The 144,179-nt window shown below is 38.5% G+C and overlaps 4 protein-coding genes and 1 pseudogene across 7 annotated transcripts; 3 read left to right on the forward strand and 2 right to left on the reverse strand.

The window, feature by feature from the left end:
* The first annotated feature begins 3,589 nt into the window (after nucleotides 1–3,589).
* On the forward strand, nucleotides 3,590–43,399 carry LOC149843978 (uncharacterized). Of its 3 annotated transcripts, none has more exons than XM_090000209.1 (20): nucleotides 3,590–3,665; nucleotides 4,663–5,235; nucleotides 7,049–7,180; nucleotides 7,367–7,438; nucleotides 8,286–8,356; nucleotides 8,467–8,566; nucleotides 8,668–8,766; nucleotides 9,126–9,252; nucleotides 10,426–10,559; nucleotides 10,655–10,714; nucleotides 10,892–11,127; nucleotides 20,895–21,324; nucleotides 21,975–22,298; nucleotides 22,430–23,032; nucleotides 23,143–23,316; nucleotides 24,534–24,764; nucleotides 24,845–25,128; nucleotides 25,446–25,733; nucleotides 29,036–29,158; nucleotides 41,818–43,399. In XM_090000209.1, the coding sequence occupies exons 2-20, from the start codon at nucleotides 5,080–5,082 to the stop codon at nucleotides 41,861–41,863; spliced, it is 3,690 nt and encodes a 1,229-aa protein (XP_089856335.1). In that variant the 5' UTR covers nucleotides 3,590–3,665; nucleotides 4,663–5,079; the 3' UTR covers nucleotides 41,864–43,399. The 3 variants fall into 3 exon arrangements, with proteins under 3 accessions (XP_089856335.1, XP_089856336.1, XP_089856334.1); XM_090000210.1 differs by lacking the exon at nucleotides 41,818–43,399 and adding an exon at nucleotides 40,937–41,008; XM_090000208.1 differs by lacking the exon at nucleotides 41,818–43,399 and adding an exon at nucleotides 29,437–30,515.
* LOC149843979 (SPX domain-containing protein 4-like) lies at nucleotides 41,910–45,403 on the reverse strand. The gene is made up of 4 exons (XM_090001005.1): nucleotides 45,026–45,403; nucleotides 42,388–42,516; nucleotides 42,007–42,298; nucleotides 41,910–41,914 (listed from the first exon to the last, which is right to left on the reverse strand). The coding sequence occupies exons 1-4, from the start codon at nucleotides 45,401–45,403 to the stop codon at nucleotides 41,910–41,912; spliced, it is 804 nt and encodes a 267-aa protein (XP_089857131.1).
* A 15,805-nt stretch (nucleotides 45,404–61,208) lies between these two features.
* LOC149843980 (uncharacterized) lies at nucleotides 61,209–62,437 on the forward strand. Its single transcript, XM_090000211.1, has 4 exons — nucleotides 61,209–61,326; nucleotides 61,574–61,668; nucleotides 61,751–61,833; nucleotides 61,913–62,437. The coding sequence occupies exons 1-4, from the start codon at nucleotides 61,275–61,277 to the stop codon at nucleotides 62,040–62,042; spliced, it is 360 nt and encodes a 119-aa protein (XP_089856337.1). The 5' UTR covers nucleotides 61,209–61,274; the 3' UTR covers nucleotides 62,043–62,437.
* LOC149843981 (cathepsin B-like protease 3) lies at nucleotides 62,106–67,983 on the reverse strand (annotated as a pseudogene). The gene is made up of 10 exons (XR_016430943.1): nucleotides 67,786–67,983; nucleotides 66,640–66,693; nucleotides 66,439–66,519; nucleotides 66,151–66,343; nucleotides 65,888–65,988; nucleotides 65,466–65,591; nucleotides 63,927–64,145; nucleotides 62,675–62,788; nucleotides 62,539–62,574; nucleotides 62,106–62,437 (listed from the first exon to the last, which is right to left on the reverse strand). The product of XR_016430943.1 is annotated as a cathepsin B-like protease 3 (transcript).
* Nucleotides 67,984–87,037: 19,054 nt separating this feature from the next.
* Nucleotides 87,038–109,353, forward strand: COAD (4-phosphopantetheine adenylyltransferase). The gene is made up of 6 exons (XM_090000212.1): nucleotides 87,038–87,183; nucleotides 87,361–87,432; nucleotides 87,552–87,611; nucleotides 106,552–106,646; nucleotides 108,584–108,653; nucleotides 108,860–109,353. Exons 1-6 carry the CDS (start codon nucleotides 87,052–87,054, stop codon nucleotides 109,052–109,054), a joined length of 624 nt encoding a protein of 207 aa, XP_089856338.1. The 5' UTR covers nucleotides 87,038–87,051; the 3' UTR covers nucleotides 109,055–109,353.
* Nucleotides 109,354–144,179: the final 34,826 nt, after the last annotated feature.

Here is a 144,179-nt window from a genome sequence, read left to right on the forward strand (position 1 = left end):
CCTATTGTGGGTCTATCCTGTCTTTGACCAACAAGAGCCACACCTTCCCTTCATGCTCATCGTCCTGCTCAATGTTGTCAGTATTGGTATCAGCCCCGAATCGTTGGGCCATCGATTCAGCTGTATCGGTCCGAGACACCGATACTCTTGTATTGGCTTAAAAATAATAATAAAATTATTATGTGTCAATCATGACCTGACACGTGTTAAAATCATTAAAATAAATGTAAAATAATATTAAAAATATATATATTTTTTGGTATTTTTTATATTTATTCAAAATAACTGACTTGCAGCTTATCAAAATTCTGAGTATCAGCCTATACACAACGATACTGATATCATTGGTCCTGCTTTTGCAGAGAGGTATCTTCTGTTTGAAGTGTTGTTGGCATGCTGTGGAGGTATATTCTCTGGATGTTCATCTGGTTGCTCTGCCTAGGGTTTAGTGCCCAATAAAAGATGTAATTGTAACAACATGGGGGCATGCACATGACTGAGTAATGACAGCTTAGCTGGAGAGTCGAGTCTCCCAAAGATCAAGCTTCCAAGGTGTAAAGCTTCCAGTTGTAGAAAAAACTAGGGTTGGTTGGAGTTGATAGCAAACTTTGCTTAGATATTTCAAGAAAAAAACTCCTCCATCACTAGCTTCCAACATGGGGCATGCACATGACTGAGTAATGACAGCTTAGCTGGAGAGTCGAGAGTCTCCCAAAGATCAAGCTTCCAAGGTGTAAAGCTGCCAGTTGTAGAAAAAACTAGGGTTGGTTGGAGTTGATAGCAAACTTTGCTTAGATATTTCAAGAAAAAAACTCCTCCATCACCAATCCCACATTGGCTGGTCTTCTGTTAGTAAAACTCCTGAGGTCCTCCCTACCTACCGGAAAACTCCTGAGGTCCTACCTACCTGCCGGCGAGTGCACCCGGTTTAGACCTTGCGGCAAGAGCTTTATGGTAAACTTTGATAACTCTGTAGGTGGCAGCAAAGGATATAATGACTTGAATTTGTCAAGAAGCAGTGGGTTAATATATTTTTGAGAAATTTTCAAATACCCACCAAACTTTTTTTGGGTTTAAGTCATGTGCACACCAAAAGTTTGGAAGTTTTCAACTTCCCACTAAAGTGTTTTGTGTGAGTTAAGCAAATAACACCAAGTCAGTTTAGGAATGGCAGAGGACTAGAGGAAAACGGGGTCCCGCCCCGCCTTGCCCCGTTTAGACCGGGGATAGAGGACATGAAATGGGGATGGAGGTTAAAATCCAAACTCGCGCCAAGATGAAGACGGGGATGGAGGGCAGAATTTTGAGATGGGGTGGGGTGGAGACCTGTCCCCCACATCCACCCTGATTCACTGCCATCCCTAGGTCAGTTACCTCTATAATTTTTGTTAATTGTTTATTTAGAATGATCATTTTTATCCAAACACCTTTTCCAACTTAAAGACCCTAGTTATTAGGAAACATTTCCTGCCCTCATTGGCACCACCTCTCTCTCTTAATAGGTTAGACATGGTTGAGTCAAGCTTAGGGTATCCATGGGCTGGGATTGACTCAGACCCAACCCAAACAAACCCTACAGGATTAAGGTTTGGTGATAAAGGAGGTTGGAGTAGAAATTGGCTCGGACCCAATGGATCATTTAGTATATAGAGCTGGGTATGGTTTGTGAAATTTCATACCAAACCTAGGTCCGACCCGAGTTTCAATTAAGACCCAGGCTTTTTCAATATAGAAAAAATAAAAATATTATTTTATGGGGTATGAATTGGTTCTGGTTCATGTAATCCTCCTTATAGAACCTGGGGCATGGTTTTTCTTATAACAGACCAGTTCAGACCGATACTAGCACCTCAAAGTCAGATCCAGATTCGGATTCACTGAGTCCATACCTGTTCTGACACATTGACATCTCAAGCTTGATTGTCGCGGACCTGATTTTTTAAGAATAGATTTTATGAATCTAGTTCACTATATTCAAACATCTAGGATCTAATCATACGAGTCAAACTGGTATTGGATCCATTGAAAATATGTAAAATGTACCTATTTCTAGGCAGAAAAGGTAAAGTAAGCTGGATTAGATCAAATCATTTTTTTACCCGATTCTAACCAAGTTTAACCATACCCAACCATGTATACTTTTTCCCAATACAATGTGGATTTGGATATACAATATATGGGTCTGATTTAGTTCAGCTGACAAAAATTCTAAACCATTTAGCATTTCTAATACCCAACCTCTGAACCTGCTTTATATCAATTTGGGTTTGTTTGGGTCTAATTATAAATGCGATGCAAAAATTGAGTCTAATTAAAACTTGACCCATTAAATATATCAAAATCATACCAAAGACGAGTCCAAACCCAACTCAAATTGGGTATATATGTTTTTGTGCAGTTTTTAAACCTTATTTTGGTATGGACTTGATGAGACCTACCTGACCCAACCTAGTTACACCCCTCATTAATAATAGAGTTGAAAATATGATGGATATGATTCAGCTTAGGACAGATCTACGGTTGGCTGCATTTGATGAACAGTGAGAATTCTTCGGTGGTCATTTGAAAAGCTAAATATGTTTGGTGGTTATATTAGATAGAGGAAAACCTTTGATGATTATTTGAAAATTATCCTATAATTTTCTCCCCCTTTTTATGAAGTTAGACAACCTGGCTCATAAAATACATTGGGGAAGTCGGATTGGATCAGATCCGAAAAAACCAAAATTTTGCAAAATTCTGTCCCTGAGTCCGACCCGTTTGCAACATTACAGACTAAGCTTTGTTGGGGTTTTGAGGAGACCAGTTTTTTTCTTGTTTTTGTCTTTTGACTTAACACCCTAAATAATTAGAATTATTTTTAGGGCACCTTTGCAAGTCTACGAAACACCTTATAAAGATAAAATAGACCGTTTGTCTTTTAGGTGGGAAAGTTCTTCCATAGATTTGCAAACACATGTGTGGCAGAATAACTTAAAAATATCATGCAATTTTCACATGTGAAAAGTCCTTTGTGAAAGCTCTCTCCAACCCTCACTGTAAGGAAATAGTTCTCAGCTGCTTGTTGCAACCTGCAAACATATTTATAGCGACGGAAGTTAAAGATGGCAAAAATAACGGTAGCCAAATTCTAGTGAGAATTGAAAATTTTGTTTTGTTTTTTCCATTTTTATTGACAAAATATTAGAAAAATATTTTAATTAATAATTTTTAAAATGAAAATAAAAATAAAGAATTAACCGATTTTTCGTAATATTTGCAAAATATCACCAGTCAATTTTAGAGGATTTATTTTCAAAACCTAACAAGAAATCAGTAAACCCTTTTACTAGAGGATTTAAAAGTTGAACCAAAGTCAAAAACCATTTGACATCCTTCCGTTTGCTTTCCCGGGAAAATGACGACTGGACCCACAGTTTCACTCGGGAAGCTCCCGGTTTTAGCTCTCTATCAGAGAGAGAGAGAGAGAGAGAGAGAGAGAGAGAGGTCCCTATCGGAAACCGCGTTCGTTTCCCCGAGAAATCGGTTTCCCGAGTATCTTGTGCTGGCCGGGAACGCGTATAAAGGGAAATGAAGGGTCGCCCCTCGTGCACTCGGCTGTCTGCGTTGCGGGAAAAGGAATTCCATCGCATTTGCCCGAACGGAGGAAAAAAGCACGGCCCTAGGTCGATTCCTATGCCCTAATGTTCCTTCTTCCTTTGCCATTTTTTTATTTCTGTTTTTTTTAGTGGAGGAAATTGGAGATTTTGAGAACGATTTGTTTGGAGTTTGGTGGTGGTGATTAGTATGATGTAAAGAAATATTTTCTTTTTCTTTTTTATTTGTTTTTTTGTTGGGATAAACGATTTAGAGGAGTATTCACGATTCGTGAAAGCGTAGTTTTGTTATTTTCCTCCTTTTTATTATTTTATTGATTTCTTCCTTTTTCTTTGTTGTTTGGTGGTGTTGCGTCGTGGAATGGACGCGACGAGGAATTGGAATTCTTTACTGTTGTTGGAATTTATTTAAACCCTGAGTTTTTTTAATTACTTAATTTATTGTGTTGAAGGTGTGTAGTGATTTTGATGGTATGCAGTTAATTTGAGAAGGAGATTTGTTTTTATCTTTAATCAGAGTAAAATTTGATTACTATTTCTGACTGAAGTGAATTCGTGAAAACTATGGTTCGTTTTATTTGAAGTTAAAATTATTTACTGTTTCTATGAATAATAATTTCAGTCCTCAAAACCCTAGCCTTTTCCCTTGTTTCCTTGCTTTTCTCAAGGACGGTGTTCGTTGGGTTTGTTGAATTTGAAGTAGATTTGTGTTGGTGTTCTGAGAAGTTTGGTGGTGTTGGTCAAGTATGATTGGCTTGAACAAGAGGGAGAATCCTTTGGTTTAGTGCCTTTTTCGTTTTTTCTTTTTCTTCTTTTGAAGTAAAATTTTATTACTATTGACTGAGTAAAATTATTGAATACTTGAAGCTCTCTCTCTCTCTCTCTCTCTTCTGGCTTCTTGATTTGACAAGTACTGACTAGGTAGTATTGGTTTTTCTGTTATCTGTCTTCTTTTCCTCTCTGTAAAAAAAAAATCTTTCCGAAAAGTAACTGGGGTTTATTAAATCCTACTTCGTTTCATTTTAGTTTTCTTTTTCTTGAAGTTGCTGTTTGGTGATGTTGTCAGAATCTGATTTATTGCTGGGGAAAGGCAAACGGTGGAGCTCAAAGTGTAATATGACTAAGAATATGCGCTTTGTGTGATATTGCATGTCCCTCTGATAAAAAGAATTCATACACGGTTCTCACATGTCCGTTTAGGTGGAGGAAGAACCCCTTGTTGTCCATACCTCACGTTAAATACGAACCAGAAACCCTCTTGTCTTCTCTCTTATCCCCCCCTTTTGTTTTTCCCTCACCCCTCTTCTTTTTTTTTCCTTCGAATTCCTGTCACCCATCTTTTTGGTTTCAAGAGCCTAAGGCTTGTGTTAGCATCTGGTGCTGATAGGTTGCTCCTTATTTGATGTTGGACCTGCTATGCTATCTGTATTGAGTAAAGAAAATCCAGACCTAGAATACCCATTTCTCTTAAGAGCCGGAACAGATGACGATGTCGATACCGAGAGAGCCAGAGAGAGTTATGACCCACAGAGGAGGATCGGTCCTGGGGAGGAAGACGATTTTAAAGAGTGATCATTTTCCTGGTTGCCAGAACCATCGGTTGAAGCCTCAGATAGAAGGGGCTCCTAATTACAGACAGGTGAGTGTGCTCTTCCTGTGGGTTTCTATTTTCTGAAGCCATTTTGTAGTAATACCATTCGTCTAAGGTTGAAGGAGTAATTGTAAATTGTAGTTTTTCATGTGGCTAGCCATGGAGAGGGTGAAGAATGTTGAGAATCAGACTTCGTTTCAGAATTGGGCTATTTATTATCTCAATTTTTTTATTTTTTTTGTTGGATTCATTTGGGGGGGGGGTTGCGGGTTTTCTCTCTCTCTCTCTCTGTGTGTGTGTGTGTGTGTGTGTGTGTGTGTGTGTGTGTCACAGAGAGAGAGAGAGAGAGAGAGAGAGAGAGAGAGAGAGAGAGAGAGAGAGAGAGAGAGAGAGAGAGAGAGATTCCCTGTATTACCGAAGAATGAATACACAAACTATAGAACTTGGAGAGAGAGAGAGAGAGAGAGAGAGAGAGAGAGAGAGAGAGAGAGAGAGAGAGAGAGAGAGAGAGAGAGAGAGAGAGAGAGATTCCCTGTATTACCGAAGAATGAATACACAAACTATAGAACTTGGGTTTGCTCATGAAGGTGCTTATTCCTCATCAGTAAGACTGATGCCAGATGTGTTTCAATTGGTCCACACGTGGCCCTCTTGAATAAATTGCCATCAAATTTTAACTTTGACTTGTCAGTTCACTGATTTTTTTTTCCAGTTCTTAGGTTGTTCCTAAATTTGTTTATTTTGCTGAACTTTTCCAATTAAATGCAAGAAAAAATAAATCTACGGGAGTCCAAAAGATTACCAGAAAGATGAATCAAAACTCTTTAATAGAAGGCATCGGGATCTAGTGTTTGATGTTCATTTTATAAGTTGTATTTTGCAGTCTGACGTAAGAAGGAAGCATAGAGTGGACATAATATTTTTACCTATATTGAATTGATTTTGGATTTAACATCAGGTCTTATGGAAATTATTAGACTATTCTTAGTTTTGAAAATTGTGCACAAGGATGGGTTTGCTTATGTGAATGTGAGCTCCAAGATTGGCGACTCCTCAAGCATATAATAATGCTTCAAGTGATGAGTTTAGTAGAAAGAGTAGTTCAGAAGTCTTGTTTGCCACAGTTTTTTACTAATATGGAAGAAGATCAAGTTTTTGAGGGACAATGTCTCATAAGTAGATAGGTATATATTGTCCTGAGCTATGTCACATAGGTGTGGGTGCGGCACTTTAAAAGAACTTGGGTGCGGGGGTGCGGGGAGTATATATATATATATATATATATATATATATATATATATATATATATATGGACTTGATTAGGGTTAACTGAATCTACTTTTGGATAGAAATGGACCTCAGTGTGGTTGACTTCACCTAACACAAAGGAAGCTGTGTCTAAGTGTTGCACCCGCTTGGGCGCGGGTGCGGTGCCCTGTTAGAAGAGTCCATGTCACATAGATCCTGAGCATTATTTGCCACGAGGTGGAATACAGTTATGAAGCTTTGGAGTGTGCAACTGATGTTTTGCTTTATCATATACTGCTCTGGTCTGTTGGTTGAATTCACCAGTATGGTATTATAGCGTCACATTCTTGATCTGACCTGGACAGCTAGAAAAGCTGATGAAGAACAAGAGGTAGTATCCACTTATAGTCAAGCACATTATGAATACATAAATATTTTGCCCAGATGGGCCTAACCTTTGAGTCCATGTCTTTGCATATGTTAATGTTGGTGAGTAATATCACATTTGCTTTGTGACTTAAGCATGTCTTCCCAATATTGCAACCTGTTGGCTTGTCTATATTTCTTCAATTGCTTCCTTGTCTAAGTTTAGATTTTTGTTGATGTCTTACAGGCTGGCTCTTTGCATGTTCATGGTGTTGCAATACCCACTACAGATGGAATCCGAAATGTGCTTGATTATATTGGAGCCCAGAAGAATGGGAAACAAAAGCAGGTTCTTTGGATAAGTCTTCGGGAGGAGCCTGTAAGTTCTGTTGCTTGTTTAAATGTGGTTTTCTTCCTTTGTAGTTGAGGCTTTCTTTCAATGACTTTTCGTCTAGTTGTATATGACTTCCTATTTACTTTTCCTCTTTTTGATTTGAATTAATTGATAGGTTTTATACTGAATAAAATGTAATGCAGTTTTTGTTTGTGCTTTGCTGCTGAATAGGTCGTGTACATTAATGGCCGCCCATTTGTTTTGCGGGATGTGGAACAGCCTTTCTCCAATTTGGAGTATACGGTGTGTTTTTACTACTGTTAGGACTTTCCATGGCTCTTTGATATGCTACAAGTAGTGGATGTGTCGAAATAGTTTTTGGATTCAGTATTTTAAGATGTATCTTTTAATTGAAAATTCAATGAAAGTTACTAGAAGGGATCATAATGAATTAGGTGAGCTTGCCCTTGAAATATGATACTCTTGTGATCTGTTTTTTCTTCTTGATTTGTAACTGTTCATGGGAGATAAAGGTGGAGACAGCTACTGATGTGTTTCCCTAATGATACTGCATCAACGAAAGAAAATGGGTGCTTCAGGATTCTGTCAAACTCTCTCATACTATTTTGCCTAAGATAGTCACTCTGCATGTTTGGTTTATTAGCATTAGGCTGTAGATTAATTTGCTCGTTTTGGAATGTGGTTTGCTGAATTTCTCCAACTGTTTTTTTAGTAGTATAGTTTAAGTTAGAGCTGCCAAAAAGTGGTCGGCATTTGGTTTAGTTAATGAGTATGTTTATCTATTTATATGGCTTTATAATTTTCTTAAGCAAAACTGTTGTGTGACCAGTGATCACTTTGTTGTATTTGAAAATGAAGCCCCTCAAATTGTTCTGTCATATGTAAGGTCGATTGCATTTTTTTCCTTTTTTTTCATTTCTTTTGTTGATTTCGAGAATGCCAGTTTATGCACAATATTCCACTGCATTAACAACTTGATATTTAAATTATTCATGGTGTCCCTATTACTGTTGTTTGCTTGAGCATGTTTCTTGTTCTACTTCCTATTTCTTTGTTTCCAGAATATGCTGAACAATTGTCTCTTCCTTAAATTGGTTTAGCCTGAAACTTATCTGCTATTTTAAAATAGGGAATCAACAGAGCAAGGGTTGAGCAAATGGAAGCTCGACTGAAAGAAGACATAAATCTGGAAGCAGCAAGGTGTTGATAAGAGTTCTATGTAGTTGCACGCATTAAACACCTGTTTGTTTCATATATCATATTACTTTCTTTCTATAAGATGAATTGCTTATATGTAATTTAATTAGCAGATATGAAAATAAGATCCTTGTGACTGATGAACTGCCCGATGGCCAGATGGTAGACCAGTGGGAGCCAGTCACTCAAGATTCTATCAAGACTCCTTTGGAGGTTTGATTCCTGTTGTGCTCTCAATTTCTTATCGCCATGTATCCAAGACATGTTTTCAGATGTGTTGATTTGTTATGGATATTGCCTTTGCTCATTATTAGATTTATGAGGAGCTTCAAGCAGAAGGATACCTTGTTGATTACGAGCGTGTTCCTATTACAGATGAGAAGTCCCCTAAGGAACGAGATTTTGACATTTTGGTTGGTCATTTCATCCGAACTAATATTATTTTACAAATCTGTAGTTCCATCAGTTTGTTCTTATTTGATTTTGCTCCAGGGGCTGCACAAGCCTGATAAGGTTTAAGTTTTGGTTGGCGTGCATGCCTGAGTTGTTAGCAGATTTTTTATTTTTATATGACTTGGTGTTTGTCTTGGATGGCAGTCATTGTCTGTCCCATGATGACCCACATTCTAGCCTATTGAATTTTATATCTGAATTCCTTAATTGATGTCCATCATATTGTGCACACACACAGAGTCTTCATTTATATGCAAGTATATCCATTAGAATCAAGTTAAAACATATCAAGTTAAAACATCCTCTTATGATACTCCAGGTACATAGAATCTTACAAGAAGATATAACTACAGAAATAGTTTTTAACTGTCAAATGGGACGTGGAAGGACTACAACTGGGATGGTGATTGCTAATTTGGTTTATCTTAAAAGAATTGGGGCCTCAGGTACTGATTGTATTTTTTCTTATGGAATTTATTTCTTTAAGGAGTTGCAAAGTTTTTTTTGCACATTGAATATAGTTAAGTCGCTTAATTTGCAATCTATTAATTTTTTTTCTGCTGGTAGTATTGGCAACTGGAATAACAATATGTATGAAGTGATTTTGGTGTGATGTTAGGCTCATTGACTTGAAAGTTCAAACATAGAATATTGGAGATGTGTGAGAACATATAGATGGTCTAAATCATGGTTATCAAAAGCTTCTATTTGTTCAGAAGCTTGCTTCCTTGAATGACACTCCAGTCTCCAGAAGCTGGAAGCTAGGCACTTCTGAGGTTTAGATCTGACATCATGGGAAGCACAAAGATGGGAATTGCACTTTCACCTAAAGGCAACATGTTTCCAGAATTAAGTTGTTATTTGGATCTGTGGTAAATGGCGGCGTATCTTCTGTGAATGATAACAGAATGTGCTGATTTTAGTGAAACTTAAAAGTCTTTTAGGTAATTCATTTAAAGGAATACGTAGAACTGTTCAAAAGTTTCCTCATTATAAGAACATGTACATCATCACACATTTGTGTACAACTGAGATTTGTTATTTGCTGCTTGCTTAGCTATTATCATATTAGCACACAGTGTTTTTTGCTTGAATTAATCATATGATAGAGTAATTTTATCATTTTATATGTAAGCAAAAAGAAAATTCTTTAGATTTGATTGGCACTATGGTAATTTATAATTTATGTTTTTAAAGATGAATTTAGTTAATCTTGGATGTAATGATAGTATCATATAGTTTGACAGTTTTAACTTTTAAAGTTTGACTTTGAATTTCTAAATATTTGAATTGCTTCTCAAATGCTTCTTAATCATGTCATGTTGCCTGCTTCACATGAACCTGAAAAACATTCACTTTTTGTTTTCATTTCCCACATTGTTCCTCAATTCTGCTTCTTTCTCTGACAACCATGGTTGAAATGACTGTTAGATTAAAATGGAATTACATGTTATTTTGGAAAATGGAGACAGTATCACTGAATTAATGTGTTCTTGAACTTGTTATCATTGGAGACAGGAAGCAAAGATTGATCTTTCAAATTCACCTCTTGTTATTATGATTGTTGACTGAGATCAGCCTTTGCCGTTGATAATTCTATTCATGTGTTTGGAAAATAGGTGTTTCTAGGTCCAATTCAATTGGGAAAGTTCTAGATACGGTCCCTCATGTAACTGATGATATCCCCAATTTTGAGGAAGCAATGATCAGAGGTGAATATGCTGTTATACGAAGTCTAATTCGTGTTCTGGAGGTACCTTAAAGTTTTTTGACAATATTAAATTTTTTTCATCATTTTCTGTGCTATTTGATCTTACATATTTCTATTTTATTCTGACAAGCTTTCAGGGTGGAATAGAATGTAAAAGACAAATTGATAAAGTTATCGACAATTGTGCCTCTATGCAGGTACTTTTCTATTGTAGAACCTCTATTTGTATTTTACATCATTTCTTCAATAATTTGCAAAGGGGAAGAAGTTATCTTTGGTTATATATTCTTATTCTTGCTGTTAAAAATTTCTGCTTACTTGGAAGTTGATCTTGTGTCAGTTTTCTAATTCCTTTTTTCCACTGAAATCAACAGAACTTACGGGAAGCTATTTCTACTTATCGCAATAGCATTCTTCGTCAACGAGACGAGATGAAGAGGGAGGCAGCACTTTCTTTTTTTGTGGAGTACTTGGAGCGCTATTACTTCCTCATCTGCTTTGCTGTGTATATTCATACAGAGAGATCAGCACTTCATCCCAATGGATCCAGTCAGAACAATTTTGCTGACTGGATGAGGGCACGACCTGAACTCTATAGCATACTGCGCAGGTGCCATACTTGTGAAGTTCCTGTCATAATTCTTTGAGACTTGTAGCCTTTATTTGTGTAATTGTTAAGGTGTGATTGCTATACATGGAAGAATTAATTGTTTTTACGTGCCGTTGTCATGTGTGGTGATAGTAACTTCTACTTGAATGCCATTAGTTCATTTTGGTTAGTGTCTTGAAAGCATTACAAACTACACAATATATTAGGGAGGAAACTAGCATGTTGGGTAGAAAACTGTATCATGGTGTAGGTTATTCTATGATTAGTTACAGTATTTCATGGTATTTTCACAAAGAAAAATCACCACTAACGATTATGCATTATTAATATTTAAGGTCATTTGATTGGCGAGCCACCATCTCTTGTCCAACAACAACCACTGTCGACTCTCTCTCTCTCTCTCTCTCTTTCTCTTTCTCTCTCTCTCTCTCTCTTTTATACTTGGCCACCTACTTCAGTAGAAAGGCGATCCTGGTCTGTTTTTTCCAATGGTTTTTACTACAATCAGCTGCCACAGTCAGCAACCCTGAATTGTACCATCTTGAATTTGGGCTGTTTACTTTGTGGTTCTTGATTTGTTTGGGGTGGTTTGGGATAGATTTTCTGGGGTTATTTTGAATTTTTTTACTGATATTCATACACTACTACATAATTGATGGATTGCTTCAAGTTTTTGGTTTAATTGGTTGAGGCATTGAGGCTTGTCTAGAATGGTGCCCCGTCTCTTTTTCTGTCTTATTTTTCAGGGTTTGGTGTATTTGGTGTGTGTGTTTTCAGTGGATTTGTCTCTTGTGCATATGTAAAAGGAATACTTAGTATAGAATATCCATATTGGTGTTTTATAGTTCTAATCAAACATGAATCAAATGTCACTATGTTTTTACCATGCACCAGAAATGGTGGGAAGTCATGGAAAGAAATTCTCTAAGAACAAATCGTCTCATGACAACTTTCTCTAAGGGGGAAAGATACGCTGAGGAATCAAGTCTCCTTGCAGAATTTGGCAGTTCACCAGCAACTTCTCTGCATCATATACTAAGTGCAAGAAGTTTGCATGACATAAAATAATGTAGCAAGAAATAATACCCACGTATGTAAAGGGGTTGTTGATAGTGTGCAGGGAGAATAATAGCAGCCTGATAGTACTGTGCTTAATTTTGGGGGTATTTATGTTATCTCACGTATGTTGAAGGTTGGCTGTTTATTCTTCCCATCATGGGAAGTTTTGTAACTTTAAGTGTTTTATTCTGTATAAGTAGTTGGGTGCTCTAATTATTGCACAAGTCCTCGCATTTTCTTTGCCCGTCATTTTTCTCCGTTTCTTATGTTTCACCTTACCTTGTCCATGGAAGTTACAATGGCATCATTGTCATTGTATTGGTTTCAAAAAGGAAAAAGAGTTTTAGTGCACAACAAAGGTTCTTCTTCTTGCAAGGTACATAAATAAGAGAGGGCACATGGGCTTCTGTTCAATTTAGATGACAGAGTTGAAAGAGTAGAAACATTAGTTTTTCCTGTTCTGTGCAAGTCTAAACTAATCCAGCGGAAAAAGTTTCTAGGTTGGGTCCTCTACTTGTTTCCAAATTCTGTTCAACATTTTTTTCAGAGAATGCCTTTTTGGAGAAACTTCTGTGGAGAAACTAGTACTGTCCCTTGTATGTGAGTGACTACCAGTCCTCGTCTGGCCTGCACAGGCCATCACCACCATTAGGGATGTAAACGGGTCGGACTCAGGTTGGATCTAGGCTTTACAAAATCCAACCTAATTTGATCTGACCTAACTGGATTCGGATAAAACCAAATCTGGATCCGACTAGCGTAGGATCCGATATTTACACATAATGGGTCAGATTCTATTCAGATTTGGATTTTAGTCAGACTCAGACTCAGATTTGGATGCAAGACTCAATACCAAGTCTGAATCCGATTATTATTCGGATCTGGATTTGGCTACCAAATTCGGCTATCCGGATTCGGGTTCCAGTCGGATGTCAATGAAGAGATTAAGGTGAGTGAGTCGCCACCACTGGGGAGAGTTTCTGTCAAAAATCTTTGTGGCTGGGGTATAAGAGTGGGAAGAAGCTCTGCAGTTCCTGTTGTGCTTGAAGCCTAGTGTCTCCCACCTGCACATACACAAAAATATGAGTGGGTAAAACATAAAAAAATTAAAGGAAAGGAGAAAAGGTTCCGGACTGAAAACTTCTGTTACAGGAAAGAAAACAAAGAATGGTGTCAGGCATTCATTTTCCATATGCAACATCAGGACTTCATTCAGGACCCATTTGTTTTCCAGAAACAGGGTGAACAAAAAGGGGGTTTCCATCTTTTCCCCTCTTATTGCGAGCTGATGAGAGAAGGGTATGATTCAAACCTTTTACCGTTGTGTCATCAAAGGGAGCTGATGGCAAGCTACTCTGTTCTTGGAGTCTTTGGAGCCTGCATTTGGGGCTTGTTGCTTGAGTTATCTTGAGTCTACTAGATCCAGCCTAGTCTTAAGGTTTTTGGGTTTCGTTCCTGCCTAGGAAATTATGCCTTCAGAGAAAAAAGAGAGGAGCAGATGTGAGCAGCCAACAAAGAGGACGACCCACTGTGTTAGGGTTCACGTCCTTGATATAAGAATGCCCTTGGCAAGACAAAAGAACGGGTATGTTTATGTCACATGGGTGCGGGTACGGGTACAGGTGCGGAGCAATTTCAAAAATTTTGGACACGGGGACACGGCTATATATATATAACAATAATAAAATTGTAAATTTTAAAGCAAAAATAAAAAAGTAATTCTATTGAAGTAACAACACAAACTTACCAAAATAATTGGACAAAAATAGACTCGGTCAAAGTTATCCGAGTCCAAAATGTGGACAGACTCGGTTCCGGTGCGTTGACCGAGTCCGACACTTAGTTGACCGTGTCCGCCCCGTGTCCGAAGCCACACCCGTGTCGGGGCGTGTCGACGCGGGTGCATCGACCTTTTAGCCGAGTCTGTGTGACTTAGGGGTATGTCCTATCTAACTTGAATGACTAAATTACCCTTTACAGCTGTTAAGACATATGTAATAATATTTAATAATACATCTATATATATATAAATATAGATGTATTTACCATAATACCCGATAAGGGTATTATGGTCTTTTCACAAGTACCCAATAGGGGTACTTGTTTTATTTCTTTTATTTTGCTGTTTTTATTTTTTGTTTTTTATTTTTTAAAATGTATTTTGGGATACCGAAAAGGGGCACCACAATGGAGTCGTTGGGACCCCCAACGGTCACAATTGTGACCGTTGGGGGCTCCCAACGACTCTATTGGGAGCCCCCTTTGGTCTCCCTTCTCTTATAAATAGGGGGAACCCCCCTTGTATTATGCATGGCTCTTAGAGAGCTCCTCTTCAATAAAAGAAATATTCTTTTATGTGTGTAGCCTTATTTTAAGGCCCTTCGTATATCCCTTGGTGGATTTTCTCTCTTGTGCTTGTTTCATTTGTCCGTGTTGGACATTGTGAATGCTTTGGCATTCTTGAATTCTTCCGCATACTTCATTACATGGTATCAGAGCCATACGATCTTCTAAGGTAAAATCGTGTCTCTCTCTACTTCCTTTCTTTCTCACATCTTCATTTTGTAGCAATGGAAGTCAAGATCGATCTATCATTCAAACTCAATGGGTAAAATTACATGATGTGGGCATCCAGAATGGATAATAATCTCAAAGGCAAGAAGCTTTGGGGTTATGTAATGAGAACCGTTCCGGAACCCCAACTTAAGCTCACAAAGATGGAAGGAGATCAAGAGAAAGCACTTGAAGGCGATGCTCGTCTCAAGGCCATTGAAGATTATAATCACCAAATGGAAGATTGGGAGAGCAACCATGCAAAAATCCTAGCATGGTTTATGAATAATGTCGAACTCAAGGTATGTGCAAATATTGCAAAATTCCGCCGGGCAAATGAAGCTTGGTTTTTTATGAAGGGTATGTTTACCCAAAAGGATCTTGCAAGAGCTTATTTTTTGCAAGAAAAAGTAAGAACCACAAAACAAGGTGACATGAGCATACAAGATTATTATAGTGCTCTAAATCCTTTGTGGGATGAATTGGCTCTTTTAGAGCCTAAATGGGTGGCTATGGAGGATGTGGTACTAAGACAAAAACAAATGGAACAAGATAGATTGTTTCAATTTTTATTTGGGCTTCGTCCCGAATTTGAACATACAAACCACATTTCCTCCCTTAGAAGAGGCTATTGCCGAGATTACTCAAGAAGAGACTAGGCATAGCATGGGTAAAAGCATAGAGGAAGTTCTTGCCGTATCTAAACCCGACAATCATGTTAAAACATACAAACCACCTCATTTTGGTAAGCAAGGGAGTGGAGGAAGAAAAATGATTATATGTCATCATTGTTATGAGCCGGGACATATTAAACCCGTTTGCCCAAAGCTAAATGGGGCATTCAAGCCAAAGGTGGCTTCCGTTGAAGAATCATCCACCAAAGAAGATGACCGCAAGAACGGGGATCTCAAAGATACTTTTGGACAAATCTCCTTGGCTCTCCAACAAATTCTAAAGGTTACTTCTTCCACCTCCGGTGCCGTCATAGCCTCATCATCACCTCCCGGTACGTACTCTTGGATTTTAGATTCCGGAGCCTCTTTTCACATGACTCCTCATGAAAATGCATTAACCAATGTGCACACCAATTCAAAAATATCTTGTGTCTCTACGGCCGATGGAACTTTTCTCAAAATAAATGGTATTGGAACTCTTGATTCTAAAAATGTTCAAAATTTTCTTGTTCCAAAAGTTAGAATAGTTCCTAAATTAATTCTTAACCTCTTTTCCGTTTCTCAAATAGCCGACCATGGATGTAAAATATCTTTCTCATCCCAAGGGTGCTTTGTGCAGGATCTCCGGTCCGGGAAGTGGATTGGGCAAGGCCATAGGAAGGGAGACCTTTATTTTATGGATAACTTAATACTTCCAAATACCTCATTTTGTACTTATCTCCAAGACAAAAATATTGAAACTTGGCATAAAAGGTTTGGACATCCAAGTTACTCCAAAATGTATCTTTTTCCTTTTGGAAACAAGTTTTGTAATGAAAAAGATATCAATTGCAAAGATTGCATTTTTGGAAAAATGAAGTCTACTCCTTTTCCTATTAGAACTTTTGTGACAACAAGACCTTTTGAATTGTTGCATTCCGATGTATGGGGACCATCTCCGGTTCTATCCAAAGGTGGTTATTCGTGTTATGTTACTTTTATTGATGATTATACTAGATATGTATGAATTTATTTTCTTAACTTTAAATCGGAAGTTTTTAACTTCTTCAAAGAATTTCATGCAAAAGTTCAAAATCAATTTCAAAGTCAAATATTCATTCTTAAATCTGATTTGGGTGGAGAGTAATTGTCAAATGATTTTCAATCATATCTAAAACAACATGGCATTTATCATCAAAAATCTTGCCTAAGAACTCCTCAACAAAACGGTCTAGTGGAAAGAAAACATAGACATATTTTAGAAACCACTAGATCCTTACTCATTTCTAAAAATATTCCTAAGAGTTTTTGGGCCGAAGCCGTGTTAACCTCCACCTATTTAATCAATAGGATGCCATCTTCAAAATTGAACAATATCTCTCCTTATGAAAAACTTTTCAATATGACACCCGACTACAATCGTCTTCGTATTTTTGGGTGTAAATGCTTTGTTCTTTTACATAAAAGAGATAAATTATCACCTAAAGCAATAGAATGCGTATTTTTAGGATATGGTGAAAATCAAAAGGGCTATAAATGCTTTGACTATAAGAACAATAAATTATTTGTCTCCAAAGATGTGACCTTTTTAGAAGATGAAAATGGATTTGAAATTTTGGAAAAATCAAATGAAATTGATTATATGTTTATCAATGATCTTTTAGAAGACTCAAATGATGACCTTTTGAGTCATCCGGAATTTTTAGAAAATACTCATGATAATGGTGTATCACCAACTAATGGTGACAATCTCCAAGTATACACTCGACGTGAGGAAACACAACCTATTAGTGCTTTAGAAAAATTCTTGCGGCTTAATGAACCCCTAGAAGAAACCTCCCTTAGGCGTTCTTCTAGAGAATCAATTCCACCTAATAGGTTTGTCTCATATGAAACTCTCTCACCTAAATATAGAGCTTGTCTAATTGCCTTGCATTCTTACTATGAACCTTCCCACTATAATCAAGCAAAAAATATTCCTCATTGGGTTGAAGCAATGAAAGATGAACTAGATGCTTTAAATAAGGCTAAAACTTGGGAAATAGTTCACCTTCCTCCAAATAAAAAAGATATAGGATGTCGATGGGTCTACAAAGTCAAAACAAAAAGTGATGGTTCCCTAAAACGTTATAAAGCTAGATTTGTTGCTAAGGGATATTCACAAGAATATGACATCGATTATGAGGAGACTTTTGCCCCCGTGGCTCGCATGACAAGCGTTAAAACTCTAATAACGGTAGCATCATCTAAGAAATGGCCTATATTTCAATTAGATGTTAAAAATGCCTTTCTTAATGGTCAGTTGAATGAAGAAGTTTATATGGACCTTCCGCCGGGAATTAATGTTAACCAAGGTCAAACTCTTCGGTTATTAAAAACTTTATATGGTCTTAAACAAGCCCCTAAGGCTTGGCATGATAGATTTAGTGCTATTATGTTAAAATTGGGATTTCGTTCATGTTATACTGACACTGCTCTTTTTGTTAAACGTGCAGGTAATAGTATCATCATCCTTCTGCTTTATGTTGATGATATGATCATCACTAGCAATGATGAAAGTGATTTTCTTAATGTTAAAAATATGTTAAAACATAACTTTGATATGTCTGATCTGGGTTTTCTCAGGTACTTTCTTGGTATAGAAGTAGCATACTCTCCTCGAGGGTATATATTATCACAGATGAAGCTTGCTGCAGACTTATGTTCCAAATCTGGGATTTCAAATGACAAAAAGGTGGAGACTCCCGAGGTTATCAATGCTAAACTTCGACTGGAGGATGGAGTTCTGCTGGATGATCCTACGCCCTATAGGCAACTCATTGGCTCCCTCACTTATCTGACTATCACCAGGCCAGATATTGCTCATGCTGTGCACTCTGCAAGCCAATTTCAGCATGCTCCTACATCTGTGCATATGAGTGCTGTGCTCCGGATCATTCGATACATCAAAAATACTTTGACTAAAGGGCTATTCCTATCCTCACTCTCTTCCTTAGACTTACTGGCTTATATTGATGCTGACTGGGGAGGAAACCTAAATGATCGAATCTCAACTACTGGCTTTTGTGTTTTCCTAGGAGATTCGCTAATTGTTTGGAGGTGCAAGAAACAACAGAAAGTCTCATTGTCTTCTACTGAAGCAGAATACAGGGCTATGACAACTACTACAATGGAGCTTGTGTGGCTTCGAAGTCTTCTTCAAGATATGAGAGTCGAAATTACCGGTGCTTCGAAGCTTTGTTGCGACAACAAAAGTGCCATCTACATTGCAAGCAACCACACCTTTCATGAGAGGACTAAGCATATTGAAATGGACTGTCACTATGTACGTGATGAATATCTTCGTGGGACAGTTACACTGCCATATGTCACTTCAGAATATCAACTTGCAGATTTCTTTACCAAAGCCATGCCTGCTCCTCGCTTCTTGTTCCTTCTTGGCAAACTTTCGGTCATTTCCCCGTAAAGTTTGAGGGGGGGTGTTAAGACATATGTAATAATATGTAATAATATATATATATATATAAATATAGATGTATTTACCATAATACCGGATAGGGGTATTATGGTCTTTTCACAAGTACCCAATAGGGGTACTTGTTTTTTTTCTTTTATTTTGCTGTTTTTATTTTTTGTTTTTTATTTTTTAAAATGTATTTTGGGATACCGAAAAGGGGCCCTACAATGGAGTCGTTGGGGCCCCCAACGGTCACAATTGTGACCATTGGGGGCTCCCAACGACTCTATTGGGAGCCCCCTTTGGTCTCCCTTCTCTTATAAATAAGGGGAACCCCCCTTGTATTATGCATGGCTCTTAGAGAGCTCCTCTTCAATAAAAGAAATATTCTTTTATGTGTGTAGCCTTATTTTAAGGCCCTTCGTATATCCCTTGGTTGATTTTCTCTCTTGTGCTTGTTTCATTTGTCCGTGTTGGACATTGTGAATGCTTTGGCATTCTTGAATTCTTCCGCATACTTCATTACATACAGCATGGTTATTCTTAACACCTAGTTGTTTGAGCCACTTGAATTTTTGCAACCAACAGCTTAGATTCACTAGTGTCATCTTGTGTCTCTTGTATCATTAAACTGATCACTGTTCGAGCTTTAAAGAATCTACGAGGGTTCCAAATCGAATTACAGGTAACACTTAGGGAGTAAGTCAAACTTGATGTATTTTTTGGAATTCCTGAAGAAAGACTTTTCTTTTTACCGTGTAAAAAGAAAAAATGAGCGTCTTTGCATTACACCTAAAATCATGCAATTGTCCTAATTTGGAAAATTTTAAATGATATCATAACCACAAAGATCGTTATGTCATTTTAAGAATTCTTATATGGCAAATGAATTTGCACCAATTGATCGAATTTACTATAATAATAATTATTATTATTATATCCTTATTATTAACAATTGGCTTGGTACTTGGACTTTGGCTCCATAATTCTGCTACCTTTTTCTATTTTTTTTTTATCAATGACAGGTCATTGATTCTTACCTTTCCCATTTTGTTCTTTTTTCAAATCAAGTTTTCATTCTCCTTTTGATTGGCTCTTAAATATTGTTTAAGAAAACTGATGACAAGTAGCACTTCTATGGAACCAAAGTCCAGATGCCAGCCAATCTTACAAAATCCCAAGCGACTTAGCCTTTGCTAAGCCAAGCAGTTGAAATGTATGCTTCAAGGTCCACTTGAAGAAGTGAAGGTGGCCATGTTAGCATTTTTTCCTGAAATGTCCAGTGCACTTGACAGTAATCACCATCTCCACAATTTAGTAATTTAATCTATTTTTTTCCTGGATCTTTGTCCAAGGTGCAATGAGTGTACTCTTTTAAGTATACCTCTCCTCACCAGTATACCACTGATTCATACTTCACACATTCACATTTTTGGAAGAAGTCTCATTTCACAACTTTGCAGAAATTAATTTATTTATTTGCAAGATGAAAGCCCTCCTTTTGGAATCCTCTTCTAAATTATCTATGCTAAGGGGTTCAAATGTCTCTAAAAAGCAAGCAAAATCCTAGTCTGCAGGATAGGGGCTTGAGGTATGACTTTGTGGGTGTCTTGTCCACTAGTGGTTCGAGAAGAACCTAGTAACATGTACCAGTGGAAAATCTATCAACTTTTATTTCTTTTTCCAAACAGTGAAGGCTGGTTCTACACGAGAAAACTTCAATGAGCTTGATTAACACCAACCTTTCTAACATATCCGGATAAAATCTTCGGCAGGAAATGTGTTGTCAGTGGGTTATTTATTAAGGTAACTGATTGGTAACAGTGCATATACAATATAAAGATGATAAAAAAGTTAAATAGATGTTATTTTCTTCTAAGATATTGTTGCTATCATATCAAAAGTCCTGCTTAGTTTTCATCGTACTTTCTTCTAAGATATTGTTACTATAGTATAAAAAAATCTTGCTTAGTTTGCATCATACACAACTTGTTATTGATTATTTTCTGACAAGTGCTGTAGATATTTGATTTATGCTGTTTTAGATTGCTAAGGAGAGATCCGATGGGTGCTCTTGGCTATGCAACTTCGAAACCATCTTTGATGAAAATTACATCATCAGCTGATGAACATCCATGTGACATGGGAGTGGTTGCGGCTATGCGAAAAGGAGAAGTACTTGGAAGGCAAACTGTTCTGAAAAGTGATCATTGTCCTGGCTGTCAGAATCTCACTTTGCCTGAGAGAGTTGAAGGTGCTCCAAATTTCAGGGAAATTCCAGGATTTCCAGTTTATGGTGTTGCCAATCCAACTGTTGATGGTATCAGGGCTGTCATTCAGAGGATAGGAAGTAGAAAAGGAAATTGCCCCCTTTTGTGGCACAATATGAGAGAGGAGCCTGTTGTCTATATCAATGGTAAACCTTTTGTACTTCGTGAGGTTGAAAGGCCATACAAAAATATGCTGGAATACACGGTATGGCATCTATAATCATATTTGAGTTGATCTTGTTGCAAAGTTGTGCCAATTTTATATTTTTTTAGTTGGATTGTATTTTTGCTATCTGGAAATTTGAGATTCTTCTGGCAATTGTTTGATCCAATGTTGTCAGTATTGGTATCGGCCCTGAATCGTTGGGCCACCGATTCAGCTGTATCGGCCAATACCGATACTCAACTGAATCTTTCTTTATCGGCTCAAAAATAATAAAAAATCATTACGTGTCGATCATAACGTGACACATGTTAAAACCATTAAAATAATATTACAAAAAATCTTTTTTGGTATTTTTTTACATTTATTAAAAAATAGACTCTTCAGGCCTGCAGCATATCGAAACTCTGCCGATACGATGCATATCGGCCCATACAGGCTGATACGCACCGATACTGATAACATCGGTTTGATCCCATCTAAACAGGTGGCAGTTGCCATGATAGGTGTAAGAATGTTTTTCTTTTAAGCATTTATTTCATCAATTAGCTGTTGGATGTGGGTAATTTCTTTATCTTCCGTATCTTTTGTGTCATAATGAGTTTGTCTGCTATCAGAATTGATTAGTGCTTGCTACTCCATTAACATTTCTGGTCGTTGAATTGATATTATCAATGGTCATTGTATTTCAGGGTATAGATTGTGAGAGAGTTGAAAGGATGGAGGCTCGGTTAAAAGAAGACATTTTAAGGGAAGCAGAGTTATATGGAGGTGCTATAATGGTGATTCATGAAACAGATGATGGTCGAATATTTGATTTGTGGGAACATGTATGTTCTGAAGTTGTCCAAACCCCTCTTGAGGTTTACAAAAGTTTGGAAGCTGAGGGTCTTCCAATTAAATATGCAAGAGTTCCAATAACTGATGGGAAACCTCCCAAGAGTTCTGACTTTGATACACTGGCGAAAAACATAGCGTCTGCTTCAAAAGATACTGCATTTGTTTTCAATTGCCAGGTAGCATGCCTTTCTATTTAGTTATTCTAGTTGTCAGCCTGATTTCATTTTTGCTTATCTGCAACCGGCTTGTCACTTCTTTTTGTTATATATGATTGAAAATCATAATGTTTTTCCATTTATTTCAACAGATGGGTCAGGGAAGAACAACTACTGGCACTGTCATTGCTTGCCTTGTGAAGCTTCGGATTGAATATGAGAGACCTATTAGACTGCCACATGAAGAATTATCTCATGAAGAAGTTGATAGCGGTTCCTCTAGTTGTGAGGAAGCAGGAAATGAAAATATTGCAGGCACATTAGAGATTACGAAAACTAAGCATGGAAATAAGCTGCGATATATTTTCGGAATCAATGATATCTTATTACTACGAAAGATTACAAGATTATTTGACAATGGCATTGAATGCAGGGAAGTCTTGGATGCTGTTATTGATAGATGTTCAGCAATGCAGAATATCCGTCAAGCCGTTCTTCAATATAGAAAGGTCTTTAATCAACAAAATGTGGAACCAAGGGTAAGGAGGGTTGCACTGAATCGTGGTGCTGAATATTTAGAGCGCTACTTTCGGTTGATTGCTTTTGCAGCATATCTCGGAAGTGAAGCATTTGATGGTTTCTGTGGGCAAGGGGAATCAAGGATCACATTCAAAACTTGGGTACATAGGAGACCTGAGGTTCAAGCAATGAAATGGAGCATAAGGTTGCGGCCTGGGAGATTTTTCAATATTCCTGTAATGTTTCTCTCTGAGTTTAGTAGTGGTGTATCTCTTGCTTACAAAAATAAGATCTGCATTAGCCTATGCATTAACAAAAACTTATTGTGTGATCCTTCATATGCCAGGTGGAACTAAGGACACCTCATGAGTCTCATCATGGTGATGCAGTGATGGAAGCTATTGTCATTACTCGTAGTGGTTTTGTTTTGGGGAAGGGTTCTATACTCAAGATGTACTTTTTCCCTGGTCGGAGAACCTCAAGTCACATACAAGTTACTGGTGCTCCACATGTTTTCAAGGTTTTGCTTCTGCATCGTAGGAACCCCTGAATTAAAAACTGCCTTTTCTGTTGCTTCAAAATGCTCAGTGTACCTGTGTTGATTCTGATGCTTCCACAATGTTGATGCTGGTGTCCGCGCAGTTCCATATAGAGACATTTATGCACACACTGTATACATCACATATGGTGATGCAAACTCTTAGGCATGCACACATTTGTATGCATCACATATGGTGACACACACACACATGTACACATTTGCATGGGCTTAGTAAAAATATCAGCTAGGCGTGAGAAGATGTCAAATGCATGTTAGACGTGGTTGTTTGACATTTTGAGCAAGGATTCAAACTCGATCTGATGAAGTTGATTTAGGATCCATGTCTTGTATTGTAACTTGATCCAACAAAAATGGTTGAACTCAAGGGTTCTATATAAGAAGTGCAAGTGGATCTAGTATGTTTTGGACCTATTCACCGACCTGACAAAAAATAATGACTCATATTTGAGGAATCCAGTTACGTAAGGTTGTACATAATTCAAATATGCATTTGGATCTAATTTTAAGATCCATGTTCGAGAAGTGTTGGATGAGACCAAAGGTATGATTGAACTAATTTACTTGACTTGGTAAAGTTTCTAGACCCAATTAGTCAAACAATTGAAATCCAGAGATGGTCAGAGTTCAAACCTGATTACATGTAAGAGCATATCTTACTGAGGTAACTATCTAATATATTTCAGCTTTGGTAAAGCTTTTATCTTCATCTTCCAATTTGAGTTTAAGTTATGGTTAGTAATCTGGCATATATGCTTCCTATTTTTTCATCTTATTGTGTCATAATTGTATTCATGTGCCGTGCAGTATATGACTAGGTCTTTGGAAAAAAAGCATAATACTGTTTGCCAAGATGTCTTTTGCTGCCTGGTCCCTCTCTTTCTTCCAGGACCACAACAAGATTATCTTTGGAAAGGCTGCCTAGTCCATTTAATTTTATGTCAACTTCCCTTAGTTTTTATTGGCAGCATATATGATGTTTGATATTATCTTTCAATGTGTAATTATTATTTTTCCTTTAAAGTTTTCTTATGTATTATGCTAAACAGACAAATTGTCCTGATCTTTATTCGCTCCTTAAGATTGCTCTTGACATATGTTTTATGTGAAACTGGTTCTTTCTAACTCCAGAAAGCATGAGCACAGGATTATCTTGCTGAGAAGCTTTTGCCTTCCAGGTTGATGGGTATCCTGTATATAGCATGACAACACCTACAATTTCTGGTGCAAAAGAAATGCTGAAGCTGTTGGGTGCTAAACCCATGGATCCTCGAAGTATTGGGAAGAAAGTGGTTTTGATTGACCTGAGAGAGGAGGCTGTTGTTTACATCAATGGAACGCCTTTTGTACTGAGGGAGCTGGATCAAGCTGTTGACACACTCAAGCATGTGGGGATCACGGGTCCTCTGGTAGGGAAAATATATTAAACATATGTTTTTTTTTAATCAATACAACTTGATGTGATTTTCTGTACTTATTATCTTCACAGGTTGAGCACATGGAGGCCCGCATGAAAGAAGATATTTTTGCTGAAGTAACACAATCTGGTGGTCGAATGCTTTTGCACCGTGAAGAATTTAGTCCATCAACAGAGCATCCCCATGTGATAGGATACTGGGAAAATGTTTTACTAGATGATGTGAAGACTCCTGCTGAAGTCTATGCTGCTCTTAGAAATGAAGGCTACAACATTAATTACAGGAGAATACCTCTTTCAAGGGAAAGAGAACCCTTAGCTGCAGATGTTGATGCGATTAAGTTATGTACAGATGGGTATGTCATAGAATGATAGAATGCTTGTTGGCCTGTTATAAAAAATGTAGCAGTCTGCATCAACTTGATGGCATTTGAATTAATTCCAGGCAAACTGTAAAATCAGTTTGTGCTGTTCGACTTACTTGCATGAAAAGCAACTGGGGAAAGTTATGAGGCCTACTTGGCACACAATTCAACATGTGTCATGTTTACTTACCACCATAGATTTTATCAGTGTTCCCTATATATAGTTATCATTTTCTTAATCTGGACGTTAATCTATTTGTTCATTGAAAAAGTTGTTGAGTGATACTCAAGCAATCCTTTTTTTTCAGTTCCACAGGCTATTATCTATTTGTTTCTCATACGGGATTCGGAGGTGTAGCATATGCGATGGCTGTTACTTCTCTTAGACTTCGAGCTGATGAATTATCTCTATCAGAGAGATGTGAATCATTTGACAGCAAACATCTTTCTTTGATTCATAAGGAACAGTTGCCATCTAAGCCTTTAGATGAAGAAGAATCCTTCAGACAGGGAGATTACCGTGACATTCTGAGCCTGACTAGAGTTCTAATGTATGGACCGCAAAGTAAAGCAGAAGTAGATGCTATCATAGATAGGTATGCTTGCCTACTGGATTCTTAACAGATTCCTTAGTTGTCATGGGTTCTTTCTCCTGCATATTGTGAACCTTACCACCTTGTGAAATAATAAATCTGCATGGAATTTACATTTATAAACAAATGAGGATATTAGAAGTTTGATGCTTTGTTGCTTCTCATCATTTTTTTAATAATATCACAGTGCAATCCTGGTTTAGTAGGGGCTACTTATCCTTAGTCATTTTTTTATAATCCAAGCTCCTGCATCAGGTATCTAGTTGTATTGCTTGTGTGATTAGAAGTTTTGGAAAATTTCTCGCTTTTCCAACAGGAACAGGAATATGATTTTAGAAAACAGTATAAGGTGCAACTCCTGTTCTCATTAGATCAATATCTTAAAATGTGTCATTTAGCTCAACAAAGTGCACCTATTTATTCTGATCAAGAATCTTCAAGTACTCTTGGCTTATGACAAGTCAACTATGTCACATGGATACTCCATTTTTTACTCCCATTCCGTATCCCCTTATATACAAGTCATATCGGAAACTTCAGAAAATCACTGTATCCACATATCCTCATCCGTATCCATGTGGAGCAAGTCGATGAATAATGAAGTGTGGCGTCTGTCTCAAGGCCTAAGTTGCATTTCCTAGTGCACCAAATTCATACTCTTACAACAGAAACCAAAAGGTTCTTGTTCCTAACATGTGTTTGTCACTTGGCTAACAGATCGTCACACAGTTTCATCCAAAGCCAATCTTCAAGTTCTAACCATATGAATCCACGGATAACTGTTAGTATATTTTTGTTAGGAACCAGACAAACTTCACAAGCCAATCCAATTCCCAAGAGTGCATGTAATTTCTAGTCCCTCTAATTCCTTAATGGTAGACCATCAGAACCATAACTGCTGTCTCTTTTTAAAAAATGTCAACACAGAGCCTGCTTTTTTGGAATTTGATGAGAGAAAACTGAGGCATCCTTCTCATGGCCAGAAGGATATCAACTACACAGAGATACTGTCAAATAGATAAAAAAGTGGACGGAGGCATGATGTGGACACGGTCTCATGGCTTTTTTGTCCATGTTTTGATATTCTTGTTCTTTAAGAACTGTAGTTACAACAGTAGTGGCATGGAAGAAATTAGTGAGTTTCCAAGATGATCAAATGTTTAACCATCAGTTTGTCAATGGTTTCAAAATGCTTCCTGGTGTCAAATTTGAAAATTTCCAGCTAGAGGTGCTCCACATTCTTTATCCTCGCTGTTTATCATATGTGAAAAGTGAAGGATATACAGAACATTTAGTCTAGGTCTTTTTTCTTGAGGAGGTGCATGAAGATGAGGAAAGGCAGCCAATGGATGGAAAGTCATTTCTAGCCATTAGATAATGACATCAGCGCTGTCATGAAGTTACAATATTTTCATGGGTGATCAGTTCAGACATTTAGCATCTGTGATACATTGATGATAAGTAATAAGCAAGGAAATCATGGTACGTGTGTACGTTTATTTTTAAGAGTCAACATCATGTGAAAGGTTTCTTCTGTCAAAAAAGTAACATATATTGTAAAGTCCCATTTGATTACTTGATGGAAAGTGATGTGTGGCATTTCATCTATAAGGTCAAGGATACATAAAGATCCTTCTGAGCAATAGCACCATATAGGCTCAAGGAAAAACATTTCCTAGGAACTAAGGAAGAAGGGATTGATTGATTTATGTCAACACTAGTAGTTTCATAATACTTCTTGTCATAAGCATTACACAAAAAATGTTATTGTTACTCCAACTGAGTCCACTTAACGAGATTGACTAGAGTCTGAATATACTGGAAAGTATTTTCGTAGTTGCAACACATGTTTTCTTTTCATGTTAAGTAGTTGTAGCCGGCACATTAAACTAGTGTGGCAGTTTACCTTGGATTTCCCGCATAGATGCAGTGTCTTAGGACACCTATAAAGGAGTATTGACTTTCTATAATGCCAAGCCCAACTAACTCCACAATGGCCAACATAAGAGGAGAATTCTGAGAATCTTGGACATAGTTTTAAAAGTAGTCATTAATTACTTTCCATTTCAATTTCAACTTAGTTTTATCATTTGATGTTTTTAATTATAATGATTTAAAATTGTTGTTCAAGATAATATGCACGTGTGTGTGTGTGTGTGTGGTCGTGTCCCTGTGTCCTAATTTCTGATAGCTGTCATGTTGTACCAGGCATATCTGCAGCCCGTCCTGATCCGCGTCCATATAAACTTGACAGTTTATAAGAGATAAATTATGAAAACTTGATTCTTACTATGTTAGAACATAAGTTCTATTGCCTCTACAAAGTCTATCAGTTATTCATTGTTAGTTTATTAGAGTCCATCTGTCCAGGGTAAAATGCACAAGCAGGTCAATAGAGATGATTAAAGATAATACTTTGAGCTATTTGTAAATTTGCATAATTTATGTTGTCATTTTTTTTCTCAAAGGTGATTTGTCGTTTCTGGCCAGCTTTGTTTCAAATTATATAAAGACATATTTAAGCCAAGGAAACAAATTGGGGATCATGGGCTCACTAGTCACTCCCAATGCATAGTAGATGTCCTCTACTATCTCATCTCCAAGTTCTTATAAGAATGATAATAAGGGGTTTGTGTTGTGGTGATAAAAGCTCCTATGACTCCTGGAGGCATATAATGATCAAGGAAAAACAACCTTTCTTAGGTGTGTAATACTGATTTGACCAAAGTTACAGGAAGCTTTATGGATATGTGGGAAGTGCGCTTGTCAGAAACTTTCTTTGGAAGCACGATACTCCTTGCTTTCAAAATTTGATGGGAATATCAATTCTCTCACGCTTCTCTTGTGCTTCTCACATATTTCTTTCTTGCTTCCTTACATGCTTTTTATGCGCTTCTCTCATGCTTCTTTTCAGGTTTTCCATGTGCTTCCTTTCACGCTTCCCACCCACTTCCCATGTACTTTTTCTAAGTTGGTAACCATTATTTTTATATTTTGAGATGAATTTAATTCTTACACTTCAACATCATGAAAATTTAAGAATTAGTCATTTTTGTGTTAATTTTTATTTCCTTCCCATTCAATTAGCATCTCACTTCCCAATCGCATATCACTTCCTTTTTTATTCTTATTTTGCTTTCAAATTGATTTCTTGATTCTCGGTTCTTATAAATTATAAAATACCTCGCTTCTCGCTTTCACTTCTAGTTTCGATTCCCACTTCCGCTTCCTTGTCTAGTAACCTTGGATTTGACTCAACTTTGGAATGACTAACGTGAAAAGGTGTTCTGCTGCTGTTTTTAAAGGTGTGCGGGTGCTGGTAACCTTAGAGACGACATCTTCCACTACAAAAAAGAGTTGCAGAGATGTTCTGAAATTGATGATGAGAACAAGTCATACCTTATGGATATGGGTATCAAGGCCTTAAGGTCAGTAATAAGATTTTGGCAGAATGCAACTGCTACTATCTGTCTTCCAATGCTAATCATGTGATTTTTTTCTTTTTCTTTTTTTGCCTCTGTTTTTACTGAATTGCATCTCTGCTTTCTATGAATATCTACTTGGTGTATCTTTCACTGAATCAACAAGCCATTGTTCTCGTTATTCTCATAGTGACAAGCTTGCCTGGATTTTCAACATTCATCAAACTAAATTCTGCATTACTTGTCATGAGATGCTATCGCTAAATCATTGTGAATGCTTGTAGGCGGTACTTTTACCTGATTGCATTCAAGTCTTATCTCTTTACTACTGTGAACACTACTACTAGCGCAAGTGAATCTGGATTCACTGCATGGATGGAGGCCAGACCAGAACTGGGGCACCTGTGTGACAACCTGAGGCTGGACAAGTAGCAGGTTTTTTGGGTTTCCCAGTGCATACATAATGTTATCATGTAGAAGATGTGATGTGTGAGCATTGCGTATAGTATAGTCAGCATCTCTTCCTCTATAGCCAGCATGGTAGGAAGTGTGGACCGCGGCAGATGTACCACTATGAGGTTTTACATGTCAGATGTTTAGGTTTCTTTGTCCAGCTGGGATAACTGAGATGTGCATCGAGTGCCTTGCCAGCACATGTAAGCTTTTGTATTTGGTTTAGCAAAAGGCAGCATATTGTTTTGAAGATCAGATCCTAAATTCTGCAGCTTGATCCTACGCGGTGTTTATAGGGGATTAGAATATTGAGAATTGCTCACCCTGTGTATACCAGGTTTCAAAGTTTTTACTTTGTTTGTTTGCGACAGTACATTATATTCCTGGATCAGAATGCTGAGAGGTGTACAGTATGTGCATACAAATAATGTACAGTGAATGACATGTAGTGATATTCCAATTTGTCATACAAATAGTTTATATTCTGACTTTCTGTTTCTTGTATCTGCCTTTATATCCATCCTTTTAGACTGGTGAACTCAATATTCAATGATGCTCAAAAGTTGCCCCAAGGGGTTTGGTGCAGTGGAAGGGGCCTTGCCAGTAGACGGGTGGTCAGGGTTCCATTTCCATGAGCATCAGCCCCTTGCATTAATGAGGCCAAAGGATAAGCTCTTTCTCAGCGAAGCTTGGTGACTTCCTGGGGCAAGGGTTGTGGCATGGGTTTACACTGTCCGGATAGCAACCGTAAGTACGGCAGGCTTATCCAGCGGGATTAGGTCTCTGATTCGAAGGGTGGTTTCTTGTCCTTATGTTAAAAATAATGCTAAAAATTTGTCAGAGGTATGTTATACAGGATTGGGTGTATATATCATTATTCCTGTTTGAGACAATATGGTGGTTTCCTTAAGGATTGTCAATATGAGATTATGGTGCCTTTTTTCGTCACAAGGTGATATTCATTTGCATAATCTGTGTACCTGATCTCAATCCACTAATTCTGCCAATTCCAAAATGCCATATTTAGACCCAAGGGGTTGCCCATTTGGCCCCGAGCTTGGGGATAGAAGGCTTTCCCGTTCCAAGTTTGAGTTCCTATGTGGGCAATCGCTTCTGCAAGGTGTGTTACGACAATGAAGTCATACATGATACTTCAAGTACAAGGTTTTGATGATGAACAAGTGAATCAACTGCATTTCAGCTAAGACAATTAAGAAAGATGACAAGCATTGAAGAATTCGATGAAGAATCTTTGAAGACTAGTGTGCAAATGTTAAATTCATTAAGAGTCTTAGATTCTTGTAAGAGCCTTACTTAAAGTGCATATTTCAGTTGCATTTCACCTAAAAAGTCTTTAGAAAAACTTTTTTAAAAGAACCCTTCATGAAAATCTTTTTAGAAAACTCTTTATTTAATTTTTTGTGTTTATTAGTCGACTAATAGACTCACCAGTCGACTAATCTTTTCGCGTCAAATTTTCTAAACAAAATGTCATTTTTGTCAAATTAGTCAACCGAAGGTTTTATCAGTCGACCGGACAGAATGTCTGTTTTCTAGAAATTTAGCAGCAGTCGACTAATGATTTTATCAGTCGACCAGACAAAACATGTATTTTCAGAAAAATTTAGCAGCAGTTGACTGAAAGGTTTTTCAGTCTACTGAAGATATTATCAGTCGACTAATTTTTTGTCTAGTCGACTAAGTTTCAAAACTTCAGATTTTCAAACGGCTTGATAAACACTTAGTCGACCGACGATAACTGTCAGTATATTAATAGTTAACTATCAGTCGACTAACTATTGTTCCAGTCGACTAATTTTGTCATTTTTCCTGAAACTTTTGAAAGGCGTGTCTTTTCATTTTTCAAACATTTTGATCGTTCAAAATAGACTGTTTTGACACCCTTTCATACCCTCAACGTATGAAATTTTTCAACTGCATTCCACACTCAAAAGCAATGTAATCCAATCGATTTACATTGAATTACTCTTTGCTTTTCACTCATATTCATTCTTTCACTCACTTGATATTTTTCACTTTAGTTTTCACTCAAATTCCTTTGAGAGACAGTGAATTCGTGAGTTGAGTATTCCAACAACCTCAAAAGCCAATTGCATCTCATTTGCATTCATAAAGACTTATAGGTTTTTTGTAAGTTGTTACTTATTTCAATTTTCTGTAAAAGGAAGGACTCATTGGTTTAAAGGAATTGTTTGCTTTCAGTAGGTGTGTTACTGAAAGTGGGACCGAATTTGGTTTGTGTATGATCTTGTAGTTACACAAGGTTGATAGTGGAAATCTCAAGCGGGTTTTGCTTGGGTACTGGATGTAGGTCGGGAAAAACTGAACCAGGATAAATTATTGTGTTCTTTGTGTGATTGCTTTGTGAAATTTTAAAATCCGTCAAAATTTCGAAGACGATATTTAAAAGCACTATTCACCCCCCCTCTAGTACTCGTTGCCTCGATCCTATTGTACTTTCATTTGGTATCAGAGGAGGTTTGCTATTATTTTGATTTGACCATCATCTAGCATGACAACAACATCATCTCAGCACAAAGAAGGATGCTCCTCTGTTCGTCCTCCTCTCTTCGACGGAATAAACTATGGATACTGGAAAGTGAAAATGACAATATTCTTACAATTCATGGATCTCGAAATTTGGAGAGTTGTTTCAGAAAAGTATCAAATGCCATCAACTGATTTCAGTCAATGGACTGATGAAGAAAAGAAGATTGTTTCACTTAATGCCAAAGCTATGAATGCATTGTATTGTGTCGTTGACAAGGTAGAGTTCAATCATATATCTCAATGCTCTACAACAAATAAAATCTGACATACTCTTCTCGTGACTCACGAAGGTACGTCAAAGGTAAAGGAATTTAAAATCGCTTCTTTAGTTCATAAATTTGAATTGTTTAAAATGAAGCAAAATGAATCTATATCGGACATGGTAACAAGAATGATCGATATCAGTAACACTCTAAAATCCCTTGAAAAAGAATATTCACAAGTGGATTTAGTCAGAAAAATCCTAAGATATTTAACTCTTGAATGGAAGAGAAAAACCACAGCTATTGAGGAAGCAAATGATTTAAACACTCTCACTCTTGAAGATTTGGTTGGTAACTTAATGACATGAAGTCCAACTTTAAGACAGACAAGAAGAAGAACCCAAGAAAAAATCTCTTGCTTTTAAGGCTACTTCTGACTCTGAAAATTCAGAATAAGATGAAGATGAAGATATTGCTCTCATTACAAGGCAATTCAAAAGATTCATCAAAAAGGGAAGATTTTAAAGAAAGGTAAAGAAAGCAGATTCTTCCAATCCTAATGAAGTCAAGTGCTTTAACTGCAAAAAGGCATGATACATCAAGAAAGATTGACCTCTTCTCAAAATCAAGCCCAAGGACCAATTCAAGAAGAAAAAGACATTTCAAGCATGTTGGGATGATAGTGACTCATCTTCCAGTGAAGAATCAAATGAAGAAGTCGCCAACATGTGCTTTGTAGCACAAGAAGACTCGGTAAGTCAATTTGAGTATGATGATTTATTAGAAGCATTTAATGATTTATATGCTAAATTTAAAAGTCTAAAATCTAAAAACAAAGAGTTAAAAACTGAAAATTCAACTCTTGACTCTCAAAACAAAGTGTTACTTCAAGAGATAGAAGATCTCAAGAAGGAAAACTCTTGTCAAGCATTTGAGATAAAAGAAATTGGAATTAGAACCAATCTCTTACAAAAAGAAATAACTAGTCTAAAAGAAAAATCAAATGATCTTCTTTCTATAGTGACCAAATTCACAAATGGACAAAGAATTTAGAAAGACTTCTTGGTTCTCAAAGATGCTCAGTTAATAAAACCGGATTGGGATATAGCTTCTTTGATACTCAAAATAGACCAAACTATGTGGTGAAGAATCAAAGACAATATTCTCAACCATTTGTTCAAAGAACTAAATTTTCTAGTTATAATAAAAATACATCTAATCATGAAACTTATAATGCTTATAAGCCTAGACATGATTACTCTGGAAATGCTAAATCTTTTTATCAAAGGAAACCAAAATCCAAATGGATATGGGTTCCTAAGACTGACTCGCATGGATCCAAAGATAGAAAATGGTCAAATGTTTTGTCTTCTAATTTTGTTGTAGGTACACAAAATAAGAAGCAAATGGATATTGGACAGCGGTTGTTCCAAACATATGACTGGAAGGCCGGAGTTATTTTTCACCCTCCAAAGTAAGGATGGAGGAACCGTCACCTTTGGTGACAATAACAAGGGAAAAGTAATCGGTATTGGTAACATTGGTAATACAAATATTCCTTGATAGAAAATGTTCTTTTAGTAGATGGTTTAATGCATAATTTATTATCCATTAGTCAATTATGTGATAAAGGTTTTCTTGTTTCTTTTGAACATGATTTATGCTTAATTTCTGATTTTCAATCTAAAAAGATCATTTTTAAAGGTAAAAGAAGGAACAATGTGTATGAACTTTATCTAGATGAGTTACCCACTTTTAATGAAAAATGTCTTATTGTTTCAAATGAAATTCAATGGTTATGGCACAAGAGACTTGGACATGTTAACTTTAAAATTATTTCCAAGTTATCCAAGAATGATCTTGTTAGAGGCTTACCTAGAATACCATATAAGAAGGATCACTTATGTGATGCTTGCCAAATGGGTAAACAAATCAAGAGTTCTTTTAAAGCAAAAGATATAGTTTCAACAAAACGTCCTCTTGAACTTTTACATTTAGATCTATTTGGACCATCTAGAATTCAAAGTTTGAATGGTAGCAAGTATGCTTTTGTTATAGTAGATGATTATTCTCGATTTACATGGGTGATTTTTCTAAAAAGCAAAAATGATGCTTTTTCTGAATTTTCCAAACTTTGTAGAAGAATTACAAATGAAAAATCTACATCTATTATTAAAATTCGTAGTGATCATGGTGGTGAATTTGAAAATGAATCTTTTCTAAAGTATTGTGATTTACATGGTATATCTCACAACTTTGCTTTTCCTAGAGCGGCTCTACAAAATAGAGTTGTTGAAAGAAAGAATAAAACTTTGCAAGAATGTGCTAGAACTATGCTTCAAGATAAAAATTTACCAAAATACTTTTGGGCTGAAGCAATAAATACATTATGTTATGTTTTAAACCGTGTTCTTATTCAACCAATCTTACATAAAACATGTTTTGAATTATATTATAATCGTATACCAAAGATCTCATATTTCAAATTTTTTGTTAGTAAATGCTTCTTGTTAAATACCAAAGATAATCTTGATAAGTTTGATTCAAAATCAGATGAATTAATATTTCTTGGATATTCTTCTAGAAATAAAGCTTATCGTGTTTTTAATAAAAGAATATCTTGCATTGAAGAATCTTTACATGTTGCATTTGATGAGAATTGTGAGCAGGTTATACCTCTAAGCGAAGGAGAATAAGTAATACTTCAAGAAGAACCTTTGATAGAGAGTACTTCTCAAGAAAATGTTCATCTTTAACCTGTTTGGAAAGAAGTTCTCAATCATCAACATGAACAAGTTATTGGAGAAATAAAGAGTGGTGTCCAAACTAGAAGGCAATTGCAATATATTGCAAATATTGCTTTCATATCTAAAATAGAACCAACGAATATCAATGAGGCTTGTGATGATGAATTTTGGCTTTTGGCCATGTTTAAAGAATTTAACCAATTTACTAGAATGATGTATGAGATCTAGTTGATAGACCAAAAGATCATCCAGTAATTGGAACAAGATGGGTCTTTCGAAATAAGCTGGACAAAAATGGCGAAGTCATTCGAAATAAAGCAAGACTAGTAGCACAAGGCTATAATCAAGAAGAAGGCCTAGATTTTGATGAAACCTATGCACCAGTGGCTCGATTGGAGTCAATTCGAATGATGTCTGCTTTTGCTAGTTACATAAATTTTAAGTTATATCAAATTGATGTTAAGAGCTCATTCTTAAATGGACATATCAATGAAGAAGTTTTTGTAGAGCAACCTCCAGGCTTTGAAAATGAGAAATATTCAGAAAAAGTCTACAAATTAAAAATAGCTTTGTACGAACTTAAATAAGCACCAAGAGAGTGGTATGAAAGACTACGAAATTTTCTAGAACAATCTGGTTTTTCCATTGGTCGGGTAGACTCCACTTTATTTATTAAAAATCTTAATTCAGATATTCTTATTGTGCAAATTTATGTTGATGACATAATATTTGGTTCTACTAATGATTCTCTTTGTAAAGAATTTGCTAAAGCTATGCAAGAAGAGTTTGAAATGAGCTTGATGGGCAAATTAAACTACTTTTTTGGACTTCAAATAAAGCAAACTAAAGAAAGACTCTTCATCAACCAGGCTAAGTATACAAAAGAACTTCTCAAGAGGTTTGGGATGGACTCATCGAAATCAAGAAGAAATCCTATAAGTACAACTACTTCTCTTGATAAAGATGAAAATAGTAAAAATGTAGATACTAAGCTCTACAGAGGTATGATTGGATCTCTATTATACTTAACTGCTAGTCGACCTGATATAATGTTTAGTGTTTGTATGTGTGCTAGATTTCAAGCTAATCCAAAGGAAGCTCATTTAACTGCAGTAAGACAAATTCTTCGTTACTTGAAAGATACTTCAGATTTTGGTTTGTTTTACCCAAAACCATCTTTCTTTAATTTAGTTTCATATAGTGATGCAGGTTTTGCAAGAAGTAAATCTGATCGCAAGAGTACTAGCGGAACTTGTCATTTCTTAGGAAATTCCTTAGTCTCTTGGTTTAGTAAAAAGCAAAATTCAGTGTCACTCTCAACAACCGAAGCAAAATATATAGCGGCTAGTTTAGCGTGTTCACAAGTACTATGGATGAAACAGACCTTAAAAGATTTTTGTTTGAATTACTCCACAACAACTATTTATTGTAATAACACTAGTGCTATAAATCTTTCGAAAGATCCTGATCAGCACTCAAGAACTAAGCATATTGAAGTTACACATCATTTCTTAAGAGATCGTGTGTTAAAAGGAGATATTTCGTTAAATTTTATATTCACTAATAAACAACATGCCGATATCTTCACTAAACCACTTAAAAATGAAGATTTTATGAGAATTAGGAGAGAACTAGGCATTTGCTCATTTTTAGATTTATAAAATGCTAATTTTTGAACAAAATCTCAAAATTGCAGCTTATTAGTCGACCGATAAACTTCTAGTCGACTGATATTTTTTTTTTAAATTTCAATTGAAGGGACCCGATACCCCTTGGTTTTTTTTAAACACTTATTTTTTTTTAAAGGGCACCGTTTCATTTTTACACCCATTTGTTTTCCCCTTTTCTTAAACAAAACCCTCTCTCTCTCTCTCTCTCTCTCTCTCTCTCTCTCTCTCTCTCTCTCTCTCTCTCTCTCTCTCTCTCTCTCTCTCTCTCTGTCTCTTCCGAAAATCCCTCGGAGTGTCGGTCGCACCCCTCCTCGCCGGAATCCTCTTGCTGTGACAGGGTGCCTCTTCAGCCAACGCCGCTTGTGGAAGCCTCCTCTCACCTGCCATCAACCACTGCATCATCTTCTATTTCTGTAGCAGACGGACTCCTCCTCGCCTCTTCCCTCTTGCCTAAAATTCGTGGAAACTCGACATCCCTTTTGGTGGGTTGTTACTGTCGATTGTTTTGACCACTATCAACGACCTTGATCATAGAAGGCACAGTGTCTGCATCACATAAAGTGTTTTTGTTGCATTGGTTCTCCGCCACGATGTCGGACAACATCTTCCTTCCGCCGGACGTCATTTTTAAAGCATTTGGAAGTCGACATCAACTATGATTCTTCTTTGACAGGTGAATCTGTTTCGTTCCTTATCAACCATGCCTCGTCAGAAGACTGCATCTGCACAAGGTTCTCCTCCAACTACACCACAAGTACGTCATGGATTTTCTCTCAGACTACTCAGAAATTCTCTTTTATATGATATTTTTGGATCGATTTCTGCACTCCCTATTTTACCATGCCGAAATGTCCTGTTTCACCTATTTTCTTGTTACAAAATTAGAGAATTATTCTCAGGCATTTCCCACCTTTTTGACGTCGGTGCAGACCCCCTTCATTATCCTTTTCTGATCCACTTGTTTTACACAAATTTACAAATTGATCATGAAACTGGATTTCTTTCCTCTCTTGTTCGCGATGTTGAAATTGAGTTTGATTCTAAACTGCTTGGACAAATCCTAGATATTCCACCTTCAGAAACTCTTTTCAATACTATTGAACTTAATGATGAAAGAATTTTTGAACAAATTCTTCTTCCCGGTGCACCTCATTGTCCTCTTTTCAAAAATATCAATCTTCAAACTCGTGCACGCATTGCTGGATGAATTTCTTCCCACAATGTTCTACCTAAAACTGGGTCTTTTGATTACTATTCCACAGATCTCTCTACAACTCTTTATGTCTTATTTGAAAACATTTCTGTAAATTGGGCCAACGTGTATTTTACTAATTTGTGGAAACAAAAACCTTTTCTTCTGTATGGATGTCTTCTTACTCGTATTTTCAGATATTTTAAAGTACCCTTAACCAATGAAAAATATATTGAACAAAAGGAGTTCTTTGATTAAACTATTTTTAAACGTATGAAAATCAAATATCTGCCTTCTTTAAACTTTGATCAAACTGAACCATTAATCTCTGAACCCTCACCATCTTCTGTGACACCTTCATCTCAAGCAAAACGAAAGAAATTCTCTACTAGTCAAGACAATGATGAAATTTTGCAGCGAATGGAAGCTTTGGAGCTACATCAACACACTTTTCGTGAAGATGTGACTCAACAACTTTCTTCAATTCAGAAAGATATTGCTGAACTCAAAGAAATCATCAAGCAACACTTCTCTTGATCTTTGATTAATGTCCTTACTAAACTTTGATACTTTATGAGTTGTAATATTTTGAACTTGAATTTGCATTTTGCTTATGCTATGTCTGCCCTTACTCTTTTTTATTATGACAAAGGGAGAGAAATAGATAGAACTTGCATGAGACATTAAGAGAAAAAGATAGAACTTGTATTGTATGAGAAATTAAGAGAAATAGATAGAACTTGCATGAGACATTAAGAGAAAAAGATAGAACTTGCATGAGAAATTATGAGAAAAAGATAGAACTTGCATGATAAATTAAGAAAAAAAGATAGAAATTGCATATTGCATCATGACATGAAAATTACATCATGTGAAAGCATTGAAAATTGCATTTATGAAAAAGTTTTAAAAATGCATGAAGTAATAATGGAAATGCAAACCAATCAATATGTGATATATGTGCTTTGAATATACTAACTTTTAATGTTTTGCAGCATATTGATAGTGGGAGTAAAATCTCTATCTATGCATCTAAATGTTTCATCTTTGATTAGTTTGTCATCATAAAAAAAGGGGAGATTGTTACGATAATGAAGCCATACATGATACTTCAAGTACAAGGTTTTGATGATGAACAAGTGAATCAACTGCATTTCAGCTAAGGCAATGAAGAAAGATGACAAGCATTGAAGAATTCGATGAAGAATCTTTGAAGACTAGTATGCAAATGTTAAATTCATTAAAAGTCTTAGATTTTTGTAAGAGCCTTACTTATAGTGCATATTTCGGTTGCATTTCACCTAAAAAGTCTTTAGAAAAACTTTTTTAAAAGAACCTTTCATGAAAATCTTTTTAGAAAACTCTTTATTTAATTTTTCGTGTTTATTAGTCGACCAATAAACTCACCAGTCGACTAATCCTTTCACGCCAAATTTTCTAAACAAAATGTCATTTTTGTCAAATTAGTCGACCGGACAGAATGTCTGTTTTCTGAAAATTTAGCAGCAGTCGACTAATGATTTTATCAGTCGACCGGACAGAACATGTATTTTTAGAAAAATTTAGCAACAGTCGACTGAAAGGTTTTTCAGTCTACTAATGATATTATCAGTCGACTAATTTTTCCTCTAGTGGACTAAGTTTCAAAACTTCAGATTTTCAAATGGGTTGATAAACACATTAGTCGACCGATGATAAATGTTAGTCTACTAATAGTTAACTATCAGTCGACTAACTATTGTTTCAGTCGACTAATTTTGTCGTTTTTCCTGAAACTTTTAAAAGGTGTGTCTTTTCATTTTTCAAATGTTTTGATCGTTCAAAATGGACTGTTTTGACACCCTTTCATACCCTCAACGTATGAAATCTTTCAACTATAAATATGAGTGCATTTCACACTCAAAAGAAATGCAATCCAATCGATTTATATTGAATTACTCTTTACTTTTCACTCATATTCATTCTCTCACTCACTTGATATTTTTCACTTCAGTTTTTCACTCAAATTCCTTTGAGAGACAGTGAATTCGTGAGTTGAGTATTCCAACAACCTCAAAAGCCAATTGCATCTCATTTGCATTCATAAGAAGGGCTTATAGGTTGTTTTGTAAGTTGTTACTTATTTCAATTTTCTGTAAAAAGAAAGACTCTTTGGTTTAAAGGAGTTGTTTGCTTTCAATAGGTGTGTTACTGAAAGTGAGATCAGATTTGGTCTGTGTATGATCTTGTAGTTACACAAGGTTGATAGTGGAAATCTCAAGCGGGTTTTACTTGGGGACTGGATGTAGGTCGGGAACCAGGATAAATTATTGTGTTCTTTGTGTGATTGCTTTGTGAATTTTCAAAATCCGTTAAAATTTTGAAGACGATATTTAAAAGCACTATTCACCCTCCCCCCCCTCTAGTGCTCGTTGCCTCGATCCTACTGCACTTTCAAGGTGAAATATAGTGGCTCTTCATGGGGGTCGATGGGAGTGCACTGTGGTTTTATGCCGTTGAAACGGGGACAGTGGGTATGGCAGGTTAAACCAGCATGACCAGGTCTCTGATTCTGGAGGCGATCCCCCACTCCCATGGGGTAAAAAATGTCACATTTATGCATAACAGCCCTCTTGATGGCTGTAATTTTCAGGTATTACCTTTCTTGCAACATTTCTGATGGAAGAAGAATTCCTTAGATAAGAGGCCCTTCGACCTTTGTTGTTAACCTCTAAATCATGTCCATTGGTCGAGGCCCGAGAGATGGATTGATACAGAAAAAATGGTAGAATGCATATTTTACTTTCATTTTTCTTCTCCTAAGTTAAAAAAAGGAATAACAATAATGAATTTGAAAACAGTAGAATCCAAAGTAACCACGCTTTACATATTCTTTAAAAAATATCCAAAAATTGATTTTCATCTCTTCTGTGAGCTGATCTTGGAGAATTTGTTTATTTTTATTTTAGGGTGGAAAACCCACCTCCGGAGCGTGTTGGTTTGTCCTGAAGGCATAAAACATGGAAGAGGGGGAAAGCTTCGCTCGAGGCCAAGCGGGCAACCCCTAGGGTTTGTTTTTCTCTTTTTGTTTATTAAAGATCTTCAATAGTGAAAGTAAACCCTCTTAATATTTTAATTGCAGTCATGAGTCTGGTCTGAAATTAGTAAACTGTTTGCAAAAACCAATTTCGTCCAACCTATCCAAGTTCGTGTCAGTCTTTTCACATATAAAGAAGTGCAATCAAATTGAGTCACTTTTTACTGATCCAGTTCTATTGTATGTCCTCTTTTTAAAGATCCAGTTCGATTTTATGTTACCGGTCTAGAAACGCCTCATACTTATTTTCTTGGAAAATGCTGATATGCTACCACCAAGAATGAACCCCTTTTAGCATTCATCTAACACCATTGTGATTCTTGGGAAAGACAGAAAAACACCAACATTGCATGCACAAGGGCCATGCACCCCTTATTCAGTTTGATATGAGCTCGTGTGCAGATCCCGAACAAGGGCTGCTCAGTTCAGCATGACAGGATTGTGAAGATAAAAATGTACCTCCTTTCTAAGATATGCATTAGCATAGATACCATGCCTGTTTCTGCAGTTTGATCTATCAATTCTCTGAAACCAAGCTTAAATGCCCAAGAGAATCATTGTGACAGTAAAAAAGCCAGTTAAATTCCTTGCAATTGTATTACGAGACTTTATTACAAAGCTTTATACAAGCAGGAATCACCATCATCTACACCAAAGTCCATTTTTTAGTAGAAGTTCTACCTATTCTCTCTCAATATTTACCCATTTGTTATAAGAAAAATTCAGCCTCGGTTTATTGAGCTTTACTAACAGGAAAGGACGTCTCTTGATCATTCCCTTCATTCTGCAAGACTGTTGATGAGTTGGAAACAGAGTTCTCATCTGTAGCAGCTAGCGACTCGTTATCATCCTGGTTATGGAAAAAGGATGCAAAAGACAAAGGGTTGTAAGTCGAACTCTCTCTTCGAAGCCCTTGTATCGTCCTCATTGCTGCCAACGTACTTCGGTAGATTTTGTCAGCGCCCTCCTGAAGAGACACTGCAGTCTCAACGGAGCTTGAGCTGCCTCTCTGCTCGGCCTGTGTATGTGGTTCAACAACTTCTGCTGTCAGGGGGAAAAGAAGTTCAAGATTGGCTTCACATTCATGGACAAGCCTGGTAAGAGGTTCTGTTGTGAAGAAAGGTTGATGAAGGGCGCGTTGTATGAAAGGCAGGCGCAATAGTGCCCCAGTTCTCTTGTCATATTTTTTCAAAATCTTTACAAGACCTGCAAATAAGAATTCCTTTAGGCACCACTGCAAGGTGAATTTCATAGTTCAAGAAAGGTAGGGAAGAGGCAAACAGTACCTATAAAGTTAAGAGAGCTATAGTTTTCCAAAAGCACCATTTCCCCATGGATGGTAACATAGTCCTTGCGGATGTCTATCATCTCCTCACTAAACTCCCCTTCAGATGTGAAATCACCACTACCTTGGGTTTTCTCTTTCACTCTTTCAATCCTTTCCTTGAGTTCCTGCAGAATGTGTGAGGAACAAACTGAAACTAAAATGAATTATGTGACCTTTTTTTAGTATCAAATAAGTTACACAGAATACAAAGTCCCTATAAAGCAATAAAGAGATGGGAATTTCTTATGGACGAAGCTCATTATCGTTACAAACATAATTACAAATATATTCATAATAAGTAGTCATACTAATCTTATTAATAATTAATAATCAAGATCATTAAAAGCAAAATAAAGCTTAAAAATATGATGTCAGAAACATCTATTGTGGATTAGAACCATATACTTTGTTAAGATATAATAATGTAAGATCAACATCACTGCCAGCTCAGCTGTCTAAAAGGAAAAATAGTTGCAAATGAACAATCCCAATATATGGGTTTGAGGAAATAATACAACTAACTACACCTATCTCATAGACTATGTCACACGGTCACTTCACTTAGCATGTGTATCACCTGTCGATATGACATGACACTTGGATACTTCATGGACACGACACGACACTTCATGGGCATAGCCAAATGAGTTTTACACAGTCAACATTGTGTAATTAACTTTATCTAGTTTTTTTATGATCTTTTTTACTTATTTCATATCCATTTGAGTTCTTTTAAAATCTGTCATCAATTATATTACATTTCAATTTCAACCAGTAACCTGTATTGTTGAAGGTAATTTCTCGGCAAGGGTATTTCTCGAAGAGATTTTCAAAAGTTGATAAATCTCGGATCTCGGGAGTTTAAAAAATTGAAAAAAATATAAATAACAACAAAAAAGCTAATAAAATAATGTTTTGCATTATTTTTATTCCAAAAATATAAAGAAACATGTTTTAAAGGTTTTAAAATATAAAATAAACAAAAAAATAGGAAATGCAAACTTAAAATGAATAAACAAAGAGTTTTCCCAAAAATATTGCGATAATATCAAGATATTTTATCTTATGGCAATATTTTGAAAATATTGTGAGATATTACCTTTAACATCGGCTACCTTAAAATATCGGTATTTCTCGCGATATTTTCAAAATATCGCCAATATCGGTGACAGTGATTTCAACATAGTTTCATTATTTGTTGTTTTATGCACACTTGCAAACATACATACATCTATGTGTGCGTACAGATGTATCCCTGTGTCCTAAGCTTTTTAAAATTGTTGTATTGTACAAAGTGTATCCGCATCACTTCCCACTCCCACATCCGTATCCATGTGACATAGCTCATAGTGACTAAACTATGACCTACAAGGATAGTATAATTTGTCCAGATAACCAGTGGATATGGAAATTGGCTTCTGAGAACCATCAATCACTAGAATTAGCAAACCAGAAAGGCAGAAACTAAAAGAAATAAGCTTCAAGAGACAATATGAAAGTTTGTCACTTTCGCAAGCAAGAATTACATAAGATTCAGTAAGGCAGCATGGAATGATTAAACAAGATCTAGCTTTATTAGATGCTCATCAGACATGAGGATGGTGTGGCTCAAAAGATAAGGAAAAGCTTCAATCATGTTCTTGTGCATCAGCAATGAAGTGCATGATATACTGAATGTAGAATGAATGGATGACAGGGATGCTATAATCAAATGAATAGTCCCAATTATCGAAATTTGAGTAAAGATGGTGAAAATATCATAGGAAAATATATAAGAAGAATACGAGCAGCAAGGAGAACATCTCCCACGTAACAAATTTTTTTTCTCATGATTGAGAAGGGATAATTTGTTACAGACGTGCGTGCATGCACACATGCGCCTGTAATTGTTATCACAAATGATCTTGAGAGTTCTTCTCAAGGCTAGGAGTCTCAAGCACAATTAGAATAATCCGATACACTGGTTCCAAGAAATCCAAATATAATTCATGTAACTACTAAGAAATCGAGATCAATCAAGCTGAGGGATAGCCCACGGTAGGTTGAGCATTCGGGGAATATCATTTTGTTTCCCTACCCACCGTTTCACAGAGGGGTCAAATTCATGTTAAGTTTGATCATACCATCATGAAAGCTAACCAATTTCAGCATGATATGAAGAATTGGAATCACGAACAATAATGAAATCCACCACAAATTCGGCATGATTTGAAGAATTAGAATCGCTAACAATCACGAAATCTACCACAAATTCAGTATGATCTGAAGAATTAGAATCGCGAAACCTGTTCTACTTCCCACAGACATTCTGTTACCCATACTTGCAGATTACAGACATGCATTGATTCAAAAAACAAATATGCATGTCATTCCGCAATGAAAATACTGGCACTGAAACAGAGCATGTAAATAAATTTTGCAATTCGAATGCCGAACATGGATGCACCAGTTTATCCCAAACACAGAGACGAGTCCGGATATCGTAATAGGAAGCGAGACGCCCATAACCTTACTCATCCTTATTTCCACGAAACGGGTGCATCCGATTCAGCAACAATCTTCAAATGCATGTAAATCCAAAAATGTCCAAAAACAGAGAAAAAAATAATCCACCAAAAGAGAATAAAAACTTACCTGCAATCGGATGATGAACTCCTCCTCCTTATCGACGTAGAAATCGTTGAGCTTCTCCAATTCCCGATCGAGAAGTCCGACGAACCACTCATCCCCACAGGCGCTCTGCGCCTTCCCGTCCCCTCCCTCATCCCGATATACTCCGTCAGAATCGTGCCCGGGCTCGACGTCACCGCCTTCCCGTGCGATCCGGTGTTTGCTGGAGAAGGATTCGCAGTCTCCAGGGCTCTCCCAGCCGCAGAAATCGGCGGGGGGCGGAGGGCCAGCGGCGGAGATCTGCTTGAGGAGCTTCTTCAGGGGCTTGTAGGAGAGGAACTTGTCCCGCCAATCCGGCAGGGTCTGCTCCAGGTGCGTCCCGAACTCCTTCCCGAACTTCATCGTCCCCAACCGGCCTGAGAGGGAACCATGGGGATTGCAGAAACCCTAACCCTAACGCTAGCTATCAAAGTTTTAGATATCATGAAGACGATGGAGATTGCGAAGTCAGTGCGTGCCCACCACCTTCCCCATTCTCTCTCTTTTTGAAACAAGTGGCGAATTTCCGCTTTTTCAGATTCTTCATTAAAAAAAAGGCGATGGTATCTTTTGGGCGGACTTGAACCAGAACACGACCCGATCCGATTCATTGGCTGACATGCAGTTCGGGTATGGGTCTAGAGCAATTGTTGTCAGTATCGTTATAGGCCCTGTATCGTTAGGCCAACGATTCAGGTGAATCCGATACCGATACTCAAGTGAATCGTTCTGAATCTGTAAAAAAATAATTAAAAAATATTCCATATCGTATGTGTTAAATCCATTAAAATAATATTAAAAGTTAATTTTAAGTATTTTTTACATTTATTAAAAAAACCGATTCATGGGAAGCACTGATACTGACAACATTGGTCTAGGGTTCCTGACTTGAACATGTGAATGTGATGCAGTAGGGGTAGGGAAAGGGGTCAGATAAGGTCCATATCATAGTAGATTCAAGTACGAGTCCTAGTATCATGCAACAGATCTGAATCTAGATCCAGATATATGCTAGATTGGATAAAGCAGAGTTGGTCCACACCTGAATTTCGCACGACATACTAGATCTCACAAAAAAAGGGTTAAAAGTAGGGGTGTCAACGGGTCGGGTTTGGTTGGAACTCAGGTAGAACCAAACTCGAACGTGATTTGAGATGATGGTATTCGGTCAGGACCTGGGTCTAATCGGACGAGAAACCTTCCCTGGATCCTATAAGGACTCTATGAACCAGACCCAGAGCATACCCAGTAAAATAATATTTTTTTTATCTTTTCTACATTGAAAATTTGTGGATCTTAGCCAGAACCCGGGTCGGGCCCAGGTCTGATATGAAATTTCACAAACCAAACCCAGCTTTATATATTAATCGGACCTTCAAGTCCAACCCAAATTCTAATTGGACCTTCTTGTTTATCACCAACTGACATTATAGGGTATGGTACCGGGTCAAACCCAACCCAAAGAAGATTTACAAATGGTTTGGATTTAATATGGATCTGATGCAGGCCCAGCAGCAAAATGCTGATCTGAGTTCAACATATTAAAAATATATCACAAACATTTTCAACAATAATATTAAGAGAGAAAATTTGGTACATTATAGGTTGATTTTTTAAACATTTAGAAAAATCAACTTAACATGAAAAAAAATATGATGCAAGGTCAGTGTCTACTTAAAACAAACATGATGTCTGATCTGCAAAACAATAATGTACTCGTGAAAACCAACGGGTGCAGCCAACATTTTTCTTTTTTATATAATATTTATATATTGTTGTTATTTTAAGATTTAAAAGATACGAGAGTGAATCCTATCAAACGCAATCTCACCCAGCGTTTACAAACCCCACCTCTCTCTCTCTGTGGGTCCCATAGTGAGGGTGCATTCTCACCCAGCTTTTGACAGGATCCCCTCTCTTATTTGACTTATAGATTGTAGAGAAAATTCATTTTGTAAAATCTTCATTGCTTAGACATGAGCATGGAGGAAATCAAACTCTGCTACTCTTGAGAGGTATGGAATGCTTTTATAACCTTCTTTACCCATGTATCTAAAGAACACAATTTCTTGCTTGTTCAAAAATTACAATTGCATTAAAAAGATGAGAGGCATATAATTTATTATATAAATAATTTCAAGAATATATGTGATGAGCTTGCCGTCATAGGCAAGTCAATTGACGATGATATCAAGGTGTTTTGGTTATTGAATGGGCTTGAAGCTGGTTATGAATCATTTGTTATAACCATGCTAAAGTCATCAACCCTGTCATATGAACAAGTTGTCGGGTTATTGCAAAGTCATCAAACCAGATGTGATTTTTATGAAAGAGTGAACAACCACTGAGCATTTTTTAGCTAAAGAACTGAAAATAAAAAAATATCATTTTTCCAATAAAAACAACAATTTTCTTCAGAAGGTCATGAGTTCACTCAAACAAGTCAAACTATAAATCGTGAAAATAATTCTGCTCCAAAGAAGTCATTCAATGGTCGAGCAAGAAATCAAGTTCAATCAAAAAATAAAGAAAAGGGTGTGACCTATCAAATTTGCTTCAGGCCAAATCATAGCACTATCAATTGTTGGCATAGATTCAATCAAGCATTTCAGACAGAAGATGTCTCTCAAGCTCTCACAACATTAAAACTCTCTGATGGTCAAGATAATGCATGATTTCCAGATATATGAGTGACTGCCCATGTCACTTCAGATATAGGTAAACTTGACAATCTTAATAAGTATTATGGTATGATAAAAATCATGATTGATGATGGATCTAAATTTGTTATTACTCACACTGGAATGACAAACTTAAAGGTTGGAAGCAAAGAATTAATACTAGAGAGTTCTTGTTGTTCCTGAGATTAAGAAAAAACTAATTTCTATTAACCAATTAACGTTTGACATGCCTTATTCCTTTGAGTTCTCGTCTAACGATTTTTTGGTGAAGGATCAAGCCGACAACAAGGTGGTGGTGAATGACAATAGAATAGGTGGTTTGTATGGAGTCATGTCGGAGAATAAGGAAGTCTATTATTCTACACGATTCTGATATATTAGCAAGGATGTCTGGCATGCGAGACTTGGCCATCCTAATATGCAACTAGTTGATTTTCTAGTTAAAAACAATTTTATTGAGGTAACCACAGAATAAATTCCCTTCAGTATGCCCGAGTTGTTGAATGGGCAAAATATGTAGGTTAACGTTCCTTCATGCTGATGAACAGTATTCTCAATTGTTTGATAAAGTTTATTATGATTTGTGGGGGCCGTCACCCATATCTTATTTTCAACAATTCAAGTTTTATGCTATATTTGTTGATGAATATTCAAGATTCACATGGTTTTATCCGTTAAAAGCCAAATCTAAGCTCATAAAAAAATTGTTGAATTTTACAATTTGGTGATTACTCAGTTTGAGAAACAAATCAAAGTTTTTCAAACTAATGAAGGAGGTGAATTTCATAGCCACATGTTGAAGAAATTTTTGAAAGAGGCATTAAACATATTAAAGCCTACCCAAAAATGCTAGAGCAAAATAGTATGGCATAGCGTAAGCATCGCTCTATTACTGAACTAGGATTAACTATGATTTTTCATAGTAATATTCCAACACATTTTTAGGTGAAAGCTTTCTCCACAACTCTGTGGCTGATTAATAGTCTTTTATCTCCAAACCTTCATATAAAGCCGCCATTTGAATTGCTAACAAAGAAACAATCAAATTTTTCATGCCTTAGATTGTTTGGTTGCTGATGTTTTCTATATATTAGAGACTACAACAAAAATAAGTTTGAACCACGATCTCTACTATGTGTATTTTTTTGATACTCCAAATTTTATAAGGGGTACAAATGTCTTTATCCTCGTATTAACCATGTTTTTATATCTAGACATATTGTGTTTGATGAACATGTTTTTTCATATAGAGCTCCTGGTAAACTGTTTTATTTTATATTTGATAATGAAGAATTAGTAAATTTTATTGATTCAAATAATTGGCATCAAGCTAATAATTTTATGGAGAAGGGTTGCATTAATGATGACCATCAAACTAGTGCTCTTCGTGATAATACTTCTAGGTTTCCTACTGAGAGTCAAAATGAGTCTCAAGAGAACCGTGAAAATTTGATTTCTCTTGAGCCTGAAGAACTCAACTTGTAAATTTTGATGTTGCTGGAACAGATGTTGAGAACATTCATCATATGGTCACACGATGGAAAGAATGAATAATCAAACCAAATCCTAAATGTTTAGCTCTAACTGTACCACTGAAACCAAAAATAGTTAGTGAGACATTTTAGAGTTCAGAGTGGCGTTAAGCTATGAAAGAAGAGTTGCTTGCATTATAACATAATGATGCGTGAGTTCTAGTTCCTCGTATGCCTAATATGAATGTAATCAAGAGCAGATGGGTGTTTAAGACAACGATTAAAAGTGATGGGAGTGTAGAGCACCTTAAAGCTCACTTGGTGGCTAAAAGATTCAGTCAAATACCTGAAGTTAATTTTTTCAAGACCTTCTCTCAAGTCATAAAACCTCTATCAATTAGAATTGTTCTAATAGTTGCTCTTTCCTATAATTGGTATATAGGGCAGTTAGATGTTAAGAATACATTTTTACATGGGTTCTTAACTCAAGATGTCTATATTGATTAACCTCTTGAGTACAAAGATAAAAATAAACTTGATTTTGTGTATAAATTAAATTGAGCCTTATATGGCTTGAAACAAGCTCCACGAGCTTGGTATGATAGGTTTGGTACATTTTTGTTCTTTATGGGATTTTATTCCAGTGTTGCTAACTCATCTTTGTTTATTTATCAAAGTCATCATAGGATAATACTTTATGTTGACAATCTTATTCTCACAAGAAACAATCTCATTATGATAAATGAGTTTGTTACCAAGGTTAGCAATGAGTTTGTTATGAAAGATTTGGGCTATCTCCACTACTTTTTGGGAATCGAGGTTCATTGTTTTGCTCAAGGCCTATTCTTGAATGAAAAATGGTATGTTATTGGATCGTGCTCAGATGCTTGGTGTCAAGCCTGTCTTCACTCCTATGGCATCTAGTCTTCGTCCTCCTAAAGAAAGTGAAAAATTATTTTATGACTGTACTCTGTATAAAAGTTTGGTCGGAGGGTTACAATATTTGACATTTATTAGATCAGACATCTCATACCATATAAATTATGTTAGTCAATTCATGCAAATTTCCACTGAGTTTCACTTTCAAATGGTGAAAAGAATTTTGCGGTATATTCATGGCACTATTGAGTATGAAACCCGATTATTGGCTAACACTATAATTCAATTATATGCTTTTTCTGATGAGGATTGGGTAGGTTGTTCTCTTACCAGAAGATCCACCACAGGCTTTTGTACCTTCTTTGGCACCAATTGCATATCTTGGAGTGCTAAGAAACAACACACAGTGGCTCATTGTAAGATCCACTGCATTTCTAAAGAAATTTTATATGAAGTATGCTTCAGTGTTGAAAATTTTGTGTTCTAGGCGAGAATTGCTCATAAATTTGGCGTATATTGTTTTCTGAGGTTCTGAATCGCGTAAATTCGCTTTATGAGGCGATTCAGGGCTAACCACGATGAATTTAGCCTTGATATTTCTAGAGTTTATTTATATTATACTTAATTAGTTTCACTGCGGATTCAGAGCTTAATTGGGAAAAATATCTCGTTATTGCATGAAATTGGCAAAAAAAATGGGTATATCGGTAAATACGAGTCACGACGAGAGCGAATTTTGTCAGAATTGAAAACCTAAAAAAAAAAACTTAGGTTCTAACTCATAAATGGTAAGGTTTGAAATGAAATTATTTAAACCATTGAAACCTAGCTTTTAAAAGAAAAATTTATCAAGGTTTTATGAAATATTCAAATTGGATTTTTGTAAAGTTAGAGGAGGCTTTTCAAAAATCTCCAAAGGCTTGATTTGGAATTTGGAAAAGGTTGTTAGCATGGGGCCCACGTGACCATGAGCTCAGCCCATGCTACTTTTCAAAAAAAAAACTATAATACATTTAAAAAAATGATATTTAATAGGCATTTTTGAAAAGGTTGAAAATTTTCAAAATGGGGGATGATTTTTGGAATTTAGAGAAGTGGGTGGCATAGCCCTCATAGGCTGGACGCCCCTTAGGGGTGTAGCTCCATCCATGTCAAAAAAAAAAATAATAAATAAAAATATAAATTTTGAATTTTAAAAGGTTTGATCTTTGGTCAAAAAGGTGGTCAAGGGGGGAGGGGGGGGACATACTCTCCCTAATTTAGGGAGAGTGGTTGGGGGCCCGCTCAAGGGTTATAGGCCCTTGAGCTAGGCCCATTAAAAGGGGTCAAACCCCTTGGACCTAGCCCCTATAGGGCTATGGAGGGAGTGAGGGCGTGTGGGAGGAGAGCCCTCTGTCTCCTCCCCTTTCATCTCAGCCCTCCATCACTTGGAGGGGATTATTTAAGGGAGTGAGGAAAGAGAAATTCATTTCTCTCTTCCTCCTCCTCCACCGTCTCCCTCCATTCTTCTTTTTCTCTTTTCTCTCAAGTGTGAGAGTGAAGAGGGTGTAGAGAGAGAGAGAGGCCTTGTGCAAGGCTTGTGTGAGCTGTAGGGAGTGAGTGTGGAGTTGCAAGAGGCTGGTAAGGGCGGTGTGTACGTGGTAGAAGCCGGAACCCCAACTCCTTCCTCATTTTGGAACCCCAAGGTGAAGGATTTCTGCACTCTCCCATTTTATTTTGGAAAATACATGTTGTATGATGTGCATGATTCCAATTAGTTTGTTTGCATGGGTTATGCTGTCCCATGACAAAAAATGTATCACCTAAGCACGAACACACAGACACCGGACGTTCTACACAATGGAGTTGTCCTTAGGCGTTTTCGGAGTTCTGGAACTCCGGAGTTCGCTCTGCTAAAAATACCGTATCTCATTGGATATTGATCCAAATGAGGCGATCTTGGACTTTTCGGAAAGGGGAAAGAACGTTCTCCAACTTTTATGTTTACGGTTTTTGCTGGTTCAGTCTAAAAACCTCTATAAAATCCTCATTTTAGCAGATGTCTAGGGATTTTTGTGAGTGTCCAGAAAGTCCCGAACATTGTCCGGTAATCCGGTGCTACCTATCAGACCGATCATTGGAATTTTTCATTCTAAGACTTTTTTATAAGGTAAGACAATTATCTACGACTTAGGTGTTTATTATTTCTTCTAATTCGTATTGTAAACACTTCAAAAAGTTCCGTTTTAGCAGACTGATGGGTTTCCGTCAGTAGTCCCAGAAGTCCCGGACACTGTCTGGTAACCCTGTGCCACTTTCCAGACCGCTGGCCAGATCTGGGTGATCTTGGTCTCTGTGCGAAGCTGAGAAATGGATCTATGAGTTTCGTGTTAAGAACCTTCGCTAATTCGGTGCGTACAGACCCTGAATCGAGTCATCTTTTAGGTAATTTCTGAGCAACGTATATAACTATATATATATATAATGGTAATGGACTCGTTGTGTCCCACTGCGACCTCTGCAATGTCGTGTATGGCAAAGTGGTCTGACCCACCTCGAGGTTCAAACCCACCCGTAGGGTCTTCCCCAAGAACGTGGTGAAGGGGCGGCACATGGGACGCCCCACGGTTTTGGGTAACTGGGTGCACATTGCACCCGGGGCGCCCTCATGTTGGAGCGCGCCCCAGCAACTAGTAGGTTGCAGGCTCACTGCGGGCAAATCCCAGGCCCAGGGAGGTCTCCTCTTAGATCCGGCAGGGGTCCGGTCCGACGTGGGCCAGATCAGCTGGTCGCTGACCAGTCGGGCCTTCAAACGCGTCTTAGCCGCATCCCATGGTGCAGGCTGCTTGTGGCCTGTTGCGGGCTGCTGCCTCAGTAGCCTGGGGTCTGACATATGGGTCAGACCAAGGTGGGGCCAGGTCTGGTTCAGCAGACCAGACCGCCCAAAAGACCCCAGTTGGAGCCCCACGGTGGCGTCGGGTGCTAAGTGCGCCCGCAAGACTTAGCCAACCACTAAGTGGTTATGCGTCCTGCTGCACCCACCCGGTAGCCTCGTTGTAGAGCTTAGTAAAGCTCATATTGGTAGTTGTAGTAGCCCTATGAGTCTGGTATGAATGCCCAAATCACCTACTTATACGATTTCCACCTCGCCGCCAATTCAAAAGGCACGAAAATACACGTATGAAGGCAAACTGATGGAAAACCACAAATGGAATCCTTGCGGCACGTGTATGTTGTCCAAACACTCCGTATAGTACACTTGGCACCAACAGTGCAAGGTACGAAACTGCCTATAGGACCTGGTGGGCTACAGTTAGCTTTTTTGGCATTTTGGCACATGTTATGTCGTTTTACCCTTGCACGTCACGTTGGTGGTCCAGAATGACCACCATAGCCTTCGCTGCTACATCGTGGTGAGTATTGAAGGGGTATAGTGAGGCGAGCGGTACGCTGCCCACGTAGCTTTACATGATCCCCAAGTATTGGGTTTTTCGACATTTCAGCAGAACATTATCATTTTGGCCTTTTTGAGTTCCGCTAGTGCGATAACACATCACAGACGTGTTGTTGTAATCCCCGTATGCATGGGGTTACATTGAGAATCATTTTTTGACACTCATAAGTGTTGACGCTTCGATTTTCCCTAAGCGAATGACTCGCTACGCATTTTGAGCTGACGTATGACATCGGAAATATGTATACTTGGAAAATTCATATTTAAGGCTTTGGACACTTGCTGCCGGATAATCATGATGGAATATGGATTTTTGCCCTGTATCGCTCGGAGAGGCAAAAATGTGCCTTTTCATAAATATATGTGGTATCACTGCTTTCAATTGTGCGAAAAGCTTGATAATGTGAGGTTTATGCATGTGGCACATCATGACACGTATGTCACTAGTTTTGATTCATTAAGTACTTCTTGTTTTGGCTCACACTCATATATTGATGGATATATGATACCAGACGCGTGCTTTACACTCAACGAGACATACACTTGGAAAGAACTGAAAGCACAATAGGGTATGACACTTTCGACCTGTTAAGGTTTGGGACTCGGTTGGAGTCTTTGGGCAGTGGCCCGGGTTCGTGAGAGTGTGCTCACACAGTGTGTCACCCTAGGCATAAAATGAAAATGGCAAAATATCGTCTTCGCAGGCGATGTGCTCATGGTGGCCGTGAGAGGCTGAGCACGTAGATGGGCAGACCAAGTCCTCGTTTGCGTACCCCGCGGGGACCACGAGGCACAACTACCTCGAGAGGAGGTATGACTTGAAGAATGAGCCTAAATAAGATAAACCTGTCGCGCCCCATTCACAATTTGGTCACCCAAGGAAAGGGTGAATGGTACAACCCTGAGTGACATGTCATTACTACGACCCGTTCTTTTGAGGAGTTGATGCACCCTCTGACCTCCAGTCACTCGGAGTTAGGGAGGTCAAGGTTACTCTCTTCAGGGACCTCTGCTACTGCAGTAGTATAGATTGCAATTCTTTGCCCCTGCGAAAGGTTTCTCCTAGTTGTGTGCTGCACGTAGGTGGTTTTCTTGGTCTGTAGCATCCTCGGTTACCACACTAGAAATTAAATAACAGACGTCAGGTGCATGTCTCACAGAACTCGAGGGTTTTCCTTCGCGTACCCGAAGGAGGTAAAAAGAAGAATATAAAGACTAACCAAATAGACTGACGTACAATAGTTGGTTACTTGCTTACTTTAGCACTGCTTGTACTTCTATTTAATTATTGTACTTTGTTGGTTAGTTTCTGCTCTGTTTCAGTTGTTGCACTGTTACTTACTTTGTAGTTTTACAGTCTTTTAGCACGAGCACTTACCTGACACTTGCACATATATCTGTCACTTTACCTGTTTCATGATATGTGCCTTTTCCTTGATAAAATGGATATACAATGTGTTGTTCTTCACCAACTCGCAAGAGTTCTGACCCCGTTTTATGGGGATACAGGTGATGAGTAGGCACAGTAGCGGTGTGACGGCGTACGGTTAGAGACTTGAGACCCACACTTAGCTCCAGATCTTGGTCCTTGTCTTGTTTTGGAGTTTTAGGAGAGTTTTCCTCTCATTTTGGGAGAGACTGGTTGTATGGGTGTTTTCAGTCTCATTTTGTAAAACTCTGATATTATATGTAATTGGAATGGACATGTGGTTTGTATCTTTTATTGTGGCCCGCTTAGACTTGCAGCCTTTGATTACTCCTTTGCACTTTCGCTATTTATTTTAAACTCTTACATCAAAAAAAAAATTTGCTCAAAAACCAAAGGTTTTTACAAGGTCGGGGTTTCGGGCGTCACACTCATTCCAGCACTGAAGCTGAATACAAGGCAATGACGTTGACTGCAGCAGAACTTACATGGTTATCGTTTATCTTTCGGGACATTAAGATATATTTATCTGAACCACCTATTTTATTTTGTGATAATCTTTCAACTCTTCAAGTGATTATTAAACCAACATTTTATTCTCGCATGAAGCATATTGATATTGACTTTCACTTTGTTTATGAAAAGATAGTTCATGAGAGTCTTATCACTAAGTTTCTTTGTTCACAACAGGCAGCTGATATCTTAACTTGGCTCTTTCTCGGGTTGCCTTTGATCGATTTCGTAGCAAACTCGGGTTGTGGATTCACCCCAACTCGAGTTTGAGGGAGAATGACACTGATAATAATAAAGATAAGGAGGTTCATGATAAGAGGCATAACCAACTGACACATGAAGAGGCATAACCAACTTGTGTATGTGAAGAGTCCTCATCAAGACGGTCGTGATCAAGATAACCGAATACATGATAAGGAGGTGCATGATGAGGTGACTAATTGAATACATGATAAGGAGGTTAATGATGAGGTGGTTCACGATAAGGAGGTTCATGAAGAGGTGAGGTGGCTGACCGAATACATGATCATCCGAGGCTAAGGCAAATGAAGGTCATTGATAAGATTGATAACCAAATGAAGGTTATCGATAATGCTCAGCTAAGGGTAAGAGGAGTTCACATGAATCATAAAGAGAGAGAGAGAGTATGGATATATTTGAAATATTTAATTGTAAAAACTATATAAAGACTCTCAATAATGTAACCTACTTAAGTCGTTGAGTTGAGTAGAATATTTGTGTTGTGGATGTAGGTGATCCTAACACGGAACCGCGCAATATCATATGTAGTAAGTTGCTCTTTCAATTAGTTCTTTTTGTTTTTAGAATTATCACCCTACTGATACATGTAAGAAGCAAAATTTTCTAAAATGATTTAAGAAAACAAAAAATAACAAAATAAATAAAAGAAAAACTAAAAAATAAATTGGAGATAATCTCAAATTTGGACTGCCTGGACTTCTACCCCTCTCATCTTTTTGTAGATAAGAAATTACCTCACATGGACACGTCAAAATGGTGTCGTGTCATCACACCAGACACACACAGGCACAAGATGTGATGCAGTTATGGCTGCGACATGAGGGTAACACGGTTAACCGAATCGGACTTCGTCAACCGCATGTCAGAGATTCCAAGGTCAAATTTGACCTTTTATAATTTAAAAAAAAAGTAAAATAAGAAAAAGGGATTATGACCCCTTTTGTCTCTCTTCCTCCCTCCCTGTTGTTCACTAACGTTGGGTTGCGACATCCTGATGATAGAGGTGGTGGTAGGTGGTGCCAGCCTTGAGCCCATAGGGGTGTCAATGGGTCAGGTTTGGTTCGGACCTAGGTGGTACCAAAATTGGACCTGGTTTTTGGGTATGGTATCGGGTTTTGACCTGAGTCTAATCCGATTCACTGTAAGAAAAACCATACCCATACCCGATAAGAACAACATGAATCAGACCTGGACCATACCTAGTAAAACCATATTTTGTTATCATTTTTACATTAAAAATTTGCAGGTCTTAATCGGAACTCGGGTCGAGTCCAGGTCTAGTATAAAATTTCACAAACTATACCCTGGTCCATGTATTAATAGGTATTCGGGTCCTGACTCGGTTCTTATTATTTATCACCATACCCAGACCCTATAAGGTTTGGTTCTGGTCAGGTCCGGTAAACCAGGCCCGTTGACACCCTTACACTACTGGGCGAGGCATCTCTCTCTCTCTCTCATCCATTCTGGGTTGAGTGGTTCCTCCAAATCTCTCAGAGCCGTCTCTCTTTCTTCTCTGATTCTGTCTCTGTGATGATCGAAAAGGGGGAGGAGGAGGGTTGGATCCTTCAATCGATCTCTAGATTCTATCTAGGTTTTGATTGATTTTTTTTAGGGTTTTGCCTATCTAGTTGAAAATCTAAATGGGGTATTCTGAATTTGTGAGATGCTTCATATTATAGGACATGGGTTTTTTTAGGGTTCTAATTTAGGTGAATGGTGATGACATGATGGGGCTTTCCAAATATCTAGCGAATTTGTGACTGTAAATTTCTATTGCTTTATTCATTAATCATTATTGCTTTATTTTATTTTTTTGTCTTCTTAAGTTTAATTGCTTTATTGCTTGCTTATAAATAAGTTATTTTAAAGTCTGAACTTTGAATCTTGTTAGTTGATGCTTGTTAAAATTAATGCATGATTAGATAGAAATTTAGAATTTTTTGCAATATATATATATATATATATATATATATATATATTGCAAAAAATTCTAGTCAGATCCCATTTTCATTAGGTCCCAGCAAAAAACGTGGCTGCAAGTAATTTTGTTTTATCTAAACCAATAGATGTGTTTATCAGTCTACTTAGCAAATAACGTGCATTCAATTAGGTATTTCTCATGCGCATATGTGTTTTTTTTAGAGGGGTGAAAAATCAACGGCTCATATTGTGCTAAAATTTGATGATAAAAGATTATAATTCGTTTTAGTAAATTGATTCAATCTAAAACATGTTTTATGGTAAATAAACAATTGTGAACACATATACTGGTTCAGATTACAAAAAAAACCTATAACCATGGTCTTTAAGGGCATTATGTGAGGCCTACTCTTTGCTGGGTGTTGAGGCTTACGCCTCCCACCCAACAAAGAGGCTTTGCCTTTTGCAGGGGGGGGGGAACTCACCACGCCTCTTTTGTTTTTAGTTTTAATGTGGTAAGCACAAAAAAGGTGCCTACCTTTATCCATATTTACCTACCTAAGGCGTCGCTGCTAAAGGTGTTATTAGGCGAAAGCATTGGGTTGTTAGTGAGGCCATCACAGTTATGGAGCAACTGTTATGTAAAGTCAGTCATAAAAAAAAAAAAGAATTGTGTCGCCATTTTATAATAGTCTTATAAATCACCATTTTACTTGATCCACTCTCAAGGATACCACCATTGTAGTTAATATTCATCCTTTTTCACCACCTCTAGGGTTGGGAAATCAGACGAACTGCTCATGGTTCGTTTGGCATGTGTTCAGCTTGTAAACAGCTCGTTCAAACTCGTGAAATAGGTTCGACAAGTCGAACATGAAGATGTTCTATTTGGTTCGACTCATGTAGGCGTGTTAACTAGTAATAAATATATTTTACATATCTTTTATATCATAGGGTAAAAATCGTTGAAGTGTTTGGCTTGTAAACAATAGAGTTCAAATCCTATTGATTATAGCATTGCATTAATGTTATATTTTGTAAATGAATCAGTTTGAGCTTGGCTCAGTAGGTTAAAAGTTTGAATCCTATTATTTTTAATTAGAAAAAAAAAACATGTTTTTTTGGTTAACGAGTCCGCTTAAGCTCATCTAATTTAACTCGGGCTCATCAGGAGCTCTAGCACTGGTCAACTCGTCATAAGAATGAGCTGAGCTTGAACACCCTCTGTTTGGTTAATTGGACTAATTAATCCTCAAGCCAATGCAAATTGATGTTGCACCTACAGAATTCACCCGTATGCATCCAAGGGCCCCCCTCATTGCATTGACCATGAATATTTCTACAGACTATGGATGACCTAATTGTATGTAAATTAAGACCCCCATTAGGATGACCAGGTGGTATCCTATGTGGTAAGCGGGGTCCTATGTCAAGCTGAAGGCCCAGGATCGAATCTCTCTGACACATGGGGAGGCTGTTGTTCTTCTGATAGGGGTCTGCCTAACCCCAGCTTGCCTTTCAGGAAGAAAAAAAAAAGCTAATCAGACTCATATTTTGGTAATGGCTTTACCTTCATCTGATTCTGAATTAGGGATGGCAGTGGACCGGGGGAAAGTGGGGCCCCGCCTCGCCCCGTTTGGACCGGGGATGGAGGCGGGGACGAAGGTTAAAATCCATTCCCATTCGGGGATGGAGGCGGGGATGGACGTACCCTTTTCCCGTCCCCACCATGATCCCCGCCCCGCCGTGCCTCATCCCCATTTGAACCGGGGATGGAGGACATGAAACGGGGATGAAGGCGGGGATGGAGGTTCTAATCTTGAGGCGGACCTTGTCCCCTGCCCCGCCCCGCCCCGCCCCACTGCCATCCCTATTCTGAATCAGATTAGACTGTATGGTCCTCCCTATCCTTTATCTTGCTACAGATCAAAGTTTTTTTCTTTTAGATCCATAATTTTGTTTCTTCAAATGGGAAACAGTCATGGGCCACTAGAATATGAGAGCTGGAAATATGTGATAGAGTTTTATTTATTTATTTATTTATTGTGAATTTGACTCTGCAGATGCATTCAGCATGGTCTATTTGCTAGGAATTGACCGTTGGATATCGTTTTTTGACAAAAAAAAAAGAAAATATGATTTTTGGAAGTTTGAATATTTACAAATTTTGAGCCATCGATTTTCAAGCCTTAAAATTCCCACGTATGCATCACAATCGGATGACTCAGGAGTCGGTCCCTTTAAAACCAAGCATGTAGATCACATTTGCACCGTCAGATTTAAGAAAAAAAAACATAAAAAAAATTATGAAAATCAAGGTTTACACTGTAGTTCTCATATTCTAGTGGCCCAAACAGACATGGTGATTTGAATTGTCATGTAATAGTAACAGAATTCTTGAAAATTCCTTGTTACCAATCCAAGCAAACCCCAATTGAGTTCTCAGTGTTATAAGTTAAAGGTCACCTACATGGAACGAACATGATTCGAAACCCATAAGGGATGTCCCTTGCCACAAGGTAGAAGCTGTGTACTCACTCAAGAACAGGGAAGGCCTCGTAGGTTTCACCAACCGAAGGCTTGCCAATATGCAGTAGGGGACGAAGAGTTTTTCCTTGGTCTGACCAAAAAATAAAATAAAAGAAAAAAGTTGATTAGTGGGGCCCATAAAAGGCCAATAGAGAGGTTTATTACCGTAAAAGAACTTACTGCAATCCCAATTTTCACAAGCCATGTTCAAAAAGCCCCTGGGTTTCTTGTTTCTATCGATGGTTTTGCTAAAAAAACCTTACATAAAAAAACCTAGCACCACCCATATCTCCACCCCAGCCATCTCTCTCTCTCCTAAGAAAACCTCCCATTTTGATCTTTACAAAGGCTCATAGCCTAAGAATAGCTCAGGTCTCATGCTCAGTCTTATGCCGAGCTCAGTCACAACCAACTTGTTCATCATGGCTAGCTCAAAGAAGGCTATGAACCCCCCTAGGTGAAGTCTTTCCCTGCTATGATAGCAACTTGGAATTGATCATGTCTGTGTGTGCGCGCGCGCGAGAGAGAGAGAGAGAGAGAGAACATTTTAAAGATTTTTCTGGCCCTCGTGATAGGCAACTCAATGGTTAAACTGGGGGAAAGAAAACGTAGGATAAGAGGTTCACAAGATATTTTCCCTTAAAGTGTTTCCCACTTTATGACTTTGCGTGTGAGACCATTTATTAAGATGACGACCAATAAGACAATGTCATCACCTTCACCACCAATTAGATTGGGCAATTATGGGGATAAGTATTAAACACCATCCGTCAACATCCCTCCGTTATATGTCTAGAAATATTGCTTTCATGGTTATCCAGATATGTCAGTTCCAAATCACTCAGTATCTTTCATATCCTTCTCAACATGGAAAATGACCCAGCCTTTCAGTTTAACCAAAGCAGGGACATGTTGGTCATTTTTGCAAAAAAAAAGAGCCCCTACTCCTTGTTGGGGAACCGCCTCTTTGAATTTATACACCTTCCCTGTGTGGTTTTCATCTTTCTGTGTGCTCCCACACGGCCCCATCATTATTAAAAGGACAGGAAGCCCCTGGATCAAAGCACAGAAAAACAATCATTCTGCTGGTTTTTGCTCACAAAGTTTTTGGGGCACAATGGGTTCTTTGATGGCAGGTTGGGATTCGCCATTTCTGGATCCTAAAAGAGGTAAGAGCCTACCAAAATTGAACCAGCACCATATTCAATGCTTGGTGGAGCTGCTCATGTCAGATATGATTGATGGTCATCAACAAGGATGGTGGTTTGTGTGTCAGTTCAGCATATATGACCACCATATGATGTTGAGCACCAATCATCTTTGTGTCCCATGTCAAAAATTATATGGTGTCCAATCTTTGCACGTTTCCTCACTTCTTATTTGTGTTTACTATTCACACTTGTTATCTTGCACCAGTTAGTCTGGAAAGAAACAAGTCCTTCACCAAAGAGGAGATAGAGAATTACAGGAAGATGCAGAGAAGAGCAGAACATGATGTATACTGTAAAGAGGTAACAAAGATCTTTGCTACATCCCCCTCAACCCATCTTCTTTGGAATTATGACATAATCAGATTTTTTGACCTTTCTGGAGGAAAACGACATCGAGGAACATGAAACCAAAATTGAGCAAACTGATTCAGTAAAAGATGAGGAGAATGTGAAGAAAGATGACTGGTAAGTTGCTGGAAAGAACTCTCTTTTTTTTCATTATAATTTTCAGTCTAATGAGTCCTGAGAATTGAATTACAAACAGGTGGACCGCAAGCAGCTGGGCATACCTGAATGAACCTCCAGAAGAGGACACCAAAGACAGATCTTTCAAATACGTGGCGCAGTTTCATGTGGCAGAAATGGCAACTGAAAAGGGTTTGAGTGCCAATTGATTCTTAGATGGGATGGAATTGGATGTAAATATGTATATAAGGGTGTGTATGTGAGAGGCTATGTTTATTGTTAAGTAAGACGAAGATGGAAACAGGTTTTATTACAGACATCACTTGTAAGGAATTACATGTTTTGTTTCATAGAACAATAAATTACACATATAGAAAAGTATGATACCATGTCTTTCATTTTCACCAACAAAGTTCCTAATTAGATTCTGAATACATGTTCTATTTCATAAAACAATAAATTACAAATATCAAATTGTGATACCATGTCCTTCATTTTCACCAACAAAGCTCCGAATTAGATTCTTAGATGATGGCATGCCTGCAACCACATCCTCCTCGATCCCACATTCGTTAGTTCCTCTTTTAATCTTGAAGTATCCATCCTGAAAGAACCAAGCAACATGATTAGGTGAAGAACTGAGAAAAAGGAGAAAATAGAAGGAATATGGAATATTCATTAGATAAAGACGGTTTAGAAACTTACATCCCCCCAGCTCCTGTTCCACTGATTTGCAAGAAGCTGCATAAAGTAACCCGAAATCAAATAAGCTAAGCTCTCATAAGAGTAACAAAAAAAGGGCAAAGAAAAGTAAGATTTATCAGAATTTGTGGAAACAGACCCAGTAGTGTTCTCCTTCATCTGTGGTTCCCCATCCGATTAGCTTGACTGCATGGCCACCCAATAGATCACCAGTGATGTGTTTGTAAACGCCTGATTTGTAGTAAGCAAAGTCCTACAACCCACAACGTCGTGGTGTTTAAGCCAATCATGTTATCAGTATAAATTACTCAATTTGTGACTTGAAGCTTGGTTGACTCAGGCGACACCGAAGTTTCACAACCAACCAAACACATTGGGCATGAGAGTTGCACAATGGCTCACTTAGCCAATCCCAAGTTTAGCTAAGAATTTCATTTTTCATGGTTGTTGAATCTTAGAACCATTGCATCAAAACTAGCTTTTCTAGCCACCTATAAGTACTGAGAATGGTACCAACGGGGGCTCCGCTTGTCTGGTAGGAGCAGCTAGTGCACGTCGCCTGGTGTTGGGACGTTGCCAGTTCAAATCCCAATGTTATCGTTGTATAACTGGTAGGGGTCTGTCTAACCCCAGCTTGCCTTTCAAAACAAAAAAAGTCCTGAGAATGCGGGCCTGGAACAAAATGTTCCTTGTTGTTGTCTGGAAATTTAGTTGTGATTTTAATTGCAATTACATAAAAAAGAAAGATCAATCGACCTTTCTTTGAGAGCGGATTTGAGAGGGAGATAGGGATTCACTGAATCCCTTACCTCTCTGTTTGGGAGATGGGCGTGGAGATAGCCTCACCCATCTCCACACTTCAACTACAACGTCAAAGGATGCAGTTGACAACTCTAGTCCAATTACCAATTACCAATTTTTATCTCCACTCCCATCACTATGGTTGGCAAACCTGGCTAGTCAACCCAGATCGGACCCCAACTGGGTCACCGATTCATTACCACTAATCCACATTTCTAGTGTTTTTTGTCATGCATTTTGTGGTTTTTAATGTGTGATGCTCATAAAAGGATATTCATAACAGAGAATCATGTTTTTAAATCATAAATTTTAACAATTATGTATAGTTTAATACTTATATAGCTTAGTCATTCATGTCGTGTTAAATTTAGTGATTATACATTATGATGTTAGACTTTTTTCATATCTTAACACTAGAAAATGCATAGTCCTAACTCGTCCGAGTTACCAAGTCGATCCACTGACTCGCAAGTCAAGGGTCAGGCAATCCGAATCTGAGTCACTAGTTTGCCAAATATGCCCATCACCACTCTCCTTTCTGCTCCAATACCTGCTCCCAAACAGAGCCCAAAGTAGATATGTCCTTTTACCTCATAAACAGAGAATGAAACCTCCACTGGACCATTTTTGTAAACCTCTGCCATAATGCTGTTGGGGCTTGAATGGACTCTGTAAGCATTCACACTGAAGTGTTTGGACTGGCCCCAGATCTGGTTCCTCACTTTGCACTTTTTCTCACACTGGGGAGTTGGATATGCAGGCTCACAGCCGGGGTGTTTGCATCCAACATCGTCAAAATAAGGGTCACACTGCCAGATAAAAATTGTTAATGCGAGAGAACTCATTAGACATCCTAGACACAGATAAAGGCAACGAGAATGTACATTTGGCATAAGCATTATGAGGTTATGAGAAGATAAATTCAAAGTTGTGAAACATTCTGTGAATCTCGTTAGCCTAACCATCGTCAAAATTCCAAAGGTTTACAAGAATAACTCAAGATAGGATGGTAGTAGGCGCAAGTATTTATTTCAGACACTTTTAAGTCATATAAGATCTGCACCCTTTGATGTTTGGACATTTTTAATTGATTATCCTTGCAATTTCTCATCCTAAAGAACCTCATGAGCAATTGCAAGGAGCTTATGGAGTAACAGTAATTCATGGTTTGAAAATCCACATACTTGATCCAGAACCGAGAAGTCAATTTGATCCTGCATGAACTATGTTCTGACGATAATCACCAAATTCGATCTAGCAATAACTTAGGCAAGGGTTTTTCTTGAGAGTGATGCCAAGGTACAGCTAACTGCTAGCCGCTGAGGACTCCATTATGAAAGCCTTTTGGGGGTGGTGAGCCCACTATATATGTTTAGTTATCCAGCTTACCCAACCATGTCTTTAAAGTGTTGTTTTCTTGAAAAAAAACTCAAGGATTTTTAATCATGATAATAATTTAATGTAGAAACTCAAAGAATCTGAACTTCTCAAAAAATGTCATGGCAATGACATGATATTTCCGTTGTGTTTTCTCAAATATCACAATGCCTTTCCCCTGTTTTGTTTTTGTGAACAAAACCTCTAAAAGCAATGTCTTCACAATATTGGGAGATTTGACCAATATGGTTCTGAACATGGATTGGCATCAACTAGTCTCAAGCTATTCAGTAGTACGTCTTGAGTCTCTCTGTATCAATAATCTCACTCCTATTCTAGATTAAACGATCTCAACTAGCACCATGTCAAATTCAGATCTACCTCGTGATTCAAAAACTGAATCCAGAGAAGTGAAACAACTAAAGAGACACAAAAGTTGAGTAGGACTACCTGTATCTTTCACAGTTGGAAATCCAATTTAAAATGTTATTGTGGACTAATTTTAAACTTGAAACAACTAGAGAACTCCATTCAGGTCCACCATAAGCATCAGACTTGAAGTCAAACGCCATTCAATAATTGTGCAAATGTGAAGAGCTCATATTTGATTTGAAAGACAGGGTTGAGTTTTCATTTACAAAAGAATGCAAGTTGAGTCTAAAATAGATTGAGGTCTCAATCCAGCCAGAGCCCTAGAGAACTTGAGGTCAAATCCAAATATGTTAAAATTTGCTCTTATTTAAAACTTTTACCTCTTCTGTGACAACACCATTCCGGACAAAGTATCTCCATGCACTCATAGGGTAGCCTCCATCACATCCATCTCCACACATGAACCCACAGCATGAGAGGAGATCATTCACAGATAGGGAGATGTTCTGCAGAGGATAATTTAAACTAGTCAGAAAAGGAAGGAAATCTTCATCATATCAAAGAAGGTGGTCTATCACACACTCTTTGAAGGCTATGTATCCCAACTGAACACATGGATAGTTGAATCAGGAACTTCAACATGCCAGTGCCTTAATGGTTTGCCAATAGACTCAGTTCATGTCTATGTCCATTAGCACTCCATGACTCATCCTCTCAAAGTCCCAACTAGCCAAAAGGCCCAAATCCCTTAAATCTTGTTTCTCAATGGAGCATCAATACAACTGTATATAGAAAACACTACCACATCAAAATGGACACAGAAGCGATCTGACAGAGATTCCACTGCTCCAAATGCCCAACAGGAACCACAATGGCCCTGTTAAAAAGAAAAGAGGAACAAAAAGAAGAATCGGGAATGCTTAAGCTATGGGTTAGCAGAGAATAAATTGAAAGAAACCAGTAGTTTGGGAATTACCTGATCTGTATTGCCGATATGATATCCAAACAAGCAGTTCACAGATTTAGAGAAAGGAGAAGAAAGGTCAGCTCCAATGAAGATTCAGTTTGAAAGCCAAAAATGCCATTGCTCAAGTAATTTACCAAGTATTCTTCTGATTGTGATACATTGTGGCCAGGCAGTTCGTGCATCAAAATGCTGTGGCAACTTTAAGCTTCTGTCATGAATTTTAACAGGCATGGACTCTAGTGCATTTTTAGGTGTTGGTTTCACTCCGAGGATGTGTTTGAATTGCCCAATCTTTAATTCATAGCACAGAATTAACTATTAGCTGTAGGCATACTACCATGAATCACTCGGGCCAATAAAAGAAAGAATATAAACTTGAAGCTCACTGTATAATTTGAGAAGCGGGGATTTATGGCGGCCACCCATCCAGCCTTTGGATTTGAATTTATTTGATGTACTATAGATTCCTATACATCAAAAGGGAAAAAGAAAAGATACTCCATGTTTAATAACCAACCATTCCAACGAAGTAACTATTGACAAGTCAGTAATCTAAACAAAAAAAATCCCCATTAAACAAGACCAACCTGAAGAACCTTGACATTGTTACCAATTGGCTGTATTGGTTTCACAGCAAATACCTAACATGAAAAAAAATGAGTTACGGTATTCCCTAACAAATATAGTTGTTAAACACGAAATAAAAAATGCATTGATCTTCTTTTAAATCTAAAAACTAACAAGCATAGCTTCAATATGTCTGGCCTTTTTGCAAATATCACTATAATATCTTGATTTTTTATTATTGATGTTAAGTTATTTACTCTCATAAAATGGCAGTTGAATCCAGAAAACATGCCAAACAGAGAGGGGGGGAGGGAGGGACAGCCCGGAATCTCAAACCAAAAAAATATCTGCATCTTAAAAGTTCTCAAATGCCATATTAAACTTATGAAAGTATTAATGAAACTCATAAAACAGTGACTGAAAAACAGGAACTTTCCAACACCACCAAACCCGAAAAAAGAAGCACAAATTTGACGATCAACAAATTTATCAGAAAGGCATCATTAATTAAAAGGGTAGTTCTCTAGAGTCTAAACAGCCAGGGAGTGAATGAGTGCATCTTACCTCCTAAAAACTAGAAAAACCAACCAAAATTTTAATCCAGAATCACAAACTAAAAAGTCGAAATTTAAAGAATCACTCGCTGTACAACATCAAAGCCACAAAATTAATCGCGAAAACCATAAAACCGGTAGAGAGAGAGAGTGGGGAACTACGTAGCCTAGGGGGACAGCGAGGAAGTCGCTAATTAAAAATCGCACAAAAAATCACAAATTGAGGAGAAAAAAACAAGCTTGAGAACAAACTTTAACGATTTCTCTGGCTGTAACACATGAAACCCCATGAAAAACGATATCACGAAACGGATCTTCCAAACTTTTCTGAAATCCCATATAAAATAAACGATATCACATAAAACGGATCTTCCAAAAAAGTATCAAAAAAAGAAAAGTCCCTAAAAACGATGTCACAAAAACGGGATCTTCCGAACGGTACCAAAAACGATCCTTCCCCGCTACGGCAACCACTCTAGAAGCAGAATCTCCGACGCTCAAATTGGCAAAAACAAAAGAAAGAAACAAAGAAAACCGACATTTCAGAACTCTTGCAATAAAATCAGAGAAACAGCATCTCCCAAACAGCACCAACCGAAAAAAAAGTGATACCTCGCCAATCGCGGAAATCGAAACTAAAAGCAAGAACCCAAACGCGACCAGTGACCTCCCCATCCCGATCCCTCACCTCCCTCCCCCTAAATTTCTTGCCCTTCTTCCCCTTCTCCCTTCCCTCTCTCTACGGCATAAATCTAGAGAGAGAGAGAGAGAGACGATGGTCGCCCACTCAATGGAGTCGGGATTGGTCGCGGGCGCTTAAATAGCCCCAGAATATCAGGATCTCATGACATGAGAATCGCGAACACGTTCCCGAAATCGACGTGATATTCACGAATTTCGTTCCGCTTTCAGACGTTGTACGCCGTTTGGGGCGTTGGTCCTTTTCCAGAAAATAGAGCGCTTCGGTTGGTTCCTTTACGAGGCCTTCTGAGCAATCACCAAAAAGGATCCTACTGTCCGGCATCATATGTCAGATGGCTACATCCCAACCGTCCAACTGATAACTTCCATGGCTACAGTCTGTCCACATGCCGATGGAAATGCGGACTGTTACTAGCCGTCGGTTGGACGGCTAGGATTGAGTGCAGAATGTGATTCCATCACGTCAGATGATGGAGATACGTTGCCACCAACCAGTCAGTGGTGAGTTGCGTGCCGGCTTGAATCTCGAGAGGACCGTTTTTCTAACAAATCATTTTATGCCAACATGGACCGCTCAGTGGCCAATCATTGCGGTGGGCTTCACGGGCTTGGTCTCGTTCGAGCCTTGGTTGGGTCTAGTTGGTGGTGTGTTGCTGACCAGGGATGTCATCTAGGGGTGTCAACGGGTCGGTTTTACCGGGACCAAATCTTATAGGGTCCGGGTACGGTGACAAATAAGAAGACTCGATTAAGACCTCGGTCCGGATTTGAAGGTCCAATTAATACATGAACCTGGGTATGGTTTGTGAAATTTTATACCAAACCTGGGCCCGATCCGAGTTTCGATTAAGACCTATCATTTTTCAATGTAAAAATGATAAAAAATATTATTTTATTGGATTTGGTCCGGGTCTGGTTCATAATTCTAATTTGGATATAAACTTATCCATAACGGGTAGTGATCCAATCAAACTATAAATGGATTCAAAGTATACTTTGAGTTTTGTGTCAATAATTCTAATGTTGGATCTCAATATTCAGATCCAATGTTGAGTTACCTGACCCAACTCAAAAATGCCCACAAACTTATAAGTTTGATCCATTCATATATGATAATCAACTTAAATCCAAATCATCAAAAATGTATTAGTTAAGGACTTATATTGATATCATGCAAGCAGTAGTCCATTATACATGTCTATGAATCCTGCATTGATAATTTATCCAATTTTGGTCCTGGTCGCACCGATTCAATTGGTTTCAAACAAGTCTATCAAGTCCAATTTATTTGACTGGAACAAATTTCGTTCAAGTACTAGGCCCTCACTTTTTTATGGGTCTCATAGGCAAATCTGATTTAATTATATCCAAGACAATTCTACTGGTCCAATATCTTTTAACTTAATCCAATCCAGTTCAATTTCATCTCTAAGACTATTGAGCTTGATCACTAGCACCTGAATCCAGATAAATTCAAGTGAATCTATTTAAACATTTAGGTCTGAATCAGTCGACCCAAATTGCATAAAGACGACCCAAAAGCTTGACTTACTCTAGATACATTTGATCCATAACCATGGGTATGATCCATTGTTATTATCTAACCTATATTGAGTCAACAGATCCAGTCTAAGAAAGCTCGCTCCAATTTTAACCTAGTAAACTTGATAGATTTGATATCTTCTGAAGATCTTGTCTCGCCCACATTTGATGTGTCTATCAAGCAACCAACGAAGAGTGAAGCATCATATGAATCATACATAGTCCAAACGAGGGTTATAGTCGTTATGGGTTCATTTAGATACACAAGGTTCTATGATGTCCATCTAATACCATTTTAGTTAAATTGAACCGAAAATGAATAGAGGCTTTGTGCATACATGGCCCACTTTGAATATGTTTTGATTTGAACCCAAACACCATATATATGACTAGATCTCATAGGAGGATGCACGACCCATAGAAGTTCGATAAAATCTTCTTAATCCAAACCAAGAAAAATGCTTGCTTTAATGCAGTTAATGCCCAATCAAATCCAAATGTGATTATGGACCTAGACCATCAAGTCACTAGATTCACTCAATTTTCACTAGATCCGATATGGTTTGTGATGCAGAGCAGGACCAGATCGGGCCTGTACCGCGTGACCCAGACACGGTCAGGGAACCCGACCCACAAGGGATGGACGATCAAACCCAGGAGCTGGATTCGATCGCAAGTAAGGTGACCCGATGCAAGGATGTGACCCTGCGCACCTACTCGAGACGAGGGAAGGCCCGGATCGTACCAGATTCATCTGCAGAGTGAAGACATCTCGGGTCCAGACCCGGGTCCACTTACATCCTTAAATACCCTATTCTAGGGCTGTGTGCGACAGACGTGATTGAAATTTTAGCAGCCTTCTTTGATATTGCTTTTCTGCAGTTTTCCCTTTTGATTTCTTCATTTCGTTTATTGTTACTTTTCTTCCAACTGTTTCATTTTATTGTCGATTGAAGTTTCATTGAAATAAAAACCAACACCATCATTTTCGGTAATCTTTCTTCTTATTTTTGCACATCGCATGACCGTGAGGGTCGTGTCCTCATCTGTCGAAGCCAAGAACGTGAAAGTCGACCGTGAGGGTCATGCCCTCATATGCCGAAGCCAAGAACGTAAAAGTTGAATCGCTCGCTGCATCAAAGTGGTATCAGAGCTGAAGCCCTACTCTCCTTGGTCGGTGACATGACATAGGAAGCAAGGGACGATCTTGCGAGCGGAAAGGAACGAGACGGGCCGGGAATGAGCAACGATGATCACATGATACGTATGTTTGACATGATGACCAAGATTCAAGAAAATATGTTGCACATAAACAAAGAAGTGGCAGGGATATCAAAACGGCTGGATGAAATCGACGACAAGATTTTGAACCTAGAATCGTCGGTAGCAACGCATGAGGCGGCCATAATTCCTGAAAAAAATAATTTGGGCATCGCTCTCGACTCAAACTCCACAACCGTCAATGGCGAGAGATCTGATCCATCACCGGAGGCCTTCAGTTACATGGCTTTGGTGGTGGTCGATGCCCTTCAAGCGCTAGGAAGGCAAACTGGACCAGATGCTGTGAATGAGCCACCAACCAGTGAGAAACCCCAGTGGGTGCCCACTGTCTCCATCGCATCGGGCCAGCGCAAGGATGCAGGTCGAGTTCCTCCTCCAGCACTGATGATCGTCACCGTGAACGGTCAGCAACCTCCTCCCCTCCCAGGGTCTTCCCAGCTCACCGGGGGTGGCCGCCCATTGCTAGGAATGACCGACGATGGGCCCATCGCCGACCAAGCTTTACAACCGACGCACACCTAGTGGGGGGCCCAAATTTTTGGGAAACCACCAGCGGGCTCCCAGCAGGTGGGGCAGGTCTCGCAGGCCAAAGATGGCCGGCAAGAGCAGCTCCCAGCGATGGGCGGATTCCCCCTCGTCGCCCATGTAGGGGGAGGCGGTGGTGAGGGCCTGCCCCTTTTCGAGCCTGCTCAGGAGGGGTTCCCCACCATGGGTCAGCAGGTTGGGGAACCTGCCCCTCTTTGAGCCAACCCAGGTCCAATAGGATCCAGATCGATCTAAAGAGATTTTAGGGCCAGATTTGGGCCCCAAGGACCAGTCCTTGGGACCGGATCCAGGGTTTGAGACCCATTACTCAGCCAACCCAGTTGGAATTGATTTGGGGTCACTCCTGAATCTGGTCCAACAAAGTGTTTTTGGTCCAAATGCGCGATCTGAAACCAACCCAGACGTAAATCAAACTCGGACGGAACCTCTGCTTTATTTTAGGCTGGGTCAAAACCAGACCCATAATCATATGGATCGTGGATCGAGTTTAAACCAAGCCTTTTACCCCCACAACTCGATCCCAGATCCAACCTATCCAAATCTGGGTCCAACGATTACTTTAGGGTCAAACCCGATCCAAATCCAATCGGGTTCAAATTCAACTTACAATCAAAACCAAATCCAAAACCCCTACCCAAACCCAAATCCAACTCAAATCTGAATCCATTATTATACCCAAATCCAGACCCCTCTTCCAACCCAAAATCCAATCCAAATACCTTATCCAAATCCAACCCCAAACTATTATCCAAACCCAAATCCTTACCCAAACCAAATCTATTATCCAAATCCAAACCCTAACTCTATTACACGCCCAGTCCCTCCACCTTTGTTGGGACCACCTCCTCCCCCAGGTCCTCAGCGGTGATTTCAGCCAGTTCCTCCTTCTGCTCGGAACCGACTAAGACCGCCTCCAGCAGCACCAATACAGGTACAACGTGAGCAGGCGCGCCCAGAGCGCCAGCCACAGGGTGATAGAGATCGACGCCACCAACAGCACGTTGATCGGGACAACGATAACAAGGGTTTTCTTGACTTGGAAGATGACACCTTCTAGCATGAGCACCCTTCAAAGAGTGTAAATCGTCGTCAGCACAAGGCACAAGAGCACTCCACCACTTATGGAGTGAAGTTGGACCTTCTGAAGTTCATGGGCAAATTTGACGCAACACAGTTTTTTGATTGGGCATACACAATACAGTTATTTTTCGACTATCACTTCATGGCAAAGCGTCGAGGCGTCTCCTTGGCGTCCACACGATTGAGGGGCCTAGCGCAAACATGGTGGGTTGAGCTACAAAGGTCAAGGGAATGGCAGGTGCAAGAGCGTATGCATACATGGAAAGAGATGCAGAGGTTGATGTAGTCCAAGATCGTGTCGTCAGACCATGCTGAGAGAGCCTACAAGGAGTACCTGACCCTGCGTCAAGGCACCAGTACTGTGGTAGAGTACACTGCTGAGTTCCATCGTCTATCCCTACGAGTGCAAATCGAAGAGACCACCCGCCAATAGGTCATGAGGTATATTTCTGGTCTTCGTCCTGCTATTTCTGGTTATTTCAGTTGTGTCACAATTGAGTCATTGGATCAGGACATCAGTTATGTCATGAATGTGGAGGAAAAGTTGAAAAGGAGGCAGGGCTATAGAGCCTCCAAGGGTGAACCATCCAGTCGACCCAAGTCGAGTTTCCCAACCAGAGGAGCGAGCTCCCTTAGGAAGGAAGACTCCAAGTCCACCCCAAGAGTAGACCCTAGCAAGCCAGACCAGTTTGGACCCGCATACCATACCAGGTCCAAGGCCAAGCCTAGTGAGTCTACCATCCGTTGTTTTAGGTGTCAGGAGTTAGGACATGTTGCATCCAAGTGCTCCATCGTGAGCAAGAACGCCCATTTCGTTGAGGGTATTGTTGAGTCAGCGTCTGATAGTGAGGGTGAGTCGTTGGTTGAAGGCGACGACGAGAGGGAAGTCGTAGAGTTCGACGACAATGTCAAAAATTTATTGTCTATCCATCATGTTTTGACCGCACCCTGAGAGTCGACCCCTGCAAAATGGTTGCAGAATAACATTTTTAGAACTCGCTGCAACTGTGAGAGGCATGCATATGATGTTATAATTGATACTGGGGCGTGTGAGAATATGGTGTCCGAGAGTGTTGTGTCCACCTTGAACCTAAAAATAGAGAAATTGTCCCAACCATACAAGATGGCATGGTTCAAAAGAGGAAACAAGGTTCCTATGACCCAGCATTGTTTAGTTCGGTTCTCCATGGGGGAGCATTACCACGATGAGGTGTGGTGTGATGTAGCCGCTATGAGTGTGTGTCACATTCTTTTGGGACGTCCCTGGCAGTTTGATCGCAAGACCATTCACGATGGCCGTAGGAATACATACTCATTTATTTTTAAGGGTCATAAAATAGTCCTTCTCCCTATCAAGGAGACCGATTTTCTCACTGTGGATAAGCCTGAGCGAGTTTCTCAGCTCGCGAGCCTATCTTATCGGTCTTTCTTAAGCCATTGTCGGGAGGATGGTTATTGTTATGCCCTGGTGGCTAAGCCATCGATGAGTACGTCGTTGCTCGTTCCCGCGGACATCGTGCCCCTTGTTGAGGAGTTTCGCAACATTATGCCAGACGACCTTCCTGATGGTCTACCTTTGATGAGGGTGGTGCAGCACACCATTGTTTTTGTCCCAGGATTGAGTCTCCCTAACCTCCCCGCGTATCGCATGAACCCATCTGAGCATGCCGAGTTGTTGAGGCAGGTTCAGGAGTTACTGTAAAAGGGGTTTATTCGTGAGAGTGTGAGCCCTTCTATAGTACCCGTCCTGCTCACCTCTAAGAAAGATAGGTCCATGCGCATGTGTGTTGATAGTCGATCAATCAATCGCATCACTGTCAAATACCGTTTTTCCATTCCTCATTTAGATGATATGTTTGATATGTTGGCTAGTGCCTCTATTTTTTCCAAAATTGATTTAAAAAGTGGGTACCACCAAATTCGTATTCGAGAGGGGGATGAATATAAAGCGGCATTCAAGACATGTGATGGGTTATATGAGTGATTAGTCATGCCATTTGGGTTATCAAATGCCATGAGTACTTTCATGAACATGATGGCCCTAGTATTGCATCCTTGTATAGGGAAGTTTGTTGTTGTCTATTTTGATGGCAATTTGATTTATGGCTCATCTTTGTCTGATCATTTGAGTCATTTGCGTCAGGTCTTAGAGATTTTAAGAAGAGAAAAGTTGTATGTTAATGCCAAAAAGTGTGAGTTTATGACGTCAAGTGTTGTATTTTGGGGTTTTATTGTGTCGTCTGATGGAGTTAGGGTGGATCCCACCAAAGTTCGTGTGATTGTGGAATGGTTTATACCAAAGACTATAGGAGAGATCCGTAGTTTCCACGGGTTAGCCACTTTCTACCATCGTTTTATGAGAAACGTTAGCACCCTCATGGACCCTATCATGGAGTGCCTAAAGGGGACTAGTTTCCACTGGACGTCTACCGCGGAAAAGGCCTTCACGCTCATCAAAGAGAAAATGACTAGTGCCCCCGTCTTAGCCCTTCCTGATTTTAGCGCAGTCTTTGAGGTTGAGTGTGATGCCTCTAAAGTGGGAATTGGTGCAGTCTTGAGTCAGAACCGCAGACCCATTGCTTTCCTTAGTGCAAAATCGACTCACGCCAGGTGCCATTACTCCACTTATGATGTCGAGTTCTATGTCGTTGTACAAGCCCTTCGCTATTGGAGGTATTATCTCATTTATATGGAGTTCGTCTTGTACATGGATCATGAGGCGTTGAAGTATTTGAATAGTCAAAAGAAGTTGAGTGCTAGATATGCCAAGTGGGTCAGCTTATTGCAAGAGTACACCTTCACTATTCGCCATCAATCAGGTACTCTGAATAAGGTAACTGACGCACTTAGTAGGAAGAATAGTCTTTTGATGACTATGTCCGTGCAGGTCATTGGGTTCGAGCAGTGCAAGGAGTTGTACCCGACGAACCTTGATTTTCAGCAGGTCTAGGAAGGGTGTCTCTCCTCTGCTAGCACAACCGACCCACGTTTCAGTTTACATAATGGTTACCTCTTTCGAGGTAATAAGCTATGTGTGCCTGCATTCTTTCTTAGACTTCAATTGATTTCTAAGTTACATGAAGGGAGACTAGTTGGGCATTTTGGACATGATAAGATGTTCGCACTATTAAATGAATGATACTTTTGGCTCAAAATGTGCAAAGATGTTGTCAAGTTTGTCCAAAGTTGTCGAGTATGTCTAGTGTCCAAGGGTCGACGTCAGAATAGTGGTTTGTATACTCTGTTGCCCATCCTGAGTTGTCTTGGGAACACGTTTCCATGGATTTTATTGTGGGTCTTCCCAAAACCTCACATCATTTTGATTCCATCTTAGTTGTGGTTGATCAGTTTTTCAAAACGACTATCTTTGTCTCGTGTAAGCGAACCACTGATGCCTCGTTAGTAGCCTCATACTACTTCAAGGACGTGGCCTGCTTTCATGGATTACCTCACATGATCACCTTAGATCGTGACACTCGCTTCATGAGCCATTTTTGGAAATCCTTATGAGCTTTATTGAAAACCAAGCTCCAATTCAGCAATGCCTACCACCCATAAACCGATGGCCAAACCGAAGTCATAAACCGTACATTAGGAAACCTACTGAGGAGTCTAGTCGGTGAAAATGTAAAAACTTGGGACCTAGTCTTGCCGCAAGCCGAGTTCGCCTACAATAGTTCCATCAACTGGTCCACGAGCAAGTCTCCTTTTCAAGTGGTTTATGGGTGGTCACCAACCCATGTAGTAAATCTAGCACCTGTGTCTAGTCTGCCAGACCCAGCCCCAAACGTGTTTGATGTCGTTGCGTACATGCGTGATATACATAGATAAGTCTACGTCAAACTTGTTGAGAGTTACGAAGCTTACAAAGCTTTTGTGGACCAGGGTCGTCGAAATGTCCAGTTTCAAGTTGGTCAGTTAGTATGGGTTTACCTGCATCCTGAGCATTTCTCAGTGGGTACTTATGGTATATTGAGTCCTAAGAAATATGGCCCTTTCAAGATCCTCCGGCGATTAGGCCCGAATGCCTACCTCCTTGAACTGCCTGAAGATTGGCACGTTTCGCCTATCTTCAATGTGTCTGATCTATATGCTTACTGTGGAGACAACAAGTCGTCAGAGCTGACTTATTCCCAACCAGGGGAGAATAATGCAGAACAAGACCAGATCAGGCTTGTACCGCATGACCTAGGCACTACCAGGGAACGCGACCCACAGGAGATGAACGATCAGACCCAGAAGTTGGATCCGATCGCAGGTAAGGTGACCCGATAAAGGGATGTGACCATGCACACCTACTCCAGACGAGGGAAGGCCCAGATCATCCTAGATCCATCTGCAGAGTGAAGATGTCTCGGGTCCAGAATCGGACCTGAGACCCGGGTCCACTTACATCCTTAAATACCCTATTCTAGGGTTGCATGCAGCAGACGTGATTGAAATTTCAGCATCCTTCTTTGATATTGCTTTTCTACAATTTTCCCTTTTGATTTCTTCATTTCGTTCATTGTTACTTTTTTTTCGACTATTTCATTTTATTGTCGATTGAAGTTTCATTAAAATAAAAACCAACATCGTCATTTTCGGTGATCTTTCTTATTTCTACACATTGCACGACTGTGAGGGTCGTGCCCTCATCTGCCGAAGCCAAGAACGTGAAATTCGACCGTGAGGGTAGTGCCCTCATCTGCCGAAGCCAAGAACGTGAAAGTCGAATCGCTCGCTGCATCAGTTTGATCCACTTCATAGATAAAACATGTCCAATTGTTTTTTGTTATTCATTTATTCCTCTTTTGTTTGGAAGCAAATCTGGTGATGATAAACATGAGCCTTTTGCTCATGCTAAAATCCCAACCGACAATTGTAGTTTTCGGATGAATGTCATATGGCACTTAACGTTTTCGTTAAGTGCTAAGTTTCAGTCAAAGTTTTAAATAAAAAAGGTTATTAAAAAAAATATGTACAAAACCCCCAAAAGATGCCTACCTTTCGGGGTTCAACTGATCTCTCTCTCGTTTCTCGTTCTTAAACTCTCTCTCTCTGGTATAGAGGTGGAAACGTGCAGGCTCCATTCTGGAGAGTGTCTCTTGTCTCCCTCTTCGTCTCTCGTTCTATATTCCTCCCTCTCTGTTTCTCGTTTCGTGTTTGCTCTCCCTCCCTCCCTCTCTGCAGCCAACTCACCACCCGTGCCACTGTCGGAGATCCCACCGCCGACACGCCAGAGAAAGCCCCTGCTTACATCGTATCCACGACCCTCTCCCACCCGTATTATAAAGGTATGCTCTTTCCTTGATCTGCCACTCTCTTTCCCTTGACCCAGCCAGCTCCTTTCCCCCCTTTTTTGCACTCTCCTTCTGAGTGCATCTGAAAGCGGAAGCTCTCTGTGGAGCAGCTGATGCTTGAACAAAAGGTTTACACTTGTTATAACACTGAGTGCCCCCATCATGACCATCGAATCGGCTGTCTGAACAAGAATTCAAGAAGCAATCATATATCTAACTGCCTTTACTCGGGAAATTTCCCTCAAGGGATTATAATGCATAGAATGCATATCAATGAAGACAACTCAATTTTTGGCTTGCATTTTCCTGAAAGCAAGCAGCATCAAAACCTCCCTGTGACAGTAAGTAGGAATGCTTATGTGCCGAGCAAAATTGTCAACATGCAGGCTGCTCCCCCTCGGCTACTGCCACCACCTCCACCATCATCGCAGAATATGGTTAATCCCAATCCCATGCCTATGTCAGATCTGGGTATTCCGGTGGATGGGCAAAAATCTATCAACGATCTCTTTGCCTTGTATGACCAGCAAAGCAAGAGTGTGGAGCCAGTAAGCCTGGTTCCTGTTGATATGAATGTTGCTTCACATAATCATGCTATTCTGATTGGTCAACATGAAGGCAATGCCTTTGGAGGCCTCAACACCACACATGACAATGACTTTGATGGGCACAATTCTGGGATGAATCTCCTTCTCCAAGATGATATCCAGTTAGATTAGTGCAAGATGTTTGACCAGGCCTTTGGCCATGCTCCTCATGACATGAATTAATATTTTTGAGTTAATATAGATTTGTGGCTTGAATGGTGTGGTGAATAGTTGTCTTGAATTGTTTCTTGGCTATTTTGTCACTGTTATTGTTGGTTTTGTTCATGAAATTTATGGTGTACTGAGGAGTTTAAACGTGATAAGCTAAAGAGTAACCAGGAACACAAACACAAAACTCAAAGTTTTATAGTGGTTCGGTCTTAATGTAGACCTACGTCCACTGTAAACAGGTTATCAACCTGTGCCTCTCTTCATTCTCCATTCTTGATCTTGAGTACATGTTTTATACATGTTATGTGTGTCTACCTTGCTAAGTATAAGATCCTTGTTTTGTGGATCTGGTCCCTTAACATAAGGAATGATATAGGCAACTTTCCTATTGTTATGAATATTTAAAACAGAAGAAGATTTGGACTGAATCAATTCTGGTTGAACGTGATCTTCTTGAGCCTTATTATGTGTGCTATCATCCCCCCTCAAGCGAAGCTGGCCAAAATGAACGTGAAGCTTGGATTGAAGAGCAACAAAGCGATCATGGGAAAGAGGTTTGGTCAAGAGATTTGCAACTTGATCAGCAGTCGGAAGATGTTTGACCATAAATTCTCGCCTGGCAAGTTTGTCGTGAAGCAAATGTATGTCAATCTCCACATGTTTAGAGCGTTTATGCATAACAGGATTGGCAGCCATGAGTGTTGCCCCAAGATTGTCATACCAGAAGAGAGGAGTACCGAGTGTGTGGATGCCAAGATCACGAAGAAGATACGTGATCCAGGTGAGCTGCGCAGTGTCGTCGGCCAATGCCCGATATTCTGCCTCCGTGCTCGATCGGGCCACCATAGATTGTTTGCGAGAACTCCGAGAAATAAGATTGCAACCAAGAAAAATGGTATAAGCTCTCGTAGACTTACGATCATCAGGAGAACCAGCCCAGTCAGTATCGATGAAAACCTGAACATAAAGGGAGGATGATCGAAAAAAATGTAAATCATAGTCCAAAGTACCTTTTAGATAGCGTAGGATGTGTTTAACAGCAGTCCAATGGTCAATCGTTGGGCAATGCATGTATTGGCAAACCCGATTAACTGCAAAGGCCAAGTCTGGGCGAGTTAATGTAAGATATTAAAGAGCTCTGACAATGCTCCTATAAAGAGTGAGATTTTCCAGGTTATTCCCAGAATTGACTCATAACACTGTAGATGTACTCATGGGTGTGGAACAAGGTTTGCACATGCTCATGGATGCCCTAAGACGCAGACCAATAGTATATTTTCGTTGAGATAAAAAAATGCCATTGTTGGAGTGGGTAACTTCAACGCCCAAAAAGTAATGAAGTTCGCCAAGATCTTTAAGAGAGAACTCTTTCCTAAGGTGTTGAATAAGTTGTTGAACATGGCGAGCAGAACTGCCAGTCACCAAAATGTCATCCACATATATAAGAACATACAGTTTGAGAGGACCTTGAGTAAGCACAAACAAGGATGTATCAATATGAGACGTCTGAAAACCCAGATGTCTGAGAAAGGTGCTTAGGCAAGAATACTACGCTCTAGGGGCCTGTTTTAGGTCGTAGAGAGCTTTATGAAGGCAACATACATAATTGGGATGAGATATATCTGTGAACTCAGGAGGTTGAGTCATGTTGACAGTTCCAGATAAATGCCCGTAAAGAAACACATTGTTGACATCAAGTTGATGAACAATTCAGTACAACACGGTTGCAAGGGAGCGAACTGTGCGAATAGTAACAGGTTTAACAACCAAATTGAAGGTTTCAAAGTAGTCGATTCCTTCAACTTGAGTGTAACCTCGGGCAACTAGACGAGCTTTAAAGCGCTTAAGAGTTCTACATGTCTTCCTTTTAATCTTATAGATCCATTTGCAGCTGACCACATTGTAGGTGGGTTCCGGTAGAACAAGAGTCCACGTGTTATTGCGAACAAGAGCATCATATTCAGCCTGCATAGCAACCTGCCATCAGAGATCCGATGAGGCTTGACGATAAGAAGTGGGTTCAACGTCCATAAGGGAGGTAGCAAGATAGGCTTTCAGAATAGGATAATGATGTACTTGAAAGGTTTTTGGTTTAAGGCCTTGATATGATGAGTGCAGAGAAAAATTCCCCAAGTCACTAGTAATATGGTGGGTGGCCCCAGTGTTCGGGTACCATTCAATTTCTTTGGAAGAAGATGTGCTAGCAGAATAAGCTTGAGGAGCTGATGCACTGGTCTGTGTATAACTAGATAGTTGCCTACATTGCTTTGCAACATGCCCAACTTTATCACATACTTGGCAAACAGGTTGTTGTCCAGAGTTGTATTTTTTCGAGTTATGCTGATTGCTATAATTCTTATAACCTCCTTTTTTATATTGATTTTGATGACCTTCAACATGAATTTTTTTTATCTTTGCTCTGATATTTCTGATTGTTATCATTCTTCTTTTGAGAAAAAATTGCAGTTGGTAAGAGCATCTCTTCAGATTTATCTTTATCAGACAAATGAGACTCTTGAAAAAGCAACATTCCATAAAGATCACTGAGATTCACTAGTTCAACAAAAGTACTTATTGAAGTCTTGAAGGCATGATATTCAGACGGTAATCCATGCAAAATGTGCATGACCAAATCATCATCATCAACTGGTTTAGCAACCACAGCTAGTTGATGAGCAATAAGCTTGGCAGACCATACATATTCATCAATTGACCTGTCCCCTTTTTTTAATTATTATAGTTGAGATTTCAACTGAAGAATACGAGATCTGGAATGAGTTGTATAGGCAGATTTGAGGCTCTGCCAAACATTGTAGGAGGTCCTCAAACCTATTACTTGGCTGTGAACAGATTCTGTTAAGGATGATAAGATCCAACTCAATAAGAGTTTGTCATGTTTATGCTAGATAATATATGCGGGGTTGAGCTTCGTTTCCTTTTCATCAGTTATGAACTTTGGTGGACAGGGCTTTGATCCATCCACATACCCAAGAAGATCATAGGGATGAAGAATAAGGAGAAATTGAGACTCCCATAATAAATAATTATCCGTGCTTAATTTAATCAAGAGGAAATGTTGTAATGTATTTGGGAACTAAAATAACGAAGATGCACTTGAAGAATGCACACCTGATTCCAACGATTGAGTCTCTAAATCAACTGGTGAGGAAGTAGCCATGACGACAGATTTTTGACCTGGCTCTGATACCATAAACGCGATAAGCTAGAAAGCAACCATGAACACAAACACAAAACTCAAAGTTTTATAGTGGTTCGGTCTTAATGTAGACTTACGTCCACTGTAAATAGGTTATCAACCTGTGCCTCTCTTCATTCTCCATTCTTGATCTTGAGTACATGTTTTATACACGTTATGTGTGTCTACCTTGCTAAGTATAGGATCCTTGTTTTATGGATTTGGTCTCTTAACATTAGGAATGATATAGACAACTTTCCTATTGTTATGAATATTTAAAACAAAAGGAAATTTGGACTGAATCAATTCTGGTTGAACGTGATCTTCTTGAGCCTTATCATGTGTGCTATTAGAGGGTTGTGATTTGGTTTGTGACGGAAAAGGGAGAATTGATTCAGCTTGACCCATTGAAGTTTGATGGGACCCATATAGGAAGAAGGGGTTGCCCCCTGGTACCATGGGTTTGGCCCATCTTTGGAGAGACAACTGGGTTCCTCAAATATGGATCAGACTTCATGAAAAAGCATAAAGCAAGGTGATATTGATATGGTGGTCCTTTACTTTCACTACCATCATCATCATCATCATCTTTCTTATTTGAGAATGACCATCACCACCATCATCGTTTCAATCTCTTCTTCTATTCTGGTTTTGCATGCTGGCTATTTTGGTGCATGTCTCTAACTTTAAAGTAACAATATGGAGGATAACCTTTTTGCTTTTAGACTAAAATTTTAAAACTCGCTTCTCATTTGATACTTTTTCATGTTTCTTTTGGGTTTTGTCCTTGAAGGAAGCATTCTCTTTTGCAGCAAAGTTTGAGTTTTGAATTTTATTTTGCTGAAACTGACATGGTTGTGTTGAGTTGCTTGGATTTGGTTTTTGGTGGTACGAATTGTCTATCATTTCTTTAAGTTTCTGATTCTGCTTCATCATGCAAGTTGATCCGTTGCAGCCTTTTGCAAAGATACAAGCCAACAATCTTTCTGTTTTTATCGGGACTCATTTGATTCTTTTCTTATGGTCTAACTACACACACTTTTCTGGTAATGGAAAGTGTGTTTGATCATCTCTCTCTCTTCTTCTTTTCTGGAAGAAAATTGGTTTATGATTCAAGTTTCTTTCCAGATGTCCGATATTCATAATATTTTACTGGATCAAGGTTTGTGTCACTTTACTAGACCCAAACATCTGATCTAATACCGATAAGATCCAATCTAGACCTTAACATTATATTTAATAGATCTTACAATTAAACTCAATCTATAAAAAAAATTGGATCAAACCACACTAGATCTAGATATTAACATAAACAAAATATTAATGCATATAATAAAAACATATGCAAACATAATATTTCTGGATCAAAAAATATCAGTGTAGAGATATAAACCAAATTATAATTGGGTCCAAAAAGTTTTACTGGATCCAACCAAGGTCTGTAAGAAGCTACCTGAACAGCTTGACCCAATATAGATCCAAACCTGTCTGAGTTATTCCGCTAACTAGAACCATTTTTCTGCAAAATCAGAAACATTTTTAGATAACAACAAATAAGAATATTAAAATAAACTTTGAAACTTTCTAAGTTAAAATAGAAAACTCAGGTGCTTTATAATAATTTTATAAAAAATTGAGACTATTCTGGAAAAAATAAACACTGCAACCTTGTCTCGGATAATATCCAGGAACAACCAGTTTTTGGAATTACCTAGAATTAGAGGCCTCTGTTTAGTAAAATAGAGGGTCAAACACAAAATAAATTAAAGGATGAAGGGCAGATCCAAAAATTTGCTCAAAAAAAAAAACTTTAAGGAAAAGTGAGCCCACTAGGGTTTCTTTTTTACGAAAGAGAAAAAAGAAAGGCAGCAAACCCTTTTCAAAAAAACCTTTTTTTTACACACTCGTAAAAGAGAGCCCCATTAGGGTTTTCCCCTTTTTTAGGGAAGGAGAAACATAATAAGGAATGGGGGGCGATGGTCGTAGCCCTCGCTGCTTCTATTGTCATAAATTTTGACAACCGCCCGACCGACGTAACCACCCCACGAAAGGGGTTCTCAACCATCTCTTGGTGGTCAGCCAACCGGAGCCCCACTACGGTCTCCCCCCCCCCCGGCGACACCTCGCTTGTCTCCGACAGGGCACCGAGCACCATCACCGCCCTTTGCTTCCTCTTCCAACAACACCTCCGACGGCAAGGGCCCGACAAAGGAGCGTCCTCTTGTTGCCTCTCACTGCAACACAAGTTTCTCCTCCACCCCTCTCACTCAAGCGCCACCACTTCTGGCTACTCCACCACCCGAAGGAGGTTCTTCTCCACCCCTAGCACTGTTGAAAGTCCCGGTGCACCTTGTCGGACTCCCTCCTCTGTGTCGACGTCGATCGCTGGCTGCAGTTCCCACTTGACTTCCTCCCTCACCTTTCTCCTCTTAGCCATCTTAATTTCATCTTTCCCTCTCTCAGTTGTACGAGTAGGCCCAAGGGAGCAAATCTTGAATATGATTTGGTGTTGAAGCCGACCATTGCAACAATGGCACCTCCTGTCGATGTCGTAAAGGTCTGGGTACAAGAATTCTCTTTCTCTCTCAAAAAATAGTAATGAGAGAGAGCAGATTCAATTATTAGAATCCTCAAGGTGTCGAGAGATGAGTTGTCGAAGATGGTGGTGAGGTAGGAGGTGAAGGCGTCGACGGCAATCGACATTTCGACAACGAACTCGGTGAAGCAGAAAGGCGGAGAGGAGTGCGTAGAGGCCGACGATGGCCGATCGGGCCTTGTGGGCGACAGTGGAGCCCACGATGATGAAGACACTTGCACCCACTACGGTCCTCCCATGCCCAACCCCACGAGGTCGTGCCACCGGAGCTTTCTCTGCTTGTCAGACCCAAACCGTACCTAAATGATGCTCATCCCCTCTAGCATCATTGACGCTGCCCCGGCTTGCCAGAAAAAACTCGTTAGCGTCTCCAGCAGGGTGGAACCGTACGCCCCGAGGCTTGAGAAGGAGCCATCACTCGTCTGTGCTCTCTGTGATCTCATTGGATCCTTATCACAAACTATCGCTCCTTGATGATAGCTTCAGCGCCCTGACGTTGCCTGTAGCAGAGGAGGCGCTGACCCGCGGGAGGTGTCAGCACGACGTTGCAGGAGCCCTCGAGCGGCGAAATCGTCATAGCTTTTTCCTATGACTAGGGTAGGGAATTCCAGTATGATCATCAGATTGACGATCATCTTACTCGAAGAAAATCTGGTCGGCTTCGACGAGGACTCCTCTTCCGAGATCGGGTTGAACCAGCAACACGTTGGGGCTCCTTTCATAGTGAGTCCAATAAAGCCTTTTTGTTTTGCACATCGTCGAATCTATGCTTTTGATAGCTTCGATTTGAGTGAAGGTCGAGTCCACTAAAATGCTCGCATACTCGTAACAAGGCTTTGATACCACTGAAAGAATTAAGATTGAGTTGTGCATCAAGAAGTCTTGAGAAGAGTAGTGAGAAATGGTTAATGGTCAGGAGGGATCCTCGATAGGAATATCGAGACCTCTTCAATTGTATTCTGCAGAAGCAAGGGCTGGAGAATTTAACCTTCCTTAGATAAGCCATTATCCAGTACTGTTTTATTAGATTCTTATGCTGAAAATTCAATGTGTATCTTAATGGCCCACTAGTCAATCATAAGATTTCAAGTGAGACCCATTTAGCCACACTAGGAGAGGGTCTTGGATACGATATGCGCAGGTCCTCAACCACACTAGGAGAGGGTCTTTGAGGGGGGGGGGGGGGGGGGTAGCGCAGTCGTTGCGCTCACCGAGAGGGAGGGAAACGAGCAGCGACCAAAGAGTTTCTCGTCGGTGATCGGTGAGGTTCCCCTTAATTGTGCCTCCATATGAGACCTAACAGAGAACGAGAAGAGAAAGGGAGTGGCAGTCAGAGTCGTGTTTACCACTCGCGGTCGGCAGGCGTACATTGCCTATCGATGATCGTCGGGCTCCCTTTTTTGGCAGACAAATCAGAGGGAGACCAACGATTTTCCCCCACTTGTGGTCGAGAGAAGCAGAGGGACACCGAACCGCCGATCGCCTCAGGTCTGTGCTCGCTCTCTCTACGCCAGACCGCCGACCGTTTTTCACAGCTAGTCGAACTTCCTGTGTTGTGGGTCAGATCAACAACCGACGGATCTAAATCATCGCGAAAGGATCTGACACCTGCAAGGTTGATCCGTGCCTACCTCGGTCGCCCGTAACCTGCAGATCTGACTTTCTGTCGGTCGATCCGTGCCTGTTCCGGTCAGATTTGCAGTTCCAATGGTCGATTCGAGCCTATACCGACCGGATCTGACCCACTGACCGACAGATCCGCACTTACTCCGACCAGACCTGCCCTCTATCCGACAGATCCAAGCCTACGCCATCCGGATATGTCTTCTGTCCGGCAAATCCGAGATGTTCCTCTGCTGACCTTCTTTTTAAAAAAAAAGAGATTATAACAACAGACCTTCTTTCTCTTTTCACTGCAAGTTCCCCAGCCGTGAGTCGGTGGGCATAGTCGTAAGTCATATGGAGATTTATTGGATATCCAAAAGATGTCAACATCACATGAGCAAATAAGGATCTGTATGCCAACCTTGCATTGAAATGGAAACACCATTTTCATTTATTGTCAAAATGTGGTGTTGGTGCTGCTGCTGCTAACTCCAATACCAATGCAATGTTTTGGAGTCGAGATCGGGTGCAATCACATGGCACGAAATTTGTAATTGATTGGCCTCCATCAAGCCTTGGGCTCACAACTGACGGGCCTTGTCTCAAGATGGCAGGTGTTTAGTGCACAAATATTTGTGCAATCATATTGCACCTGATCTTTTCACAATGTTTTGGCCACACCACAGATGAAACAGATGAGATCTGCCTTTTTACAGGTAAATGGATGTGGGTTAAATTGGGATATTTATGGGATCCAAGCACCAGTAAGCTTTGAGTAGGGATGGCAGTGGATCGGAGGAAAGCGGGGCCCCGCCCCGCCCCACCTTGCCCCGTTTGGATCGGGGATGAAGGGTATGAAACGGGGATGGAGGCGGGGACGAAGGTTAAAATCCATCCCGATTCGGGAAGGGAGGTGGGGATGGACTTACACTTTTCCCCGCCTAGCCTCGCCTCGCTTCATCCCCAGTCCTTCTAAAGGATGGTAATAGACTATGGGGAAACGGGCCCCGCCCCGCCTCATCCCCGTTTGAACCGGGGATGAAGGCGGGGGTGGAGGTTAAAATCCATCCCCGGGGATGGTGGTTCTAATTTTGAGACGGCCCGCCCCGCCCCGCCCCGCCCCGCCCCGCCCCGGTCCATTGCCATCCCTAGCTTTGAGTGCCGTTCGTTTTCATGATCAACGGCATCCAAGGACTGTCCTTAAACCTGAACCCCTCTGGCATGACACGTGTATGATACTTCTTTGTGTTTTGGGAGGCAGAGAACTTCCCTTTGTAGAATCCATCGGCAATGGGAGAACCGACTGACGGTCACGGGCTCGAGCATGTATCTCAAGCGATATCTGGTCCAGATTCGTATGGCTCCGTGGTCCTCGGAGGGACGTTCGATCGCCTCCACGACGGTCATCGTCATCTTCTTAAGGTCCTCTCCCTTCTTCTTCTTCTTCTTCCTTCTTTTTTTGATCTGTTTGGTGCTCTTTCTTCAATTTGTTCTTTGTTTGTTTTTCGATTCAATGGGAAAGGAGAGGGGGAGGGGGAAATCAGAGTGTTTTGGAAGTGGAATTTGATCTATCTCTGAATTGGAATTGCGGGTTTTCAGGCCTCTGCGGATCTGGCTAGAGAACGGATCGTCGTCGGCGTGTGCGATGGGCCAATGTTGGTGAAGAAAGAGGTTGATTTTCTTTGATAATCTTCGTTTTTTTTTTCTGAATGTATCTGTTTTTTGCACAAAAGTTTTAATTGATTTTAGCTGTTGGATGTAATTGCATGTATGTTGGTATGTTTTTGCAGTTTGCGGAGTTGATCCAACCGATCGAGGTGCGGATAAGTGCCGTTCATGACTACATCAAGGTCGATTTGCTAGAAATATGATGAGTTTAATTTATTTTAGTTTTACTCTGCTTGGGTTTTTTGGTTGTTTAGATTTGTTTGGATGCGTGAAGGAAACGGTGATTGATGCTGGGTTTCGTGAGTAACTTGCGGAACTTAGCATCTGGGATGCAGGAAATGGTTTAGAGCCGTAGTTTTTCGATGCATGTTGCTTTCCTTGATTGCTAGGCTCTTCAGGCTTCTAAATTTGGAAATGATCGTCACTTGAATTAGTAAAGGAACATAAAAACTAAGCATCTTGACATCGATTAGTTTAATTTGGAATCTGCATAGGAAGATAACCAAATCTCAGGGCACACACGCACACACACACACACACACACACACACACACACACACATATATATATATATATATCCAACCTTGCCATCTATTCAATTAAGTCATTGAAGTTGATATTGGACTGGCATCTGATCAGTTATATGCAAATTGGTGCATGTAAGGCTCTGTTTGGGAGCAGGAGATGGGAGTAGAGATGGAATTTAATGAGGGTTTAATTAATACCAGCTACCCACACAGGTGTTTGTGAACCCTGTTTTGGTAGATGAGAATGGTGTTGAGGGTGGAGAGGGGGATGGAGATGGGTCATTTTCAACTACATCATCACATGGATGTAGTTGACAACTCCAGGCTCATCTTCCATTTTCTTCTCACTCCCATCACCTCTTTCATCTCCTCTCCAACACTGGCTCCCAAACGGAGCCTAAGTGCAAGTGATCCAGGCGAATCATCATTAGATTTTGAAAGTTGGCCGATATGAACATGTGGATGGATTTGAGGCCACTTAGTAGCGGATGGTGTGTGTGGTATGGGAAGGTCATTGGAAGGTGATTGCCGAAAACATATAATTATATTGGTACATTAAAAAATTGATACAAAGCTATAAAAATAATATTCTACTGTATGATCTTCACAACGATACCTAAAAATTAAAACATATGGTACATATTTAATCTACTATTATTATGTTATAGTTTTTTTATAATTCATGAATCATGATATTTGAAAGACTTAGGTTTCCTTATAATGATGGCATTGTCATTTTTATATGTTTTGTTGATACAAATGATTTTGATACATTAATGAATTAGAAAAGCTATAAGAGATGATATGTGTTTTGAACATTTAGGATGAGTTTCTTAAATATGCGGTACTCCTATTTGAGGTTTATTAAATGAGTTTTGCACCAATATCAGGGATTGGTATGTTTGATACATGGTGTGCAGGCATTAGTGCAATAAGAAGAGTATTTTTATCAACAAAATAAAAAAACTTCAAAAAAGAAAATGTAATATTTTTTAACATGAAAAAGACATTTACAAAATCCATCAAGTTTATTTTCATATTGAGAGAAGCAAGCTTGCCATGTTTTGAAAGCGAGTTTCTCATAAAGTTTGTGATGCATAAAAAAGTGTGAGGCTATGCTTTCGAAGAAAGCTTTTGATAACTATGGTAGACTATCTCTTACTCTTAAGATGGATCTAGAGAAAGGTCGAACCATGTGGAGCTTTCTGGCCTAGATGTTCCAAGAGTGGGGATTCAAGTTTGTCTTGGTTTGATGTTGTAATGGGGATTCAAGCAATCTGAGCTAAATATGTCTTCTGGAGTATGTGCTGACTATTTGTTCTGTTTTAAGAAAAGTCCAGATGAGGTCGGGAATTTCTAATCTTCATAGAATTAAAGATTTTAAGGGGTGGCACTTGGTGACTTGGGCACATACGACCAACTCCTACGAGTGCCTCAGGCATTAAGATTGTTTGAAACAAACATTAGAGAGGCCTACACATTGGGAAATAAAGAGAATAAAAGATGGAGAATCCACAGGAATCTCGCATCCAAAATTGAATTGTTATATCTGGTTTTTAATAAAGTTACAAAGGCTAACACTCTAATGTCTCTCCTGCCTCAAAGGAGCAGGGAACCAATCTTTCTCTTTAATCCCAAATGCCCCTAAAAAGTAAAACTACTTCATAATGGTATGAGTTACTAAAGCACGAGGGTGCGTAATGGCTGAGCATCATCAGTCAATTAATTATGTAATTATAGATGAACTCACACCTTTGGAGAACAGGTTGTTGCAACAAATTTTGTGGCAATTCCAGGTAACCTAGCATAACTTTCATGATATTGAGATCTGGTGTGGATATAACCTAATTCTTGGTGGATTCTATTGCGCAGCAGGTTAATTCATTTTGTAGAAGCTCATGGGATTGTTGTGTAATGAAACAGATCAAAACCAAAATACGTTACTTATGGACTTGCAAGAAGACACTTCAATCAAGTATAACACTTGATTAAATAAGCCACAACACCCACACAAGGGTCAAATATCTTTGTTATTGAATGGAAATCCTCTCTTGAGAGAGATACTAGAATACAAGGCCTTGAGGCCTATTTATAATGAATGGGACCACAAGGGAGCAGCCCAAAGTGGTTGTTTTGCTATTTATGACCGTTGGGAGCAGCTCCAATAGCTACTTTGGAGCTGCCCCAAAAACACAAAAAATGAAAAATAAAAAATACAAAAAAAGCAAAAGAAAAATAAAAAGGTTGAGCCCCTAATGGGATGACGCCTATTACAGTGAATAGACCCCCCCTCAAACGCATGGTGGAACAACCAAAAGTTTGCCAAGTAGGAAGTGAAATATGGGTGACAGGAGCCCTTTAGTGAAGAAGTCTGATAGTTGATATTTAGACGGAATGTAGGGCAATGTGATGGTCTTCCTCAGGAATTCTTCACGAACGTAGTGGCAATCCATTTCAATATGTTTTGTCCTCTCATGAAATGTATGATTGCTTTTAATGTATACAACGCTCTTGTTGTCACAACATAATCTTGAAGGTTCTGTAATATGAGTTCTCAAGTCTTCTAGAAGTTGTCTTAACCACACCAACTCAAACGTAGTTGTTACCATGGTACGATACTCAACTTTAGTGGAGGAGAAAGACACCTTCTGCTGCTTTTTGCATCGCCATGAAATTAAAGAATCACCTAAAAAAACACAAGAACCAGTGGTTGAGCGTCTATCATTTACATCCCCTCCCCAGTCAAAATCAGAGTATGCAATGACTTCTAATGAGGAAGATGATAATAGAAATAATCCATAATTAATAGAATTTTTAATATATCTAATAATTCTCATTACAATACTCATATGTACTGTAGTAGGAGCATGTTGAAACCTATGTCACATGGGTGCGGGTGCGACACGGGTGCGGCGCAATTTCAAAAATTTTGGACACGGGGACTCGGCTATATATATATATTAAAAAAAAAAAAAAAAATATATATATATATATATATATAAGACTCGGTCAAAGTTGTGCCCATTAGGGGACAGGTGATGAGTTGTGAAGGCATTCTGTACACTTTCTTCATACAGGAATAATTCACTTTTGGGCACTTTCTTCATACACTGTAATAATTCACTTTCTTCATACAGGAAAAAACCACAAAAACTTGAGTTGTGCCCATTCTGTACTTAAAACTTGAAAGTGTACAGGTTTTTTAGTTGTGATGGGTTTTTTTCCTTACAGCTGTAGCCCAGAAAATTTCAAAAAAAAAAAAATTCCAAAAAATCGACCAAAATGACCCTGGGTGCGTTGACCACACCCAGGGTCGGGTTGACTGAGTCTGAGCCGCACCCGTGTCCGCACCCGTGTCGGTGCGTGTCTGAAATGAAATGGGGATCTTCGAAACACGAGCTTTGATTAACAAGAGCAAGTGTCAAGAATGACACTAAAGCATAACCCTTAAAAAGGGTATAACTGGAAACAAAATAAAAATAAAAATGTATTCTTTATTGATATGAAAAACCAATTGCTTAATAAGCATTGGAGTGAAATACAAGAGGGGCTGCACCCCTTTATATACACAGCTGAAAGAGGACTCAATAGAGCTGTTGGGCACAGTCCAACAGCTCTATTTAGAGCTGTTGGACTGTGTCAGTCCAACAACTCTATTAAGAGCTGTTGGACTGTGTCAGTCCAACAGCTCTATTGCTAGTCAAGTCTGGACAGGACTTGACTAGCAACAGTCATTCTAGTTCAAGCTGAACTAGATGACATAAAGACAAAAAATAAAAATAAAGGAAAAAAAAATACAGAAAAGAAAGAAATTAAAAATGTATTTATATATATATATATAATAATATAATATTATTATATATACATATATGTACAGTTTTACATTTTAACAGTGTCGACGCGGGTGCGGCGACCTTGGAGCCGAGTCCGTGTGACATAGGCTGAAACTGACTAACAGAATGAATCACATGAGAAATATCAGGATGAGTAATTGAGAGATAAGACAAAGCGCCAATCATTTGTCTGTATGAAGTTGGATCCTTTAGAGGTTCTCCATCATCTTTCTTCATTTTTGCATTTATGATCTCTGGAGTATCAATTTGTTTCTCATCCGAGAGTCCTGATTGTTCTATGATTTTTGCTGCATACTTAGTCTGTGACAAAAAATAATCACAAGGTGAGTAAGCCACTTCTATTCTAAGAAAGTAACGTAAAAAACCAAGATCTGTCATTTCAAAGTTGTCTTTAAGGATATTTTTGATCTAATTTACTTATTGCTTGTCATCTCCTATGATGATTATGTCATCTATGTAGAGTAGTAATATCACAATTCCTACATTGGAAGAGTTAACAAACAATGCAGTGTCAGTATAACAAAATTTAAAATGAAGTTGTGTCATCACACTACTCAATTTATCATACCAAGCTTTGGGGGCTTGTTTCAAACCATACAAGGCTTTGCATAGCCGAATGATTTTCCCATGTGTTAAACTTAAACCTTGTGGACGATTCATGTACACCTCCTCATCCAAATTACCGTTTAAAAAAGCACTTTTTACATCCATTTGAAAGATTGGTCATTTTTTAATTGATGCTATAGAAATTAGGGTTCTAACAATGGTCATTTGGGCGACGACAACAAATGTCTCGTTATAATATATCCCATATTCTTGACTGTATCGCTTAGCTACTAGCTTAACTTTATATCTTTCTAATGTTCAATCCCATTTAGTTTTAACCTTGTAGAGCCATCTACATCCTATAGTTTTCCTACCTTTAGGTAATGTTTGAATTTATCAAGTTTTTGCCTTTTCTAATGCTTCTAATTCATCGTTCATTGCCTTAATCCACTCTTGATGATTTTTGGCTTCGTAGTAGGATGTTGGTGTAAAGAGCCTAACATGCAATCAAGTTTCCAACTAACTTGATACTTCAAACATTCATAAGCATATGCTAACACAAAGTAACATTCAAGTATTCACACCACACACCACCACACACGTGAGCAAAGTGCTTCAAATGTACCCTTTTATTAATGAATATAAGGGAGTAAAAACCCTTTTCATAAGTGAAATTTACGATGGGCTGAAGCCCTTATTTATAGAGGAAGCCAATAAAGAGGTAGTTGTTGGCCGTTGGGTACAGTCCCAACGTCTCTAATTCTTTAGCAGACTGTACAACTGCACAGCCTGTCATTAGCAGACTGTGCAACTGCGCACAGTCTGTCATTAGCAGATTAACGTCTCTAATGCTTTAGCAGACTGAGTCTGTCATTAACTGACAGAAAATACAAAGTAAAAAGAAATAAAAGAAATAAAAAAAAAGAAAAAGGATTACAAATATATACATATGTACTATTTTCTAACACTCTTCCTCAAACTTATGGTGAAATCATCGAAAGTTTGTCAAGTAAAAAGTTGAATCTTGGTGAGCATAGTGCCTTGGTGAATGAATCCACAAGTTGATATTCTGATGTTACATAAGGAAGATCAATAGTCTTCTTTAAATATTCTTCACGAACAAAATAACAATCCATCTCTATATGCTTAGTTCTTTCATGGAATGTATGATTTTGAGCAATGTATATGGAGCTCTTGTTATCACAGCATAATCTTGTAGGATTTTGAAGGTGAATTCCCATATCTGAAATTAGTTGTTTGAGCCACACGATTTTCATGGTAGTAGTTGCCATTGCTCTATATTCCGCTTTTATAGATGATAGTGACACCTTTTGTTGTTTCTTGCATCTCCATGAAATCAATGATTTACCTAGAAACACACAAAAATCAGTTGTTGAGCGTCTATTATTTGGATCTCCTCCCCAATCAGCATCAGAGTATGCAATAAGATCTAAGGAGGAAGAAGATAGAAAAACTCCATTATTTATTGTATTTCTGACATATTTAATAATTCTCATGACTCCACTCATATGAGATGATGTTGGAGCATGTTGAAATTGGCTGGCTATATGTACAACATAAGTTATGTCAAGTCTTGTAATACTTAGATACATAAGGGATCCCACGAGCTGTCTGAAGTGAGTTGGGTTGTCCAAGGGAACTCCATCAACGACTCGTATTTTCATTCCAAGAGTCTCTAGGGTGTCAACAACTTTATCATCTGATAGTTCTAACCTGTCAATAATATCTGAAGCAAACTTTGTTTGTGACAATATGTATCCTCTGTTAGAGTAGGATACTTCTATACCAAAAAAGTATGTTAGAAACCCAAGATCTGTCATTTCAAAGAAATTTTTCAAAAACTATTTTACTTTCTTGATTCCTTCTTTGTCACTACCTGTAATCAACATATCATCAACATACAAAAGTAAAATTATAATCTCTACAGGAGAATTCTTGGTAAATAAAGCTCTATCAGTATAGCATGGTTTAAAACCATATCTTGTAATAATATTGTTAAAAGTATCAAACCAAGCTTGAGGTGCTTGTTTGAGGCCATACAATGCCTTTTTTAATTTAAGCACTTTTCCTGAAGGAATTATCAATTCTGGTGGAACATCCACGAATACTTCATCATTAAGATTTTCATTCAAAAAAGCGTTTTTAACATCCATTTGAAATATATTCCAATTTTTAATAGCTGAAATAGCTATAAGCATTCGAACTGTGGTCATCCTGGCAACAGGAGCAAAAGTTTCTTCGTAATCAACTCCGTATTCTTGAGAATATCCTTTGGCAACTAGCCTGGCTTTATGTATTTTCAAAGATCCATCACTTTTTGTTTTTACCTTAAAAACCCATCTACAACCTATGGTCTTTTTTCCGATGGGTAAATTTAGAATTTTCCAAATATTAGCTTCTTTAAGAGCATCTAATTCTATATGCATAGCTTTTATCAACTCGGGTAAATTTTTGGCTTCATTGTAACATGAGCGTTCAAAGTAAAAATGAATAGCTATAAGACAAGCTCTATGTTTAGGGGAGAATGAGTCATAAGATACAAATTTATTTGGAATCCTTGATGTTCGTTCAGATCTACGAATAGTCGTTTGTTCTGATGGTATTTCTAATACTTCATGATTACTTTGATTTTCATGTTCATTGGTTGCATTTTGATTACTTTGATTTTCATGTTCATTGGTTGCATTTTGATTCCTTCTAGTGTATACTATTGGTTCAACTGTTGTTATATTCTCAATAGGAGGTTCTACACAAATATTTTCATCATTAGACAACAATTTAAACAAGAATGAGTAATCATAATTCACGTCTTGCAACATGTTTCCTTCGAATCCACTTTCATTTTCAACAAAATTAACATTCCTTGAGACAAGAAGTTTATCATTTTTTTTATCATAACATTTAAATCATTTTTGTGTTTCAGAATAACCAATGAACACACAAGGAATAGCCTTAGAGGACAATTTATCTCCTTTGTCATTTAAAACATAATATTTGCAACCAAAGATTCTCAGTCTTTGATAGTCAGGTTCATATTTAAATAATTTTTCAAAGGGAATTTCATTGGACAATGTTTTTGAAGGCATCCTATTTATAAGATATACTGAAGTTAACGCAACTTCGACCCAAAGATTTTTTGAAATATTTTTAGCAATAAGGAGAGTCCTTGTAGTTTCCATAATGTGACCATGTTTTCTCTCTGAAATTCTGTTTTGTTATGGAGTTCTAGGACACGATCTTTGATGTAAAATTCCTTCATTTCCTAAAATTTTTTTAAATTTATTTTGAAAAATATTCTCCTCCAGAGTCAGTTCGAAGGATTTTGAGTTTTCTTTCAAATTGATTTTTAATCATGTTATAAAATGTTTTGAAGATTGTGAATACATCGGATTTAAATTTAAGAAAATAAATCCAACAATATCTACTGAAATAATCGATAAACACAACATAGTAGGAGAATCCTCCTTTAGATGCTACGGGTGCAGGACCCCACACATTTGAATAAACTAATTCAAAAGGCATTAAAGAGAAATGTTCTTTGACCAAGTAAACATTCTTTACATTCAATTATTTTTTTACAAATATTCTTGGTATCAGGTATAAGATTTAATTTCTTTATATTTGGATGCCCAAGTCTATGATGCCAAGTTCGTATATCATTTGTTTGGGCAATGTTACAAAATGATTCTTTTGGAATACAAAGAAAATCCATATAATAGAGATCTCCCTGCCTAGAACCTTCCCCAATCAATTTCTCGGACTGGCGATCCTGCACCCAACATTTATTTGATGAGAAACAGAATCCATGATCCGAGATTTGCGAAACTGAAAGTAGGTTAAGATGAAGTTTAGGTATAAATCTTATTTTTGGAATATAAAATTTGCTATGTTTTGACAAATCATTTTTAAAAGTTTCAATACCTTCTGTTTCTAAGGTAGTACCATCAACAGTGAAAACAAATGATGTTTTTGAATTAGATTGACATTCGGATAATATAGACTTATGTGGAGTCATATGAAAAAAAACTCCCGAATCAAGAAGCCAAGTGCACATACCAGGAGAGGAAGATGATGCAATGGTCGCACCTGAGGTAGATCCTTTAAGCAATGGTTGTAATGCCTCCGTCAGTTGAGATAAGGATTTGGTGAGGTCCTTGAGATTCAAAGTCTCCTCATCTTGTTTTGATGGTACAATGGCAACACGTTTTTCTTGAGGTCTATATTTGTATTTAGGATATTGTGGCCTAATGTGACCTGGCTCATTACAATTATGGCAAATGATTTTTGATTCTCCTCTATTCTTATTAAAGTGAGGCGGTTTATATGGTTTAATGTAATGTCCTGGTTTTGATGCAGCAAGAGCGCAATCCTCTTCTTGACCATTGCTAGAGGTAGCAAGAACACTAACATTTTTACTCATGTTTAACCAAGTTTCTTCTCCAATAAGTTTAGTGAGGATCTCATGAATAGGAGGAGGTGATGAAGATGATAGCAAGGAGGCCCTTGTTTGTTCAAATTCGGGTCTCAAACCATAGAGGAAGGCAAAGAGTCTATCTTCTTCAACTTGAATTCTTCGCATTTCTATACACTTACCTTCCCATTTGGGTTCAAATTGGGCAAGTTGGGTTCAAATGGAAGATAATTTCATAAAATAATCTCTTACATTTTTATCTCCTTGTTTGATATTTCTAACCTTTTCTTGGGGATAATATTTGTGAGCCATATCTTTTTCGGTAAACATACCTTTAAGATATTCCTACGCTTCATTTGCCTTTTTGTGGCATAATAGATTTGAGACAATTTTTGTCTCCACTCCACTTAGCATCCATGAAAGAATTTTTGAGTTTCTCATTTATCCAATTTTTTATAGTATTCTTTCATTAATTTGTTTCTTTCTTCGAGACTAGTCTCAACCCCATTTTCACCTAATGAAATTTTGGGAGTGAGTTCAAAAATAGTACCTCTTACGAATCCCCACAAACCTTGACCTTTGATGAATGCCTCCAAGTGTCCCGCTCAAATACTGTGGTTGCTTCCTTCAAGTTTGAATGGTGGAATAAAGTTGGAATTGCTTGTATTATGTAGAAAAGATTCACCTATGGTGAATTAGAGAAGAAGAAAGAATCACCACCACGAAGTAGAGTAAACACGCTTTACGAGGTAGCCTACCAATGTACCGTTGATCATACACCAAGCTCTGATACCATGTAAAGGGCCTAACATGCAATCAAGTTTCCAACTAACTTGATACTTTAGACATTCATAAGCGTATGCTAGCACAAAGTAGCATTCAAGTATTCACACCACACACGTGAGCAAAGTGCTTCAAATGCACCATTTTATTAATGAATACAAGAGAGTAAAAACCCTTTTCATAAGTGAAATTTACAATGGGCTGAAGCCCTTATTTACAAAGGAAGTCAATAGAGAGGTAGTCGTTGGGCTGTACCCAACGACTCTAATTAGAGCCGTTGGGTACAGTCCCAACGTCTCTAATTCTTTAGCAGATTATGCAGTTGCACAGTCTGTCATTAGCAGACTAACGTATCTAAAAAGACAGACTGTGCAACTGCACAATTTGTCATTAACTGACAGAAAATACAAAGTAAAAAGAAACAAAAAATAAAGAAGTAAAAAAAAAAGAAAAAAAAAGATTACAAATATATACGTATATATTATTTTCTAACAATTGGTTCTATATATGAATGTATGGCCATAAGACATGATCTATACCTTGGTTCAAAAGAATCATAGGATACAAATCTACTAGAAGCTTTTGAAATTCTTATGGATCTTCTAATACTAGAAGAATTCATATCTTGATTTTGTGAATATCTTTTCAAAGCACGTGGTGGATGATCTTCTATACGTCGAGTATAGGTTTGTATATTATTATGAAATATGTCTACATTACTAAGACCTTCATCTATATTTTCATTTTCATTATGAGTGTTTTCATTTTCACTCTCATGCACATCGTGAATATTTTCACATGTTTCATGTTCATTGACAAGATAAAAAAGGAATGAATAATCACAACTCTCTTGGATTTTTTCTTTGCTAAAATCATTTTTATTTTCAAGGAACGTAACATTTTGTGAAACATACAATTTGTTTCTTTCAATGTCATAACATCTATATCCCTTTTGATTTTCGGCATAGCCTAAGAAGACAAAAGGGATAGCTTTTGGGGATAGTTTGTCATTTTTATTAGTAAGGACAAAACATTTACATCAAAAGACTCTTAACCTATTATAATCGGGCGATGTTTTAAGTAATTTTTCAATAAGAGAGACATTTTCAATGTTTTTGGAAGGCATTCTGTTTATCAGATAAACTGCCATAAGGGCAGCTTCGGTCCAAAAACTTTTAGAAACATTTCTTGAAACAAGAAGTATTCTAGTTGTCTCAATGATATGTCTATGTTCCTTTCTGCTAGTCTATTTTGTTGAGGAGTGTATGAATAAGATTTTTGATGAATAATCCCATGTAGGCTAAGGTAATTTTTGAACTCTTTTTGACACAAATTCTCCTCCGAAATCAGTTCTAAAAATTTGAATATTGGTTTTAAATTGAGTTTTTGTATAGTGATGAAATTTTTTAAAACAATCAAACACTTCTAATTTTTGTTTAAGAAAAAATATCCAAGAGTGTCTACTATAGTCATCAACAAATATAATATAATAAGATATACCTCCTTTGGATACAACTAAAGCCGGTCCCCATACGTCCGAATGTACTAACTCAAATGGATTTTTAGATATAAAATGTCTTGTCTCAAATGGTAAGGATTTCATTTTACCAAGAATGCAATTTTCACAAACAATCTTTTCCTTTATAACTTGTAAGAAATTGAAACAATTGTAATTTGGACACGCTAGGATGTCCTGGTCTTTTGTACCAATTTTGTATGTCTTTCTTTTCCACAAAATTACAAAAAATATGTTTTGATAGCTCAAGATTGTTCATTACATAGAGATCTCTTTTATGCCCTCGCCCAATCGGCTTTCCGGACTGGAGATCCTGTATTAAACAATCGTTAAATGAAAACAAGACTTTGCATCTATGATCCGTAATTTGAGAAACGGATAAAAGATTTAAATTCAATTTTGGTACCACTCAAATATTTGATATGTGAAAAATTGGTTATTTTTTAAATACTCCAAAACTTCTGATTTTCAAAGATGTTCCTTCGGTGGCTGAAATATAAGAATCATTTGAGTTAGTACGACATTTAGATAATATGGACTCATTTGGAGTCATGTAAAAAGAGGCACCAGAGTAAAGTATCCAAGAAGTCTTACCATGGTCTCCACTTGTGGATACAGCCGCTCCCGAGAAGGAAGAAGTTTGACCTTTGAGTATTGGTTGTAGTGCCTCAATTAGTTGAGCCAAAGATGGCGAGCCGATACATTGAGAGTCGTCTACATCATGGCTTTCAGCCGAAGCAACTCTCTTATCATCTCTATGATCTTCTTTCTTTCGGGACAGAAAGGTTTGATGTGTCCCAATTCATAGCAATGATAGCATATGATTTTGCCACCCTTTTTATATTCATGATCCTTTCTTTTGTTGCTTCTTTTATAGTTAGTGTTTCTTTCATTCTCATTTTTTCACAAAATGTGGAAGTTTGTAACTTCTAGTATGATTATCAGGCTTTGACATAGCAAGCACGAATTTTTCTTTTGAACCGGATGGTTTTTTCAATCTATTTTTCTTAATAGTTAACTCTTCAAGAGTTTCGACTATGGATGATACACCTCCTATACGAAGAAGAGCCGATTTTGTCCCTTCGAATTCGGGTCTAAGCCCATTAACAATTTGGTAGAAATGTTCGGTGGGAGCAGCTCCAACAACTACTTTGGAGCTGCCCCAAAAACACAAAAACGAAAAATAAAAAAATACAAAAAAGTAAAAGAAAAATAAAAAGGTTGTCAGCCCCTAATGGGCTGATGCCTATTATAGTGAAAAGACCAAAATACCCTTGATGGGTATTTTGGTTTACAATGTGTGTGTATATATATATAAGTATACATCTTAACATGTCGAAGAAACAACAATAAATGAAAACTTATAAAGAAATAAGTGGGAAATGCATTTGGTGCAGTCAAGTTACTTGGCATCATCTGAGAGGTAAACTGGGGGAATAGGCCTTCACTCAGATCCTTGTATTTTGTACCACTAGTCCTTAGGCACACTCATGTATGACAAAAGAGGTCCCTTTTCAGAAAAAAAAATTTAGAAATAGACCTTCAAAAAGAAGGTTGTATTTTAGTTAATAGTAACTGTTTAGTTATACACTGTCGGCCCCAAGCCCGGATAAAGGAGGAGGGTTGCGGTAGGCCTGTGACAGCCAACATAAAAACTTAGTCATACCCTATGAATATGAACCATTATGAGAATTTCGTTGGGGCGTTCCCTACTGAGCGACGCGCTGTACTCTATAGGCCCGGAGGCAGTGATAAATGGGCAAGGGTTGCTAGGTCGTCGCCCGAAAGCGATGCGTCACACCGGCGCCCGGGTGTGGTATCAAATAGGCAAGGGTTCCCTCACTTTGTTGGACGTGTGAGGGTAAAGAAGTTAGTCCAAGACCATAAAATTAGGTTAGCCTCTTGGAACATAGGGTCTTTAACTGGTAAGTTGGTAGAGTTAGTAGATGTTATGTGTAGGAGAAAGATTGATATTTTATGTCTACAAGAGACCAAATGGGTAGGTGAGAAAGCAAAAGTGCTAGAACCTTGGGAATATAAGATTTGGTATACATGAATAAATAGGAATAGGAATGGAGTAGGGATTGTTATGAGTCGTGAGTTTATAGATAATGTAGTTGAGGTCCGTAGGAAGGGTGATAGGATTTTACTTATTAAATTAGTATTAGGTACGGATATTATTAATATTATTAGTGTTTATGCACCTCAAGTAGGTTTAGATGATTCCATTAAGCGTCAATTTTGGGAAGATTTAGATGGAGTAGTACAGGGATATCTTATGGAGAAAGGCTTTTCATCGGCGGTGACCTTAATGGGCATGTAGGCATTAGTAGGGATGAATTTGAGAGTATCCATGGAGGCTATGGTATAGGAGAAAGAAACGAAAGTGGAGAAAAGATTTTAGATTTTGGTTTGTCCTATGATATGATCTTAGCAAACACTTGGTTTAGGAAGAGGGAGTCTCACCTAGTAACATTTAAAAGTGGGGTGAATACGAGTCAGATAGATTTTTTCCTACTTAGAAAGAGAGATAGGGGTTGTTGCATCGATTGTAAGGTTATACCGGGAGAAAGTGTAGCTACACAACATAGAGTCTTAATTTTAGATCTTAGAATTAGACAATGCCGCAAAATGGATAGACATAGGATAGATCCTAGAATTAAGTGGTGGGCACTGAAAGGAGCTAAACAAGGAATGTTTGTAGAGCAGGTAGTTAAGGAAGCTGATTGGTGTCTCGAGGAGGATTCAGAATCAATGTGTAATAAGATAGCGGGTGGCATGAGAAAGGTGGCTAAGGAGGTATTGGGTGAGTCTAAAGGTGGTGCACCGTTAGGTAAGGATACATCGTGGTGGAACGAGGATGTCAAATTAGCTATTAAGGTTAAAAGAGAGTGTTATAGAAATCTAAGTAAGAGTCGTGATAATGAGAATTTGGAGAAGTATATGATAGCAAAGAAGGAAGCTAAACAAGTAGTTTGGAACGCGAGGGATAAGGTATATAAGGAGGTTTATGACAAGTTGGATACCAAAAAGGGCGAGAAGGATATTTATAGGCTTGCAAAGATGAGAGATAGGAAATCGAGGGATCTGGGTATGGTTAGATGTATCAAAGATGAAACGCAAAGGGTTTTAGTCAAAGATGAAGAGATTAAAGAGAGATGGAAAGATTATTTTAATAAGCTATTTAATGAAAGTCATGCTCAGGATCTTGGAGACTTCTCTATTCCTTTTCATGAGATTAATCATGACTTTATGCGCAAGATTCAAAAGAAAGAAATTGCAGAGGCTTTGAAGAAAATGAAATCAAGAAGGGCAGTTGGCCCAGATGGTATACCTATCGAGGCTTGGAAATGCTTGGGAGAAAAAGGTTTAGAATGGTTGACAAATCTTTTTAACAAGATTTGGCGGACAAATAAGATGCGTAATGAGTGGAGGAAGAGTACTTTGGTGCCTCTATATAAGAATAAGGGTGATATACAAGATTGCTCAAACTATCGTGGTATAAAACTCATGAGTCATACTATGAAACTTTGGGAGAGGGTGATTGAGTCTAGGTTGAGGAAGGTCATGATATCGGAGAATCAATTTGGTTTTATGCCTGGAAGATCAACTATGGAAGCTATACATCTTCTTAGACAACTTATTGAGAGAAATAAAGAGAGGAATAAAGATTTGCATATGGTTTTTATTGATTTGGAGAAGGCATACGATAGAGTACCTAGGGACGTTCTCTGGTGGACAATGATGAAGAAAGGTGTTTCTCTCAAGTACATTAGAATAATTAAAGATATGTATGAAGGAGTAGTAATCAATGTCCGCACTTGTGGAGGGGTGATAACCAATTTTCCTATAACGGTTGGGTTACATCAAGGATCTGCTTTAAGCCCTTTTCTATTTGCTATAGTGATGGATGAGCTTACAAGATCAATTCAAGAAAATGTGCCGTGGTGTATGTTGTTTGCTGATGATATTGTTTTGATTGATGAGTCTAGAGCTGGGGTTAATGCTAAGTTAGAATTATGGAGACAGACATTGGAAGCAAGAGGTTTTAAGTTGAATAAGAGTAAGACAGAATACATGGAATGTCGGTTTAGTAAGCAACGAAGTAGTGATGGGAGTGTAGTGAAGCTTGGTGAGCAAGAAATACCGGTGGATGATTGTTTCAAATATTTGGGATCTATCATTCAAAAGTATGGAGAAATTGATGAAGATGTAAATCATAGGATAAAGGTTGGGTGGATGAAATGGAAAAGTGCAACTGGAGTGTTGTGCGATCGTAGAATGCCATTGCGGTTAAAGGGAAAGTTTTATAGGACGACTATTAAGCCTGCTTTACTATATGGTACGGAATGTTGGGCTGTCAAGAGACATCATATTCAAAAAATGAGTGTAGCTGAGATGCGTATGCTGAGATGGATGTGTGGAAATACAATAAAAGATAAGATTCGGAACGAGGAGATACGTAAGAAGGTAGGCATTGCACCCATTGAAAATAAGATGAGAGAGAATCGTTTACGGTGGTTTGGACATATTTGGCGAAGGCCTAATGATGCTCCAGTTAGAAGGATGGAGAAATGGGGAAATATATTAGTTAAAAGAGGTCAGGGTAGGCCTAGGAAGACATGGATGGAGGTGATAGGAAAGGATATAAATGCTTTGAACCTCACCGAAGACATGGCATTGGATAGAAATGATTGGAGAAGGATTCATGTGGAAGACCCATAATGATTTTCTTTTTTGGTTCATATCGCTGACCCCAATTATTTTGGGATGAAGGCGTAGTTGTTGTTGTTGTTGTTGTAGTCTTTGAGCAGGGCAAAAATTACAAAAGAAAGGCCATAATTGTCTGAGAAATGTACTTTATGCAGCATAATGCTGGAATCAGTACTATATATCACAAATGTTGTCTCCAAATTATGCTTTTGTTAGTCTAACCTTGCCGTGGCTCCATTTGACTTGAAATGTTGATGAAATCAAGACTGGTCAAACCTTGACTTTCTACATGCATGTGTGTGAGTGGTTAATGTATTTGGATGTTTTAAAGTAACCATTAACTAGGCTCCATGTGACTGCTGCCATTTATCATTGACCATTAGCTAACCAGCATTTGATCATTAGGCATTCATATTGACACCTGACTAGTTGTTATTAGATTGATGGTTACCTAGACATTGACTGTTGGAATATGACTATCAACCTGTCACTTTAAAAAGCATGGACACATCTCCAAGTGAAATCCAAGTTTTGAATATTTTACTATTTTTTTATCAATTTCAACTACATACGTGGGTTTCGTATTGCCAAGTTCACGTAAATGGAGCGACAATTGTATACTCAAATTTATTTTGGAGTCACCTCTTAGAAGGAAAACAAGAAATGGAAAATGATGTTCATAATCTTATTCTTGAACCAACAAATGGTACATCCAAATAAGTATCTTCACAATCCAGTCCAGTGTATTCTTTTACTTTCCTTTGGCTTATATGAAGGTTACAAAATCAAGTAAAAGAAATGGCAAGTATATGTTAATTTGATAAAATTAATATATGCATCAGTGTTTTCTACTATATATATATAATGTTATGGGGGTTGTGCTGCATTTGTATCACATTTATGACCTAGATCCACTTTTACTAATTGAAGCCATTGGATACAGTCTGCTTCTTGACCAAATATGCTTCTGATTTAACCATATGAGCCCACTTAATATCAAAGTATGGTGTTGTAATTCCTTGAGTAATTGTGTTAAAGGTTTTAATATGAGAAATTGAGATTAACTTAGACATAGTTAAATATATGTTAGTTGATTGAAATGGATAACTTTTTATCAAATTTGTCATGGAATTGAATTCACAAAATGGTTGTTCGACAATGGTTTATATAAATGTAAAGTCAATAGTTAAAAATAAATGGATAACAGTCATATTCAAACAGTCAACTAAGAGCTACTTAACCAATGGCCAATTGGCTAGTTAAGGGTCAACAATGAATGTCTAACAATCAAATAATGACTAGTTGATGGTCCACAATGAATGACTCAATGGTCACGTAATGTCTACATAATGACTACTTAATGATTGCTTTAAAACAAATACATGTATTACACTTTCAAGTACATACACATGCATTGCCCCAAGGGAGTTGGCGTTGTGGGGTGGGGCCTTGGCTGCTAGACGAGTCAAGGTTCAATCCCCATGGGCGTTGCCCCTCTGCGCAAGCCAACGCGTAGCATAGGCCCCCGGGGGCAGGGGTCCTAGCTTCGGAGTTTGATGCTGCCAGCACGACGACTGTAGGTATGGCAGGCTGAGCCAGCACAACCAGGTCTTCGTGCCGGGTGCGGTTTCTTCAGGTTATAAATCCAAAAAAAAAATGCATACACATGCATGCAAAAAGTCAATGTCAAAACAAAGTTTGATCAAACTTTTGATTTAGTCAATAAATAAATTTAATGAAACCATCCAAGTTTATGCTAAAAAGCATAAACTTTTGAGACAGAAATTGCAACAGTACACTATCTTTATAAATTCTCTTTCTTTCGGTCAATTTTCATCACAACACAGCAAAGTTTGCCTGCACACGACTTTATTAGAGAAAATCAGATAAGATCATAATGCAGTTCATTGCTAAAGCTCAGAGGTGACTAATGCTTACAGTTTGGCTGATATTTTAGCCAGCAAGCAACTACACTATTTTCACTAACTAGGCATCCTTTATTTGTGTATCCACAAATGAATTCAAAATGATATTTGGGTTAGAACCGTAGCTATGGAGTAATCTGTGGTTGTCAGGTGGGTTGGAACTAGCTGGATGGGTGTGGATATGATGTACAGACAGTAGTTGTTATAACCCTTTTACCTTTTGCTATTTCTTGCTTATATATAAATGTTGTACTTTTGAATCTTTTGAGCTCTAATTCACCTTTGTTCTCTCTTCCCCATTTAACAAAATGCCTCCCTTTGATTGCTGGAAAAGTGGTATGGAATATGGATTGTCTCTACATGATAAGCTAATTTGTGAATATTATGTAGTCCCTGTTGTAAATGCATGATTAGGAGACCTTTAACAATCCAGTTTTTTTTTCCTCTTTTCCAATAGATGGGATTTTATTGTTGAATATTTTACAGAGAACCAATTTTTAACGCATGAATAGCTAAGGACCATCCATATGCATAGGATGTTAGGTTTAAGCCTCAAGGTGAATGAGTATATGTAAATTATATAGGATAAAGGAAAATGTTTAGCAAAATACAAATACTGAATAAAGACAGCTTTTTTTTACTGAAGCATAATCAGGAGGTTTTATTCCATATGAACATAAAACATGCCCTTTTTAGAGGTCTTTGTTTCATGAGCTTTTTCTCACTATTTAAAAAGTTCCATCATTGTAAAGCATGCCAGTGTTTTCTTTACTTTAAAGTTTCTTCCACTTTAGAACTCATGCTTTCTTGTTGGATGCAAAAGCAGTCCATTAAACCAGTACTGCAAGTGCAAGTGGAACCCATTGTCGACCCTTATGGACCATCAATTGTTGACAATAATTTGGATGCAATCATTGTGAGGTATGTGTTAAATGTATTCATTTGTCCTCTTTATATATATATATATTAGTATACATATGAGTATATTATATTATAGATTGTATTTTAGGGAATTCTTGTAAAAATTTTTATCTCTTTTTATTGTTTTTTTTTATATTTTATGTAATAAGTAATCCCTTTAGGGGCATTTTTGTTCTATGCAATATAGCTGTTGGGCTGATCCAACGGCTAGATTATCTAGCCGTTGGGACTAGAACGGCTAGTTGGGCCTTTTATCATCTCCCTTTTGCTGTGTATATATATGGGATCTCTCCCATACATTATGCGTGTTTTTCTTAAGCATTAGACACTAATAAAATTTATATTTTTACATTGTGCTCTTGTGTGTGCCCTTTGTGGCCTATGTGCTATTGCCCTTAGTGGCTCTTGTATCTTTGTGACACCTTGTATTTGCCTTTTAAAGGCATTTTTTATTCTTTTGTGCTCTTTGATTCCATTACAGTATGTTCTCCTAGTGTCTTACTGTCTTGCATTTTTTATGTTTTCTTTAGATAGAAAGAGGAAGACTGCTTGTTTGTAGGTTTGAATAAGTTCCTTTATATCCATTCCAGTTTCAAATTGCAAGAACTAACCGCTTGTTTGTAAGCTTGAATAAGTTCCTTTATATCCATTCCAGTTTTAAATTACAAGAACTATCTTTTAAATTCCATGATTTGTATTTAAGTGTTTTAATTTATTGGTTTCAAATATGTGGGTATTTTGAATTTAGATGTGATTGGAATCAAAGTTGAAAATAGAGGCAAGTCATTTGAGCCCTTCTAGTTCTAGTTTAAGGCCTAGAAAGATTCTGATAACGTAAACAATAGGCCATAATGTAGAGGAAAAAGTAAATGGACACATGGTTAATCACCTTATGTTGCTGAACTGCTAATGATGATGAAACACAAGTCTAGGATTTGATTTATATTAGACACTGACACATGCACGCACACTCATTTCAGACACACATGGCAGACATATCAACTAACTAATTGTTACCTAGCTCTCTCTCTCTCTCTCTCTCTCTCTCTCTCTATATATATATATATATATATATATATATATATATATCAGCAACATAAAACAAGTTACAGAATATACCAGATCAAAATTTTGTTCCATTACCAACTTAGATTCATTCAAACACAAGTGATGAGCCCTGATGTCTCACCAAAATATCTTGAGTATTTTCACATAACAAAGAAAAAAAGCAATTTTTTTTTCTATAGATCCAAATTGTCATGAGCTCTTTATGCTTTGTGCATGTATGATTTGGAGAATAAGTTGATTATTTATTGTTCTTGTCGTTTGGTCCTCTCCTCTGTCTTCAAGAGCTCGTAACTTTTCTTACTGTGACTGTATCACACAGAAGCTGCAGAAACAGTCTCACAATTAGCAAAGCAATTGTAGAACATCCAATACCCATGTGGTTCATGACCTTCATAAGTTACAGCTCAAATTTATTTATCTTTACTTGTAGATGATTTTTTCAGACCATAATGACAAATATCAGGATGTTATTTTAAATACTGCAATATTCAATTGGCCATTTTAAACAGTTAAAGTATCATGATGTTTTGTTCTAGATGGAAACAATGTTTCTCATGATATTTATGTTTTTATCAGATATAACTTGTGAAGAACAATAGATTTGCATTTTTTTAGTTTTTTTTTATTCTTTCCAGTTGTATTTTCCTTAAATTCGTTTCAAAAGTTCGTCACTATCATTCACACTCCCACATGCTGTCAATTTACATTCATGAAACAACTGCTTAGATCTTGCCATCCATTTCTTGCAGTTTTCTTTCTGTTAGCACTTTCACGTCTTAATGAAGAGTTTAGATTAGGCAGACTATAATTCCCATGCTTTTCAAGATGATTTATTTGGTTGACTGTGTTGTCTTCATGTGGTTATCCAGCAAGGAGACTTTATCAGGTGGCTTATCAGTTAACAAGAGAAGGGTTGAGAGGGGTCTACCACTGCTAAAGGTGTCAGCATTCTAAACTTTTGTCTCCAAATTTTTGCTGTTAAGAAAAGCCGAAGCTGCATTTGCTGAATCATGTACAGATCCATTTGGCTTTGTTCAAAAGCATTTATGCCTGATCTCCCTCATACATTAGTAAAAGTGCAGTCTTGACATTATTCTAGACTCTGAATAGTGTTGAAGCTCACAGCTTCATGGCATTTGTTTCAGGTGGAGGTGGTTGATCTTTTATGCAATGAAGCAGGTGGAGAAAAGCTAAGTTCTACAGCACGAAGAAGACTGGAGGCTGAAAAAGCTAAGGTTCAAGAGGTTGAAACTTGTGTGCGAGCAAAAAGTGAACATACATGTGATAATGTCAATGGATCGGCTTGTGTCCAATATCCAACCCAATCCGATTCCTTTTAGTCGAATTTGGTAGGCCAAAACCATATTTCATTATAATCGGATGCGGTAATGGTTTTTATTTCTTGCTACCGAATTTGATAGATATCTGAGTATGATTACATGTAAAAAATTTGGATTTGGTATGTGAGCTTTTACCATCTGAATCCGTTTAGCCAACATCAATTTGCTATTGGCCATATCCAACCTTAATCTGAATAGTTAACATCCCTACATACATGGCCGATCTCAACCTCTTGACTGTCAAAAAACAAAATGTGTACATTATTGTAAACATATCTGTACTATAGTCATTTTTACCATTATCAGGAGTATTTTAATCTTTTGGCAAGTACGGCAGGCAGAGCCCCAGTGGTAAGCCTGCGGAGTTTTATGTTGCCAGGACAGTGACTGTAAAAGTATGGCAGGTCTCTGATCACGTGAGCGGTTTCTCTGCGTAAATATAAAAAAAACGGCATGATAACAAAATAAAAATAACAAGGGTAGTGTTGAAGAGTTAATTACTGAATCTTTTATCAACCCAACCTTGATAAAGTCTATTATCTGCTGCCTATCAAACGTGGCAGTGTAAAACAACACAAGTTACTCCCTTCCTGCCCCCTAGTTTCCATTTGGCTTTGGCCTTTCAGCAAAGAATGTGCACCCTGGGCATTGAACTCTCAACCTCTTTCAACTTGAAAGCCTTAGGCAACCCATTTAGCCAGGTGTGTGGAGTCCTTGTGGGTTAAATGTGGCTTATTTTTTTCTGATATTTTTTAATTAAAAACAATATGATGAATTAGATATTAAAATATAGGCCCTTGTGCACAAGGTATCGTCATTCTCAACACTCTTCTCGTGGCACATTCTGTTGTATTTCAAAATCGTTAAAATATAGCATTGTTGAATTTACATAAACTTTGGTATTAAGACAGTAATCTTAGTAGCGATGGTCATAGATGCACCATGAATCACTTTGATAAGTAGAAGCGCGCAATTGTCTTAATATGAGTGTTGCATAATGACAATGCCTTAACTAGCAACAGATGATATGGCAATTCATCAAACACATTCTGTCTGCAAATTTCTGTCAACATTTACCTTCAGCAGCATGATCAAATCAATGCCCATATGTAATATTGGTATTTATCATGGTCTTATGTCTTAATGTGAGTGCTACATAATGACAATGCCTTAACTAGCAACAGATGATATGGCAATTCATCAAACACATTCTGTCTGCAAATTTCTGTCAACATTTACCTTCAGCAGCATGATCAAATCAATGTGGGTCATATGTAATATTGGTGTTTATCATGGTCTTACGTCCATAAATATTGTACGAGTTGCAGAGTAATGTACAAAAAGCTACCTAACTTATTGGCTATTTTATCTGGGTTATTAGTTTGTTTGGCTAAACTAAGGCTAACTGAATGATTTTTAAGATCAAACGTGTCTTAGAAACATAAATTATAAACAAAAGCAGTTAAACGTAATTATCCTAACTTGGGTGACTTTTTGTAAATAGCTGATAAGTCAGCTGGCTTTCTGTAAATTATTCTAAAATGAAAGGCAGCTACATAATAGAAACATGCTTACCACCACTGGGTGTTGCCTGCATGGCCAGCGGGGTGGTTGTGAAGGTGTTGAGTTGAAGACCCCGGATCAAACCCTGCTGGTGCACCAGTGTGTCCGTAGCTTTCAGAGGTGGGCCACGTAAGGCAGGGTGGTCGTGGGACCCCACCTGGGATTTTCTCTCGCAGGGGTTCCTAGTCATAAAAAAATGTTTCATAAAAACATGCTTTTACTCTAAAAAAACATAGGAACATGAGTATTGCACCAATATCAGGGATTGGTATGTTTGATACATGGTGTTTAGCCATGTACCGTGTATTAGTGCAATAATAAGAGTATTTTTATCAACAAAATAAAAAAAAAACTTCAAAAAAAAATGCAATCCTTTTTAACATACAAAAGACATTTACAAAATCCATCAAGTTTATTTTCATATTGAGAGAAGCAGGCTTGCCATGTTTTTGAAAGCGAGTTTCTCATAAAGTTTGTGATGCATTAAAAAGTGTGAGGCTATGCTTTCAAAGAAAGCTTCTGGTAACTATGGTAGACTATCTGTTACTCTTAAGATGGATCTAGAGAAAGGTCGAACCATATGGAGCTTTCTGGCCTAGATGTTCCAAGAGTGGGGATTCAAGTCTGTCTTGGTTTGATGTTGTAATGGGGATTCAAGTAAACTGAGCTAAATATGTCTTCTGGAGTATGTGCTGACTATTTGTTCTGTTTTAAGAAAAGTTCAGATGAGGTCGGGAATTTCTAATCTTCATAGAATTAGAGATTTTAAGGGGTGGCACTTGGTGACTTGGGCACATACAACCAACTCCTACGAGTGCCTCAGGCATTAAGATTGTTTGAAACAAACATTAGAGAGGCCTACACATTGGGAAATAATGAGAATAAAAGAGGTCCCTTTCAGAAAAAAAAAGTTTAGAAATAGACTTTCAAAAAGATGCCTGTATTTTAGGTAATAGTCTTTGAGCAGGGCATAAATTACAAAAGAAAGGCCATAATTGTCTGAGAAACGTACTTTATGCAGCATAATGCTGGAATCAGTATTACACATCACAAATGTTGTCTCCAAATTATGCTTTTGTTAGTCTAACCTTGCCGTGGCTCCATTTGACTTGAAATGTTGATGAAATCAAGACTGATCAAACCTTGACTTTCTACATGCATGTGTGTGAGTGGTTAATGTATTTGAATTGGATGTTTTGAAGTTACCATTAACTAGGATCCATGTGACTGCTGCCATTTATCATTGACCATTAGCTAACGAGCATTTGATCATTAGGCATTCATATTGACACCTGACTAGTTGTTATTAGATTGATGGTTACCTAGACATTGACTGTTGGAATATGAGTATCAACCTGTCACTTTAAAAAGCATGGACACATCTCCACGTGAAATCCAAGTTTTGAATATTTTACTATTTTTTTATCAATTTCAACAACATATATGGGTTTCGTATTGCCAAGTTCACGTAAATGGAGAGACAATTGTATACTCAAATTTTATTTTGGAGTCACCTCTTTGAAGGAAAATGGAAAATGATGTTCATATAATCTTATTCTTGAACCAACAAATTAATGGTACATCCAAATAAGTATCTTCACAATCCAGTTCAGTGTATTCCTTTTACTTTCGGTCTTTAATCAACAAAATTTGGAACCAAGGGTAAGGAGGGTTGCACTGAAACGTGGTGCTGAATATTTAGAGCGCTACTTTCGGTTGATTTCTTTTGCCAGCATATCTCGGAAGTGAAGCATTTGATGGTTTCTGTGGGAAAGGGGAATCAAGGATCACATTCAAAACTTGGGTACATAGGAGACCTGAGGTTCAAGAAATGAAATGGAGCATAAGGTTGCGCGGCCTGGGAGATTTTTCAATATTCCTGTAATGTTTCTCTCTGAGTTTAGTAGTGGTGTATCTCTTGCTTACAAAAATATGATCTGCATTAGCCTATGCATCAACGAAAACTTATTGTGTGATCCTTCATATATATGCCAGGTGGAACTAAGGACACCTCATGAGTCTCATCATGGTGATGCAGTGATGGAAGCTATTGTCAATACTCGTTAGTGGTTCTGTTTTGGGGAAATGTTCTATACTCAAGATGTATTTTTTCCCTGGTCGGAGAACCTCAAGTCACATGCAAGTTACTGGTGCTCCACATGTTTACAAGGTTTTGCTTCTGCATAGTAGGGACCCTTCAATTAGAAACTGTCTTTTCTGTTACTTCAAAATGCTCAGTGTACCTGTGTTGATTCTGATGATTCCACAATGTTGGTGCTGGTGTCCGCACGGTTCCATATAGAGACATTTATGCACACACTGTATACGTCACATATGGTGATGCAAACTCTTAGGCATGCACACATTGTATGCATCACATATGGTGACACACACACACACACATGTACACATTTGCATGGGCTTAGTAAAAATATCAGCTAGGCGTGAGAAGATGTCAAATGTATGTTAGACATGGTTGTTCGGCATTTTGAGCAAGGATTCAAACTAGATCTGATGAAGTTGATTTAGGATCCATGTCTTGTATTGTAACTTGATCCAAAAAAAATGGTTGAACTCAAAGGTTCTATATAAGAAGTGCAAGTGGATCTAATATGTTCTGGACCTATTCACCGACCTGACAAAAAATAATGACTCAGATTTGAGGAATCCAGTTACGTAAGGTTGTACATAATCCAAATATGCATTTGGATCTAATTTTAAGATCCATGTTCCAGAAGTGTTGGATGAGACCAAAGGTATGATTGAACTAATTTACTTGACTTGGTAAAGTTTCTAGACCCAATTAGTGGAACAATTGAAATCCAGAGATGGTCAGAGTTCCAACCTGATTACCTGTAAGTGCATATCTTACTAAGGTAAATATCTAATATATTTCAGCTTTGGTAAAGCTTTTATCTTCATATCAGAGTTTACGTTATGGTTAGTAATCTGGCATATATGCTTCCTATTTTTTTCATCTTATTGTGTCATAATTGTATTCATGTGCCATGCAGTATATGACTAGGTCTTGGGAAAAAAAGCATATATAATACTGTTTGCCAAGATGTCTTTTGCTGCCTGGTTCCTCTCTTTCATCCAGGACCACAACAAGATTATCTTTGGAAAGGCTGCCTAGTCCATTTAATTTTATGTCAACGTCCCTTAGTTTTTATTGGCAGCATATATGATGTTTGATATTATCTTTCAATGTGTAATTATTCTTTTTCCTTTAAAGTTTCCCTATGTATTATGCTAAACAGACAATTTGTCCTGATCTTTATTCGCTCCTTAAGATTGCTCTTGACATATGTTTTATGTGAAACTGGTTCTTTCTAATTCCAGAAAGCATGAGCACAGGATGATTTTGCTGAGAAGCTTTTGCCTTCCAGGTTGATGGGTATCCCGTATATAGCATGACAACACCTACAATTTCTGGTGCAAAATAAATGCCGAAGCTGTTGGGTGCTAAACCCATGGATCCTCGAAGTATTGGGAAGAAAGTGGTTTTGATTGACCTGAGAGTGGAGGCTTTTGTTGTAACGCCCCAAAATTTTGAACTTGTAAACCGTTAAAAAAGACTAGAAAATCTTTCATTTTTCAGAGTTTTTATTTTTAAGGAATCAGCGGAAATAAATTTTTTGAAAAGAAAGAGCAAGTCGACAACTTTGGATCCATTAGTGTCAAAACCAATCATCATCAGTAGAAGCAATTTAACAAGATAATTAGTGAACCATATGTATTAAAGCTGAACTTCTAGTTTGTATAAAATTAGGGTTTTCCTTTAGACAAAAGCTCAAAACGAAAAAAGGTAATTAGGACGTAGGGATGGCAATGGACGGGGGTGGGGGACAGGGTCTCCACCCCTGCCCCGTCTCAAGATTAGAACCTCCATCCTCGCACGGGGATGGATTTTAACCTCCACCCCCGTCTTTATCCTCGTTTCATGTCCTCCATCCCCGATTCAATATGAGATCGAATTTGCGAGAATTCAATAATGATTATGAACTAAATCTGGAGATTATCAACCCCTGATTATTGAGATGAAAATTTTTGATCTAAGGAAATTTATGATTTGAATTGCAGGTGGTTCTATTGCTTTCGTGGCATGGTTCAGGATTATCCCTTATCCTGAATGGGTAAAAAAAAAAGAAGCTGATTAAGAGATGACAAAAATTGATGGTGAAAAACTCTCTCAATCCTGTATGTCCACAGGATGTTATGGGTGAAAATATATAATGTTTCAGGGTTGCCCCTTATCCTGAATGGGGTAGAAAAGGAAATTGGCGACATTTAATAATGAAGAATTTTATTTGGATTTTTCCTGCATATAGAAATTTTGAAGTAAAAATGAACTTCTATAAAAGATGCCCCAATGTAGAAGAGAAGAAGGTCGAAGATAAGAAATCATTGTTTACTGAAGAAGACTTTTTGAAGAATACAAGGATAGAATGAATATTTTAGGTATAAAATTTCTTCAAATGTAAGGCATTAATAGGATCCGACAACTCCACTCCATCTGCGTTTATCAAACGATACAAATTACGGAGTAATGCTTCCTTAACCACGTAGGGGCCTTCCCAATTCAGTGACCATTTGCCACGCGGACAGTGCTTGAAATGAGCCATTGATCTAAGGACCAAATCATTAACTCAAAATCTTCTTTCGATGACAGACTTAGCACACTGTCAAGCTATTCTTTGATGATAAGATTAAGCATGTTTAGCAGTCTTGAGTCTTCTTTCATCCAGTAGATCAAGCTGTACCAATCTCTATTGCTGATATTCATCAAGTGACAATTCTATAAGTGAAGAAAATTTGAGAGCAGGTTTTTGAATATGGAGAGGCAGAACCACCTCAGTCCCGTAAACAAACTCTGAAGGAGTGATATTGGTTGGAGTCTGAATGGTAGTTTGGTACGCCTAAAGTGCATCATGAATTTTTTCATGTCAATCACGACCTGTTTTCACAGTTCTTTCCAAAATACGAATCAAAATTTTGTTGGTAGCTTCTACATGACCATTCCCTTGAGGATAGTAAGGGGCTGAAAAATGATGGTAAATTCTGAATTTTGAATAGAAGATTTTCATCATCTCATTCTTAAAATGACTGTCATTATCGAAAACAATGTCATGTGGTATGCCGAAACAACAAAAAATATTTTTGTGAATGAAAGAAACCACATGGCGGCCTTCTACTGTATGCAGCGTGACAACTTCGACCCATTTGGTAAAATATTCTGTGACTGCAAGAAAATATTTATGGCCGTTGGATGCAGAAGGAGTAATTAGACCCACTACATCGAAAGCCCACATAGAGAATGACCAAGGAGATACCACTGATTGTAAATATGCAGTTGGCGCATGAATGGAAGGTGCGTGCATGTGGCATTTGATGCACTTCTTCACAAATCGATAACAGTCCTGCTGCATGGTTTTCTAATAATACCCTACCCGAATGATCTGTTTGACAAGAGTTCGATAACCAACATGGCCACCACAAATACCTTCATATGCTTCTTGAATCATTTTTATGGATTCATCATTGTTTAAGCATCTGGCGTACTCAGTATTGAATCCACGATGATAGAGAACATCAGCGAGAATGAAATATCGGGCGGACATGCGCTGGATCTCTTGTCTCAACCTTTTTGGCATCTCTGATGGAAAATCACCAGTTTCAATAAAATTCTTGATGTCTTAATACCAATATTTCTTCATTTGCTCGGCTTGGTTTATCTGAATGACTGAAATGAAGGCAGGTTGATCAAGTCTGTTGACCTTAAAAGAACAACATGATTCACCTCTTTTGAAAGACATGATGGAGCCCAGTCTGACCAAGCCGTCAACTATTTGGTTGTATTCCCTTTTGATATGATTGAGTTGAAATTCCTCAAAGCTATCGCTGAGGGTTGAAGCAATTTTTTAATAGAAAATTAATTTCTTATCTTTTACTTGCCACTTAGCCTTGACCTGACTGACGACGAATAATGAGTCACCAAAAGCATGCACTCTTCTGATATTGAAACTTTGCAAAATTTTTAGGCCTTATATTAGGGCTTCATACTCGGCCATGTTGTGAGTACATTGAGAGCTGAGCTTAAGAGAATAAGGGATTATTTTCTTCTCAGGCGTGACCAGCAAGATTCCAATCCCTATGCCAGCCATGTTTTTAGAGTCATCGAAAAATAAATTCTAAACTGGAGATTGTTGGACATTGTAGATGCGCTCATCAGGAAAATCATCTTCTGCTTTAATTTTTTCGGTCAGGGGAAAATCTGTCAGTTGGTCAGCTATGGCTTTGCCTTTGATCAACTTCTGAGAAACATACTCTAAGTCTTATTGTATCAGAAGAACTTGTCACTTAGCAATTCGCTCATTGAGAAATGGTTGTTCAAGAATGTACTTGAGAGGATTAAGTTTAGATAGAAGCTTGACTTCAGATGCCAACAGGTAATGTTTTAATTTCTGACACATCCATACCAGAGCTAGACATGTTTTCTTCATCTGAGAGTATTTTTTTTCATAATCGATGAAGGTTTTGCTCACATAATAGATGACGTGCTCTATCATGCTGCCTTCTTTATATTATGTCAGGAATCCACCACAGGTATTTTGATTGACAAAAATGTATAATAGAAGCGACTTTCTCAATTCTGGTGGCTTCAGAACTGGTAGATTAAGAAGATATTTCTTGATGCGCTCAAATGACTGCTGACATTCTGAACTCTATTCAAATTTTACTCATTTTCTAAGCAAATGATTGAAAGGTTCACATCTTATTGCCAAATTAGAGATGAACTGACAGATGGATTGGATGTGCCCTTGGAGGCTTCACAATTCTTTGAGATTAGTTGGGGGCGACATATCGATGATGGCTTTTGCTTTAGCAGGATCCACCTCTATTCCCTTCTTGCTGATTATGAAGCCAAGTAGTTTACCTGACTCTACTCCAAAGACACATTTCTTAGGGTTGAGCCTTAATTTATAGAGAATAAGTCTTTCAAAGACTTAACCAAGAGCATCAAGATGATCTTCTTCTTCTTTAGATTTAACCAGAATGTCATCCACATAGGTATCCATGTTTTTATGTATTTGATCATGAAAAATAACGTTCATTGCTCTCTAATAGGTTGCCTCAGCATTCTTGAGTCCAAATGACATGACTATATAGCAGAAGGTTCCCCACGGTGTGGTGAAGGAAGTTTTTGACTGATCACGAGCAACCAACTTAATTTGATTATAGCCTGAATATCTATCCATAAATGAAAACATGGCATGGGCTACCGTGCTATCGATCAAAAGATCAATATTGGGAAGGGGATAATCATCTTTTGGAGTAGCCTTATTAAGGTCTCTGAAATCAATGCAGATTCGAACTTTGCCATTCTTTTTAGGAACTGCTATAATGTTTGCTAACCAGTCTGGATAATCAATGATACAGATGAAGCCTGCCTTTAGTAAATCTTCAAGTCCTTCCTTGACTTGCTGCTCAACTCGAGGATCCAATTTCCTTAGCTTTTGCTTGATTGGTCTGGACTCCGGTTTCAACTTGAGGCAGTTCTCAACCAACTTGGGATCCAATCCTGGCATATCCTCGTAAGTCCAGGCGAATACTTCTTGATGTTGCTTAAGAAAATGGATGAGTCTTTATTTCTCATCTGCATTTAGGTCTGAGCCAATTTTGAGGATTTTTGGATCATCTTCTGAACCAATGTTGATATCTTTTGTTGGATCCTGAACCAAAGATGATGGTTCATCCTGCTTTTGAATATGAGCAAATTTTGGCAATTCTTGAATAGTTGAATCAAACTCTGTTGGTTCTTCAATATGCTCTGTCGCCTTGCTAACCTCTTCTCTTGCCTTTATCTTATGAATTCTTGTTGGCTTGGAGTTATTTTGAGAAAATTTAGGATTGATAATGAGCCTTTTTATTGATTTAGGAGTCATGATTTGACAGTCCTGAAAATGCAAAGAAAAGTTTTAAGGAAAACCATAAACCTCAAAATAGCCTTTTATACGAAAGCAAAAAATAATGGCATAGACAAAATATAAACAAGAATGATAGGCACCGAGACATGAAGAGAAGATCAATTTTTTTCATTGATTGAGTAAAGCTGAGAACAACAACTGAGTATTTACAAAAATTGACAAAGGACATCAAAGACTGGGATTGTGTTGTCCCTACAAGATGACTAAAAACAGGAAAGGAAATAAAGAAGGAAAACTATGGCATCATCCTTCTTATTTTGTTTATTTGACAAATACAGTTCCTTTGTTGGATGTTCGACCGGTGAACCCCAATCCTGTGTTTGTCGAGTGGGGATGATTGGTTCTATTCTGCCATCTTCATTCTTGCCCATTCCTTGGAAAGGGTGATAACCATGATTTAACAAAAGATCAAACCCTTTCTTAGCTTTTGGGAATTGAGAAAATAGAGGATGATCTTTGAAACAGTGGTAGTCAACATGTCCTCCCAGCTTGAAAAACTACGGTCCTTGCCACTGGACCGTTGTTGCAACGTCTTCTGTAGGCTGCACCTCTTTTAGTTTGAGCATCTCTAGGCTCTCGCTGAGATTTATTTCCTCACTTTCTCTGATGTTGGGAATATCCGTTGTGAATGTTGGACGCAGGATCATTAGCTATGGTAGTCTTTCCTCAGGATCTTTGCCCACGATGGTGGTGATCACTCCTCCCTTTGACCATTTAATACACTGATGGAGGGTTGAGGGAACAACATTAGCATTATGAATCCATGTACGTCCCAACAGGAGATTGTATGTTGGTGATACATTGACGATATGGAACAAAACCGTGTGCACTGAATAATTGATGAAAATTTCCAAGAAAATCTTCCCTTTTGCTGTCTGCCCATGGTTATCAAAACCGTAAATGGTGATCAGATCTGGCAAGTATTCATCTTCTTTTAATCCCAATGCCTTTGAGGTTACTTCTGAGTAAATGTTGAAGCTGCTGCCTCCATCAACAAGCACATGCAGAACGGTCATGCCTCTGGTCCTCACCACGATATATAATGCATTATTATGAAAAATATAAGGTTTTGGAAAGTCCTCATCCGAGAAAGTGATAGGCGCATTGGTCATCGTCTGATTCATAATTTGTGCCATATCTTCTGGAGTGGTGCCTGGCTTTACTTTATTTTTTCTCAGCAAATCATTTAGCATCTCCTGATGCTTCGGGGAATCATGAGTCAACTCAAAGATTGAAACATTGGAAAGTGTCGTGACTGGCTTAGCTCACTTTTTCACTGCTTTAGAAGTCTCTGCTTTCTCTACATGGATCTGTTTTTTGATGAATTTCTTGAGGAAAGCAGGGATCTGCTTTTTGGCTTTGACTGATGAATTCATCCGATTCAGAATCTAGATAATGTCCATTTTCTTGGGGGTAAGTTGGGTTTGGTGGAGAACCATGACCCGGTGTTGGAGACTGATATCCTCATTGGAGTATGGGCATATATGATTTTGTGGCAAGAAGGGACATTCTGTAATGGTTGCCGCTGAATGATAGGGGAATGGTGTTGACAATATTTTTAGTTTATTTTCTTCTTTATCCTCCACAAGGAGATTTTTGTCAATGCAATCTTGCACTAAATGCTTGAAGACAAAGCAATACTCTGTGTCGTGTCGCATTGCCCCATGAAACTTGGAAAATTGTTCTTTGAATTTCCCCATGATCACGAAAGGATCTGCGATTTTTTAGAGTTTGACCATTCCCTGAGCTAACATATATTCCAGGACTTTTCTAGGGATTGGTCTAAAGGCGTTAATGTGAGGTCCCTACTCCAATTGATATACTTGGGTTTTTTCTGAAGATTTTCTTTCTGCTGGGGGCCAGATGGAAGAGGCTTATCATTGTTTTTGAAGAATTTTCCTTTCTGTCCTTTGTTTTGATTTGCCTTCAAGCCATTGCCATTATTGTTTTTATTGCCCTTACCGTTACTGCCATGACTGTTGCCAGAGGTATCAATTGAGAAGGTGAAATGTGTCTTCTTCTTTTGATCCTGATTGTTCTTAATGAGAGTAATACCTTCATAAACCCTATTTTCCATTCTCATTTTGAGCCATTCGGCCAGCTCTGTCAGCTCGATGAATGATTTTGATGGAGAGGTGGAGATGAGACTCCTCAAAGGCTGAGAGAAATTATTGAGAATGATCTGAAGCGCGTGCTCCTCGAAAATGGGAGTCCTCATCTTGTTACAGGTGCTCCTCCACTTATGAATGAATTCTTGAGCCTTTTCACTTTCTTTCTGCTTCAGATTGCAGAGATGATTGAGAGTAGGTAGTGTTTCAGTATTGAACAAGAAACGTTCAATAAATAAATTGACCACTTTATCAAATTCTCGTAATTCGATGGGGTTGATGTGCTCAGCATACCACTTTGCTATTGTACCTTCTAAATTGTGTGGGAAGAAAATGAATAGGGCCCTGTTGTCCCTCTTGAATCGACTGCATTCTGCGAAGAACATAGCTAGATGAACCTTGGGGTTGCCGATTCCATTGAATTTGATAATTTTTTTGGGGAAGATCCTCCAAATTGCTATCCCATTCCAAGCCATCGTAAAAATCTTTGCTTGTGTAGACTTTCTTGCCTTTGTCTCGAGCTTGTAGATCTCTGACCATGCAAGTCATTTCTTTGAGCTGTATTTGAACGAGATCTTCCATTGGGATTTGAAATTTGGGTTTATTCACCGATTCAGGTTCTTCATCAATTTTTTTGGACCGATACATGGGATTTTGGAAAAAAATGCCGGTTGTTCTTCCTCTGAATCTGCCGAATCCGTGTCTTCGGGAGTGTTGTCATGCTGAACTTTCTTCTTATCAATCCTGACACGTTTCTTTACAGGTTTTTTTTTTATTCTTGGAAGACACTTTCCTTGGATCTGACCCTGCTTGTTCTGATATCATCTTTGCCATCATTTTCTAGAACAGATTGTACATGGCTGGATCAATATCATCTTTCACTTCTTGGCCACGTCCCCTGGATGATCTGGGGGAGTTTATCTCTTCTGCACTACTATCACTGTGCTGCGACAAAACAATTTTCTTTCCAGTCCTTGTTTAAACCATGTCACAACGCCAATGTTTCCTGCAGAATAAAGGGATGGTTAGCCCATGAAAGGCGTTCAGAAAGATTATCCCATTACTAGGGATTGGGTCATCACAAGAATTATGACCATTGCATTATTATTTTCATAATAACTAAAAATGTGCCTTGTTACCTAGGCGAGGTCATCAACTATACTAAAGACATTTGAAGAAGAATGGAGAAGTACAAAGATTGATTTGATATTTGGAAATACTACCTCATTACCAGGGATGAAGTTGTTATAAGAGTTGTGACTATTGCGTTGTTACCAAGGAGTAAACAACTGAAATAAATTTTGTTTATTCAATCGACATTGTCAACTTTTAAAAAGACAATGAGAGAATTTTAAAAGCAAAGTAATTTCATTGATGCCAAATCAAAGACAAAGAGAGGGTGGACAGATAGTTTGCCACCACTCTTGATAATCAGAAGATACATTGGGTCCAGGGAATATAGAAAGAGTAACAAAGAAATCCCAAGTGTATTTGGCCGCATGGTATGCTTTAGACCACTGGTCTGACTGCAAATCAAATTCTGATATAATACCTGTCGAAAAATGAGTGTTGACATGAGTTTGTCGCTGTGAAAACTGTTTGATGCACCTTTTTGACTGGTAATCGACACAGAAGAATATACCAAGTAGTCTGTAGCGCTTGCCTTACACGTAGGTGTAGCGAGAAACTGATTCTTGTCTGTTGAAATAATCCCAAACAATCTCATCTTGATGTAGCTTCTTGATCAAGGCTCGATATTGAGAAGTAGACTGTGGTGTTTTACCATTGAATCTGAATGAATTAGCTTTTAATGACACATGTCGCAGGAACCACGACTGCAGGGCATAAATGCATCATTCTACCAAGATAGTTTCACCAAGGGCGAAATGAGTCAAACCACTATAGAGAAAGGCTAGGGCGGCCATGGAAATGGAAAGACGGTGGGTCTGCTGACTCTCCCATCTTTGCAAGAGTTGGACAACTCGGATATCAACAAAGTTCTGACTATCTTGAAAGAAAGCTAGTCCCACTGTGCACAGAACCATGGCACGCTGGATCCTTTCTTTGGCTGCTCGGGACAGGGTATCAACCTTCTTGTATGCCTCATACTTGTGATAGAGTTCGAACAGATCGATGAACTAACTCCCATATGCTTTGATAAGTGGCCAAGATCTACTTCCGGTCGCTCTGGCTAAGGCATCTCGAATATCCAATCCTTTGACGTTGATTAAAAATTATTGTTCGATGGGATCATTAGGCTGACCAGCTAGTTCTGGTAATCCCATGATGTCATTGAACTCATCCATCAACATAGTCATCTCTCTCCATAGAAACCAAAATGTGCAAGTACGAGGATTTCATCTTTCTACCATAGCTTGAATCAAATTTTTGTTGTCGGTCTGCTTGCCCACTGCTGATGCCAGCTCCAGTCTGCAGTCATTCAGGTGGTCCAGAAACATACGAGAGAAGGTGGCAAACCAAGAATAATACCACCGAGGAAAGAAGGGACAAGTGTGAATGACACGGTGATTTGAAAATCCTTGCCTTATCTCATATGAGATATGGTCTTTGAGAAAGATGGTATCAAGTGAACTGGACGTCATTTGAACGATACTGAAGAAGGTAAAAAGTAGAAAGAGTTAAAAAAAATGTAGGACTTTATTGAAGTAAAAATAGAAGGTAGATGTTGAGGAAATTGAGATCCAGAGGGAAGAAAAAGAAGAGACACCTGGAGTGTTTGAAAGGAGATCTTAGAAAAGATTTCCAGGGTTTTTTTATTCTGAAGAAATATAAGGGATATCAAAAGAAGAAAAATATACTCCTGGATTTTCAAAAATAGAGGAGAATTTTGGAAGGAATATCCAGGGTTTTGAAAATATAAGAAAATACCATAAATAAACGAGGGTTACAAGAGAACATCCACATTAAAAAACAAAGCTATACAAGAAATGATGTGCAAAACAACACTCCCTAGAAGCTAACTCTAATATGAAAATTTTGAAAGAGCTTGTAGGACCTTAATCCTAACTCTAAGGTTTAGATCATCTGAATCCAATCAAGATATGTCGATATACCCAAGCTGAAGCTCGAAGTACGTGGCATAAGAAATATCTTCGGTTCTAGGGTAATGGTTTTCCAACATCCTTGAGCGTCTGCCGATATACTTTGGACTATGGCCTTTAGTACGTGGTAGGGGGGAGGGGAGGTATTAGCCCAAATAAGTGGCCCAGTTGTGAGGCTTTTTCCTGAACTATGGTTTAGTGAGAAAGCCCAGCAACGTGAAGACCGAGACAATATAGGTGAGGAATGTTTTTGAAATATGGTCAACATGCAAGAAATCAGATGTCTCTAATGCAAAGTCCTAAAGAGATAGAATTTTGAAAATCATAAAGAAGCACAAACTCACATACATTGTTTGCATTCAATCCTTAGATTTGAAGAGAGTTGTATTTCAGACTTAAGTCTAAGTGAGCATGAATAAATCTCCTCAATTTGGTCCTACCAAACCATACTTAAGCCTATATGCATCATGTCAGCTGGGTTAGAGTCTAGGCTCCTAAGTTTTGCATGAAAATGAAGCTGACATTTGTGAATAATGACTTAGACAAAATTTAAACAAAGCAAATGCATAAATTTAATCGAACGAAGACGAGTCTCATCCCGGTCGTCAAACCTATGATCGTTGCAAAAAAAATTATTTCTTCCTTTTTAGGGAAAAGAGAAAAACTCTCGCAAGGTCTCACTTGACCTTTTGAAAATAGATTTTGAAATAACTCACCCCTGTTTTAGAAAAATTATGGCGAAATGGGAAGACAAGATTCACTCATCGGTACGAGGTTCAACCATTCCTGGTGCATTTACCAGGGGTAATCGAACCAAGGATTGAATTTATGTCTTTGCTTTGCCTAGATTTATTTAAGAAATTATTCTAAGTCCTAAATGCACATAGAATCAGGCTTGTTCTATGATTTTGAACTTGAAAATATGTATGCTTTTGGAAATGCTTCAAAGATTTGGATTTTTCCAAGTGATTTTTGAAACGGATTTGAAAATATTCTTTAAGGAATGACTTTGAAGTTCAGAAATTGATTTTTCCTTGAGAAATTGGAATTTGAAATGAACTTAAATTAAAATTTTGAGATTAAAGATTTTGAAATTGAATTCAAAGTTAAGAAATTTGAAATCTGAATTGATGGAAAATCAAATTTGGAGTCAATTTTTGAATTTAGAATTGAATTCAGAATCAAACTTGGAATTTTGAAATTGTTTTAGAATTGAAATTGAAAATTAAAATTAGATTTGAAGTTGGAAATTAAAATTGAACTTTGAATTTAAAATTGAAGAATTGAAATCTGAAATTGAAAATGTAATTAAATTTGAAAATTAAGTTGGGAATTGAAATTGAAATTGAAATTGAAATTGAAATTGAAATTGAAATTGAAATTGAAATTGGAATTTAGAATTGGAAATTCAAAATGAAAATTTGAATTTTAATTTAAAATAAAATTGAGAATTGAAATGAAATTAAGAATTGAAATTTGAAAAATAGAAAATTTGAAATTGATATTTGAATTTGAAAATGAAATTCGAATTTTAGAATTTGAAATCTGAATGAAATAGAAAATTGAATTTGAAATTGAAAATGGAATTCAAAATTTAGAATTAGAAATTTGAAAGAAAATAAAAAATTGAAATTGAAATTTGAAATTGAGAATTTGAAATTTGGAAGAAATAGGAAATTGAAATTGATATTTGAGATTGAAATGAAATTCAAAGTTTAAATTTGAAATTTGAAAATGGGAAAATAAAAATTGATATCTTAAAATTGAAATAAAAGCAACATTTGAAATTTTGGAAATTGAAATTAGGACTTGGAATTCAAAGTTGAAATTGGAAATTCGAAAATGGAAAGTTGAAATTGATTTTAAAATGGAATCAAAATTTGAAATTGGAATAAGAAATTAAAGTTAAAGATTTGGAATTTGAAATAAAAAGCTGAATTAAAATTAGAATTTTGAAAATAGAAAAGGAGAATAAAAATAAAAATTAAAAATAGAAGTTTGGAATAGAATTTAAAATTGACTAAAATTGGAAATCAAATTAAAAAATAACTTAGATTTTGAAAATGGAAATAGAAAAATGTCTTTTTTGAATTTAGAAATGAAAAGTGTTTTCGAAAATCATTTCAAAAATCACTTGAAAATTTAAAAATAACTTGAAATAATAAAAAATGATGCAATTCTATCTTAAATGATTAATGCATTAAAAAATTTTGTTTGAAATTAAATTTTATTCTTAAATAGAATTAAAACAAGATTAAATTTTAATATATTCATGACTATGGTCACAAATATATTCTACTTTAATCTTTATTTAAATTCTAATAAAGAATGAAATAAATTTTTATGCCTTTATAGAATTAAAATAAAATTAAACTTTCATATATTTATGACTATGACCACGAATATACTTCAATTTAATGTTTATTTTTAGATTCTAATAAAGAGAGAATTTCAGAGATGATGCCTTGAAATTGACCATGTTCCCATTTTCGTTGAACAAGGCCAAGTATTGGCTAAAATCCTTAGATTACATAGAGATAGAGTCTTGGGATTAAATGCAGAATGAGTTCCTTAAGAAGTATTTCCCAATAGGTCATATTAATCAGTTTAGGCGAGCCATCACAAGCTTCACAGAGCTCAAAGTGAGCAATTTCATGAGAGCGAGGAGAAAATGAAGGATCTCCTTAGGAGGTGTCCCCCACCACCAGGTGTCGAAATGGCAATTGGTTCAATGCTTTTATGATGGTCTATCTGAACGGAAACATCAGATGATCGACTCTTCATGTGTGGGTACTTTCATGTTAAAGAGCGAGGATGAGGCATAGCATCTGTTTGATACCTTGAGTAAGAATTCGTTACATCATGCCTCTACCTCACGTGCCGAGAGAGCCTCACCAGGGATTGTGAAAAAGGGTGGTGCTCTTGAGGTTGGTACATTGGCTAAGTTATAGAGCAAAGTGGACTTGCTGACTTAGAAGCAAGATGAGCTTCTTGTTGACCCATCACCTACTCATATGGTGTGCGCTCTGTGTGCTAGCCTGACACATGTTATTACTGAGTGTCTTTTGGCATCTCAATATCCTAAATTTATCAAAGAACAAGTTCAGTCTGCTCAGAGGTTCGCCAAACCTGTGAATAAGCTATTTTCTCCTACTTATAATCCGGGATAACAAAACCATCCTAATTTCTCGTTGAAGAATCCACAAGCTTCGGTCTATGTCCCTCCAACACAACAGGTTAGGCTTAATGCTTTTACTCAGATCTATCAGAGGGCAAGCTATCCCCAGCCTTCTCCTATATTTCCTACAGTAACACCTCAAGAGACCACCCGGCAGTCTTCTTTTGAGGAGAGACTTCTTCAAGCATCTCAAGAGGTAAAAACCTCCAACCAAACTGTTTTTAAGAAGTGCAACCAAGCGCTAAACTCCCACATGCAGTCCATAGCCAAATTAGAGATATAGATGTGGCAGTTAGCAGAGGCATTGATTAGAAGAAATGATGGTAGTTTACCCAGCCAACCTGTAGTAAACTCCAAGGGCAGAGATCCCATGTCTTCTAGCCTATGGTAGTTATGACCCTTAGGAGCGGACAATAGTACATATCAGTCCCGAGAGAGACGACAGATGACCTAGGCAAGACCATGCCTTCTACTTCTGTTCAGTCGCCTACCCTTGATAAAGACAAGGATAGAAGTGAGTCTCCTTAGAAGGAAGAGGCCTCAATTTATGTCCCCAAACCACCATATCCTAAAGCCCTAGAGTTTCCAGGAGGCATTAGCAAACAAGGGGTTAAGATGCAAGAGATGCTCAAAATTTTTAAGCAAGTGCAGATCAATCTTTCCCTGCTTGATGCTATTCAGCAAGTGCTTGCATACACCAAGTTTCTGAAGAAACTTTGCACGCAAAAGCGAAATTAAGATGCAAAGTTTTTACCAAGGTCCTTTTGATGGAGCAGGCGAGTTTTTTGTTTCAACACCAAACTCCACCTAAACTCAAGGACCCTAGTGCTCCTATTATCTCATGCATCATAGAAAATATCCAGATTGAGCAAACATTGCTAGATCTTGGGGTAAGTGTGAATATCTTGCCAGGGTATTTCTATGATTTGTTTGGCTTAGGAAAGATGAAGTTGACTCCTATGACCCTATAGCTAGCAGATCATTCTATCAAGGTTCTAAGAGGAATCCTTGAGGACGTGCTAGTCAAGATAGATGAATTCTATTTTTCAGTCGACTTCATTATCTTAGATATGGAGGGTGTAGATAGCCAATGCCAGACTCTGATAATTTTGGGCTGACCATTCTTGGCAACGGCCAATACATGTATCCATTGTGGTACCAGAGCGATGGATATCTCATTTGGCAACAAGAAAGTAAGATTGAATATCTTTAATGCTATCATGGGACCCGCTGAAGATGAAGCTTTCTTCTATGTGGATATTGTTCAGAATTTGATAGAAGAAGACTCTAGATTGTTGTTGATTAGAGATCCACTAAAGGCTTATTGTATGTTAGGAGATAGCTTGGATAAGGATTTTGTAGATGTATCATTGATTGTGTCTATTACCTTTCCTTGGAGAGGAGGATTTGAGCCTCTTCCCGCTTTAGCTAAGACACCAGTCAAGTCTTTGATTGAGTGTCCTTAAAGCTTGAGTTGAAGCCTTTACCGGTTTCACTTAAATATGCATATCTTAGAGAAAACCACATGTTACCTGTGATTATCTCTGCAAACCTCACAGAGGATCAAGAGACTAGATTGATTGAGGTCCTGTAAGAGCACAAGGCAACGATTGGTTGGGCAGTGGTAGATCTCAGAGAGATAGATCCCTACTTTTGCATACACAAGATCTACTGTGAAGAAGGATTTAAGCATGTGCAAGACATGCAAAGAAGACTGAATCCCAACATGAAGGAAGTGGTCAAGAAAGAGGTAGTTAAGTGGCTAGATGCATGAATAATTTACCTCATCTCAGATAGTCAATGGGTGAGTCAAGTTCAGGTGGTCCTTAAGAAGTCTAGACTCACAATGGTTAAGAATGAGAGGGGGGAGAGTATTCCTATGAGGACCACGTTAGGGTGTTGAGTCTGCATAGACTATAGGAAGTTGAACACAACAACGTGGAAGGACCACTTTATGTTTCCATTCATTGACCAAATCCATGAGAAACTCGTTGGGCAGAGCTACTTTTATTTTCTGGATGGATATTTGGGATACAATCAAGTAACAGTGCACCTTGATGACCAAGAGAGGATGACATTCACATGTCCCTATGACACTTTTGCTTTCAGGCGTATGCCGTTCGGGCTTTGCAATGCCCTGACTACATTTCAGTTGTGCATGATGGCAATCTTCTCTGATATGGTGTATGATGTTATTGAGATCTTTATGAACAATTTTTCAGTGTGTGGCTCTTCTTTTGATGATTGTCTTCATAAATTAACTTGGGTGCTCAAACGTTGTATGGAGACAAACCTTATTCTTAGTTGGAAAAGAGTCACTTTATGATCCAAGAGGAGATTGTGCTTGGGCATATTATGTCCAAGAGAAGGATTGAGGTTGACCGAGTCAAGGTGGAGTCAATCTCACGATTGACCCCACCTACTACTGTCAAGCAAGTGAGTTCTTTCTTAAGGCATGCGAGCTTTTATCGACAGTTCATTAAAGATTTTAGCAAAATTTTTAGATCGTTGTGTGCTTTATTAGCCAAAGAGCAGCCTTTTAATTTTGATAAGGAGTGTAGGAAGGCATTTGAGACACTAAAAGATGCATTGACCACTGCACCGATTTTGAGGTCTTCGGATTGGACGCTCCTATTTGAGATCATGTGTGATGTGTTTGATTACTCCATAAGAGCCATTTTAGGGCAAAGGATTGATAAAAAGCCCTATGTGATTTATTACGTGAGCATGACTCTTTCTTATGCTCAAATGAATTATACTACGACAAAGAAAGAGTTGCTCGCCGTAGTGTTCACATTGAATAAGTTTAGGTCCTATTTACTTGGCAACAAGGCGGTTGTCTATTCTGATCATGTAGCATTGTAATACCCGCTGAGTAAGAAAGACACCAAACCTAGGCTCATTCGGTGGGTCTTGCTACTATAGGAGTTTGATCTCTAGATTAGAGACAAGAGGGGCAACAAGAATGTAGTAGCTGACCATCTTTCCAGGCTGATTATGGATTTTACAATGAATCAAAGATCAATCATCGATTCTTTTTCAGGTGAGTTTTGTCAACACTGTGTTCATTGCCGACAGTCAGGGAACATGTCCAAGAGGGACATAATACCCTTGCTCCCCATACTTGTAGAGGAGATTTTTGATGTTTGGGGCATTGATTTTATGTGCTTGTTCCTGCCATCATTTGAAAATGTGTATATTGTTGTGGCAGTTGATTATGTTTTCAAGTGGGTCGAGACCGTGGAAACTAAAACCAATGATCATAAAGTAGTGCTTAAGTTTATTAAACACAATATCTTTAGTCAGTTTGGTGTACCCCGAGCGATGATTAATGATGGTGGCAAGCACTTCAAGAATGTGAAGGTTACCTCTCTTCTGAAGATACTCTGTACACCACAAGTTTGTCACCCTTTATCATCCTCTGACCAGTGGACATGTAGAGGTTTCAAATAAGGAGATTAAGAGGATTCTTGAGAAGACAGTTCGGCCAGACATGAAGGATTGGTCTCAGTGCCTTGATAATGCATTGTGGGCCTACAGAACTGCCTTTAAGACCCCTATTGGCATGTTGCCTTATCGTTAGTCTTTGAGAAAGCATACCACCTCCTTATCGAGTTGGAATATAGAGCCTACTGGGCAATCAAAAAGTTTAATTTGATATGACTCAAGCTGGCAAAGAGCGACGATTGCAGTTGAGTGAGCTCGAAGAACTTAGAAATGATTCATACGAGAGTGCAAAGATTTATAAAGCTTTAACCAAGGCATTTCATGATAAATACATTGTGAGAAAAGTGTTCGAGCCTGGGTAGAAAGTGTGGCTCTTCAATTCTCGTCTTCAGCTCTTTCCAAGGAAGCTCCGATCGTGGTGGGATGGACTGTAACTAATATAAAATTTTATTTTTGTAAGTTTAAGGCCTATAACGATGACAAAGGAGTATCAATGATGCAGGAGTGTCGCAGTTATAGGTCTTAAACCCGTCATTGCCTATAATGGCGAATATGAGAACCGTTATAGGCTATCATGGCGACATTCTTGTGTTGTCATTATAGGTCTTAAACATGTCATGGCCTATAACATCGACTATGAGGTTGCCGTTATAGCGTATAATGACGACTTCATGTTTGCTATTATAGGCTATAACATAATTTAATTCTCATTGTCATAGTCATCGTTATAGGGTCATCACCGTTATAGGCCAAGTCATCGTTATTGGCATGTATTCTTTAACGACAGTCTATAATTGTCGTTGTTATTACTCAACAGAGGCCAAAACTAGATGACCACTTTTTATCGTCATTATAAGTCTAATTGTCGCCGTTATTACTCAACAGGGGCCAAAACTAGATGATCACTTTTATCGCCATTATAGGTCTATAACGGTGACAAAGAGAGCAATAGCGACACCTTTCATCGCGGCTTTTGACCCTCATCTTTGTAGTGAAGTGCAATTTGCAAACCCATGATTTCGAAGAATGAAAGAGACTTGCAACATCTCAAGCAAAAGGATTCATGAGTCCACTGTTGATTCATGGTCAACTTAATCAAGTGACGCACTTCTATTCTTCACTGCCTTTATCTCATCCACCGCAAGTAATCTTATCTGCATATCTATCTGTATCCTTTAGTGATAGTTGAATTTGCATCTCCAGCTTTGGTGGGGATTGCTATATAAATTCCCTATCAATCTCTGTGGAGACCGACTTCCCTTGATATAGTGGTTCACTTTCTGGTTATGTCCAAGTGAGATTGTATCAGAGTTTTAAAATGGCAATTTATCTACCTTGAAATTGTTGGGAGATTTTCAAAAAAATTAGTTTTGTCGGTACTTGTTTATTTAAACAAAAAGGTGGATATGAAATAACCATATCCGATCCATTTAACAGACACCAAACGGTTGATATTATACCTCGTGGACCAAAATTTCTTGTTTCTGAAGGTGAATACATCAAGCTTGATCAGCCATTAACAAGTAATCCCAATGGAGGTCATTTTGATTATGGTGATGCAGAAATATTACTTCAAGATGTATTATGTATCCATGGCACAAGGCCTTTTTTTATAGTAGTTTCATTTTAGTCTTTTATAAATAAGGGTGTCAACGGGTCGGGTTTGGTTCGGACCCAGGTAGAACCAGACCTGGCCTCAGTTTTTGGATATGGTATCGGGTTCGGACCCAGGTCAAATCAGACCCATCATAAGAGAAACCATACCCGGACCCGATAAGAACTATATGAACCATACCAGGTAAAACCATATTTTTTTATCATTTTTACATTGAAAAATTGTGGGTCTTAATCGGAACTCGGGTCGGCTCGAGTCTGGTATAAAAATTCACAAACTATACCCGGGTCCATGTATTAATCAGACCTTCGGGTCCGGACCCTGGTTTTAATCAGGTCTTCTTATTTATCATCATACCCGGACCCTGTAGGGCTTGGTTTGGGTTGGGTCCGGGTAAAGCCGACCCGTTGACACCCCTACTTATAAAGGGTCAAATATTGATACAATAGGTATCATGATTTGAAAAGCTCACACCCGCCTGGGTTGCCTGAATAACAGCAGGATTGGAGAGAAGACACTGACCTCTTCGTCCCAGGTTCAATTTCCACTGGGTGTATGGGTTCCTTCAACTGATGGACTCCATAAGAGCTTGGTTGTCTGTGACCCACCTCTGGTTTACCTCACTGGAGGGTAGGCCTATTATGTGACCCTGTTCTCGGCGAGGGTTCCTCATAAAAAAAAAGGACTTCATAAGCTCTTTTTGACTCACATTCAAAAGGTCCAGTGGTGCAAGTGCATCTTTAAATCTTTTGAGACAATTATAAATCATAAGAAACAATTTCAATTGATGAATACAAAAATATCAAGTAAATAATCTTCTGCTTCCTATTTTTAGCAATCCTTATGTTGGAAGCAAGATGATGTTTGATTAGCACAATTACAAAGTTTAAAAATAAAACAAAATTTACAACAACAACAACTACGCCTTCATCCCAAAACAATTGGGGTCAGCGATATGAACCAAAAAAAGAAATTCATTTTGGGTCTTCCACATGAATCCTTTTCCTCCAATCATTTCTATCCAACGCCATGTCCTCGGTGAGGTTCAAAGCATTAAAAATAAAACAAAATTTAAAACATGAAAAATAAAAGAATCATTTTTCTAGAGAATTGCCGATAAAAATGTCTACATTTCTACTAGATCATGATGCGCTTTATTTAAAAAATAAAATTAAGATATTTGAAAATATCATGTTTTTTTTTGTGTGTGTGTGTGGGGGGGGGGGGGGGGGGCTTTTGGAAACATACAATTTTTTTATTGCAAAATTGAATAAATCTAGCGATATTTGAGCTTTGGTGGCTAGTAAACCTCATCACATGAGTTCTTTTTTTATTCCTTGCAAGTAGGCCATGTCAGAAGGAGTTCTTGTCCACTCTTTTGTTCCAAGATTCTGTGTAAAGTTGTTTCTTTATGGGTGATATGTTTGTGTAGCTGATTGGGTCATCACCTCCCCAACTTGAGGGGCCAAATATTCTTCAGATAAGGAGCTTTATTCCAGTCATTATTAAACAATCTAAAACATACAAAAATAGCATGTGCATGCGTGCGTACACACACACACACACACAGAGAGAGAGAGAGAGAGAGTTTTCTTACATGAAGCATTGATACTAATAAAATTTGAAAATAAATCGAGGAAAAAGTGATTTGATTGTAAACGCATAACCAAATTACAGGTGACATAATGCTACAGCTTAGAACTTTTTGACTAAATCATATACATTTCCCCTGAAAGCAGTATACTATATAGTTCTGCTGACTGTTATTTATGGTGAGGTTACTTAATGTGCAGCAAAGCCATATTCCCATGACAAAGTAATTTCGTTTATTGAAGCAAATATAATTTCATTTCATTTCAAAAACTTTAACATGAAACGGTACAAGTAAAAAAATGTTTTTTTTTTAGTTTGGCCAAAGAAAGCCCCCCCCCCCCCCCCCCCCTTTTTTTTTAATAATTCAAGGAAAAAAACTCATCACCGAACTGCATAATGGCTAGCATCCGGTTAGTACAAACTTTGAGGCATCCCTACCCACAGGGGAGTACACCCAGTTTCAACCTTGTGGAACGGAATGCCACCTATGGGTTTCAAACTAGTAATGTAGCATCAACTTGGTGATATTCAAAAGTTGCCCCTACCAGCAGTAGAACCAAATCTCACTTTAGATCCAAGTGACATCTGATGAAGTTAAGTTGAATCCAGATCTGAAGTGTATATACGAGGTAACACCGGATCCAGTAAAAAAAAAAAAACAAGCTTTTCACAAGTAAAATGTACAAATGGATTGGGTTTGAGCTGAATCCACACACAGGTCCAACATAAAACAATAATCCCTATTTGATCTGAATCCAAAAATAATCTGAGTAACGAAATCTGAGCCCTATTTGTGTACACAAGGATCTGTATCTTGAAAAAAATTGTTGGATTCAGATGAGATGTCTAACCAAACCATACCTGATTACACCTTTGCTTCTAATGGTTTATGTGCTCTTTTTTTTTTAGAGAGGCGGGGTGCGGAGGATAATCCAAAATAAAAAAACCCATCACCGACTACACATTGGCTGGCTTCTGGTTGGTAAAATCTTTGAGGTCCCCTTGCCCAGAGTACACAGCTTCAACCTTACGGCGAAAGACACTATTCATGGGTTTCGAACTTGTAACGTCCTGTCAACTTGGTGGCATACATAAGTGGCCCCTACCGGCTGAGCAGAGCCCTTTTGGGCTGGATTATGTGTTGTTATTTTCAAAGGATACTAAATAAAAGATGCTTCCAACAAGGGCACACACACGGGGGATCCTTTATAGTGATCCTATCTATGATTCCACCTTTTCTTCCTTGCAACTTGCCCTCATCTATCATTAGATCATGTTTCTACATTCGTTCAAAGGTTCTCATGAAGACTATATATTCTCAATCATATCTCCTTCCGAATGGGGCTAGCTATCTGGGCCAATTAGGACCCCAATAAGAGCCCGATAGGCCCGACCCATGTCTTGGCCTGAACCTGGCTTGACTCAATCATACTGGAGCTCGGGTTGTACCCTTGGCTAACGGGTGGGGCCTGTCATGCTTTGTGTAAATTACACAAGGGCTCGACCCGATTATCTAATAGGGCCTGCCCTCAGCCTAGCCTGACCCAATTACTTGAGCTCAGGCGGAACCCTTTAGGCCTGATCCAGCTAACGGATGGGGCTTGTCAGGCTCTGTGTAAATTACATAAGGTCTTGACCTGATTAGAGCCCGATTATCTATTGGGGTCGGCCTTGAGCCCGACCTGGTATGATCCGGTACCTGATAGCTCGGCCCAATGGCCACCCCTTCTAAAAGAGAGAGAGGTGCACTGTTTTTTGTATAGGCAAGTTGGGGTTAGGCAGACCCCTACCAAATAACTCTTAAGCCAATGTATCATAGGGATTCGAACCTGGGCCTCAGCTTGGCACAAGACCCCGCTTACCACATGGGATACCACCTCGGTGGTGTGTGTGTGAGAGAGAGAGAGAGAGAGAGAGAGCCGAAAGAGGATCAACATTATCACTCATGAAGATCAACAAAATGTTGAACCCATGAACCCAACAAGATAGAAAACAAAACTAAAATATAGAAAAACAAAAGCAAAAAGGAAAAGAAAAAGAAACTACAGCCAGCTAGCAACAAACAACAAAGCCAAGCTCAACCAGGATCCTCTGGATAAGAAGGAACCACCGATGAGTGTGTGTGTGTGTGAGAGAGAGAGAGGTGCACTTGGATCATTAGTTCGCGGTTTGCGGTTCCCAAAGTACACGTGTTGGACCTTCAATTTCTTGACCAAAATGAAAAGATTTTCATATGACAAGATTTTCGTATGACTTGGTGATTGGCTGTAAGAGAGGCTAAGGAGACATGTGATCAGCTCGTAAAGAGCTAATTCCAAGAGCTCTTGGAATAGGGTTAGCAAACCGGATGCAAACAATGGGTGTCAATAGGTCCAGTTTGTATATGCTAGAACCTGAATTCTTAAGTATGTGTGTGAAAAGTGCTGACCCGGAATAATACTCTGGTCGACCCGAACCCAACCCAAGCAATATGCTGGCTGGGTTTGGGTTATGATTTTTCCGAGTACCCAACCCAACCTGGTTTTTTTGTCCGGTACCCAACCTGATTCGAGTATCTTATTATTTTTTTTAATAACAATAAATTTCTAAAATTATGTATTTTCGAGTTTGAGATTCTATTTTCATGACCAGACAAAACCTTAACTCAAACCCGATTATTAGTTATATAGATGGATCCGAATCAACCCTACCACAAATCCATTGACAGCCCACAAGAACGATCGAGCAAAGTTAAAACATCCTCTGTTCAGCTTATTTAGCAGCCATAGCGCCAGCAGATAGATGCAGACTGGCGCACATAGTGCGGTGCAGGGGACAAGGATGGTGATGCACGAGCCATGTCAGATCATGAAGAAAGTCAAAGCCAAAAAAAAGGTGGGACCTTATCCCTATTCTCGTATAGTCATGTCCATTGATAGAGAATTGAGATATGACAAAAACTGAACGTTGCAGCCAATTTCTGCATCTCATTGAGAATGCTGTCTCCCTCTTTATATATATATATATATATATATATATATATATATATATAAAATATATATATACTCCTACATACTAGATATCATGATTGTATGTGCATCTTTTCAATTAAATCTTGTAAAGGTACTCAAACATAGTTTATTTGATAGGAATCATGTTTTGGATATATTTTTTTAACATAGAACTACAAGTTTTTTAAGTTATAAAATTTTAATATATTGTGAGTTGATTATTTTTTAAAGGTCTTAAAAAAACATACATCATGATCAAAAACTTGTTTTATAATAAATAATGCTTATAGATCTTATCTCTAGGTCTGATCAAGTAAAAGGTTTAAGAAATTTGACAATCTAAAGCTTTTATTAGATGAGAGTAGGTAATTTTTGATAAAGCATTGTTACTAATATATATATACACACACGTGTGTAAAAATAATAGCTGCTTATCATTTTTTATCCTATCGTCAGCCTATCATAAGCTTACAGGTATTTTTGAATTGTTTTCAGAAATCTGATTATGCAGCTGTGTTTAAGATGGAGGATTTATATATTAAGAAAAACACTTGGATCATAATTTTTTAATAAAAATATGATTTTTAAGCCTTAAATATTTATAAAAATCTTATACTATTGATTTTTTTAAACCTTATAAAAACCCACCTGCATGTGGAAACTGGATGACCCAAGAGTCGATTCCTGTAAAATCAAGCATTTAGAACACATATGCAAGGTGAGATTAAAGAAAACATGAAAAAATCTCTTCCAAAAGTCGATAGTTTGATAAAAGGTTATAAAAGTGGTAAAAGGCTATCATCTAATATATATATATATATATATATATTATTCTTTTAAAATATAAGAACAGCAAAACCACAAAAAAGGGGAGTAAACCCATGTACACTCGTTGACCTCAGGGAGGACTCTATCTTACAACAGGGAAAGAGAAGGCCGGTATCAATGTTGTCAGTATCGCTGCATATCAGCAGAATTTCAATACACTTCAGGGCTTCGGTTAATTTTTAGTAAATTTAAGAAAACACTAAAAATATTTTTATATTATTTTTAAATTATTTTAATTGTTTTAATGCATGTTACATAATGATGGACACGTAATAATTTATTATTATTTTTAAACCGATAAGTATGAATATACAGCTGAATTGGCAGCCCAACGATTCAGAGCCCATACCGATACTGACAACTTTGGCCGGGACATTCTGCTCATGCAGAATGCATGAGGGACCTTCCGTACATTGCGCTGCTTGCTTTCACGTGCACTCCCCTTCTTTTTCCTACGCGTGCAATCTCTCTCTCTCTCTCTCTTTCTCTCTCATATGTGAAGAATATATAGTGTTGTGGCAGTGTTAAATGACAATGTCCAGTTTCTATTTGAACGGATAAGGCAACACAATTTACACTGTAGTGAAAAACGAATGATGGAACATTTTTTTATCGTACAACATCATGTGTAGGGATGGCAGTGGACCGGGGGAAAGCGGGGCCCCGCCCCGTTTGGACCGGGGATGAAGGGTATGAAACGGGGATGGAGGCGGAGACGAAGGTTAAAATCCATCCCTGTCAGGGGGTGGAGGCGGGGATGAACATGCACTTTTCCCCGCCCCGTCCCCGCCACGATCCCTGCCTCATCCCCGCCCCGACCACTTTTCCCCGCAATATCTCTGCCCCGCCCCGCCTCATCCCCGTTTGAACCGGGGATGGAGGACATGAAACGAGGATGAAGGCGGGGATGGAGGATAAAATCCATTCCCGGCCGGGGATGGAGGCTGGGTGGAGGATAAAATCTTGAGGCAGGGCGGTGGTGGAGACCTTGTCCCCCGCCCCGCCCCACTGCCATCCCTAATCATGTGAGTTACACTCCAGCTAGGGATGGCAGTGGATGGGGGACGGAGACGGGGGACAAGGTCTCCACCCCCACCCCGTTTCAAAATTAGAACCTCCATCCCCGGGATGGATTTTAACCTCCACCCCTGCCTCCATCCCCGTTTCATGTCCTCCATCCCCGGTCCAAACGGGGGTGGGGCTTGAAGGATTGGGGATGGGGCAAGACGGGGATTGAGACGGGGGCGGGGGAAAGTTTAAGTCCATCCCCGTCTCCATCCCCACACGAAGATAGATTTTAACCTTCATCCCCGTTTCATGCCCTTCATCCCCGGTCCAAATGGGGTGAGGCGGGGCGGAGCTCCGTTGTCCTCGGGTCCACTGCCATCCCTAACTCCAGCCCATTGATCTACTTAAATTGATTAATATTGAATATATCTTGAAAACATCCCCCCCAAAAAGCAACATTTTAGCAGGTGCACAGCTTAAATAAGGTTGATCAATATTTTGATGTACCGAAAGTATGTGTCCGGCGTAACCATGGCGGGGTCAGCCGCATGGCCAGTGAGGTGGTTGTGAGGGTGTTGAGATGAATGCATCAGATCAAACGCCGCTAATGCGCAGGTGTCTCCGTATCTTTTAGAGAGGAGCTATCTAAGGCAAGGTGGTCGCGGAGCCCCGCCTGAGGTTTTCCTTGTATCCGTCAGGGTTCCTCATCATCAAAAGAAAGAAAGAACCTATATGGCTGACATATACAATTTAACTTGTGCGGATGAAGCATCCACACAATGCAACCATTTTCATCCTCGGTGTGTGAGAGAGAAAATTTATTGTGGAATTTATTTAACACTATTTTTTTGTATTAATATTAGCAGGGTTCAACTTATTGAAATGACTAAAATATCTTTTTTACTTGAAAATTATGTAATTATATATTTTCAATAATATCATTACTTTTAATAATGTTTTAGTCATGTTGTTGAATATTACTAACTTTTAAATAAAAAGTTTAGCGTTACATAATATATAACAATACAACAAGATAGAGAGATTGATTGATTGCTTTACTATTTCAAAACAACTTGTTATCTATTTGCATTGCAAGGACTTAAGATGGTGTAGATGTCGGTGAGGTCACTTTGACCGACTGGCATGATTAATGTTGATCGTTATATTTCAGAATAAGATGAGCTCATATTAATATGCATATCCGATGCATGGGCGAGTTAGATTTAATTTTGCTCCTTTTTTCTAATCGCCATCTTTTTTTTTATGACAAGGAACCCTCTTTGAAGCAAGGAAAACCCTAAGTGTGCCCCCCACAACCAACCTAGTTGAAATGATTAAAGTCGGTTAACGGCCATCTTATGAAAATCATAAAAGCAACCTAAAAAATCATATTTGTGTTTTAATGGAAAAAAAACAAATGAATCGGTTAAATCATCAACCAAAATAGTGTACTATTTGAAACCTTGATTGAACGTTTTGAGAGAAAGTCCCTATAAGTCACATTGGACTTTGTCAAGGGGTTCATTACAAATAGAATTTGACAGAAAAGAAAGCTTGGAAGCCTTTGCCATAGCACAACTTGAACCATTTTTTTTTATTGTTTTCAAGACTACTAATTAAGTTATTTCTATGCAAATAACCAATGACTTCAGCACAAAATTCAACATTTAGAGGCTGCTCAAATGTAAATTGGCTAACAAATATGAGGTTTCTTTTGATTTCTGATACTACTAAGATATCATCAAAAACAAGTTTATCTCTTTCATGCTCAATGAAAGTAGATTCAACATGTGTAATATCAAGTTTATTTTCAATACATACCATTGCTTTTTCAAACACATTATACTGAACAACGTTTTGAAGCATACTTGGATCCACGATTATATGGGATGTAGCCCTCATGTCTGGAAACCATCCATGATCTTGATTGTTTGATACTGGCATGGCCACGGGTGCTTGAGGAATGTCAAAGGCTTGGTATATCTGCTTAAAGAAAATCTTGCACACCACACTCTTTTCTTTTGACTGTGGGTTATATTGTTGCTCATTTCCTTGACTATTATCACTACAAGAAAATTGCTAATTAGCAACGGATAGTAGCGACGGCATTTTTCCGTCGCCAATTAACGACGGCTTAGCGATCATCACTAATCTGTCGCTACGTTTCGTGATATTCGCAAATGTAGCGATGGAAAATGGTCCGTCGCTAAGCCGTCGCTAAGTAGCGACGGCTTAGCGACGGACCATTTTTGTCGCAACAACATGCTGCGGTTAGCGACGGATGGGGCGACGGTATTTTTCCGTCGCTACTTAGCGACGCCGTGAGCGACAAACATATTCCGTCGCTAAGGAGTTGTATATATTTGCGTCGGCTTAGCGACGAAATAATTCCGTCGCAAATTTTCGCGTAAATCTGATCAGAACCCTTTTCCCTCTTTTCCTGTTTCCTCTCTCCCGCTCTCCCTACGCAGCCCGACGCCTTCCACCGCCGCCCCGCGTTCCGCCCGAGTCGTCGCCCTGCCGACCGACCGTCGCCTCGCCGGAGACAGGTTCGCCCGCCCTACGCGTTTCAAGAAGGGGATAAACCCCCTGCCTTTCCGACATGGGGGGTCGACCCCCTGCAGGAAAGGCAGGGGGGTTGACCCCCTGCCGTGCTTTCCGGCATGGGGGGTTGACCCCCTGCCGAAAAGGCATGGGGGGTCGACCCCCTGCCGGAAAGGCAGGGGGTTTAACCCCCTGCCGTGCTTTCCGGCATGGGGGGTTGACCCCCTGCCGTGCCGGAAAGGCAGGGGGTTTAAACCCCTCTGCCTTTCCGGCAGGGGGTCGACCCCCCGTGCCTTTACGGCAGGGGGTTTAACCCCCTTCCCTGCCGGAAACGCAGGGGGTTTAACCCCCTGCGTTTCCGGCAGGGGGGGTCGACCCCCTGCCGGAAACGCAGGTGGGTTAACCCCTGCGTTTTCAGCAGGTCGACCCCGGCAGGGGGGGTTGACCCCCTGCCGTGCCGGAAAGGCAGGGGGTCGACCCCCCATGCCTTTACGGCAGGGGGTTTAACCCCCTGCCTTTACGGCACGGCAGGGGGTTTAACCCCCTGCGTTTCCGGCAGGGGGGGTCGACCCCCTGCCTGAAACGCAGGTGGTTTAACCCCTGTGTTTCCAGCAGGGGTTAAACCCCCTGCCATAAAGGCAGGGGGTTTAACCCTCTTCCGTGCCGGAAATGCAGGGGTTTAACCCTTGCGTTTCCGGCATGGGGGGTCGACCCCCTGCCTTTCCGGCAGGGGGTTAACCCCATGCCGGAACAGGCAGGGGGTTAACCCCATGACAGAACAGGCAGGGGGTTAACCCCTTGCATTTTCGGCAGGGGGTCGACCCCCCTGCCTTTCCGGCAGGTCGACCCCGGCAGGGGGTCGACTCACTGGCGGAAAGGCTGGGGGTCAGTTAACCCCCTATGTTCCGTAAGGGGGTCGACCCTCTACCGGAACAGCAGGGGAGTCGACCCCTTGCCGGAACAGCTTCCTTTTTTTTGTGGCGAGTTTTTTTTAAAACTGCATTTTTTTGTGCAGATTTTTCAACGGAACCAACTCGTGCTCAGCCACCTGTGGTAAGTAAATGACAAAAACAATGCAAATCGGGTAAATACCCGTGGTGAGTAAGTGATGCAAGCGTATCACATGTTATTTAATTTATTAGATGTAACATTTTATTGTTCACACACTCACTTAGTTGTTGATATTTAAGGTTGCTTTGTTGGAGTTCGGAGATCATGCTGAGCATGATTTTAATGTAGGAATATGGAAGTGTTCTTATTTTTGGAGTACGGAGTTCATGCTAAGCATGGTAGTAGTTAGTGAGATATTGAAGTGTGTTTGCTGCAGGTACATGTTTGCCATTTGTTTGATATGAATGATTATGATGTATTGCAATGTTTGATGTAATTGTATACATGCTTGCATGTAGTTACTTTCAATTTAATTTTGACTTCCATGTGAAATTTTATAATAAAAGCATGCTTCAAATGATTGTATCGTGTCATTAATAGTTTGCACATGAAAATATTAAGTTATCAATGCATGCATCAAAATTCTTGTTATTGTTTGACATAGTATATTGCATGATAAATTTGATATTTTCTTCATCGTAGCATTCTGATTGTTTTTTTTTTTTAATTTGTTAGGATACTATTCGTAACATCATACGACAGAATGACTGCAAACCGTGAATGGATGTACCGTAGGATAGTGGACAATAAGTTATCGCATGAATATATGGATGGTGTTGACAGTTTTATTGAATTTGCAACGGCAAGTGTCAGTACAGTAGATCCCACAGGTCGGATTAGGTGTCCCTGCAAGATTTGTAAGAATAATCGATTTGTAGAACCTCATGGCGTTAGACATCACCTATACAGGAAGGGTTTTGTGAGTGATTATCAGAACTGGACGTTTCATGGAGAAGAATTTAGAAACGATTTTGATGCACGGGTGAATGTGGTGCACGATAATCCATATACGAATTTGATATTTGATGCCGCAGGAACTGAACTGGGTTCTGCTATGAATTCTAGTGATGTAAGAACTGCAATAGATGAAGAATCACCAAACGATGCAGCTAGTAGATTTTATGATTTACTTAGAGATGCTGATGAGCCACTTTGGAACGGTTGTGAGAGTCACACTATCTTGTCTGCAGTTCTTCAACTAATGAATTTAAAGTCCGAGTATAATTTGAGTCAATCATGTTTTGACCGTTTGTGCATGATTGTGAAGAGTATGTTGCCTAAAGATGAGAAATTGCCACAAAATTTCTATCGTGCGAAAGTTATGGTCAACGCTCTAGGTATGGGTTACAAAAAGATTGATGTTTGTCCAAATCACTACATGTTGTATTTCAAGGAGCAGGAAAACGACATATCATTCCCGTCATGTGAGCATCCTCGGTTCAAGCCAAAGACAAGAAGCAATGGTAGCACGAGATCAAAGGAAGTTTCATACAAGTCGCTCCGCTACTTTCCTATCACTCCTAGATTGCAGCGATTGTATATGTCTTCAAGGACAACTAAACACATGAGATGACATGCAAATAAAGTTCGACACGATGAAAACAAGATCACGCATCCTGTTGACGCTGAAGCTTGGAAGCACTTTGATCGTACTCATCAGAACTTTGCAATGGAAGTGCGAAATGTTAGACTCGGTCTATGTACAGATGGATTTAATCCATTTGGGGGTAGATCAACTCCATACTCATGCTGACCAGTATTTGTACCTCCATACAACCTTCCACCAAGCTTGTGTATGAAACGTCCAAATCTTTTTTTGTCTCTGTTGATCCTTGGTCCGACCTCACCTGACCAAAATCTTGATGTATATCTAAGGCCATTGATTGATGAATTAAAAGTATTGTGGGATGACGGTGTTACCACGTATGATGCCCACAAAAAACAAAATTTCAACATGAAGGCCGATGTTCTATGGACAATCAGTGACTTCTCTGCATATGGTATGTTATCTGGTTGGAGCACACATGGGAGGTTGGCTTGTCCGTACTGCATGGAGGATTCCAAAGCTTTTAGATTGAGGCATGGAAGGAAGCCTTGCTGGTTTGAGTGCCATCGTCGATTTCTACCCAGCGATCATCCGTTCCGACGTCAAAAGAATGCATTTAAAGCAGGCACAACTGAAACAGAAGGTCCATCCTCAAGATTGTCCGGCATAGAGATTCTAAGAAGATTGCGATACTTTCCAGATGT

This window comes from Nuphar pumila, chromosome 3 (assembly GCF_984573655.1).
Source record: "Nuphar pumila chromosome 3, dmNupPumi1.hap1.1, whole genome shotgun sequence".
Lineage (NCBI taxonomy): Eukaryota > Viridiplantae > Streptophyta > Magnoliopsida > Nymphaeales > Nymphaeaceae > Nuphar > Nuphar pumila.

Excerpts from the sequence above, each read along its gene's own strand:
- LOC149843978 (XM_090000208.1), top strand. The coding sequence starts at position 5,080 with ATGACGATGTCGATACCGAGAGAGCCAGAGAGAGTTATGACCCACAGA. Across the intron at positions 8,357-8,466 it reads ATAAATCTGGAAGCAGCAAG|ATATGAAAATAAGATCCTTG; the intron begins GTGTTGATAAGA and ends TTTAATTAGCAG. Across the intron at positions 22,299-22,429 it reads CATTTGTTTTCAATTGCCAG|ATGGGTCAGGGAAGAACAAC; the intron begins GTAGCATGCCTT and ends TTATTTCAACAG.
- LOC149843979 (XM_090001005.1), bottom strand. The coding sequence starts at position 45,403 with ATGAAGTTCGGGAAGGAGTTCGGGACGCACCTGGAGCAGACCCTGCCG. Across the intron at positions 42,517-45,025 it reads AGTTCATCATCCGATTGCAG|GAACTCAAGGAAAGGATTGA; the intron begins GTAAGTTTTTAT and ends CACATTCTGCAG. Across the intron at positions 42,299-42,387 it reads TTACCATCCATGGGGAAATG|TGGTGCCTAAAGGAATTCTT; the intron begins GTGCTTTTGGAA and ends TTCACCTTGCAG.
- LOC149843980 (XM_090000211.1), top strand. The coding sequence starts at position 61,275 with ATGGGTTCTTTGATGGCAGGTTGGGATTCGCCATTTCTGGATCCTAAA. Across the intron at positions 61,669-61,750 it reads ATGATGTATACTGTAAAGAG|GAAAACGACATCGAGGAACA; the intron begins GTAACAAAGATC and ends ACCTTTCTGGAG. Across the intron at positions 61,834-61,912 it reads AATGTGAAGAAAGATGACTG|GTGGACCGCAAGCAGCTGGG; the intron begins GTAAGTTGCTGG and ends AATTACAAACAG.
- COAD (XM_090000212.1), top strand. The coding sequence starts at position 87,052 with ATGGGAGAACCGACTGACGGTCACGGGCTCGAGCATGTATCTCAAGCG. Across the intron at positions 87,184-87,360 it reads GTCATCGTCATCTTCTTAAG|GCCTCTGCGGATCTGGCTAG; the intron begins GTCCTCTCCCTT and ends GCGGGTTTTCAG. Across the intron at positions 87,433-87,551 it reads CAATGTTGGTGAAGAAAGAG|TTTGCGGAGTTGATCCAACC; the intron begins GTTGATTTTCTT and ends ATGTTTTTGCAG.